Source organism: Erythrolamprus reginae, chromosome 1 (assembly GCF_031021105.1).
Source record: "Erythrolamprus reginae isolate rEryReg1 chromosome 1, rEryReg1.hap1, whole genome shotgun sequence".
Taxonomy (NCBI): Eukaryota; Metazoa; Chordata; class Lepidosauria; order Squamata; family Dipsadidae; genus Erythrolamprus; species Erythrolamprus reginae.
Window position 1 is genome coordinate 137,777,961 of NC_091950.1, and position 144,179 is coordinate 137,922,139.

Below are 144,179 nucleotides of genomic sequence, written 5' to 3' on the forward strand. Positions count from 1 at the left end.
CCCAGGGAAAGGGGGGAGGAGTGGCTATCATAGCCAAGAAGACCACCAATCTATGCAGGCTCGCTGCTCCTGAGATACTGTGCTGCAAATCCCTCTTTGTGAAGTTGGACCTAGGTGGGCTTGTTGCTCACATACCTGCCTTCCAGCTGTGTGTCAACAGCCCTGCCTGCGCTACTCAAGGGGGATAGCCAGGCTGGTGGTAGAATTCCCCAGAGTTGTCTTGGAGGGCTTAAATCTGCCATCGCTCGACGAATCCTCTGGTTTCACACAGGAGTTCATGCCCACCATGGCAACCATGGACCTCACCGAAGTATTTCAGGGCCTGACTCATGAAGGTATTCCCGATATGGCATTTCTCTCAGAGCACTTGATCAATGATCTGAAATTCAGGGGCTTAGATATCTTGCCTTTGTCATGGTCAGATCATTTTCTACTACAGCTGGATTTCAAGACTCCAATCCTCCCCCACAGGGAGGTGGAACTGATCAAGAGATTCCACCCCAGATGCATGATGGATCCAGAGGGCTTTCAGAGGGTGCTTAGGATTCTGCCGGATTCGCTTGCACACACTTCGGCAGAGTCTTTTGCTGCAACCTGGAATATGGCAGTGGAAGAGGCTCTGTACTGAATTGTGCCTTTGCAATCTCTCTGTGGCAGTAGGCCCTGGAGATCTTGGTTCACTGAGGAACTCTGGTGGATGAAACGTAAGAACAGATGTCTAGAGAAGCATTGGAGAAGTCAATCCGAATCTGACCGAATACTTGTAAAAGGTCATAGGGAGATTAACAAAGTGGTGCTCAGAGCAATAAGATGCTTGTTTAATGTTGCCCTGATTGCATCTGCAGAAGGGTGACTTGCTCCCTCCTTAATCAGGGGGGAATTGATGAACCCTTACAGGTAGTGTTGAGGACTTTAACAAGTTTTTCACAGATAAAATCACTCAGATCCAGACAGACCTTGACTCCAGTTGAAAGGCAGTGTCGGCTGACAACGAGTCAGTTGAGATGACAAGGGCTTGGCCTAGTCCATCTCTTTGGGAAGAGTTTGATCTGGTGAAGTGGATAAGGCCATTGGAGCTGTGAGTTCCGCCACCAGCTTATTGGACCCGTGTCCCTCCTGGCTGGTCTCGGCCAGCAGGGAGTTGACCCAGAGCTTTACCAACACTTTGTTCAGGGAGGGGTCCTTTCTGGGTCCCTACAAGGAGGCACTCGTGCACTCCATCTCAAGAAGCCTTCCCTGGATCCAGCAGTATTTAACAACTATTGTCCTGCCTCAATCTTCCCGTTATCGGGAAGGTTGTTGAAAAGGTAGTGTTGCTCCAGCTCCAATGGTGCTTAGATGAAGTCAGTTATCTAGGCCCTCAACAGTCAGGATTAAGGCCCAACTACAGCATGGAAACTGCTTTGGTCACACTGATGGATGATCTCTGGCAGACCCAGGATATGGGTTTATCCTCTATCCTGGTGCTCCTTCACCTCTCAGCAGCTTTCGATACCATTGACCATGGTATCCTTCTGTGCCGACTGGAGGGGTTGGGAGCAATGTTCCCTCTAAGGTGCGCGCTTGTGTGGGGGCGCACACAATAATACCCCCGGGTGTCAGAGATGGGGGCGTGGAGCGACAAGGTTTTTCTTCATTTGAAAAACCGCGCACTCCCTATTCCACTTCCTTATTCCCTGCCCGTTCAGGAAAAGATGGCCGTGCCATCAAGCACTTCCACCCTTTCCCTGAGTCTCACCTTTGGCTGCTGAGCCCAGGCAGCGAGGACATCGGCAAGTAGCGGTGGGGGGATGGGTGCTGCTGCTGCCACTACCATTAGGAAGGAGGGGAGCACGTTGCAAGGGGGGCAAGGTGGGGGGCTCGGCCTGCACTGGGACAGAAGAGTAGAGGTGGTGGGAGAGGGGGCTTTGGGCTGACGTCAAGGCCTGCGCCCAGGGAAGCAGCGTGCTTTTCAAACACGCCGCTTCTCCGGCAGGCGGCTTCGCCTCCTCCCCTGCTGCCATGCTGGGTGCTTCCCCCTACCGCCGCGTCTCTTCCGCTGCCCAATTCCATGTTTCTGCCAGGGGCGTTGGGCCTGGGACTCATCCCTGAGCTTCACCTCCTCCCAGCCGCTGCGCTGGGGGAGGCCCCCGGCCACCGAAGATGAGTAACACTGAGACATGGTTTAAGGATTCTAATGAATGGGAAATATCCATACCAGGATATACACTGTATAGGAAGGATAGAATAAAGAGAAGGGGAGGTGGAGTAGCCATTTATGTTAAGGAAAGTCTAAAAACAATGCTAATTCAAAATACCTGTAAAGATTTGGAGACTCTCTGGGTTTGCATGCAAAATAAAGAAGGTTCTGTCATTAGAATTGGGGTGATCTATAGGCCTCCAGGGCAATCTGAGGAATATGACAACAAGATGGTGGATGAAATTACCCAAATGGCAGTAAAGGGAGATATTGTGGTTATGGGCGATTTCAACATGCCTGATGTTGACTGGAATATCCCCAGTGCCCTTACATGCAAAAGTAAGAATATAGTAGAGGCCTTTACAGGAGCACCTCTGGCACAGCTGGTTAAGACACCGACTAGAGGGGAGAATATTCTAGATTTAGTCTTTACGAATGGGAATTGGGTTTCAGAGGTTAAGGTGGGAGAAAAATTAGGTTGCAGTGACCATCTATGTTTGTGGTTTGATGTAAAAACTGATTGTGAGCAATTTTATACTGCAACCAAAGTATTATATTTCAGAAAAACAAATTTTAATGCAATGGGGGAATATTTAAATAATGAATTAAAGGGGAGGGATAAAATGGCAGGAGCGAGCACCCAGTGGACTGTATTAAAAAAGGCCATCTTAAATTCCAAACAAATAAAATTCAAAGTTACAGCTAAAAAAACTAAAAAAGCAATTAAAATACATATATAACCATTCAATCAACAAACACACTATACATTCATCGGCCAGGGGGGGAGAATCTAATTACCCCAAGCTTGGCAGCGTACGTGAGTCTTTAGACCAGTGGTCCCCAAACTATGGCCCGGGAGCCGCATGCGGCCCGCTGAGACCATTTATCCGGCCCGCAGGTGAGTCTGTCGGCCTGGAGAAACCCCCGTGGGCTCTGAACCCCACCCGGCTCCTCTGGCTGTGTCCGGGGACCATGCCAATGTCCCCTGTAAGGCGTGCTGCCACGCACACAAAAACAACCCCCCGTGTAGTCTTTTCCAAGGCCGCACTGGGGAGCGGAGGAGGAGGAGGCAGGTGTGTGCATGTATGTGTGTGTGTTGTGCCTGGCTCAGCTTTCGGCAGGCCTTCCTTTACCTCGGATGAGATGAGATCGAGGGGGACGTTCTCGTCGCTGTCACTCCGGCTTCGGATGTGCCTCAGCGAGTGGGCACAGAGACTCACCACCTCCTCTGGGTGCAATCCCCACCTTGGCGGGAGGCGCCAGTGATAGACACAGGCAGTGGGGAAGGAGAGGGAGCCGCTGAGCCTCTTTGAAGTTCATGGCGGAGTGCTTAGCCTCCCCCCCCCCGGTGCATGGCAGGCTGGCAGTGGAATGGGGAGCTCGCGCACATAGGCACGTGCGAACCTTCACTGGTGCAAGACTTCCCCACACTTTCCTTGTCGCTCCCCGCCCCAACTCCGATGCCCAGCTCCCCAGTGCAGCCTTGGAAAAGACTGCATGGGGGTTTGTTTTTGTGTGCATGGCAGCACGCCTTACAGGGGACATTGGCATGGTCCCAGGACACAGCCAGAGAAGCCGGGCGGGGTTCAGAGCCCACGGGGGTTTCTCCAGGCCGTCAGATTCACCTGTGGGCCGGATAAATGGCCTCAGCAGGCCGTATGCGGCCCCCGGGCCATAATTTGGGGACCACTGGTCTAAAGACTCACCTACGCTGCCAAGTTTGGGGTAATTAGATTCTCCCCCCTGGCCGATGAATGTGTAGTGTATTTGTTGATTGAATGGTTATATATGTATTTTAATTGCTTTAGTTTTTTTAGCTGTAACTTTGAATTTTAATTGTTTGGATTTCGATATATATTGTCTTTTTTATATTGTCGGAGAGGGGCGGCATATAAATCCAATAAACTTAAACTTAAACATATTCACTTAGGCTGTGAAAGAAGCAAGGAACACTTTAGATTGTTGCCTTTGAGTAAGTGATTATTTTGTGAGTGGCCATTTTAATCATGAAGGCACCTTTATGACAGTGCTCAAAATGTGCTTTCAAAATTCTAAGTGAGATGTTTCTGTCATTTTACTATTCTATAGCTGCTCACTTATAGATGTTGGTGAATTCGATGACCTACTTATTTCAAGTATATTGGTATGGGTATTGTTTTGAGGTTCTTGGAAAATCCTTGGTCAAGTCATATGATCATCAAGCTATTCCCACCTGCTCACATGACTGGCAAGCCACATCCACAATCATAAAATTTTTGGTAGCGCTTCACTGGGTCAGGCTGATAGGTCTGTAGTTTCCTGGATCTGGGTTTTTTTTCCCCCTTTTTGAAGATGGGAACTACATCACTCTTTTCCAGTCCTCTGGCAGTTCTCTGGTGCTCCAGGATCTTTGAAAGATATAGTTCAGTGGTTCTGGGAGCTCATCTGCCAGTTCCTTCAGAACCTTGGGGTGCAATCCTTCTGGTCCTGGTGATTTGATGGAATGTAATTCATTTTATTCTGGTGACTTACTGAGAACTTATCTTTTGATAGATTAAAATAAGTTTTTTGTTTTTCATTATAGGTTGAATGGAAAAATATATTGCATGATACGGAAAACGGATGGACATGAATCACACTGCTAGGAACTCCATATAAATATTGTTTCTTCATGCTTGTTTGTTTGATCTATTTTTTTTTCCATTCAGAATATAGTTAGGAAGAGCTGGAATTTAATACGATATTTCAAGTGAAAGTGTAAAGAATTTTCTTTCAGCAATTATGACTTGAACTGAGGACTTCTGTAAATGAAAAAAGAATCAAATTAACGTCTAAGAAAAAGAAAGAATCGTTGAAAACAGAATTGTAACATATTAAGTTGATTGATCCTGTGCTTGTTTAGGTTTGCATGTTTATTTCTGTTTTGTTTTGTTTTTCATTATTAAAATAAAAATAAAACATTTAAAAAGAAGAAGAAAAATGCCAAGCTAGGAGGATAAAAGTTAGCTCCCAAAGTTATAAATGAAAATTCTTACATTCTCAGGTTATTATTGCCCTTTGAAGTCTGAATGAGAGAAGGAAACATTGGCAGCTTGACTGATTAAGTGCCATCAAATTCACTTTGACTAGAGAGGGGCATGGTCAAGCACTGTAGCGACACTGCGTTCTTTGCACTCATGCAGGGAACGCCGAATCCCCACTGTGCTGATTCAGTTTTGAATCAGCCCAGAACCTCCCTGAAGGTGGAGTGAAAAAGGGGACCCGGTCAGGTATCTGTTTTGGGGTCTGCATACCCCACGGAGGGCTGACCGATAGCCTCCACAAGCAGCAGTACGAAAGCAGCTAGCTGCTCTTAGCCATGATGACTATGTAATGGGAAGATTGAACTGAAGAGATGGAAGTCATCTGGGAAGAAAAGAAAATGTAAGTGTTGTGCTGGAGGAAGAAGAGACAGAGAATTGATGATTTGGGTGAGCATTTTTGCCAAAGGAATTTAAAAATAACCAGAGAGAACTGTGCCTTGTGTTTAATCGTGAAAGCATACAGAGAAGCTGTAGGAAGCTGCTAAATAGATACTGGAACTGTTTAATTTGCGAGGAATGAGTAGAAAATCTATAACTAAAACCCATGCTGGAAGAAAATTGGATTGCTTGTGGATTGAAAAGCTGAATTTAAAAATAATCTAAAGATTTAAAAAACCTAAAGTTTTAAACTTTTTTCTTTTTTCTGGATTTATAATAAGTTTTAAGGAGTTTGGGGGGATTAAATGATGGTGCCATCTGCTGGTGAAAAAATTGTTGATTTGATTGTTTATTCAATTGGCCAGAAAAAAAAAGAAACTAGCTGGACTGCTGTTTTTTTTTTTAAAGGTGATCAAGATGAAACAAAAGGAAATATTGTAAACTGTGATTCTGAGCATGAACTTTAAATGAACACTTAAAAAAAAAGAGAAAGCTATTTTATACTGGATGGACGATGCTAATAGCTATTTTAGTTTAGCATTGGCCAGTGGGGATGTAGCCAGGGTTGGGCTACTGTCTGGATGGGGGGGAATGCCGTGGGTAGTGAAAATGGAGCTCCACCCCTGAGCAATCAATTTGCATTAAAAGATGTTGAAGGAAAATTGTTGTTGTTGTTGTTGTTATTATTATTATTATTATTATTATTATTATTATTATTATTATTATTATTATTCTTGTATGCCGCCCTTCTCCGAAGACTTGGGGCGGCTCACAGAATACAGTACAAAAAAACAATATGTATACAAATCTAATTAGTTAAAACTATATGCTAAGATCCCATTACATAAAAACGCAGTCAATTAACTCAGTCACATCCACACATAACATTTAATGGTCAGAGAAGGGGGGCGTGGTCTAGCTGCCCCATGCCTGGTGACATAGGTGGGTCTTAAGGCTCTTGTGAAAGGCGAGGAGGGTGGAGGCAGTGCGAATCTTTGGTGGGAGCTGATTCCAGAGGGCCGGGGCTGCCAAAGAGAAGACTCTTCCCTTAAGTCCTGCCAGACGACATTGTCTGGTCGATGGTACCTGGACAAGACCAACTCTGTGGGACCTAATCGGCTGCTGAGATTTATGCGGCAGAAGGCGGTCCTGTAAGTAATCTGGTCTGACGCCATGTAGGGATTTATAGTTATCACCAACACTTTGAATTGTGTCCGGAAACCAATCGGCAGTCAATGCAGCCCACAGAGTATTGGAGAAACATGGGTATATATGGGGAACCATGACTGCTCACGCAGCCGCATTCTGCATGATTTGAAGTTTCCGAATACTTTTAAGAGGTAGCCCCATGTAGAGAGTGTTGCAGTAGTCAAACTTTGAGGTGATAAGGGCATGAGTGACTGTGAGTAGGGACTCCCTGTCCAGATAGGGCCGGACTGGTGCACCAGGCGAACCTGGGCAAACACCCCCCTCACCACAGCTGAAAGATGATATTCTAAAGTCAGCTGTGGATCGAGGAGGACACCCAAGTTGTGGAGCCTCTCTGAAGGAGGTCAATGATTTCCCCCCCCCCCAGGGTAATAGGCGGACAGATGGAATTGTCCTTGGGAGACAAAACCCACAGGCACTCCAGCTTGTCAGGGTTGAGCTTGAGCCTGTTGGCACCCAACCAGACCCTAACAGCCCCCTCTAACACCGACTGTGATTGACCGGAGAAATAGGAGGAGAACCCCCATAAAACGGTGCTTCACACTCCCAACCCCTCCAGACGGTGCAGAACGATAACATAGTCGATGGTATCGAAAGCCGCTAAAGACACAAAGCAATATTTGGAAATTGTGCTTTCCTGCTCATTCACACACATTACAGTGGTTTAATGGGTTTATTAATATTCCCCACAATTCTCTTCACCAAAAATCTATAACTGTCCCAATTAAGTCCAGCCAAAAGCAGACCAATGCTAGTCCACACAGCAATGGCCAATGAGTCCAGAAGACACTTGATAGTTTCCCAAACAAGATAAACTTCTTTGGTTCAGATGGTGTCAAGCGTGTGTGGCAGCAACCAGGTGAGGAATACAAAGACAAATGTGCCTTACTTACAGTCAAGCATGGTGGTGGGAATGTCATGGTCTGGGGCTGCATGAGTGCTGCCTGCATGGGGGAGCTACAGTTCATTGAGGGAACCATGAATGCCAACATTTACTGTGACATACTGAAGCAGAGCATGATCCCTTCCCTTCAGAGACTGGGCCAAAAGGCAGTATTCCAACATGATAACTACCCCAAACATACTTCCAAAACGACCACTGCCTTGCTAAAGAAGCTGAAGGTAAAGGTGATGGATTGACCAAACACGTCTACAGACCTAAACGCTATTGAGCATCGGTGGGGCATCCTGAAATGAAAGGTGGAGGTACTCAAGGTCTCTAACATCCACCAGCTCCGTGATGTCGTCATGGAGGAATGGAAGAGGACTGCAGGGGCAACCTGTGAAGCTCTGGTGAACTCTATGCCCAAGAGGATTAAGGCAGTGCTGGAAAATAATGGTGGTCACACAAAATATTGACACTTTGGCCCCATTTGACCATTATCACTTAGGTGTGTACTCACTTTTGTTGCCAAAAGTTTAGACCTTAATGGCTGTGTGTTGCATTGTTTTGAGGGGACAACACATTTACACTGTCATGCAAAATGTATCCTCATTACTTTACATTGTAGCGAAGTGCCATCTTTTCAGTGTTGCCACATGAAAAGATAGAGGGTATGCACTCACTTCTGTGACATTCTGTAGTATATTTTCTTTTTCTTGTCTCCCAATTCAATTTCATAATTTACTGGCTCAGTTCCCTCTTTACTAAGTAGGGACCCTGCCATAATTTGCAATAGTAACAAGTTTGTAAGGGGCCTGTCCTCTCGCAAACATATTCATTGCCTTTACCATTTCTCATGACTGTTTGATGAGGTTTTAATATTATATTATATTTCAACAGACTTGAAAACAGTTTTGATTTTGTGGACATCTGTGAAGGCCTTCTTTTTAGATGTTAAAGAAAATTTGATTATAATTCTTTTGAAAACTGGAACTTTAGTTTCTCTTCCTTAGTGAAGATATAGGCCAGGCTACTCTGCACATTTATTCAGGGAAGATAAATCTTTTGCTGTTTGGAATTTCTTTCCTTTCATTACATTCTCCTGTATTTTTGGTACTTTTTTCTGAATCTGAAAACTATCAAAAATTTATGAACTTTCATTAGACAGATAGAGAGGATACTCTATATTGATATGCAACAATAGGAATTTCAATGGAAGAAAAATATTACACAGAATATTATACTAGAAGGGAGGAGACCATTTTATACATTTAAATTCCTCTCCTAAGAGTTTTTATCTTCCCTGCACCCTGCTCCAGGTCTTTTGCCTCCTTTATCTCTTGCAAAAGGAAAGAATCTGTAAATGCCCCCAAATCCTTTCATGGTACTACAATCCTGCAGAAAGTTATCAAACAAACAAACAAACAAACAAGCAAACAAACAAACAAACAAACAGAAAAGAACATTAAGTGAAACAGCAGGTGGGTATCTTTATTTTTTAAATTTTAAATTTATTTATTTTATCTAGTATATAATGTAGGTTTGAGAGGATAAATAAGAGTAATATACATCAATAGAAGATAAGAACACTGGGGATAAACATAAAAGAAACATTAGGACAGGGGAGGGAAGGCACGCTGGTGCACTTAAATCTTTGTGGAGGAAAGGTTTGATATGGCCGTTTAAGTAGAACTGTTGTGAAACTTTTCCCCTCTCGAAGCAGCTGCTTCAGGACCCGTCCGAAAGAACGCGACTCACATAAAATAGTACAAGGAGGAAGGGAGGGACGCTTTTGAAAACGAAAGTGCTTTTAACAGGATGCCGTAGCAGGACGAAGGAGAGCGTCTTTTTATCTGTTTACAATTTCGGGACCAATTTAGTTTTGAGACTTCTGTTTTTCACCATGAAACGGTAAGCCTGACGCCCCAAGTGCTTAAATATGGGAAGATTAGATTTTGTAATACGCGTCCGTGTGATAGATTCTTCCCGGGAGGAACCAATGCTTTGCAAAAACATGCAATCTTTGGGGAAAGACTTTGCCGCGTAATTTCTGCGGGGAGGAAACGTCTCAGGAAAGGAAAGAGGCCATTCAGCTGAGCTTGAAGGGAGGGCTGGCAATGGAGGGTTTCTGATCTCACCCATAAGCCTGTAAGCATGCGAAGGTTTTTCGGAAATTTTATCTTGCAGATCCCTGGTTCCTCTTGCAGGGGTTTTTGTTAATACCGGAATGAAATAACTTCAGAGGCCCATTCTCTGTCATGTTTGAGAACTTCCAAAGCATTGTTGGTGGGAAGGATTTTAGTCAATAGCATTTAGCATTTAGACTTATATACCACTTCACAGTGCTTTTACAGCCCTCTCTAAGCAGTTTACAGAATCAGCATATTGCCCCCAACAATCTCCTCATTTTACCCACCTGGGAAGGATGGAAGTCTGAGTCAACCTGTGGTGAGATTTGAACTGCTAAACTACAGCTAGCAGTTAGCTGAAGTAGCCTAGTGCTATGATTTTATGTTGACAAAATCTCCTGTGTTCTGAAATGCCATATGGAGTTCAGTCTCATAACATTTAATTTGATAGAATTTATTAATTTTCAGTCTTTTTTGTAAAAACAATAATACAATAAATACAATAAGTGATTCTGCATTGTTACATCACTGCTTTTTTTTTTGAGTTACCTCACATTTTATGGACATACTGTACTGATATTGTGTTATTAGAATAGCTAAAATATTTATACATTTCTATATACATATTTACATGTCATGCTTCTATTTTAACTCTTTATTTTTATTTTTGTTTTTCTATGCTCCATCCAATGGTACCATCTATTCCATATTTCAAAATATTCTCAGTCTTTCTGGCCTCGCAAGTCAATTGTTAGCCTATCCGTCTCAGTGCATTCTTAACATGTAATATTTAAGCATATGCTTCAACAGAAGAGATTGAAGGTCTGGAACTTCATCCTTAAAAGCACCCATTTTACAGAAGCCTCTCCCTCCCCCACTTGCTCGCATCAATTTATCCTGTTTGCACAGAAGCATAAACAGGAAAATGCTAATTGCTTTTCTAAACTAAAACAGAAAATTATAGTTAGTTCTGCAGGATGCGATTAGAAGAATTTCTAGAAGTTTAATAATAATAATAATAACAACAGAGTTGGAAGGGACCTTGGAGGTCTTCTAGTCCAACCCTCTGCTTAGGCAGGAAACCCTACACTACTTCAGACAGATGGTTATCCAACATCTTCTTAAAAACTTCCAGTATTGAGCATTCACAACTTCTGGAGGCAAGCCTTCCACTGATTAATTGTTCTAACTGTCAGGAAATTTCTCCTTATTCTAAGTTACTTCTCTCCTTGTTTAGTTCCCAACCATTGCTTCTTGTTCTACCCTCAAGTGCTTTGGAGAATCCTCTTCTTTCTGAGATATTGGAACACTGCTATCATGTCTCCTCTGGTCCTTCTTTTCATTAAACTAGCCATGCCCAGTTCTTGCAACCATTCTTCATATGGTTTTAGCCTCTAGTCTCTTAATTATCTTTGTCGCTTTTCTCTGCACTTTTTCTAGAGTCTCAACATCCTTTTTGCATCGTGGTGCCCAAAACTAAATGCAGTATTCCATGTGTGGCCTTACTAAGGGTTTTTAAAGTGGTATTAACACTTCACATGATCTTGATTCTATCTCTCTGTTAATGCAGCCTAGAACTGTTTTGGCTTTTTTTGGCAGCTGCTGCACATTGCTGGCTCATATTTAAATGGTTGTCCACTAGGACTCCAAGGTCCTTCTCCAAGGTCCTTCTCACAGTTATTACTGTTGAGAAAGGTACTACATATGCCTTTCTGTGCATTTTGTTTTTCATACCTAAATGTAGAACCTTACTTTTTTCACCATTGAATTTCATTTTCTTACATAGCGCCCATTGTTCATGTTTGTCAAGATCCTTCTGTATTTTGTTCCTATCTTCTGGAGAGTTGGCTATTCCTGACAGTTTGGTGGTCATCTGCAAATTTGATAAGTTCCCCATCTATCCCTGCATCCCTTTGTTGCAGCTTGGGCTGATGAGGGGCAAGCAGGAGCCCAGATGGCGAGAGCAGCTGAACAGCACTACTTTTACAAGTGTTGTTCCAAGATGAACAGCATTCTAGGTAGTCATCGACTTACAACAGTTCATTTCGTGACCATTTGAAGTCAGAACTGCGCTGAAAGGAGTGACTTTTGACTGCTTTCCACATTTGTGATCATTGCTGCATCCTTGGGTCATGTAACTAAAATTCAGATGCTCATGTTTATGATAGTTGTAATGTCCTGGTGTTCTATGATCACCTTTTGCAAACTTCTGACAAGCAAAATCAAGGGGGACGGCAGGTTCACTTTACAGCGGTATTATTAACTTAATCTGCAGTAATTGACAAGGAAGGTTGTAAAATGGGGCAAAACTCACCAAGTGTCTCGCTTAGCAACAGGACTTGCTTAGCAACAGAACAGAACAGGCTCAGTTATGGTCATAATCCGAGCATTACCTGTACTTATGTACATGCTATTTTAATGATTATAAGAAGTTTGTAACCAACCATTGCATTGTTGTCTTTAACTTCCTATATCCTGGGGTATAAAAATATAATGCCACTCTTGCTCAGGGTTCCTCTTGGTTACTTTCTTTGCTAACAGGAAGCCCTTTGCTTACGATCAGAAATAAAATTACAAATTTCCACTTTCCTGGACTCTGTGTAACTGATTGGCCTTGTCAACAAACCACAGATTGGCTCTTGGCCATCACTAGCTGTATGTACAGGAAGATAAGGCTTCCCCTCCCACAATAAATGCCTATGAAGGAGATCTTGCACTGCACTACCTTTTCTGGGAGGAGCAGAAAATGTGGAAAAGGAGGGACTGGGCTGGAGGTTCCCAGAGTCTCAGAGGTTGCTGTTATAAGCCATGGATGTCTGAAGATGAGCTATAGTTGGGGAGATTTGTTTCAAACAATGTATAACTCCTCTGCTCGCAACAGAATACCTTATTCCACCAGGCTTGAAATTTTGGGCTTAGAAAACCTAGAGCTATGTCGCCTTCGATCTAATCTAACTGTAGCTCATAAAATCATCCACCACAATGTCCTGCTGGTCAATGAATACTTCAGCTTTAACCGTAACAACACAAGTGCACAAAAAAGATTGAAACTCAATGTAAACTGCTTGAAAGTCGACTGCAGAAAATACAACTTCAGCAACAGAGTGATCAATGCCTAGAATGCACTACCTGACTCTGTGATTTCTTCCCCGAACCCCAAAAACTTTAACCTTAGATTGTCTATAATTGGCCTCTCCCCATTTCTAAGAAGTCTGTAAGGGGCGTGCATAAGTGCACCACTGTACCTACTGTCATATTGTCCTCTTTTATCGTTACTTTTTACTTATGTTTATACAAACTACTGTATTACTATCTTATACATGTTTGACAAACAAACAAATGTATAACTATTGCTTCTATCTCTTCTTTCCTTTTTCTCTCTTTACCTCCCTCCGTACTTCATCTTCATATAGTTTGTCGTTTCCATTCCTCTCCTCGCAAACACAATCATCCTTTCTCCTTCCCCCGTCTCCATCCTGTATTTATCACCCAGTTCCAAAGTTCTGACAAATGCCCCACCCCCATCAAATGATTTGTTTTTGGACACTTGCCATTTATTTATTTATTTATTTATTTATTTATTTATTTATTTATTTATTTATTTATTTGATTTCTATGCTGCCCTATTCCTCTTTTTTTAAATTAATATTTTTATTGATTTTTATAATATAAAACACACACACAACATATAACATTTAACATGTGCTCAGTGATTGTGCCCACCACCAGACAATCAATCATACCCCACCACCAGTTGCGGGTATTTCTTGTATAAATCGTTTAAACCCAAGAGTGAAATATTTCTTTACATATTATACAGTGATTCCAACTTGTTCCAACTATTCCTCAGACTCAGGGTGGTTCACAACAAACTTTATGCCATTTGCTGTATCACATGATCACATGACTTTGCTTTCTGACATTTTTGCTGAAAACTGGCATTTACTTCTGCTTTTCAGCAAAAAAGTCCCAAAAGAATAATGAACACAATGTTTGCTTAACAGCTGCTGCAAAACCATTTAAAAAATTGGATCTGGTCAAATGGTGACTCACTTTATGACCACCTTGAGTTGCGACTTAATGGGTGGACTCTATTATTTATTTATTTATTTATTTATTTATTAAAAGTCCTTTTCCTCTGCTTTGCAATTCAGTACTGTATAGGACTATTTCTGTAATTATTCACTGGAGATTGGTAAGTTTAAACAATACATCATTTAACATGGGCATTGGGCCAGTAGCTTTTCAGGACAGATGGATATAGGAGGTACTTGTGAATGGGCACATGCAGAAACCTGTAGTGATCAGAGACCTCTAGAGCAGTGTTTCCCAGCCTTGGGAACTTGAAGATATCTGGACTTCAACTCCCAGAATTCCCCAGCCAGCATTCGCTGGCTGGGGAATTCTGGGAGTTGAAGTCCAAATATCTTCAAGTTGCCAAGGTTGGGAAACACTGCTCTAGACTGTTCATGTAGCAAAAGCCAGGCTAAAGGAAAGTATATATTTGTTTGTATTTTATTTAAGCAATGAAAGATCAGCAAGCGGCAATTTCTTATTACTCACCAAGGGCTGTAATTTGACTGTTGTAAAGCTAGTAGGGCAAGCATCAACCAGAAGCTAAACCCCAATAGCTGGCTGAGAGGGTTAAATAATAAAGGGTTTAAAGCACTAATAATGCAGTTTGTTTAGTCAGAAATAAGAATAGCTTTTCTCTTCTTGTTTTCACATGGTCAATTTCAGAGTGGTCAATGCCTGGAATGCACTACCTGACTCTGTGGTTTCTTCCCCAAACCCCCATAATTTTAACCTTATACTGTCTACTGTTGACCTCACCCCATTCCTAAGAGATTTAAGCGTACCAATGTGCCTACTATTGCCTGTCCCACTGCCCCCATTTATTTGTATTCTTATCCTGTAATTGATAATCATGTTTATACCTATATCTGTTATCTTATATGTGTTAGACAAATAAATAAAATAAAAATAGTAAAAAGGTAAAGGGGATTTAAGTACAGTTTTTGGTAGGACTGAATCACAATGACAGGTGAGAAAAGAGAATTGTAAACATCCTGATGCAGACCCAGTGGAAGAGTGAGTATTCCCCCTCCGCCATACACACACACACACACCTTGGGATGAAGAGCTTTGGCACTGCCTGGGAAGGAGGAATAAAGCAGCTCCAGCTCTCTTTAATTAGGGGGTTTGTTTTCTGAACTGAATGTGAGTCTGGGCCTGGGGTGTCGGGAAAGGAACTACTGTATGCCAGGAGGAGACTCAGGAAAGAGAAGACCCAACCCCAAGGCAACACCTCAGCAGAAGTCTTCAGACAGCAAGAGTAACCTCAACATTTGCAGTTGAAAAATTGGAGAGGCTGACAAAGCAATCTCCAGAATCTCCAAAGTATCATGAAACCGGGGCTCATTCTAGATCAAAGTCTGTCCGTATAATTCCATTTGAAATGGAGTTATGTACATATGGGAACACATAAGTGCAAAAATGTATAAACTTCTGTGGAGATTTAAATGAAAAAGAACAGATGAAAACACATGACTTTTATATAACACATATACCATGACCCTTGGTATATGGCATCTGGCATATTATTTAAAATGTATAAAAATACTTTGAAGTGCTGTTGGGAACATGTAAACCATAAAGGAACATTTTATCATGCATGGCAGACTAGTGAAACAACAAAGAAATATTGGGTGGTAATATGTATGATTATGCAGAGAATTAAAAAAATATTCAGAAGAAACCAGAATTTTTCTTACTAGAAATTATAGATAGACAATAACACTCATGGATGAATGATTTTATAAATGGAGAGAGGCTATGATATGCAAAAAAAAAAGAGGAAAAATAAAGAAATAACCACAAAAGAGGAGTTGATTATGGTCTTCCGGTCTGACCGCGACTCCCGCAGAGGGGGGGTGTAGCCATATTCTACAAAAGCTCACTCAACCTAAAAAACATTCAAGTTACACAAGATCTCATCCTCCCTGAAAGCCTAGTTTGCGACATTTCCCTCAACACTACACTCCATTTCCTTCTGTGCTACAGAGCTCCAAACTACGACATTACACATGCAACTAAACTAACCTCCCTCCTAACTTGGGCAACCTCCTGCCCCCATCCCATTATCTTCCTTGGTGACCTCAACCTACCACACATCAACTGGTCACTAAACGAATGCTCCACTGAACCTATACATACCGCCATCTATAATGCCGTCACCAGCCTAGGACTAGAACAATTAGTATTAAACAACACCAGACTCAACAACTGCCTCGATCTCATATTCTGCAACAGCAAAAGTGCTATCTATGGACTGCACACAAAAGAACCTTTTTCCAACAGCGACCACAGCACGATCAACTTCAACCTCAACCTACATCATCTAAACACTCACATGAAGTATGCGGCGCCTAAGTACAATTTCAGGAAAGCTAACTATGAACTCATAGACGCCAATCTCTCATTTATTAACTGGCAATCCTTGTTCTCTAACTGCATCACCATTGATGACCTCTACAACACGTTCTTACACCAAATTAATAGACTTATAGATCTGCATGTTCCACTCATCTCTCCTAGAAGAAAATGAAAAAATAATGTACCAGTCTCGATAAAGAAACTACAAACCAAAAAAAGATCCCTCTGGCGTAGAAATAAAAAAGGCCCAGTAACCAACTTTAAAAGCCGCTACAGAAGTATATGCCAACAAATAAAAGTAGAATGTCTCAACTATCACAGTCAACAAGAGGAAAACCTCCTATGTACCAAATCTAACCGTGCCTTCTACAACTTCGTCAACAACAAACTTAACGACTCCAGACCTATTCCACCTCTCGTAGGACCCAACAACAAAGAATACCACGATGACCCATCCAAAGCTAACCTCTTCAACTCCTTTTTTGGCTCCGTTTTTGTTAACAGTAATGGCTCATCTCCCCTCTTTGCAAATCGCATTCCAAACTCATTAAAAAACCTAACCCAAATCATCTTCACTATAGACTACGTTGAAAAAGCAATCCATGACCTCAAACCTTCCCTATCTGTCGGTCCAGACGGTCTTTGTGCATACTTCCTAAGAAAACTTTCTTCTGCCATAGCTGAACCCCTAAGCATTACCTTCCAAAAATCCTTCAGGACCAGCACTCTCCCCAAGCTGTGGTCAAAAGCAGTAATCATCCCCATTTTCAAAAAAGGAGACCCATCACTAGTTGACAACTACAGACCAATATCACTATGCTGTGTCCCTTGTAAAATCATGGAATCAATCATAAATCCACCAATCACCCTTTACTTAGAATCTAATAACCTACTATCAAAAAAACAATTTGGATTCAGAAAGAAATTATCCTGCAACCTACAACTACTTCACTGCAAAAACATCTGGACTACCCACCTTGATCAAGGAAAATCCATTGATGCAATTTATATCGACTTCTGCAAAGCCTTTGACTCAGTGGTTCACGACAAACTTCTCCTAAAACTCAAATCCTATGGCATCTCAGGACTCCTCCACAACTGGATTACTGCATTCCTGTCAAACAGGCAACAAGTTGTCAAAATCGGAAGCGCCATTTCCACCCCCGTCCCTGTCAAAAGCGGCGTTCCCCAAGGCAGCGTATTAGGTCCTACTCTTTTCATCCTATATATCAATGACCTCTGTAATAATATCGCAAGCAACTATGTGCTTTTTGCCGACAATGTGAAACTTTTCAACACCACTGACAACACACTCACTCTCCAAAAAGACCTTGACTTTGTTTCAGATTGGTCTAACACCTGGCAACTTCAAATATCAACCAACAAATGCTCTACCCTCCACATCGGCAAAAAGAATCCAAACCTCGCATATGAACTGAATAAATAAATTCTCGCAGCCAACCCACACTCAGTAAAAGACCTTGGAATACTAATATCAAACGACCTAAGTGCTAAAGCCCACTGCAACAATATCGCCAAAAAGGCTTCCAGAGTTGTTAACCTGATCCTACGTAGCTTCTGCTCTGGCAATCTCACACTACTGACTAGAGCCTACAAAACCTATGCCAGACCCATTCTCAAATACAGTTCATCTGTCTGGAACCCACACCACATCTCAGACATCAACACCATTGAAAATGTCCAAAGATATTTCACCAGAAGAGCCCTTCACTCCTCCACTCGAAACAGAATACCCTACGAAAATAGACTATCTATCCTGGGTCTTGAAAGCTTAGAACTGCGGCGCCTAAAACACAATTTAAGTATTGCCCACAAGATTGCCCACAGACTCAAACTCAACCCGGATAAGATGGAGTGGCTGTGGGTCCTGCCTCCCAAGGACAATTCCATCTGTCCGTCCATTACCCTGGGTGGGGAATTATTGACCCCCTCGGAGAGGGTCCGCAACTTGGGCGTCCTCCTCGATCCACAGCTCACATTAGAGAACCATCTTTCAGCTGTGGCGAGGGGGGCGTTTGCCCAGGTTCACCTGGTGCACCAGTTGCGGCCCTATCTGGACCGGGACTCATTGCTCACAGTCACTCATGCCCTCATCACCTCGAGGTTCGACTACTGTAATGCTCTCTACATGGGGCTACCTTTGAAAAGTGTTTGGAAACTTCAGATCGTGCAGAATGCAGCTGCGAGAGCAGTCATGGGTTTACCTAGGTATGCCCATGTTTCGCCATCACTCCGCAGTCTGCATTGGTTGCCGATCAATTTCCGGTCACAATTCAAAGTGTTGGTTATGACCTTTAAAACCCTTCATGGCATTGGACCAGAATACCTCCGAGACCGCCTCCTGCCGCACGAATCCCAGCGACCGATTAGGTCCCACAGAGTGGGCCTTCTCCGGGTCCTGTCAACTAAACAATGTCGGTTGGCGGGCCCCAGGGGAAGAGCCTTCTCTGTGGCGGCCCCGACTCTCTGGAACCAACTCCCCCCGGAGATTAGAACTGCCCCTACTCTCCCTGCCTTCGGTAAAGTTCTTAAAACCCACCTCTGTCATCAGGCATGGGGGAACTGAAACATCTCCCCCAGGCATGTACAATTTATGTATGGTATGTTTGTGTGTGTGCTTGTTAGTATATTGGGGTTCTTTTTAAACTTTTTTAAATATTTAAATTTATTTGGATTTGTTACGATTTGTTTAGGCCTTGTTGTGAGCCGTCCCTGAGTCCGCGGAGAGGGGCGGCATACAAATCTAAATAATAAATAAATAAATAAATAAATAAATAAATAAATAAATAAATAAATAAATAAATAAATAAATAAATAAATAAATAATATGCTGCAACGTCCTTCCAGTCAACGACTACTTCAGCTTCAACCGCAACAACACAAGAGCACACAACAGATTCAAACTTAATATTAACCGCTCCAAACTTGACTGTAAAAAATATGACTTTAACAATCGAGTTGTTGAAGCGTGGAACTCATTACCAGACTCAATAGTGTCAACTCCCAACCCACAACACTTCTCCCTTAGACTCTCCACAATTGATCTCTCCAGGTTCCTAAGAGGCCAGTAAGGGGCGTATATAAGTGCACTGATGTGCCTATCGTCCCCTGTCCAGTTGTCTTTCCTTATCTCATATATCATATATATTCTCTCCTTATCTCTTATATCATATATATTCTCTCCCTCCCATCTACTTCTCTTCTTTTTACTTTCTATCTTTATATATATTACTTAATGTCTATTCTCTTCAATATGTATTGTATATTGGACAAAGAATAAAATAAATAAAAAATAAATAAAGATGGTAGAATTTACAGAAATGGCTAAATTGACTTTGATTTTAGGAGGGAACAACAATAACTGTATAAAAGATGGAAATTCCCCTACAGACTTTTTGCTGAAAATGGATAAAAATGAACTTATGATTATTGATTAGAAAGAACTGCATATGCCTTTGTGAATGAGCTATCTAGTTTAATTTGAAAATAGAAAGTATTGTTCCCATCAACCTTCATTTCCATAAAATGTTAGTTTAATTATTTAATTCTAATTTTAGATATAAACCATCATAATCAAAATGAACAATGAGAAAGATCATCTTTACACAGCATTGAATAAACTTCGTGAGGATCAATTTAAAGACTTTAAATGGAGGCTAGAATATATTGACTACAATGGACAGGAAAACATTCCTAGAGCCTCATTGGAGAAAGCTAAGCAAAGAGAAGTTGTAGATTTTCTGATTCAGTATTATGAAGAAGATGCTGTAGATGTGTGCATCAGTGTCCTTCAAAAAAGCAATATACGTGATGTTGCCAAAACTCTTGAAGAAATCGGACAGAAAGGTAAGTTAATACAATGTATTTAAATGGATTAAAAGTTCTCTTCATGTAAGATCAACTAGAAATAAATGTTGATTGTAGTTCATTTTCCACTGAATGTTGTTCAGATTTGTTGTTGACTAGGATTGGCAGTGACTTCCTGAGATTTCAAGGAAGGGCTTTCTTTCTAGCCTGGGATCCCATGTATTGAGCCTGGAATCAAATTTAAGGGAAGTATCTGCTCTGACACTCAACTCGGCATTTTCCTATCACTGTCAAATAAAAATGATATACAGTGGTACCTCGAGATACGAGTTTAATTCGTTCCGGACCTGGGCTCTTAAGTCGAGCAGCTCTTATCTCGAACGACTTTTCCCCATAGGAATTAATGTAAATAATTTTAATTGGTTCCAGCCCTCAAAAAACTCACAAAGTTAGTCTAAATTATGCAGAAAGACATGTTTTTAATGAAGAAATGTACATGTACATATAAATGAATAATGAAGTTTCTTTCACTTAACTTGTAAACTTTCTTAAACTTTTAAATTTACATATGTTCAACTTCTCTGCCACCCAATCCTGTAGGACAGAGGTCCCCAACCCTTTTTGCACCAGGGACCGGCTTTAAGCGATCAAGAGAGGAATGGGTGAATGAATGGACGGAGGGTGGGAAGGAAGGAAGGAAAGAGAGAAGGGACAGGAACAGAGGAAGGAAGCAAGGAAACTTATGAAAGGGGAGAGTAAGAGAGGAATGAGTGAAGGGAGGGAGGGAGGGAAGAAGGTGGGAAGGAGAAAGAAAAGAAGAAATAGAGGAAGGGAAGGTAAAAGAGAGAAAGAAAAAGAGCAAGAAAGAAAGAAAGAAAGAAAGGGGGAAGGGACAGGAACAGAGGAAGGAAGCAAGGAAACTTATGAAAGGGGAGAGTAAGAGAGGAATGAGTGAAGGGAGGGAGGGAGGGAAGAAGGTGGGAAGGAGAAAGAAAAGAAGAAATAGAGGAAGGGAAGGTAAAAGAGAGAAAGAAAAAGAGCAAGAAAGAAAGAAAGAAAGAAAGAAAGAAAGGGGGAAGGGACAGGAACAGAGGAAGGAAGGAAGGAAACTTATGAAAGGGGAGAGTAAGAGAGGAATGAGTGAAGGGAGGGAGGGAGGGAAGAAGGTGGGAAGGAGAAAGAAAAGAAGAAATAGAGGAAGGGAAGGTAAAAGAGAGAAAGAAAAAGAGCAAGAAAGAAAGCTGCAAGCACCCCCCCGAGCCCCCCAGGCCGGCTGCAACCTTTTAAAACACGTGCGCCGCTTCGCAGCTGTCTCCTGAAGCTGAACGCGGAAGTTAGCGTTTGGCTTCAGGAGACAGCTCCTTGGCGCTTGTATCTCGAATTTGGGCTTGTAAGTAGAACAAAAATATCTCTCCCCTCCCAGCTCTTATCTCGAGTTGCTCTTAAGTAGAGCAGCTCTTATGTCGGGGTTCCACTGTACTGAGTTTAAGAGAAACAATTTAGTCCATTGATCTAAATTTCAGACACCCTTAAAAGCTGAATTTTAGTCCATTCTTTTTCTAATGTGCTTCCTGACATGATACAGTATTATTCTATGTCCCAGGTGATGTTGTCATTACTATTAGGAAAAAAAATCAGGGCATGTGATGTTGAGTGGAACCAGAGAACAAAGAAAGCAACATTCTCTTGCAGGTGCCCCAAGTGGAAAGGAACTGAGATATTTACGACAGTCTCCAAATAACTAAAATACCCTGAGTACTTTTTTAAGAGGGGGGATGCCAAATTAGGGAGCCAAGAAGTGTCCCAGAATCAGTCATAATGCCAAGAAGAAATCCCATTTGTGTCTTTTTGCAATCCGTAGGGCTGCTTTGTTTTTATGATGTCTTGTTGGATGGTATCTTTGTAACAACAGCAGGTATAACCCACTCATCTCTTGAAGATCTAGAGAGCTGGAATTTCCTTAAACTACTTAGGATAGAAAATAAAAGAATGAAAAGTTGATGGGAAATGTTATTTAAAATGTGGTAAAGACATACTGTATTTTTCTCTCCATAAGACACACTTCCCTCCCCACAAATGTCTGTGTGTCTTATGGAGCGAATATTGTATCCGCACTGCCTGGCACAGATGATCGGCAGTATTTTGGGATCCAACCACTGATCAGTTGGTCAGTGATGAAGGTTCCTGTGGTTCCTGGTGGAGGTAGCAGACACAGAGGAGGCAGCAATTGTGATGTTTCTGGTTGGCCAGCCCACTGATCGGTGGGGCTATGGAAGGCAAGGATCCAGCCATCGCTCAGCTGACTGGTGGTGTGTGCAAAGGAGTGGAATATTTTTTTTCTCTTGTTTTTCTCCTCTAAACCTAGATGTATCTTATGATCAGGTGTGTCTTATGGGATGAAAAATATAATACTTTAAAAATAAATTGTGGGACGGTATAACACCCACCCAACAGCTCAAAGGCCTCACTGGGATAAAAATATAGAGGTGAAGGGTGGGCTATTGCAAAATAAATTAGGAAACCCTGAGCTAGTGAGCGCTCGGTGCTTTCCAGAAGAAGGGAAGGTCAAAGGTGAAGAATCAGCTCAACTCTAATTTAACAGGAAACACTTGAGACGAAATAATTTTTTGTCCTTCCTGACAAGACAAGATTTGCTATAGAAAAAGTACAACATTCCTGATGTTTCCTTATTGGTAACCTTATTTCAAACAATATACTATTTCTCTGCTTCACTCAGTCTTCAGGTCTGGTGTTTGTGGATTCCTCACCAAATTCTCCCACACTGTCAGTCACCAGAAGCCATTCCAGAAGCCAAGTAGTCTTTTCATCCAGTCAGATTTGGGGAAGTGGCTGGGCTCCTCCTCTTCCTTCTACTCCTTGTGCCATATCCATCATTGGACACTGGCAATCATATTGGCAGTCCTATTTTTATCAACAGCCACAAAAAAACCCCTGCTGCTGAGTTTTGTCCAAACCATTCCTAGGAAACCACATATAGCTGAATCCAACAAAAGGAAAGTGATTTTTGATCAAATGAAGTGAAAGATCATTTGAAGAGCACTGGAGGAAATAATTATTTTGATCCTTTCCACTTGTAGTTTAGGTTGAGATTTAGCACTGAGATGGTATTGATGGATTTAATTTATGGATGGCCTCAGGAGAGGGGTAGTTTGAGCTCTGCTTCATCTTTGTTATATTTTTTGATACTATTGATCATAATATGTTTTTGGAATTGAGGGCAGGGACATAGTTAGCTATGTTTGGTCATTTTTATCATGCTTGTAAAAGAAAAAGGGGAAAGAAGAAAATATGCAGAAATGCATAGTAATTGTTAGATAAAAATATAATATACATTATAAATGTACACATTCATAGAAGTCATACAATCATGTATTTATCCATTTTAAAAATGCGCTATGATTTATCCATTATTATAATGGGTATTTTACTCACTCAAGTCCATTTTCAGTTTCAGGTGTTGATGTTGATGCTCACCAACTTATATCAGGTAAGGCAGAAGACATTCAAAGGTTCATTGAATTATGCATAAACCTAATTCAGCACAATCAGATCCTCTTTGCCTCCTCATTTATGCAAAAGCTACTGTGAATAATAATCATCTCAAAAATCCTGATGCAGGGTGCTTTTGCAATGTTGACCACAAGGGAGGGAGGGAGGGAGGAAGGGTAGATTTCCAGTGTTTCCTGCCAACCTTCTGCAGAGAAACTCAATGGAGAAGCCATCCACTCCCACTCTCACTATTATTTTACCTTTCTATGTCATTCTATTTCTATCTTTAGATAAGGAAAAAAATTCTAAAGCATGACCCAACAGGGCACAAATTTTGTGGTATTATTTTATAATTATCCATTATAGTCTCTTGTCATACACAACAGGTTCAGAATTTATAAGTAACAAAAAAGCCTCCTGTCCATGGGCTAGTTGAGGCCATAAATGTTTCTTTACCATATTAAGCAGAAAACCTCCTAATGCCAAGAATGGCTTTGAGAACCCATTTCTGTTGTCCAGACATCACTTTCCATGTAATAGTTCAAAAGAATGTAGCCATCACAAAAAGTTAAAAACCAAGTAGAACTTCTGCATTCTTGTTACATCCTCAAAATGGGGGATGTTGAGACAATCTTCTATTGACTGATTAGGTTAGTTCTCCACTGATGTATTCCATTTACTTTTTAAATGTGCATATCAGCGATTTATTGAAAACCATTACTGATAAAGAGCAATATGGCAGTTTAACGTACATAACATTTGATTATCATTTCTAGTAATTCATGTGTCCCTCAAGCTGAAATGCTGCTTCATCCAATTAATTAATTATCCAAATGTATGTGGCAACTGCTGCGAATTTCTGACCGTCACTGCATCCCATGATTGCATGCTTACCATTTGTGACCTTCGTAGCTGGCTACCAACAAAGTCAGGTGGGAATCTGGGGGAAAAGTGTAAATCATGGTCACATGACATTTTGCTTAAACCCCAGTGGTGATTTATTAATGACCATAGTGAAAACTGCATGAAAAGCTGCATGTTCTTCAAGCCTGTGGTCTATTTTTCCAATTAATTTTTTTGCCACTCCTTCAACATCAAAGTTTTTTAGAGAAAAAAAAATTCAGAGAAATTTTTGCTCAAAGTTATCTACAAGAGATTAACTCTGAAACTCCTCTATTGCTTTTTTTCCTTTAAAAGCATTATTAGTAGCTAACTAAATACATAGATTACTTGATCTGTTCAGCAAATTAAAGGTTAGAAAGGGCTTCTTGTTATATTCGTAACACAGAGCAAGTTGAGATAACAGTTCCCATAGAAGGTAGGGAAAAAAATTGGAGGATTTCCCGCTTCTTGATTTAAAGAACAAGAAGCAGAAACAACATGAATACAATGGAGAATCTTTAAAGTTGGTATATTATATAGAAATCATTTTGTAAATAGTGAAAGCAATTAAAGTCACTTGCATGCAAAAGAAAGGACCAACATAGCCACCACTGTTTGTTGAGATAAATGAAATAGAAGTCTCCTTGTGTCTTTGAATAAACAATAAAAATGATTAATTGCAATCTATCAATAGGTATCAAGTTTGGCAATGCTCAACCAGGCAATTAATTTATTCTCTTATGAAAAATAATAATAATAAAAATAATAAAAAAGAAAAAGAAAACACATTATAAAAGTGAAGAAATAAAAGCAGAGTACATGGTCCAACAAGCTCTCCTATCCCTGCTTTCCCTCTTATACTCACCCTAGATTGGAAAACACATGGATCTCTCATCCTAATGAGTCCAGAAGCCATTGGAAACCTTTATGAGGTAGTTCCAACATGCTGTCTTCCAAACCAAATGTTTTCACTGCCCAAAAACCAGCTTCATGGCAAAAATCAATTGCTCACTGACAGGCAAAAAAGGACCCTGCCATTCAGAATGCTATTTTCTGGAGAACTCCCCCCGATTGACATTGACATCAATACTGATATACCAATTGACAAAGTACCTATAACTTCCCTCAACACCCTAATACAAAGGATGAATGTGAATAGCTTCGAGGAGAAGATACAGAGGCAAAATGCTTAATTCAATGTCTTGTTTTTCACATTTCTAATTTGATTAATTCTTCCTTTAGATTACAGAAACTACATTTTTTCTAAAAATGAAAAAATGAAAGATCCTAATGCTCTTCCTGGTGAATATGTGCTCCTAAATCAGAGATACACAAAGGTAATCATCTTAGATTATCATCTGACTGAAGAAGAGAAAGAAGATGAAATTCTGGCAACAGGAAGGAAACATCTTAAAATCATCAGCAAAAGAGCCAGGTTTTCAACCAGCATTGAGACATTATTTAACCCTGATAAATATGGATTAATTCCACAAGTTGTTGTGTTGCAAGGAGCTGCAGGAATTGGAAAAACAATGATAGCCAAAAAAATCATGTTTGACTGGGCTTCTCAACAACTTTACCAAAATAAATTTAATTATGTTTTCTATATTAGCTGCAGTGAGATGAATTTCCATGCAGAGTCCCAGAAAACTAGCATTGCAGAAATAATTTCAAATGAATGGCTCAGGTGTCACAAAGTGAAAAATGTCATTCAAAACATACTGAAGAATGAAGAGAAACTTCTGTTTATAATTGATGGGTTTGATGAATTAAGATATTCCTTTAATCCGGCTGAAAACTATTGTTGCATTGATCCCTGGAAGAAGGAGCCAGTGAGAATTATTTTGAGTAATTTATTTCAAAAAAAGATTCTTCCTAAATCCTCTCTTATAATCACAACAAGACCAACTGCTTTGGAGAAACTCAATCAATGTTTAGAATACCCACGTTATTTTGAGATATTGGGGTTTTCCACCAAAGAGAGAGAAGAATATTTCTACAAGTTTTTTGAAAACAAAGACCAAGCAATGCAAGCTTTCAGATATGTTAAACAAAATGATACCCTTTTCACCATGTGTGTCATCCCCCTTGTGAGCTGGATCATCTGCACAGTGATGAAACAGGAGCTGGAGAGAGGCAAGGATCTTCAGAAGACACCATACACCCTCACTGTGATCTATATGCTGTACTTCTCCAGTTTGATAAAGTTTCACCATAAAGAATCCAACCAGGATGTCCAATCATATGTGAAAGACTTATGCACTTTGGCTGCAGAGGGACTCTCGAATCAGAAAACATTGTTTATGGAGGAAGAAATCAAGAAGCACAGTTTGGTTCCCCTCTTTCTGAATCTGAACCTCTTCAAGAGGGATATTGGTTGTATCAAAATGTATAGCTTTATTCATTTAAGTTTTCAAGAGTTTTTTGCTGCTCTGTTTTATATCCTAGAAGAAGGAAAAGAGCAGCATTCTCAAAATTGGAACATAAATTTGCAGACACTGTTAGAAAGTCATAAATCTTTTAAGCCTAATTTTGCAATGGGATTTCACTTCCTTTTTGGGTTTTTAAACGAAGGGAAAAGATTAAAACAAGAATTTGGAAGGGAAATTTCTCATAAGTATAAAGAATTCTTGTTAAACTGTGTGAAAAACAATTTTAAAAAAAGTAGACATAATTTCCAATTCCAAAAAGAGGTGTTTGGATATTTATATGAGACACAAGATGAAGATTTTATTAAAAATGCAGTACATGATATCACTGAAATAAATTATCAGTGCAACTCAGATATGGACTTGATGATCCTGACCTGTTGTGTACATCACTGTCAGAATTTGGAACATCTCGATGTTGAAGTCCCTGAATTTCTATATCATACAGAGACTGAATTATTCCTTCCAACAAATGAGTAAGTATTTTAGAAAATCTGTTGAACATTTCATCCAGTTTATGCACATGGCACCACTATTTTCGATCCAATGGTCTTGGATATAATAATAGACCAGAAAAATGTCACTTAGGGGTATGCATAAATTTTGGGGGGCAGGTAAATTAAAGAAGCCTTCCCAATCCTTAGCTGTGAAAACAAAACAAAAAAAGACTTGGACTGGGTGGATTGGGAGGATGTTTAACTAAAATAAGCAGTTGTGTATTATTGAAGCCAACACCAATCAATTCACCTGGCATTTAAAGAGCCTGATAATTATATCACCAGGAAGTGCTCAGCTCAGTTTAAGGTCAGAGAGGCAATAACTTTTGATATTTTTAAATTTTGGTATTTTTTTTATACTTTGCCCAACCTTGTCAATCTTTACAATCTTGACTGGAAGCTCACTTGGCTATTGCAAGGCTCAGTGTGTTTCTCTCTTTAACCCAAAGGAGCTACATTTAATACCCTCAAATATTCCATGATTTCATGGAACATTTCATAAAATTAAATGGCCTATAACATTAGGAGGTATTTCGGTAATAATTGAAATCTTCTTAAGCTCCTAGGTCATATAGAATATATTTCTATCCACTGGGTCCTACTCCTCACCCTGTGTTACCCATTGCACACCTGCCTTTCAAAGAGCTGTGGAGTTTCACAGATTGAATTAGAGAAGGCGGGATTGTTGTATTGTCCTGGGACTTGTGACATAATCCCTGATGCTGTTGTCATTTTTAAGACAGCCAACTAAACTGTGTCAAATCCAAAATGGTATTCACTTCTGGAAGAATTGGGCCATGCAGGTTAACAGTTGAGCAGCTTGCTCCTCTCTAATGTAATCTCCAAAGATCTATGCATCTCTTCACAACACTCCAAAGACATCTCACATTGAAGAAAAATGTGAAGATGCATGACCTACTTCCAGAAGTGAGTACCATTTTGCAGCAGCCAAAATTCATTATAGCTGGTCTAAAAACTGGCATTTGCTTCTGGAACTGGAGCAGACAGCTTAGGTACAGAGGTGTTGAATATGGTAATGACGAATCCAGTCCACCTGACAAGTGAGAGGACTAAAGATTTAAAGTGACTGGTTTTCATTTTAGGAGGGAAATTCAAGAGCTCTCAGTGGCTGAGCTGTCAGACAGCTCTCTTTAAAAGAAAGAGCTGCTGGACAGCTCACCGCTATTCTTTTCCTGTTCCTGCCCACAATAAACCATCTGTTTGCATCATAGTGAGTTCTGCCTCCTCAATTGACCCATACTTAACAAGAGCAGCTTCTGCTTCTCCAGGATGAGCATGGCATGCCTCAGGGGAGGGGAGGCCTTAGGAGGCGGCTAGCAGAGCCTGCACTAGGCTTCCCAGGGCCTCCCACCAAGCCCCTAGTGTACCCTTTGCTTTGTTTAATGGCCACATTGGGAAGAACATATGGGGGGCTCATAAAGTAAGTAATCACTTAGCTTCAGTTAGCAGCCCTCGTGACTTCCGACCATAATGAGAAGGATCCTTCATGGTTGTTATTCAGGGACTTCATTTATAAAATGGTATTTTTGTACTACCAGTACTAATTTCCTAAATACTAATACAGGAACAGTGGGTCAATGACTGAGGCGAGCAAGGCTTCTGTGCTAACAGCTCTCTTTATTCTATACCAATGATGGCGAACCTATGGCACGGGTGCCACAGGTGGCACGCAGAGCCATATCTGCTGGCATGCTAGCTGTTGCCCTAGCTCACTTCCATCATGCATGTGTGTGCCAGCCAGCTGATTTTTGGCTCACACAGAGCCTCTGGGAGGCATTTTTTGCTTCCCGAGAGCCTCTGGGGGGGATGGTGGAGGGCGTTTTTATCTTCCCCTGGCTCCAGGGAAGCCTTTGGAGCCTGGGGAGGTGAAACACAAGCCAACTGGGCCCACCAGAAGTTGGGAAACAGGCTGCTTCCGGCCTCCAGAGGGCCTCCAAGGGGAAAGCTGTTTTCACCCTCTCCAGGCAATGAATTATGGGTTTAGGCATGCACGATAGCTCACTCCCACACTCTTTCGGTACCCGAGGAAAAAAAGGTTTGCCATCACTGTTCTATACAATAGCTAACAGGTTGCCAAACCATGGGCACTGATACCTGCGTGCTCTTGGCTGATGGTAACAAGAGGTTCTGTTTGATAGTTCCTTATATAGTGAGTTGTCAAACAGGTAGGCAATTAGGAGACAGTGTTGCCCCCCCCTCTGGAGAGCAGACCTGAGTGGAAACTCCCAGACATTACAGCCACATTGGGGAGAGCATATGTGGGGGTCATAAAGTAAGTTAATCACTTAGCTTCAGTTAGCAGCCATCATGACTTCCAACCATAATGGGAAGGCTCCATCATGGTTATTATCTGAGGACTTCATTTATAAAACAGTATTTTTCTACTATGGATACTAATTTCCCATACTGCAATATGAATGCATTTATTTGTGATTACTTTTAAAATAAACTGGAAGCCAGTTATATTTGCAAAGTAGAGGAACTGGAAAGATTCAAGTGAAAGTCTGAGAGCAAAAACGTCTTTTTCCCTTTAGAGAATGGAGTTTGGATGAAAGATATGTGGAAGACCTCTTTAAAGCACTGACAGAGCTGAGAAACCTAAGACAATTGAGGTAAGAAACCTTCATGTTCAACCTCCTTTATCCTGTTTGGGAGTCATTATCCACCACTATGTTGTGGGGGTGGTGTAGCTGCTTTTAATGGTCACTTTATAATTTATTATTGGCATCGGATTCATAACCAAAACATGTCAAAAATGTATTATTAAATGAAGGAATAGTATAGAGATAAAACAATGGGAATTTCAGTGAAACTAGAACTTACATTTATAATATACTTAAAGCAATTAGGTTTAAAATGTTTTACCATAGTCTAGTCATGATTATAAACAAGTTTTTCTGTGAAATGCTGAAAATGTAGTGGGAAAAAAAATCAATTCCATATGTGGTAGCAGTGTTTCAAAGCTAATGAATACTCTGTTGAAATACATTTTGAAAATCTTAATCCCGTTATAGTCTGAATATTTTCTATAAATACTAAACCATACATTTCTTTAATATAGTGAAAATACTGAATACTAACATTGAATTTGTTAAGAGCTACAAGGATTTTTTATATTCTTTATTTTAAAAAGATATTTGATCCGCTCTGTGAATAAGGGATAATAAAATTGTGAGAATATAATGTCTAGATTAACTCCGTATTTTAAAATGAAATTATATTTGGAATTCTATTGAATGTCTTACAAACACCTCGTCATACAAACTTTTCGAGATACAAACCTGGGGTTTAAGATTTTTTTGCTTCTTCTTACAAACTATTTTCACCTTACAAACCCACCACTGTTGCTGGGATACCCCACCTCCAGACCTTCCGTTGCCAGCGAAGCACCCATTTTTGTGCTGCTGGGATTCCCCTGAGGCTCCCCTTCATGGGAAACCCCACCTCTGGACTTCCGTGTTTTTGTGATGCTGCAGGGGAATCCCAGCAGTGGAAAAATGGGTGCTTCGCTGGCAATGGAAGTCCAGAGGTGGGGTTTCCCAGTGAGGAGAGCCTTAGTGAAATCGCAGTATCACAAAAACACAGAGGTCTGGAGGTGGGGTTTTGAGGACTTCGGTGTTTTTGTGATGCTGCAATTTCACTGATGCTCCCTTCGCTGGGAAACCCCACCTCCGGACTTCTATTGCCAGCGAAGCGCTCATTTTTGCGATGCTGAGATTCCCCTACTGGGATTCCCCTGCAGCATTGCAAAAATACAGAAGTCCGGAGGTGGGGTTTCCCATGCATGGGAGCCTCATGGGAATCCCAGCAGTGCAAAAACGGGCGCTTCGGCTGGCAAAAGGGGTGAATTTTGGGCTTGCATGCATTAATCACTTTTCCATTGATTCCTATGGGAAACATTGTTTCGTCTTACAAACTTTTCATCTTAAGAACCTCATCCTGGAACGAATTAAGTTTGTAAGACAAGGTATCACTGTACATTTTATTTTACAACTGCACGCATGAAATGATGCCAAATCCAATATATGTGTATCAGAGTTTATTTCTTCCTTTGACATATAATCTATATACTGTTTATAGGATAATTTAAATATATTATTTATATCTAAAAATATGATATTTAAACTGCCCATAACTATTGCTTTTATTTGTTTTTAATTATTATTGTCTGTACCATCTATTTTTATATGTGACACTACTAGTAGAAGATATAATTTGAACTCCATTATACTGATACGACTAACCAGATGGTATCATTCTAATTTCTGTGAATAATTGTTGTTCTTTCAGTTTGGTAGGATGGTCCTTCACAGAGTCTTGCAGCAGGCATCTTGCTAAAGTCTTCAAAAACAACGAGAGATTAAAAGTATTAGAGTTGTCCCTTGAAGACACAGATGACAGAGCAGCAGAATTGCTATGTGAAGGGCTCCAACAAGCAGACTGTAAAGTAGAAAAACTAGTGTGAGTGTTCAATAATAGTTGATATTTGGAGTTGCCAACTGCGCAACCATTCTGATACATAGTCAAGATGGCATCGGGCCAGATTACCTCCGAGACCGCCTTCTGCTGCATGTATCATAGCGCCCGGTCAGATCCCACAGAGTCAGCCTTCTCAGGGTCCCATCAACCAGACAATGTCACTTAGTGGGGCCTAGGGGAAGAGCCTTCTCTGTGAGGGTCCCGGCCCTCTGGAATCAGCTCCCCCCAGAGATTCGCACTGCCCCTACCCTCCTTGCCTTCCATAAAAGTTTAAAGACCTTTTTATGTTGCCAGGCTTGGGGCCATTAGCCCCCTGACCGACAAGTATATTAGTATATTGTTGAGTGAATGGTGATGAATTATATTAGAGCTTTTAAAGTCTTTTTAGTCATATTAATTGGATTTTTAGATGTATTTGTTATATTGTTTTGACATGTTCTGAGCTGCCCCAAGTCCTCACATGGATGGAAGGCTGAGACAACCTTGAGTATTGTTCTGTCGAGCTCTCTGGTAGAATCCTCCCGAAAATGCACAGATACAAATTTCAGACACACACACGTTTTCAAATTCAAATCAATGTTCTTTATACCAAAAATTCAAAGAAACTAAGCACTCTTTTTGTATAGCAAAGAGCACTCATCTCCAAACAAACTGGTAATTTGTACAAGTCCCTTATCAGTTCTGTGATACTTAGCTTGCAGCTGTGAGGCAATTCACAGTCCTTCTTCTTTCACAAAGTGAAACACACTTTGCTCTGGTTTAGTTTCAAAGCGGGGAAAAATCAGCACACAAATGTCAAAGTCAGCAAGGCAGGCACGAAACACAGATAATCCTCCACAATGGCCAAATCCACAGGCTGCTATTTATAGCAGCCTCACTAATTACCACAGCCCCACCCAACCACAGGTGGCCTCATTTTCTTTGATAATAATCTCTCAGTTGTTGCTGCCTATGCATCGCTCTCCACATGCCTGGCTGTATCATTAACTCTTGTTCTGAATCCAAGGAGGAGCTAGATAATTGATCTCCTTCTGAGCTGTCTGACACACTCTCCTCCTCCCTGTCACTCATGCCTTCTTGGTCAGCGGAGCCTTCATCAGCAGATTCCACCGGGAGCAAAACAGGCCTGTGGTATGTGGATGTCTCCCCCACATCCACAGTCCTTGGGGCAGGAGCTGGGCCAGAGCTAACCACAACAAGTATGGTGGGTTTTGAAATGCCAAATTGCAGGCAGTCAGCAGATGTAGCCTGCAGTACTGCACTCTAACCACTGCACTACTCTAACATAATTGAAGTTTTAATGTATATGCATAGATACATTTTAATGACTGCAGGCTTTCAGAATTACCCTATGATAGGATGGGCAGCCAATAAATTTTATAAATAAATAAAATTGATTCATCTATCAAATGTAGGGGAACTAGATTTATTATATCATGTTAAGAAATAACTAAACCATTAATCAGTGCATTTTCTAAAACTCTAATGTTAATATTGATATCACCGTTATGTGCCAATGTTTCCCTCCCCTCAACCCCCCCCACCTGCTAATCTTCTAGAAATGTATCCTCAGAGAAAGCATTTCATCATTGAAATAATCATACTCAGTTCTCGTAGACTATAGTGCATGTTTGTTTTCTTAAAATAATTGTAATATTTTGCACTCAAATCTGCAGGTTTACAGGAGACTCCATGACTGAATTCTCTAGCAGGCATGTTGCAGAAGTACTGTGTAAAAAACAGAGATTGAGAGAGTTAAGGTTGTGGCTGCACAATCCAGATGACAGAGTAGCGGAAATCCTATGTGTAGGACTCCAAAATCAAGACTGTAGGGTAGAAAAACTAGGGTGAGTGTTTTCTGGTATTGTTGTTTTCAATTTGATATGCGTTACTTTCTCTTGACTGTTTGTCTTCTGAAAATACATCCAGGAAGAGCAGTTCATCTGTCATATATAAACACATTTGCTACATTTCCTGCAATAGTATTCTTTGAGTCCTCGGAGAGGGGCGGCATACAAATCCAAACAAACAAACAAACAAACCAATCGATTAATCAATCAATGCTTGTTTTTGAAGGCATAATTGTATATATATTTTTATTTCTTTACAGGCTTGCTAGAGAGTTTCTGACCAAAGTCAGCAGCAGGCATCTTGCAGAAGTAATAAGGAAAAATCAGAGATTGAGAGAGATAGAGTTTTCCCTCAAAACAATAGATGGCAAAACAGCAAAAGTGCTGTATGATTCTCTCAAACATGTAAAATGTGGACTTGAGATGCTACAGTAAGTAATTGCTTTTTCCTTTCAGTTTAATGTGCACAATCTTCTCTTAGTGGTTAATATAGTGTTGGTTATAGAATAGAATAGAATAGAATAGAATTTTTATTGGCCAAGTGTGATTGGACACACAAGGAATTTGTCTTGGTGCATATGCTCTCAGCGTACATAAAATAAAGTATACATTTGTCAAGAATCATGTGGTACAACACTTAATGATTGTCATAGGGGTCAAATAAGCAATGAAGAAGCAATATTAATAAAAATCTTAGGATACAAGCAACAAGTTACAGTCGTACAGTCAACATGGGAGGAAATGGGTGATAGGAATGATGAGAAAAACTAGTAGAATAGAGGTGCAGATTTAGTAGAAAGTCTGACAGTGTTGAGGGAATTATTTGTTTAGTAGAGTGATGGCGTTCGGGAAAAAAATGACCTATAAAGCCCTTCATGGCAGTGGACCAGAATATCTCTGGGACCGCCTTCTGCCGCACGAATCCCAGTGACCAGTTAGGTCCCACAGAGTTGGCCTTCTCCGGGTCCCATCGACTAAACAATGTCGGCTGGCGGGACCCAGGGGAAGAGCCTTTTCTGTGGCGGCCCCGACCCTCTGGAACCAGCTACGGAGATTAGGATTGCCCCTACCCTCCTTGCTTTCGTAAACTTCTTAAGACCCACCTCTGCTGTCAGGCATGGGGGAATTGAGATATCTTCCCCAGGCCTATATAATTTATGTATGGCATGTTGTGTGTATGTTTTTTAAATTATGGGGGTTTTAGTTTTAAATATTAGATTTGTATTTTATATTGTGTTCTACTATTGCTGTGAGCCACCCCGAGTCTACAGAGAGGGGCGGCATACAAATTTAATAAATAATAATTATAATAATAATTATAATAATAATAATAGTAATAATAATATTGTGGAAATCTATTCAGAGAGTATTTTAATCATATCCTCCTCAATTTCTACAAGAATATATCCATATATCTTCTAGTGGAAGATAGCCACTTGATTATATCTCTCTGTTTTTGTACTGACACAGATTTTACACAGTTTTATAGTGATGTTTCTAAGTTTGATGAAACTTAGAAAGGGAATGTTGTGGCTTGTAGGCAGCAGGATTCTCCAGCAGCTGAATTAGATGAAGAGCAAGAGGTGTGCGATTCAGGGTCACCATCAAGGCAACCTGAGATCTCCAAGGGGGAAGAGGGAATGGAGCTGGCAGAGAGAGAGAGAGAGAGAGAGGTGGAGCCTGGGCCGTCCATCAGCCCTCAGATGGAGTGTCAACAGCCCCCAGATCTGGAGCAGGCTGATGAGGAAGAGGAGGAACCAATGGTCCAGTGCCTGACGCATGGATGCCCAGAAGGCAAAGTAGAGGAAAGCAATGGAATTCTGTGGGTTGATCCTTGGGAAGGAAGAGCCACCACTGTTATTTTATTTATTTATTTATTTATTTATTTATTTTATTTATTTTGTCCAATACATAATACACATTGAGGAGAATAGATATGTAATAATATAAATAAAGAAAAGAATAGAAGAAAAGATATAAAAGTATAGGTGAACATATTTGAAAAGAATAGAAGAAGAATAGAAGAAAAGATAAATGAGATAAGGAGAAACAATTGGACAGGGGATGGAAGGCACACTGGTGCACTTATGTACGCCCCTTACTGACCTCTAAGGAACCTGGATAGGTCAATCGTGGATAGTCTAAGGAAAAAATGTTGGGGGTTAGGGGTTGACACTACTGAGTCAGGTAATGAGTTGCACGCTTTGACAACTCGGTTGCTGAAGTCATATTTTTTACAGTCAAGTTTGGAGCAGTTAATATTAAGTTTGAATCTGTTGCGTGCTCTTGTGTTGTTGCGATTGAAGCTGAAGTAGTCATTGACAGGTAGAATGTTGCAGCATATGATCTTGTGGGCAATATTTAGATTGTGTTTTAGGTGACATAGTTCTAAGCTTTCTAGACCTAGGATTGATAGTCTGCTTTCGTAGGGTATTCTGTTTCGAGTGGAGGAGTGAAGGGCTCTTCTGGAGAAGTATCTTTGGACATTTTCAAGGGTGTTGATGTCCAAGATGTGGTATGGGTTCCAGACAGATGAACTGTATTCAAGGATGGGTCTGGCAAAAGTTTTGTAGGCTCTGGTGAGTAGTGTGAGATTGCCAGAGCAGAAGCTGCGTAGGATCAGGTTAACGAAGCTGTTACCGAAGCTCTGGGAATAAAAGGCCCCTGGGGTGGAGATGAATAGATGTGGCAGACAACTATTAATTTCCTTGCCAGATGGACTTGTTAGCCTGAGGTAAAAGAAACTTTTTGTTGGGGATGCTGGCATTCCTAATAAAGGAATCTTTGCTTCAAATACAGAAGGTTTGTCATGTCAAATACTGCTGCTTAGTACAGAAGCCAATCAGGGAAAAACAAAAAGCCCCAGGTACAATTTGCTTTAGAGTCCGACGTGCTCTCTCAGACAACTTCGACTTTCAACCAGACCTGTGCTTGGCTGAGAACGTTTTCCCTTCTCTTTCAAAAGCAGTCATTACTTTTGAGACGTTACCTCTTGAAACGCCAAACCTTCGGGCACTTTCTGTTACACTAACGCCTGTCATTCGAGCACCAACAGGCTGGCCTCTTTGAAAGTCTGAGAGGTCTGCCATTTCTAGAAGGTTATAAACAATTTCCTTAAATTCATGTAAAAAATGGGTAGTTTAAAAAACATATCAAATAACAGAATTAAAATACCATTAAAATATGTCAGGTTTTGGTTGATTTGAACATGTTCAAACATTATGACGCCAAAAAGTCAGGTTTTTCCATTTTTTTGTCCAGCCCCTGCTGTAGAAGACTGAAGAAACCACATTTAGTTGCTGACTAGAGAAATATAATTATTATTATTCAAATTCTGTAATAATAATGTCTGTAATTATTATAACAGTTCTTTAACATTTAACGGACATAGATTGCGAGTTGGGCAGTGTCGGTGATGTCTGTGGTCTCATCAAGAGCGACTGAGTATACACTGAAACATTTTGCTTTCTCACACAGTTGATCATAAATGTCACTTGACAGGTCAGAAATGTGCTCTGCTATGGTGTTAGTAGAAAGGCTGATGTTGCTAAACTGGCCTTTCCTTTCTGGACAGACAATACTTGCAGCCTGTAATATGCCCTTTTTTACAAATTCACCTTCTTTGAATGGCTTTATTTATTCATTTATTAGATTTGTATGCCACCCCTCTCTGGAGACTCGTAGTGGCTTACAACAACAACACATAGTACAAATCTAATGGTTAAAAAAGGCCAGTTTAAAACCCTTATTATAAAAAACCAGTCATGCATCGTAAACAAACCATACATAAAATGAAACGGCCCAGGGGAATCAATTTCCCCATGCCTGACAGCAGAGGTGGGTTTTTAGGAGTTTGCGAAAGGCAAGGAGGGTGGGGGCAGTTCTGATCTCCGGAGGGAGTTGGTTCCAGAGGGTCGGGGCCGCCACAGAGAAGGCTCTTCCCCTGGGCCCCACCAGACAAAAGTCAAAGTTGTCTGGTCGAAAGTCGAAGTTGTCTGAGAGAGACCGTCGGACTCTAAAGCAAATTGTTAGAGCTGATCGCAAGACCACAGCTCCTAAAATCACTGCAGAGCTCAATAGACATGTACATAACCCAGTTTCCACAAAAATTGTTCGAAGGGAGCTTCACAAATCTGGATTCTACAGAAGAGCTGCAATTAGAAAACCTCTGCTCTCAAAGACAAATATTTCAAAGCGTTTAGAGTGGTGTAGAAACCACCAGAAATGGTCCCTCGAGCAGTGGCAAAAATGTGATTTTCTCTGATGAATCATTGTTTACCCTTTTTCCGACCTCCGGCCGTGTTTTATGGTTGATTTTAGAGATTCAAGTAAGAAGTCTGCGGAGAGGGGCGGCATACAAATCTAAATAATAAATAATTATTTTTTTCTTTACATTTCTGTATTTTGTATTTCATTAACTAATAAAATACTGTTTAAAAGAAGAATACAGCCCATGTGTGTTTATCAAGAGATAACTCTAATTTTTCAGACTTTTCTCTGCAGGGTTGTTGGACAGGTCCTGATTGAATCTGGCAGCAGGGATTCTGAAGAGTGGAAAAGTGAGATATTAAGAGAGTTAGCATTGCCCTTGAAGGATACATTTGACAAAGCCATAGAACTGATTCTTCCAGTGATTACATATCCAGATTGTACAATAGAGGTGCTATGGTAATTGATTTTTTTTCACTTTCAGTTTGATGTGCACAACTCTGTTTTAACAGTTACAGAGAGGCAGAGAGAGGCAGATCAATTGCCGTACATATTCAGTTCTTACAATTGTAAAATTCATTCTTGTTTTTCAAGAAATGTAATTTTTCAGTATATTCTCTGCAGGTATTTTGGTAATTTCCTGGTAAAATCCTGCAAAGCTCAACTCCCAGAAATACTCAGAAAGAACCTGACATCACAGGAGTTTGGATTATTTTCCAAAAACACAGATGACAAAACAGTGGAATTACTTCTTGATTGTGTTAAAGATCTCGAATGTAACATGGAGTTTATACAGTAAGTGATTGGGGGGGGGGGGGGGTTCTTTCAGGTTAATGTGTATATTTGTCTCTAAATGATTAATATTGTGGAAATATATTCAGGAAAAGACAGTTCAGTTGCTATACATAAATCATATTCTCTTCAATTCCTATAATCCATTCTTGCTTTTCAAGAAATAATTATAATTTTTGGACTCTTATCTGCAGGCATGCTGGACAGTTCCTGATTGAATCTGGAATGATTACCCATCTTGCAGAAATTCTCAAGAAAAACCAAAGATTTAGAGAGTTAGAATCATTAATGAACAACACAATCGCCAAAATAATAGAACTGCTCCTGAACGTATTCAAAGACATAGAATATACAAAAGAGGCACTATGGTAACTTACTATTTTTCCTTTCAGATGAAGGTATTTAACTGTGATGGCAAATCTATGGCACACATGCCACAGATGGCACATGGAGACATATCTGAGGGCATGCGAAGGGTTGCCCTGTCAATTCCAATGTGCATGCGCACGCTGGAGAACTGATTTTGGCCTTTCAGAGAGGCAAAGCCTTTTTTGCCATCCTCAGGGTTCAGGAAATTCTTCTCCAAAAGCTGTGCGCATGTGCCGAGCTGTGGATTGCCAGAGCTGGGCTGCCCCATCAGGATACAAAGCAAGGCGATGTTAGTGGAGTAGCTATGAAGGCACAGCAAAGGTATGGGGCTGAGACACCAACAGAGCTGGAGTTGCTCTGCAAGGGAGTGAGAGGCAAATTCCATTTTGGCTGAAACAATGGGTGTTCATTGGGATCTAGGGTTTTTTTTATGGGGGAGCTTGATAAAAATGGTGGAGGTGCAAAGTCAACTGCAGTTTGTGCAGAACCCCTGCCCGACCCCTGCCATGCCTGCCGTTCCGCCACCAACTGAGGTGAGGTGGGGAAGGAGCAGCAGGAGGGACAGGTGGCCACTCAGCCAGCAAATACTGCCCTGTGTGTCTGAGTCAGCTCCCAGCATTCCTCTTGGGCAACCCCATCACAGAAAAGCAGCAGTAGCTGCAGGGGGATGGGAAACAACAACAACACCTGATGAAGTGGACAAGGCCATGTGAGCTTTGAGCTCTGCCACCTGTTTGTTGGACCCATGTCCTACCTGGCTGGTTTCAGCCAGCAGGGAGGTGACATAGAGCTGGATCCAGGAGATTGTCAATGCTTCCTTGAGGGAGGGGTCCTTTCTGGCTCCCTACAAGGAGGCACTTGTGCACTCCCTCCTCAAGAAGCCTTCCCTGGGCCCAGCTGTACTTAATAATTATTGTCTGGTTTCCAACCTTGCCTTTATGGGGAAGGTTGTTGAGAAGGTGGTGTTGCTCCAACTCTAATGGTCAACAGTCATGATTCAGGCCCAGCTACAGCACAGAAACTGCTTTGATTGCGCTGATGGATGATCTCTGGTGGGCCCATGTTAGGGGTTTATCCTCTATCCTGGTGCTCCTTGATCTCTCAGCAGCTTTCGATACCATCGATCATGGTATCCTTCTGTGCCGGCTGGAGGGGTTGGGAGTGGGAGGCACCATTTTATGGTGGTTCTCCTCTTATGTCTCTGGTTGGATGCATTCAGTGTTAGTAGGGGGTCAGAGGTCGACTCCAAGTCCCTCCCTTATGGGGTTCCTCAGGGGTTGGTTGTCTGTTTAATATCTACATGAAACTGCTGGGTGAAATCATCTCAAGGCACGGGTGAGTTACCATCAGTATGCTGATGATATTCAGCTATACATCTCCACCCCGTGTCCACTCAATGAAGCAGTGGAAGTGATGTGCTGGTGTCTGGGGGATGTTAGGGTCTGGATGGGTGTTAGGATCAGATTCAACCCTGACAAGATGGAGTGGCTGTGAGTTCTACCTCCCAAGGACATTTCCATCTGTCTATCCATTACTCTGGGGGGGGGACTTTTGATCCCTTCAGAGAGGATCCGCAACTTGGTATCCTCCTCGATCCACAGCTGACTCTGGACCATCATATTTCGGCTATGGGGAGGGGACCATTTGCCCAGGTTCACCTGGTGCACCAGTTGCAGCCCTATTTGGACAGGGAGTATCTACTCACAGTCACTCATGTGCTTATCACCTCGAGGTTCAACTACTGCAATGTTCTCTACATGGGGCTACCTTTGAATAGTGTTCTGAAACTTCAAATTGTGCAAAATGCAGCCGCGAGAGCGGTCATGAGCTTCCCTAGACATGCCCATATCTCTCCAACACTCACCAGACTGCATTGGTTGTCAATTGGTTTCCAGACACAATTCAAAGTATTGGTAATGACCTATAAAACCCTATATGGCATTAGGCCAGATTACTTGTCTGTTGTATGAGTCTCAGCAACCAATTAGATCCCACAAAGTTGGCCTTCTCCAAGTCCCGTCAAGCAGACAATGTCACTTGGCAGAACCAAGGGGAAGAGCCTTCTCTGTGGGGGGCCCGGCCCTATGGAATCAGCTCCCCCCAGAAATTTGCACTACCCCCACCCTCCTTGCCTTCCACAAGAGTGTTATGACTCACTTATGTCACCAGGCTTGGGGCAATTAGGTATTGGTCCTCTGGCCAATGAATGTGATGTATGGTTGAGACCTGAATATGTATGATAGTTTTTTTAAATATTGGGATTTTAGGTTTGCATTTTTAATTACATTTGTCTTTGTATTTTACTGTTTGTATTACATGCTGTAAGCCATCCAGGAATCCTCAGAGAGGGTCAGCATAAAAATCTAATAGATAGATAGATAGATAGATAGATAGATAGATAGATAGATAGATAGATAGATAGATAGATAGATAGATAGATAGATAGATAGATAGATTAGATAAATAGAATTGAATAGAATTGAATAGAATTGAATAGAATTGAATAGAATTGAATAGAATTGAATAGAATTGAATTGAATTGAATAGAATTGAATTGAATTGAATTGAAATGAAATGGATGGGGCCGTGTGGGTGGCACATGTGTGTAAAAGCATGCATGCATGAGGGACAGTCGTGCAGGGGCAGTCATGCACACATATGCAGGGGCAGTCATGCATGCATGCACAGGTGGGGCACACATTGCATTGTGGGTGCTGGCATGTGCACACAATATCACAGGTACACACAAATACCTTCTGCATGCAACCAGAAAAAAGTTTGCCATCACTGGTATATAATATTCTCTTAACAGTTAATATTCTGGAAATATATCCACAGAAAGGCAGTTTAGTTGCCATACTTAATCATATTCTCTTCAATCCCTACAATACAGTCTATGCTTGATTTTCAAATGTTAATTATAATTTTTCTGATTCATCCCTCCAGGAATGTTGGACATATCCTGAATGAATCCTGTAGCAGTTTACTTGTATCACTCAGGAACAATCAGGGATTTAGAGAATTAGAAATGTTGCTGAAGAACATAGTTGCCAAATCCATAGAATTTCTGCTTGAGGGGTTCAAATATCCCGAAACTACAAAAGAAACAGTACAGTAAGTTTTTCCCCCCTTTCAGCTCAAGATAACACAAACTTTTTTTAATGTTTAATATTTTGGAAATATATCCAGGGAGAGGAAGTTTAATTGTCATACATAATCATATTCTCATCAATTTCTACAATACTACAATCCATGCTTGTGTTTCAAGAGTTAATTGTAATTTTTCTGACTCTTCCCTGTAGGGCTGTTGGCCAATTCCTGAATGAATTCTGCAGTGGTTTACTTGCGGGATTCAGCAAACATCAGGAATTGAGGGAAATAGAGTTATTGCTGAGTAGCACAAATGACCAAACAATGAAATTACTGTGTGAAGGGCTCAAAGATCCAGAATGTAAAATAGAGACACTATGGTAAGTGACTGGTTGGTTTTTCCCCTTTTCATTTCATCTACAAAAGTGTCCTTTGACTGTTAATATGCTGGAGATATATTCAGGGAGAGGCAGCTTCAATGCCATACATATTCATATTCTCTTCAATTGCTGCTAGAAGACAATCCATGCTTATTTCCCAGAGATAATTGTAATATTTTGAACTCTTCTCTGCAGTCTTCTTGGAAAGATCCCAACTGAATTTTGCAGCAGGCTTCTTGCAGAGGTACTAAGGAAAAACCAGAGATTGAGAGTGTTAAAGATGTCCCTCAGGAATTCAGATGACACAGCAATATGTGATGGACTCAAACATCCAGAATGTACAATAGAGTCACTACAGTGAGTGGTGTTTTTCATTTCATTTTGATCTATGCAACTGTCTTTTGAAGGTTAATGTTCTGGGAAATATATCCAGGGAGAGGCAGTTCGATTTCCATACATAATCACATTCTCTATAGTTCCTATAAGAATATAGTCAATGCTTGTTTTCCAACAAAATAATTTTAAATTTCTGGACACATCGCTACAGGCTAGCCAGAAAGTTCCTTCCAACTCTGTTATTCTATTCTATTCCTGTCCAACTCTTTGTAATCCCATAGATCATAGCAGACTAAGCTTCACTTCCCTCCTGGAATTTGCCCAAACCTATGTCCATTGCGTTGCTGACACTGTCTAACCATCTCCCTATGTGTCATTTCCTTCTCCTTTTGTCTTGAGTCTTTCCCAACATCAGGATATATTTCAATAAGTCTTCTTTCTTTTCATTAGTTGAGCATTCTTTTGGCTTTGGCACACCTGCTTCACACTTTCTGGAGCTATTTATAATTTCCCTGCACTCTTATCCAATAGCATATTGGATATCTTCCAACTTGAGGCTCATCTTCGGGTATCATACCTGTTGTGACCTGTTCGCATCCTGTGCAATTAGCAATGGATCCAGTGGACTCAGAGACAGTGGGGGCGCAGTACAAGCAACCTGTGTTCTTGGCACCCAAGCCTGAGAGCGAAGAGGACATGGTGTCAGACACTGAAGGGCAACCAGGGCCTTCTGCACCTCCTAAGATGAGTGACTCAGTAGAGAAGGAGCCTCTTCTTGATTGTAGGACTTGCAGGGCTTATAGGAAACAAGAGCGGTTACTCAGGAGAAGGCTTTCTTATGAGTAGCACTGCTGGTTACTGGACCATGCCCTCAGGTTATTTAAGGCAGAGTCACGGGACGCTTCAATGCAGAGGACAATGCCGTTTCATTCCAGACTCTTGCTGCATCTCTTGTCTCTGGCTTGTGATTTTAAAAGAACCACATTCTTGTCTGCATTAGCTCCAGGCTTCCAGCCAATCTCTGTAAGTCTATGATAAGGAACCCTGCTACAATCTAGTAATTACAGTTGTGTTTACCTATTCTTGGGACTCTGGCCAGCTGCTAAGACATTATTAGTAGCGTGGTGAATACTTTATTAGATTTTCTTTCTTTTAGAAGAGACTCAAAACTGCTAAGGCTGTTATTAGTAGTAAACTTTTAGTACTAAATTCGGTGGTGTGCATCTTATTTTAGGGGTCTCGATGCTGGGACAGAACAATATTTTTCAGTCTTTTGATACTGTTCATGGGGTTTTCTTGGCAAGGAGAAAATACATGGATTGACATTTTCTTCTCCAGTTGACCATGTTTTGTCAGACCTCTCCACTATAACCTGTCCATTTTCAGGGGTCCTGCATGGCATAGCTCATAGCTTCATTCACCTATCCAGGTCCCTTTGCCACAACAGCATAGTGATCAATGAATGGGCCATACCTTTAGTTCCAATAAATATATTGTACATGCTAGCTTTTCAGGAGATAATTGTAATTTTCAGACTCCTCTCTGCAGGCTTTTTGGACAGATCCTAACTGATTCCTGCAGGAAACATCTTGCTGAAGTATTCAGGAAAAACCCAAGGTGCAGAGAGTTAAAACTATCCCTCCACAATCTAGATGAAAAAACAATGGTGGTTGTATGTGATTGGCTTAAAGATCCAGAATGTACAATAGAGATGCTGCAGTAAGTATTGATCTTATTTTGATCTCCACAACTGTCTGTTTATATTTTTGGCAATATTTCCATGGAGCAGTGGTTCACTTGCCATACATAATTACACAATTCCTTTAATTCCTTAAAAAGTATAGTCTATGCTTATTTTTCAAGACATAAGGTTAATTTTTGGGGGAACACTTCTCCACAGACTTGGCGGAGAGATCCTGAATGAATCTTGCAGCAAGCAACTTGTTGCAGTAGCCAGGAAAAAACAGACAATGAGTGGGTTATGCTTGTTCCTCAAGAACCCAGATGACAAAACAATGGAGGTGCTATGTGATGCTCTCAAACATTCAGAATGTACAATAGAGATACTTCAGTAAGTGATTTTCTGTTCCTTTTCAGATTGAATTGCACAACTGTCTTTTGTTGGTTAATATTCCATAAATGTATCCAGAGAGAGGCAGTTTAGTTGTCATGCTTAATCATATTCCCTACAGTTACTGTACTGATATATTCCATGATTTTACTTTTAATTTTGGATCCTTCTCTGTAGACTTGCTGGAGAGATCCTGACTGAATCCTGGACCAGACAACTTGCAGAAGTATTCTGGAAAAACCAAAGATTGAGAAAGTTAAAGCTGTTCCTCAAGAATCCAGATGACAAAATAATGGAACTGCTGTGTGACAGCCTCAAACATCCAGAATGTAAAATAGATTCACTAGTGTAAGTCACCATTGTTTTGGTTTTTTTCCAATTTGATGTGCAACTTTCTACTGAGTGTTTATCTTCTGGAAATATACCTAGGCTCAGACAGTTCAGTTGCCATACCTAATCATATTCCCTCACGCACATCGCGGGGGCATGACGTGTTTTCCGTGAGTGAGTGGCATCCCCTGTATAAAACGGGGGCGGAGCGCCACTCATCTCCTCTTTCTCTGTTGCCGCCAGCCTGGCTCGCAGGCACCCACCAACACTCCCTTTACTGTTGGTCGCCTATGGGGGCCAAGTAGGAACTTTTGGCGGCCGTAACATTGTAGTTCTCGACCGTTTTTCACCTACTCCACACTGGTAGTTGGTGAGAGGTCGGTTGGGGGTGTTCAGCTATTTTAGTTGTTGGATTAGGTGAATTCAGCCAGCAATTTTCATCTACCTATCTTTTTCCCTTCGGTCACGGGGAGGCAGTAAGAGGCAGAAAATTGGAAGTAACAGCAACTGTGTGATCTCCTTTGGGCACCATTTGGAAGGTGACGGGCCGCTCCCCGCCATGGTTACAGGGCTAGGCCAGCCCGAATATGGAGGCGAGATGCCTTTGGGGCTCACCCACCGCATGCCCAGAGATGACTGACTGGATGAGTGAGCCTCCCCACACACATGTGTGTGGCATGGAGCAAGGGAGGGTCAAGTTCAAGTCCAAGTTCAAGGGGACCCTCCCTTGCTCAGCAGGGAGCTTTCGCCCTATAGTTGCTCAGAAGGGTTTTAAATGGTAGTTCCACCCCCTTTTCTTCTACCTCTGCAGGTCCTAAATATTAATAAAAGTGACCCATAAATCCCACTTCTGTGTCCATGTGCTTACTCCACTGCAAGACTCCGATTAAAAGTTAAGAATTCTACAGAAGCCACCCAGAGATGCTTTGTTACATACACATACCTATTCCTGCCCTGCCAGGTCCCCAAAGGCACTGGGCCTGCTTTTGCTGCCCACCAGATTCTAAATGGTCCTCTTCCACCTCTCACAATCTCTTCCTTAACTTCTGAAGATCTGCAAAACTCAGGAGGCTGGGGAAAAAGATGCCTCATGGGAGGATTTCAAGAGCCTCCTTTTCAGACTGTTGTGAAACCTAAGTGGTGGGATAAAAGGGGAGGGATAAAATGGCAGGATCGAGCACCCAGTGGTCTGTATTAAGAAAAGGCCATCTTAAAAGCCACTAGACTGTACGTAAGGCAAATAACTAAAGGTAAAAAGAAGAAACCACTATGGTTTAGTAATGATGTAAGGGCTATAGGCAATGAAAAAACTTCTGCCTATAGGAGGTATAAAGAGTTGGGAAGTATAGCTGACAGAGAGGTGTATAAAATGAGACAGAAGGAGGTGAAACAGATAATATATGCTGCTAAAGCCTCAAAAGATGAAGAAATTGCCAAATCTGTAAAGAAGAGAGATAAAACCTTCTTCAGATATATTAGTGATAGGAAGAAGAAAAATTGCAGCATCACAAAACTTAGTACTGGGGATAATACATACATTGCTGGGAATAAGGAGATCATTGACAATTTGTATAGCTACATCTGTTCAGTTTTCTCAGAAGGCAGCTTACAATATAATACTATGGATGGATATAGCATTGCTTCCAGCTGTAGGGATTCAGCTCCAGTGATCTCAGAGGCCGATGTCTTAGAAGAACTTGAACGATTAAAGATGAATAAGGCAATGGGTCCAGATGACATCCACCCCAGAGTTCTTAAAGAACTCTGTGATTGCTATCCCCCTGATTGATTTGTTTAACCAATCCCTTTTAACAGGAGATGTCCCTGATGATTGGAGAATGGCCATTGTACCTACCATCCTTGTCTTACTGTCCTCATTTATCTATACTTACTTTGTAAAGGTATATGTTTATGTTTATACCTTTACCTACTATCTTGTACATGTTTGGCAAACAAAATAAATTCAAAATACAAATTTTACTGGCAATTGGGCAATTAAGGAATCCTAGGAATCCTTAGATCCCTGAGTAGCAGCATACCACAATTGAGCTAAGGATTGCAACGGACCGAAAGTCTTGATACATTTTGCTGGCATTCAGGGAGTTAAGAAAAAATTGTGCCAATTTACACTGGGTGGGGGAAGGAAAGGATTACAAGAGAAGCAAAACCAGCAGGATTTCTTCTCAATTCCACCATGTGGCCCTGCAACAACCCAGCAATGGAGCAGCCTTCTCTAGTTCAACTTCTTCCTGAGTGCTGGATATCTTCAAATTGTAATTGTGTGATTGTTGACAAGGTGGCCTATAGAGGAAGCCTTTTTGGGGGGAACCCAAAAAGAGAAGGCAGAAGGTGGCCCCGAGTCCTCAGAGACGGACGGCATATAAATCCAATCAATCAATCAATCAATCAATCAATCAATCAATCAATCAAACAAACGTGGGATATCTCAGACAGTAGGGGAGGCCTCCTGATTGTGACTGTGCTGCACTAGGCCTCCCAGAGATTTCTTCTCCCCTGAGTCACCCCATGCTCTACCTAACGACCCATGCATTCAATTTGTGCATTTGTTTTATTTATTTTTTATTTTTTTATTAGAAAATTTTATTTTCATATATAAACAAACATTACAAAGACAACATAGACATACAAAATTAAAATTCACATTGAAAATTGGGCAAGTGCGTGACAGGGTCTGTATTATAATATTAACTATGTGCATTCTTTATGGCCTATCTTAAATAACTTAATAATAATAAATGCTAGTTAATACTATTAATAATAATAAAATTAACAAAAAGTAAATAGAAAAAAGATAATACTCTTAATTAATATAAATATCTTGATCTGTAAAGATAAAAGCTCATCACCAGGTAATTATCTTTTACCCTGCATTTGTTTAATGAATGCATTGGGGAAAGCAGGGATGGGAAGGTAATTAGTTATGCACTTCTTTTAATAAACTTCTTGACTGCCGAATGGGCAGGCTCCATTACTGTTGAGGACTATCTGAATTGTTAATCCTTCTGAATTTTTCTGCAGGTTTGCTGAAGAGATTCTGACTGAATCCTGCAGCAAGCATCTTGCAGAATTACTCAGGACAAACCAGAGACTGAGAGTGTTACACTTGTCCCTCAAGAGTCCAGATGACAAAACAATGAAAGTGCTTTGTGATGGGCTCAAACATTCGGAGTGTACAATAAAGACACTCCAGTGAGTGATTATTTTTAGATGTTTGAGGAATATTTAAACAAAATGGTTTACGTTATAAATTAATTTTGTTCGAAAGATGTTGTGGGAAAAAAAGGAAGAGGAACTAACCACTCAAATAACTGCAAAAAAAGATAAATAATTAATAGATTCAATTATGTGTAGAAAGTTACCAAACCACTGAGGCAATGGTCACTGATTTTAAGATATCAATCTTCAAACTTGCCATCTCATATTTCACCACATAAATATTTCCTTGATTGATAGATCTTATCTTCCAGGTCTCTTCCAGGTCCCTATGCAATATAGTCAGTAACGGGCAGCCAAACTTTTTACTGCCAAACTGTGGATGTGGTTTATTTTGTGGGTGTGGCTTAATGGTCATGTGACTGGGTAGGAGTGGCTTGCTGCCCATGTGATCAGGTGGGAGTGGCTTGACCGATAATCATTGTTCAAGTGAACTGTTAAGTCCTCGATTTACAACCTTACCAGTGTCACTCACTGGGGTGATAATTTGCTTCACGTTTCCTGCGCTCTCCTTCCTGGGTCACCCCCCCCCCCCGGCTGAGGCTGGATAGCTAGGCGAATGGGTGCTGTCAGAAGCATAATTGCTGTCAGCACCACTTCCACCCTTGCCTTCTGCTTGCACTTCAGGCAGGAGGTGGCCGCGGGAGGCTGGAGGGGAGCTGAGCAGGAGAGAGGGAAGATCGTCCAAGGCCAGGAAGGAGGAAAGAGTTAGAAAGAAAGGAGTGCAGATGCAGCAGCAGCAGCATGGAAATAAAGGGGAGCCAAGCCAAGACCAGTAATCCAGGAAGTGACAGCCACATATCATTTGGAGCTGTGCGCGCATCTTCATTTCTGCTGGTGGATCTACGTTCCACCCCATCCTGCCTGCTGCCCATGCCTGAATATAGTTCTTTATACTATCAGACTTTACCTTCACCACTACACACATCCACAGCTGGCCATCCTTTTGGCTTTGGCCCAGCCATTTCCTTCTTTCTGGAACTACTTGCAATTGCCCTCCACTCTTATCCAGTAGCATATTAGACACCTGTTCCACATATTCCAAACTTCTGGCTTATCTTTTAGTCTTGATACTATCCACAGTTTTCATGGCAAGGATACTAGTTGTCTTTCTCCAATGAACTGTGTTTTGTCAAAACTCTCAGATGGCCCTGGGTGGCATGGTTCACATCTTCATTGAGCTACACAGGTCTCTTCACCACAACAAGGTAGTGATCCATGAAAGACTATACATAATCACTTTCTCTTCAGTTCTGATAAAAATACAATACATGTTAGCTTTTCAGGAAATAATTGTAATGTTCAGATTTCTCATTACAGGCTTGTTGGAGAGATCCTAACTGAATCCTGTAGTAGGCATCTTGCAGAGGTATACAGGGAAAATCAGAGGCTGAGGGAGCTAAAACTGTCCTTCAAGAACCCAAATGAAAAAACAATGGAGGTGCTGTGTGATGAGCTCAAATATCCAGAATTTAAAATAGAGACACTAGCGTAAGTAATGTTTTTGCTTTTATTTCAATCTGCTTCTTTGTCTTTTGAAGGCTGATATTTTGGAAATATATCCACAAGGTGGTAGTTGATTTACCATACATTATTACATTCCTTTCAGTTCCCCTCCAAAAAATAGAGTCTGTGCTTTTTCAAGAAATAATTGTGGTGTGGTTTTTGTTTTTGTTTTTTTGGACTCTGCTTTACAGGCTTGATGGAGAGATTCTGAGTGAATCCAACAGTAGGCAACTTGATGTAGTAGTCAGGAAAAAAGAAAGAAAGAGTGTGTTGTGCTTGTCCCTTGAGAACCCAGATGACAAAACAATGGAACTGTTATGTGAAGGGCTCAAACACCCGGAATGTACTATAGAGACACTCCAGTAAGTGACTGTTTTTTTCCTTTCAGTTTCATTTGCACAACTGTCTTTTGACGGTTAATATTCTGGAAATATATCCAGGAGAGTCAGCTCAGTTGCTATACATAATCACATTGCCTTGACTCAATAACTGCCTTGACCTCATATTCTGCAACAGCAAAAGTGCAATTTATGGGCTACAAATAAAAGAACTCTAATAATAAATAAAATAAAATAAATGAAAATAAAAATAAACCCTTTTCCAACAATGACCACAGCATGATAGTCTTCAGGCTCAATCTACACCACTGCAAAAATCACCTTAATAATGGGAGACCCAAATACAACTTTAAAAAAGCCAACTATGAACTCATAGATGCCCATCTTTCAACTCTTGACTGGCAAACATTATTCTCTGGCTATAACACTACCAATGACCTTTATAATATCTTCTTGCTCAAAGTCAAAAGAACTATTAGACTACACGTACCACTAATAACCACCATAACCAATTAAAACAAACAATCCATATCAATAAGGAAACTGCAATCCCCCCCCAAAACCCCCTCTGGCAAAAAAACAAAGCAGGCTATGTAGATAACTTTAAAAAATGCTACAAAAATATATACCACCAAATAAAGACAGAATGCTCCAACTATCACAGCAAACAAGAGGAAAACCTTCTGCACACAAAATCCAACCACACCTTCTACAATTTCGTAAATAACAAACTCAACTCAAGACCCATCCCATCACTAAAAGGATTCAACAACAATTGTCTTTGTAAACAGCAACGGCTCATGTCCAAAATTCGTTACCCTCCACCTAGAAATCAACAACCTATTTTCAAAAAAGCAATTCGGTTTCAGGAAAAAATTATCCTGCAATCTACAATCATACAACACAAAAACATATGGACATCAAAACTTGACCAGGGCAAAACAATAGATGCAATTTATATAGACTTCTGTAAAGCCTTTGACTCAGTGGTTCACGACAAACTATTTCTGAAACTGAAATCCTACAGCATCTCTGGACCCCTATATGACTGGATAATTGCATTACTGTCAAACAGATAACAAGTGATCAAAATAGGGAGTGCCCTATCTAATCCCGTTCCTGTACACCAACAACAACACTGCTATCCTCCAAAAAGACCTTGACTCTGTGTCAGAATGGTCAAACATCTGGCAACTCCAAATCTCAACCAACAAATGCTCTGTCCTGCACATTGGCAAAAAGAATCAGAACACCAAATTCAAGCTGAATAAACAAGACCTTGCAGATGACCCTCACTCTGTCAATGACAGAGTGATGGTCATCTGGCATACTCATAACAAATGTCAATGACAGAGTGAGGGTCATTGGCATACTCATAACAAATGACCTAAGTGCCAAAGCCCACTGCAACAACATCGCCAAAAAGGCCTCAAGAATTAACCTAATCTTACACGTAGTTTCTTCTCCAGTAATATCACACTACTAACCAAAGCATACAAAACATCCACCAGACCAATCCTTGAATACAACTCATCTGTCTGGAACCCACACTGCATATCAGACATAAATACATTAGAAAGTTTCCAAATATACTTTACTAGAAGAGCCCTCCACTCCTCTACTCTACACAACCAGACTTGAAATCCTGGGCTTAGAAAGCTTAGAACGACATCACCTTCGACATAACCTAAGCATAGCTCATAAAATTATCTGCTACAATGTCCTACTTGTCAACGACTACTTCAGCTTCAACCACAACAATACATGAGCACACAACATACAAACTCAAAGTGAACCACTCCAAACTTGACTGTAGAAAATATGACTTTAGCAACAGAATGGTTAATGCCTGGAACTCACTACCTGATTCTGTGGTTTCATCACCATGCCCTCAAACCTTACCATTAGACTGTCCACTGTTGACCTCACTCAATTCCTAAGAGGTAAGTAAGGGGCGTGCATAAACGTACCAGTGTGCCTACCGTCCCTGTCCAATTGTTCCCTCTTATCACTACCCATCTTATGTATATAAACAATGTTATATCTATGTATATTACAAATACGAACTTGACAAAATAAAATAAAAAATAAAATAAAAATAGTATCTTTGCTTGTTTTTGGAAAATAAATTATGATATTTTGGGGGGGACACTTCTCTGCAGGCTTGCTGGAGATATACTGACTTACCCCTGCAGCAAGCATCTGGCAAAAGTACTCAGGGAAAAAAAGAGCTTGAGTGTCTTATTTTTGTCGCTCAAGAACCCAGATGACAAAACGATGGAAATACTGTGTAATGCACTCAAATATTCAGAATGTACAATAGGGATGCTACAGTAAGTGACTGATTTTTTGACTTTTTTAAAAAATTTTCAGCTTCATTTGCATAACTGTATTTTGGCAGTTAATAGTCTAGAAATATATTCAGGGAGAGGCAGTTAAATTGCCATACATAAAATATGTATGATTATATATGGCAACTTAATAGTGTCTGTACTTGCTTTTCAAGAAATAATTGTGATTATTTTGGCCTCTTATTTGCAGGGTTGTTGGAGATGTCTTGACAGAATCCTGCAGTAGACACCTTGCAGACGTATTTAGGCAAAACCAGAGATTGAGAGTATTATACTGGTCTCTCAAGAACCAAGATGATAAAGCAATACAAGTTCTGTGTGAGGGACTCAAACATCCTGAATGCACAATAGAGATGCTACAGTGAGTTATTCCCCCTCACACACACACACACTTTCAGTTTGATCTGCAAAATCATCTTTTGATGGTTAATATTTTGGATATATATCCAGGGAGAGTTCAGTTGCCATACACAACCACTTTCCCTTCTGTTCTTATAAAATACACACCATGCCTGTTTTTCAATAAATACTTTTAATTATTTGGACTGTTTGTCTACAGGCTAGATGGTGAGATCTTGACGGAATCCTGCAGCAGGCATCTTGCAGGGGTACTCAAAGAAAACCACAGATTGAATGTGTTATACTTGTCCCTAAAAAACCCAGATGACAAATCAATTGAAGTTCTGTGTGAGGGACTCAAACATCCAGAATGTACAATAGAGATTCTGCAGTAAGTAACTTTCTTTTTCCTCTCAATTTCACCTGCAAAGCTGTCTTTTGACAAATAATATTCTAGACATCTGGGGGAACCAGTTCTGTTGCTATACATAATAACATGCCCTTCATTTCCTATAAAATTAGTGTCTGTGCTTGTTACTCAAGAAATAATTTGATTATTATAATTGCTATTGTTGTTGTTATCTGCAGGCTTGCTCAAGTGATCCTGCCAGAATCCTGTAGGGAATATCTTGCAGAAGTACTCAGGAAAAACCACAAATTGAATGTGTTACACTTGTATCTTGAGAATGCAGATGACAAAACAGTTGAAGTGCTATGTGAAGGTCTCAAACATCCAGAATGTACAATAGAAGCGCTACAGTAAGTAACCACGTTTTCCCTTCAGTTTGATCTGCACAATTGACTGTTGATGGTGAATATTTTTGAAATGTATCTTGGGAGAGGCAGTTCAGTTGTCATACATAATCACATTCACTTTAATTCAAATATGAATGCAATCCAAGCTTTTATCTTTTTTTTCTGTTTTTGGGAATCAGTTGTAACTTTTCGGATTGCTTTCTGTAGGCTTGTTGGAGAGACTCTGACTGACTCCTGCAGCAGGAATCTGTCAGGTGTATTCAAGAAAAAATGAAAGATTGAGAGAGTTGAAGGTGTCCCTCAAGAATCCAGATGAGAAAACAATGGAACTGCTGTGTGAAGGTCTTAAATATCCAGAATATAAAATAGAGACACTACTTTAGGCGACCATTATATTCTCTTTAGTCAAGTAACTCTTGAATTTTTATCTTCTGGAATTAGATTCAAGAAGTAGTTCTGCCACCATACATAATCACCTTCCCTTCAGTTCCTAGAAGAAAATTTATTTATCTCTGTTTATTTTTCAGTAGATTACAGTATTGTAATTTTCCTCACTCTTTTCTGCAGGTTTAGTGGAGAGATCCTGACTGAATCCTGCAGCAGGCATTTTGCAAAAGTGCTCATAAAAAACCAGAGATTGAGAATATTACATTTGTCCCTTCAAAACCCAGATGACAGAATAATGGAATTGTTGTGTGATGGGATCAAACATCCAGGATGTACAATAAAGAGACTACAGTAAGTGATTTTTTCCCCAGATTTATCTGTTTGTGCTTTTCTGTTGACCATTTTTTTACATATATATTATGATTAGATGTTGGGTCAATTTGCTTATTAGATAGATTTCCATAAGTATATTTGGTTATTTTTATTTATATATAAATATAAATATAAACAGAAAGCTTACAATTAAGGAGAAGAAGATCTATTAGTTTATGTATTTATTTTCATCTATCTTTCTATCTTTCTTTCTTTCTATCTATCTATCTATCTATCTCTCTATCCATCCATCCATCCATCTATCCATCTATCCATCTATCCATCCATTTATGTGATATTTAGGTTTTCTTTTTCCTTTTATGATACACAAGATTTTTTGTTTTCTTTACACCATTTCTATTGAATTTTCCTTTTTCTCTTTTGAATTTTATCTATTTGATAAAAGAAAATAAATATGTAAAATAAAAGATTGATATGGGCAACCATATTTTTGCCCATTACTATTCCTGAAATACAGTATATCCATGGGGATGTATGGATATCCATATCCAGAGGCTGTTCAGTTGCCGTACACAATCACATTTCCCTCAATTCCTGTACATCTTAGATATCATACTATTTAATTGCTTTAGGTATCATACTATTTAATTCTACTAGTTTTTCTCATCATTCCTACCATCCTTTTCCTCCCACTTAGGACTGTATGACTATAACTTGTTGCTTGTATCCTAAGATTTTTATTAATATTGATTGTTTCTTCATTGCTTATTTGACCCCTATGACAATCATTAAGTGTTGTACCCCATGATTCTTGACAAATGTATCTTTTTCTTTTATGTACGCTGAGAGCATATGCACCAAGACAAATTCCTTGTGTGTCCAATCACACTTGGCCAATAAAATTCTATTCTATTCTTTGAAACTCATTGAATCTGATACTCAATGCATTTTGATGAGAAAAATTTGTCCTGGAACTCATTGTTTGTTTGATACTCAGCTCACATGCTAGAACTTGTCAGAGTCTGTTAGCTTTTGACTCAATACATTATTACTGATGGGAAACATTTGTTTGGTACACATCATCTTTGGTACTCATCATGCCACCTGGAACAAATTAACAATGAGTACCAAGATACAACTGTATAAAAATAGTCCATGCTTGTTTTTCAATAAATCACTATTTTTTGGATCCTTGTTTACAGGCTTGATGGAGAGTTCTTGACTGAATCCTGCAGCAAGTATCTTGCAGAAGTACTCAGGAAAAACCAAAGATTGAGAAAGTTAGAACTGTCCATCAAGAATCCACATGACAAAACAATGGAACTGTTGTGTGAAGGTCACAAAGATCAACAATGTAAAATAGAGACCATACAGTAAGTGACCTTTTCCCCCCAGTTATGTTCCAACCATCCAACTGTTCAGCTTCTGGAAATATATTCAGGGAGATGTAATTCCAATTCCAATAGATAGTGTTCTATGCCTTCATGAATACACTACCATCAAACAGCCCAATCTGCCTATCTCCAGATTTTGGAAAGGATTTAATAGATAGAAACAAATGCCAAATCCAGTCCAAACATTTGACTGACTGTGCAACAAACCATAATAATCTCCTCCTAAAATTGATACATTTTATAGGCATAGCAATTCTTCCAAAAGATGGAAATCAGGGGTCTTTGAGTCATACAAAAAACATACCTGCTGTTTAATATCTACATGAAACCACTGGGTGAGATCATCCAAGGGCATGGGGTGAGTTACCATCAGTACTCTGACGACACTCAGCTGTACATCTCCACCCCATGTCCACTCAGGGAAGCAGTGGAAGTGATGTGCCAGTGACTGGAGGCTGTCAGGGTCTGGATGGGTGCCAACAGGCTCAGACTCAATCGAGACAAGATTTATTTATTTATTATTTATTTATTATTTGGATTTGTATGCCGCCCCTCTCCGAAGACTCGGGGCGGCTCACAACAAGTGAAAAACAATCCAATACATAATCCAATTAATTAAAATATTTAAAAATTTTAAAAAACCCCTATACTAACATACACACACACAAGCATACCATGTATAAATTCAGTGTGCCCAGGGAGAGATGTTTAGTTTCCCCATGCCTGATGGCAAAGGTGGGTTTTAAGAAGTTTACGGAAGGCAGGAAGAGTAGGGGCAGTTCTGATCTCCGGGGGGAGTTGGTTCCAGAGAGTCGGTGCTGCCACAGAGAAGGCTCTCCCCCTGGGGCCCGCCAACCGACATTGTTTAGTTGACGGGACCCGGAGGAGGCCCACTCTGTGGGACCTAATTGGTCGCTGGGATTCGTGTGGCAGAAGGCGGTCTCGGAGATATTCTGGTCCGATGCCATGAAGGGCTTTAAAGCAACCAACACTTTGAATTGTGAACGGAAACTGATCGGCAGCCAATGCAGATTGCGGAGTGATGGTGAAACATGGGCATACCTAGGTAAGCCCATGACTGCTCTCGCAGCTGCATTCTGTACGATCTGAAGTTTCCGAACACTTTTCAAAGGTAGCCCCATGTAGAGAGCATTACAGTAGTCGAACCTCGAGATGATGAGGGCATGAGTGACTGTGAGCAATGAGTCCCGGTCCAGATAGGGCCGCAACTGGTGCACCAGGCGAACCTGTGCAAACGCCCCCCTCGCCACAGCTAAAAGATGGTTCTCTAATGTGAGCTGTGGATCGAGGAGGACGCCCAAGTTGCGGACCCTCTCTGAGGGGGTCAATAATTCCCCCCCAGGGTAATGGACGGACAGATGGGATTGTCCTTGGGAGGCAAAACCCACAGCCACTCCGTCTTATCCGGGTTGAGCTTGAGTCTGTTGACACCCATCCAGGCCCCAACAGCCTCCAGGCACCGGCACCGGCTGTGGGTACTGCCTCCCAAGGACACGTCCATCTGTCCATCCATCACCCTGGGGGGGAGAATTATTGACTCCCTCAGAGAGGGTTCACAATTTGGGCATCCTCCTCGATCCACAGCTAACTTTAGAATACCATCTTTCAGCTGTGGGGAGGCGGGCGTTTGCCCGGGTTCGCCTGCTGCACCAGTTGCGGCCCTATTTGGACCGGGAGTCTTTGTTCATGGTCACTCATGCCTTTATCACCTCGAGGTTTGACTACTGCAGTGCTCTCTACATGGGGCTACCTTTAAAGAGTGTTCGGAAACTGAAACTTGTCCAAAATGCAGCCGCACAAGCAGTCTTGGGCCTTCCAAGAAATGCCCACATCTTGCCATCACTCCGCGGACTGCATTGGCTACCGATCAGTTTCCGGGCACAATTCAAAGTGTTGGTTATGATCTATAAAGCCCTACATGGCACAGGACCAGATTATCTTGGAGACCGCCTTCTGCCGCACGAATCCTAGCAACTGGTGATGTCCCACAGAGTTGGCCTCCTTAGGGTCCTGTCGTCCAAACAATGTCGGCTGGCAGGACCTAGGGGGAGAGCCTTCTCTGTGGGAGCCCTGACCCTCTTGAATCAACTCCCCCCAGAGATTTGCACTGCCTCCACCCCTCCTTGTCTTCCGAAAGAGCTTAAAAACTCATATTTGCCGCCAGGCTTGGGACTTTTAGATTTTTCCCCTGACCATTGAATGCTTTAAGTATGATTGCTGAATGTTTGGTCGATAAAATTTTTCTTTTAATTGGTTTTAAATTGTAGTATTAATTGGATTTACATTATTGTTCTGTTTTTATATATGCTGTGAGCTGCCCAGAGTCCTCGGAGAGGGGCGGCATACAAATCCAATTAAATAAATTAAATAAATAAAAACCTAGAAATAGTGAAATTAAATAAACTCGAATTCTGTGGGGCACATCAGATTGAAGATCAGGTCTACCCTCAGAGATGTTCGAGTGAGTGACTGCACAGTCTGGGCATTTATCTTTTGGTGAGACATTAAAGTAAAATTTTGTTTTTTATTATAGGTTGAATGGCAAATATATTATACAGAATGGAAAATGGATGGACGCAAACCATACAGCTAGAATCTTCATTGTAAATTTCTTCTGTTTCTTCACGTTTGCTTGTTTGATCTACTTTTATTTCAATTATTGTCCTTTGAAGTCTGAATAAGAGAAGGAAACATTGGTTGCTGGACTGTTTTATTAAGTGCCATCAAGTCCACCTTGACCCCTAGTGACTACTCAAACTAAAACTGTATGGCCAGATAGCCAGCCAGGTGTACAGGACCCCAACCATTCTCAGAAGGGAGGATCTGATTAGCTGCACTCATCCCCAGTCCACTGCCAATGCCATCTCCGTTCCTGTCTTCCTGCTTCAAGATGAAAGGAATCCTTTCTGGCTTGCACCATTTACAGCAGGGCTTAGTTTGCTTGTTCTGCTTTTCTTCCATCTGGGAAGAATGTTCTTTCTCCTGCCCTTCATTTAGCATTGGGTGCAGTTGCTGGGATGGCCCCTCATCCAGGTTAATGATTACTGCCCTGCATGGCCATTTTGGGCTTGGATCATTTGACTTCCAACTTACTTTTTTCACTCTTATCCTCCCAATTCCCTCCACTAGTTCATTGACGGATTAGCAAAACTACTGCAGTCTTTCTGTCACACACACACTTTTTTCCTTCTCCCTTTCCTTCTTTTCACATGGGATTCATGAAGGATTCTGGGCATTTGGTACCTGGCCTCTTCGTATTTTCTTTCAGTGATTGGGTCAATCAGTGTCCTCAGTAGAAGAAAGAAGGAAAACTAAGTCCAATAGGCAGGCAAAGAAAACCCATGGAAAGATCACCCTGATGTGCCTATCCACAATGAGATTTAAGAAGATGAGATGCAGCAATAGGAGGATACAGCAGAAGAAGGATTGGCTAATGGGGGCAGAGCTGTCTCACAGTTCAATCAGAATGTCTGGCTAGTCACTGCTGGAGCATCACAATCTAAGCAGAGTCTTCTTAAGCTGGCCTAGAGTCTAGCCAGCATCAGTACAGGACAAGGATAGGTTAATGCAATACTGAATTGCTGCTAAGAAAATGGGTTTTTTTCCCCTTCAGAATCCTTTACAAAAGACCTTTTTTTGTATACTTACCTTAGTTAACATTAAAATCAATAGGTTATTTTATATATACCCAAGTCAGTTGGCTCAAAACCCAAGAGAGCTAACCTAAGAACACAGGTTTCTAAATAGCATATATACAAGCACTCAAAGGCTAGTACTTATTGCTCCACTCTTTCTCACTTCTACCATACCCACTGCTCCTCCAACTACTACTACTTATGAATCCCATTGCTGGAGAACGGTTTATCTTCGTTTTTAAGTCAATTGCAGGCAGGTCTATTTCCAAAGACAAACACATATCCCTTCTTCTCTCACACCAACACTACCACACCAAGCTGCCTTTCTGCTAAGCTTTTATAGGCAACAGTTGCTGTGCTGGCAGGGAAAGACCATAAGCCACAGTAGAAATTGAAATACCTCTTTCTTGAGTTTTTTAGTTAAAAACAAAAAACATATAAACAAGATACACAAAACTACATGAAATATAAACAAATAAAGTAAATACTAAGCACTTTTACAACTATTTCATTTCCAGATATATTTACACTTCACAATATTCTTCTAGCTTTACATATATACATATACACATATATCTATACTTCTCTTTCCTACATCTATATTGTTAGATATCTTGCCCGGTTACCTACCCAGTTACAGGGTAAAAGTCAAAAGTTCAGATTTGTTTATTGCATGTTGATTGATTGGCTTCTTTTGGCGCTAAAAATGTATCTTTGTAAAGCTGCCCTGTTGCTGGGGCTAGATTGTATAAATACTGAGAACTGTCATTGTATAGTGTTCTCAATACACAATTGCTTTTTGACTGAATTGAACGTTCTTGACCTGTTAGAGAAATAAACCTTGCTTTTGATTCAACCTATTTTTGAGAGTTATTACATATATCATTTACTATTTTCATTAAATTTGTTGATCACATTTTAACAATTTTTCCCTGTTTGTTTATTTAACTTGTTTGTATTATCTCTTCTAATTTCTAGCCACTTGTAAAAGTTTTCCCATGCAGTAAAAAAAAATCTCTTTCTTGTTTATTTTGCAATTCATAAGTAAACCTGGTCAGAACAGTCCATTAGTTTATTAATTATCATGTTAACTCAATACCTCTGAATGAGGGGTAGCTACTGTACAGAGTAAGAATAAAGGTGCATTGAAGCATTTTTAGCATTTTAGTATTATTTTTATTTGGCATGCACTTGTATTAAGGAATTCTTATTAAACACTAATGCAGTAGTGGTGTGACTTCTATTGATAAGTTAAATCCACAGCAAAACATAACAGCTATGAGGGGGTGCTGATATGTCTTTGGCTTTACTCAGAAAGAAACAAGATAAGAAGATGAAACTTTACATTTATTTCACATACTCTCCACTGATGTCGACACACTTCTTACATCGGTATTCCAAGTTCTGTAAGCCTTGCGAAAAGAAGAATTTCAGTTGGCATCAGAAATAGTGTGAAATTTGGTATCCTTGAGGTGTTTCTTCAGGTTTTGAAACAGATGATAGTCAAAAAACTGCCCAACAAGCAAACCGGAAGTTTGGAAAAATGCACTTCCAGTTTGCCATTTCAGGAAGCTTCTTGAAGCTCCAGAGTGCAAAAAACAGCCCAGTGGACAAACCAGCAGTTCGGAAAATGCACTTCCAGTTTGCCCATTTGGGATGTTTTTCACACTCTGGGGCTTCAGGAAGCTTCCCTGAACCCTCTGGAGTGCAAAAACAGCACAATGGCAAACTGGAAGTATGTTTTTCAAACCTCCGGTTTGCCCATTTGTTCATCATCCTAGGCTTCAGTGAGGCCTGCGTGTATGCATGGGGATGGGGGTGATTGTGCGCATGTACAGGGGCACCGAGGTGTGTATGTGTGTGTGCATGTGTGGGGAGAGGGAAGGGATGTGGGCACGTACACGCATGCTAGCACACACACACACACATATCCTTTTGGTACACAAACCAAAAAAGGTTTGCCATCACTGCTCTATGGTGATTTGAAAAGTACTAGAATGTTCTGAGATGTACAAACTAACTATGGAGATATATGAAAAAGAAGACTGAATTCTAGGAAGCATGGAATAGGTGATATATCTGGTTAAAACAAAAGAAAAACTTTAAAATTTGGTTGTAAAATGAGGTCTATTTGTGATGAATCCATAAATGTTCTTACTCTCTTTTCCTATGGTAAACAAGTGAATTATATATAAGTAAAGTGGAATAAATACATCTGGAAAATACTCCATGGGACTCAATTTTGTACAGATAGAATTAGATAAATATTAACAAATGTTAATAAATGTTAAAATGAAAATAAAAATATTGTAGCTTGGAAATGTATCTAGAAATATGATTTAAAAAGCTATAAAAGTTGTGTTTGTTTTGCTCTATATATTTTTTGTCTGTTGTGTTTGTTGTTTTTAATGAAAAAACTTAATAAAGAGGGTTTTTAAAAAAAAAATTCTTGAACAATTTTTCCCTCTTCAATTTCTTGTGTTTTTTTATACATATTGTTCATAAATCAATTTTATACATCACAATAATAACATACTCTATTTCTACTATTTCTTCTTATTCTTTCTATTTACATTTATTTTTTTCCAGCTTTTGACTCCAATAATATCTTATTTCAATTATTCTCTTATCTTTTAGTTCTCTTTTATAACCAGTGATACCATTTCCCCATATTTTATAGTATTCTGTTTCCTCTTTTTCTTGTAATTCCTTTGTAAGCATATCCATTTCTGCATACACTAAAACTTTTCTAATCAAATCTGTTCACATTCTCAAAAGCAACAGGGGCAGTTTTCTATTCCTTTAACCTCAGTGTTACAACATGGTTATTTCTACATGTACGTTAACCATACACTTCCTCTTTTTACACAGCCTCATTTTGGCATATAGGGAACTATGGTATCCGTGTCAGCCACCATTTCATCAGATGCACAAATTTTCTTTTATACTTGTATCAGGCAATTAATGTCAATATTGAACCCATGCCAGCCCCCTCCCAAACTGCAAGCATCACCCATCAGTAAATCTTGTAATTTCATCAGCATTATCGCACATCTAAACAAAAATATTTTAAATATTTTATTGTGAACTCCCAACTTGCTCTAATAGATCAGCCAGATCTTACTTGCATATATGAAGATAAAATATGTGTGGGGAGTTATGGATGCTTGATACGCAACTGTAAAGATAATATTTATTTTGACTAAAAATGTGACTTATTCACCACATGTCTAAATGTGTTTGGGCTGCTATACATTGTCTGTTCTTCCTTAAGATTGACTTGGGACAGAGATTGTTGGGGAAGTTGGAGTGAAGTGGGATGGGGGGGAGAGTGAAAAAAAACTAAATGGTCCAAGCTCAAAATGGCCATACAGAGTTTCATTGACTATTAAAAGATGAAGAAGTGCTGAAACTCTTCGTTCCTGGATAGCAAAAATGGGGCTTTTCTTGAGCAAGTTCAGTAGTGTTTGGGATTAAATAACTACAGGATTAATGAAAAATGTGTAGCCTTAAACCATAAGAAAGACGCCTCCCTGGAATTAGAGGAAAGTTGTCTTCTTTTATCCATTAAGTAGCCAAAATTATTTAAGGATAAGGGAACACACATTCAGTTTTGGCTACCACAATGTAAAAAAGATGTGAAGACTTTATAAAAACTGCAAAAAAGAGCAATAAAGATGATTAGGGGACTAAAAGTTAAAACTAGGCGCAGATTGTTCCTACCTCCTGTTTCCGGTACACTGTATGCACAGCATGGGGAGTCTTGCATGTGCATGCACATTAGGCATGCATGTGTGTGTGCATCCGCAGTGTGGTTTTGCTTCCATGCATACACAGGAAGCAAAAACGTGCTGAAATCTCATGAGGGGACATGTGCATGAGAGAGATTTTTGGAGATTTTTTTGCTTCCGCGCATACACTCTTGAGATACAAATCCAATTAAATAAAATAAATAAATTTTTGCTTCTGTGCATGAAAAGGAAGCAAAAAGTACCAAAAATTAAAGAAAAAAGATGTTGGCACCTGAAAGCCTGGCAGTGGAGCTGTCACGCACAAATTGCACAATCTGGTGACCAATGTTCCCTCTAATGCGCACAGCGCGCTGGGGCACACACAAAAACCAAGCTCAGCCCAGAGTTTTCCATGCCAGCATGATGGAGCTGGCGGCCCATGGGCTCTAAGCCCCACCCAGCTTCTCCAGCTCTGTCGCTGTGGGTCACTTCCCGGGGCGGCCTTGATGTCAGTAGGCCCCTGTGCCACAGGGGGGGTGCGTGCAAGCCCCTTGCCTCCACCACCTCCTCTTCCACTGCCCCACTGCCTGAGCCCATTTACAAGGGGCTGGTGGAAGATCCGATGTCGCTTTTGTTCTTTTTTTGGCCTACCTTTAGCAAAAGCGACATCAGGTCTTCCACCAGCCCCTTGTAAATGGTCTCAGGCAGCGGGGCGGTGGAAGAGGAGGCAGTGGAGGCAAGGGGCTTGCACGCGCCCCTCCCCCCATGGCACAAGGTGAGCATGGCGGTCAGGGCAGCAGGGGCCCCCTAACATCAAGCCCTGCGATGGCCAGCAAAGCAGGCTGTGGGCTTGGTATCAGGGGGCCCCCGCTGACAGCAACCACTGTGACTGTGAAGCAGTCTCAAAAGTCTCCTGAAGCAAGGCCTGGAAGATTGCCCCTCTCCCCCCGCATTTTGAAATGGAGAATCCAACAGTCAAAATAGATGCGAGCTGGCCATTGTGAGTGTTGAGACAATGGGAGGAGTTGTGAAACTTCGGAGAGGGGGGTGGGGGTTGGAGATGGAGGGCAAAGCTTCAGAGAGGAAGGATGAAAAGGCGGGAGGGGCTGGAGCCGAGTGCCTGGCAGTATGTCTCTTCCCCACCTTGTTTCCCTCCAACACGGCTGGGTGTCCGTCCGCCCGTTTTGGAGCTGATGGAATCTGCTCCGGGATGATCCTTCCTTTATTTCTTTATTGGCCAAATGTTATTGGACACACAAGGGAGGAGAGAGAAACAAATGAGAGAGTGAAGTGGGGAGAGGGGGAGTGGACGCAGGAATGAGAGAGACCTGCAATGAAAGAATGAGAGAGAGGGAAAAGAGAGAAAGAGAGAAAAGGAAAAGAGAGGAAGGGAAAGAGAGAAGTGGAGAGGAAGGAAGGAAGGAAGGAAGGAAGGAAGGAAGGAAGGAAGGAAGGAAGGAAGGAAGGAGAAATGGAGGGAGGAAGGAAGAATGAAATGAATGGAGGGAAAGAGGGTGGAAGGACTTTTGGGGGGGGTATTTTTTAATTTTTCTCTCAACATACATTCAAACAATATAGTGTACCATCTAAATTTCCATGAATAAAATGCAGTATTTTCTAGTAACTAATATCAATCATCCCCAAAGTTGCAAAAGTTTTTTTTTCTAATTTTGCCATCCAGTTACAGTACATACATTTTCTTTTAGTTAAATTCCCTCTTTAATGTACCTTCAAAAAGTACACCACCAATTATATTTCTAACTTATTAACCAGTATGCCAAAGTGCTAAATTCAATTCAATTTATGCATTAATCCAAATCAGTATCACTACTGCATATCTTATTATAATCAATACTTCTAACTTTATTAAAACAGATCAGCAATTCCTAAATTCATACATCTAAATAGAAAAAATTATTGAAGTTAAAAAAGAGCAAACAAAACAATACTCCAAGCTTAATCAACCCTTCTCAAACTCCAATTTGTTCAATCTGAGCAGAACTTTGAACCAAACCCTTTTCTTTTTTATTTTTTTGCATCCCCCTTTAATCCCCTTTTCCATTTTATTCTTTCTATTCTTCCTCCTAGGAAGAAAGGATTTTGTTAGAAAAATAAAGGGGTTATTGGATCAAACTTTGGACACTTGACAAGTTAGTTATGATGGTGACCATGTCCCAGGGTTATGTGAACATCTTTTGGGATCTTCTGACAAGCAGCTGCAGGGATTCACTTAACAACTGTGGCAAGAAATGTGGTAAAGTGAGGCAGAACTCACTTAATAACCGTCTTACTCAGGAGATAGAAACTTTGGCCTCCTTTGGGGTCAAAACAGAAGTCGAGGATTATCTGTCTGACCAGTGCACTCTTTTAGAAGCTGATCAGCAGATCAGGAGTACATTTTGAAGCTCCACAGAAAACATCTAGGGGGGAAGGCAGGTTGTCTTCGACTTACAATGGTTCATTTACTGACCGTTCAAAGTCACAACGGCCCTGAAAAAAGTGACTTATGCCCCTTTTTCACACTTAGGACCTTCGCAGCAGCACGATGATCACAGGATCAAAACTTGGCTGCGGTTTCATTTTTATGACCGTTGCTGTGTGTCCTGAAGTCACGTGACCCCCTTTTGTTTCTAACCAATCCACGCCCAGGCATGGAAATGTGCCACTCAGACATTATACTTTTCTGCTCACACCGGAAAAAAAATTAGAGGGAACACTGCTGGTGGCCGCTACCAGTGTGCAGTTGCCTATCAACCGGTAGCAACCCATCCCTGGCTAAAACATATAAAGAATGATTGCAGGAACTGAATATGTCTTCTTTAATGAAAAGAAACATAGAAACATAGAAGTCTGACGGCAGAAAAAGACCTCATGGTCCATCTAGTCTGCCCTTATACTATTTTCTGCATTTTATCTTCGGATGGATATATGTTTATCCCAGGCATGTTTAAATTCAGTTACTGTGGATTTATCTACAACGTCTGCTGGAAGTTTGTTCCAAGGATCTACTACTCTTTCAGTAAAATAATATTTTCTCATGTTGCTTTTGATCTTTCCCCCAAATAACCTCAGATTGGGTCCCCTTGTTCTTGTGTTCACTTTCCTATTAGCAATGGGCGGAACAAGAAGCAATGGGCGGAAACTAATCAGGGAGAGAAGCAAATCCAGAACTAAGGAGAAATATCCTTACAGTAGGAACAATTAATCAGTGGAACAGCTTACTTCCAGACATTGTTAATGCTCCAACACTGGACGTTTTCAAGAAGATGTTGGATAACTATTTGTCTGAAGTGGTGTAGATTTTCCTGCTTAAGCAGGTTGGATTAGAAGACTTCCAAGGTCTCTCCAACTCTGCTATTATATATTACTTATTGTAGGAAAAAGTACTGAATATTTACTGTAGATTTATGCTGGGAATAGATCTAAGAAGAAAATCTGCAAAGCTATTTTGAGGCACCGCAACCTGATCCAATAATACTTTATATTTGGATTTTCTCTCCATTTATCTGAAAAATGTCAAGCTGCAAGAATGAAACATAACTCCTGATCAATGTATCTTGATTTTTTTAAATAAAGGAATTAAACATGCAAGTTTTATTTGGGTTATAAGAGAGGAGGACACCAGCACTTGTTAGAACTTTCTTGGCATGACCTTGGGGTCTGACTCTGTTGTAATGCAAACTGTTCCAGGCACTCGCTTGGCTTATGAGTAAGCAGCAATATTTCACCATAGCTGTGCACACTCAGAGAGTATTTATGTCCCCAAAGGAACACTTGGCTTCTTGCTAAGACCAACTACAACATCTGGCTTGTCTATTTTGACACTTGGAATCTAAATTCTTTATGATCCTTGTTTGTTGACTATCTTGCATTGTAAATCTTTTGCTTGACTTTGGACTGCTGGACTTAGAAACTTGCCTTTCTCAGCTGAGTTTTATCCACAATTAATTGCCTTGCTATCGGCTAGGGCTTGCAGCGTGGCAGAGGCTTGTGGCGTGGTGGAAGGGCAAGCCGATAGAGCTGCCTCCATCATGTCACGAGCCCCCACCAGGCTACGAACTCCTGCCACTGCCACAAGCCGCCTGCCCACTCTGACCCGAGTGGCAGCTCTGTTGACTCATCCCTCCACCGCGCCGCCAGCCCCTGCCACGCCACCAGCCCACGCCGCCAGCCCCTGCCACCCCCCAGTGACACCACAAGTGACCTGCCCGCTCTGCCATGAGCCCCCCACCCCACCCACTTACCACCGCCCACTCGCCACCGCCCACCCCACGCACCTGCGAGTGGCCTTTCCGGCCCTTACCTTGCTCTGGTGACCTCCTGCAAGGGCACCAAGAGCATGCAGGCTGTGTGGCCCCCAGCTCCAGCCATGTGGCCTGCTCTGTGCTCTCCTATGCCACAGGCATTTCTCTCCTGTGGCGTGAGGGAGCAGGTGCATGGCCGGAGCTTTGGCATGCTGCTTTTGCCAGCTTCCATTCTTGGTGCCACTGCAAGATTTTGGCTGCTGAGCAGGTGCAGCAGCCAGAATCTCGCACACGAATGATGACCGACAGGCACAAGCAAATTGGGAGTATTTCACCCATGCTCCTAGACTTTAAGTTATTCAATGCATCTGAAAGAGGAGACTTCTTTTGCATAGGATGGAGTTATGCTTCAGGGTCCGCTTCCCTTGGATGTGGAAATGGCTAGCAACCCAGATAGCTTTGAAAGGAAATTGGCAAATGCATAGACCAGGGGTCCCCAACTGTTTGGATCTCAGGGACCACCAAGGTCACACTTTTAAATCCCATGGACCACCAAATTCATAATTGTAAGTCCCTCAGACCACTAATATTTTTAAAGATAAATACATTTGTAAAATAATGATCAGATAATTTCCATTTTATTAATATGAAATTTACCTATTTAACATAACAAAATCATAAATGCTTATTTAATCATAACAAAATCTTTGAACGTTATTTAATTGTAACAAAATTATTAAAGGTAGTATAAATATTACAAAATAATTGAAGCTTATTTGCCGGTGGCTTGCTGATGTTGGCAAAGACAGACCCATATTCCAGAGTTGTAGCTGCATCTGTAGTCCATTCCCTCCCCTCCCTCCCTCCCCTCCTTTCATTTCCTTTCTTCTTCCTGGACTGGATTAATTGCTCTCAGTCACATCTGGCCCAGGGGCCAAGATTTCTCCATGGACCACCAACATTTTCTTGTGTACCACCAATGGTCCATGGACCACAGTTTGGTGACCTGTGGTATAGACGATAAAATGGTGAATCGTTACTATAAGTTAAAAACTGCCATTTGCGTTGGATGCGGAGTGATCACATGGACACTGAAGCTGGCTAAAAAGGGTCCCTTTTATTAACATATCAACAAAGAGACCTGCAGAGGTCACTAAATGGGGCAGAATATCCTATATCCAGCATACTTGGGTAATTAATGGGTGTAACTCCTTGGATGGGCAGTGTGAGGCTATCACCAGCCTATGCCTAACCATGGATGCCACACCTCAGGCATGTGGGAGGGCTTCACCCTCATGACCCGGAACCGGAAATGATGTAGGTGAGCCCCAAGGGGACCCCCTTCTCACCACTCTGGCCAGGTAGGCAGCATGAGTTGTACAAAAGGGGCAGTCAATCATCTTCCAAAAGATGCCCAAGGGAGAACACACAGTTGCCACTGATACCCTTTCCACCCCGTTTCTGCCACCCAAGTGACCAAGATTAGAAAGCCAATTGTTGAAAGACTAGCTATTTAGCAACAGATACATCCCATAGTCAAACTCCGTTCCCCATCCTCCAGAATAGCATAGGTGAAAAATAATCTAGACCTAGTAGTGCTAAGATTGTAAAAAGTTCCTACTCGGACCCCAGTTGGGCGACCCCTTAAGCACTATGGATTGAATGGAGGGTGGGTGGGTGTCTGCTCTTGAAGCAGCCAGGACAAAAAGGGGGACGTGAGGGGCCTGTATGTGCTTTTCTTCTCAGTCTAAAGGCCTTTTTCTCCATTTTCTGTCATTTCTCTGTTCATTGATTAGAATGGAAAAGTCATTCCTGGCCAAACTACAGAGGTTTTCCCCAACAGCTACAATGAAGGAAATGATGTTAGGATGATTTATATATATATATATATATTTAATTAAAAACATAATCTTTATTGAAAATAAATGGGGAAGGGATACATAAAGTAAGAGGACTATTCAGTACCAATACAAATATATATGAATTTTGAGTATATAGTTGTACATCAGGTTACATATTTATATATAGAAAAAAGAAGAAGAAAAGAAGAAGAAAGGAGGAGAACAAAAGGAAGGAAACAACAAGAAAAGAAAAAAGAAAGAAAAGGTAAAAGAAATAAATTCATATCTATAAGTTTGTCAGGTATCGTAATTGTTGTCAACTTATCTGTTGACCCGATTACTCTACAGCTTCTAAGACCTTTACTATCAATATACATAATATTTGTGAAATTCTGAACTTGGGTTTGTGTTAACTTTTTTCTAATTTTAAACTATTTCTCTTTTTTTGTTACTTTTTGTTGTTGTTTTGTGGATTTGTGGGGTGGTTATTGGGTTAATTACGTTAGGATAATTTTTAATATCTTTATTTTTTATATATATAACTCAAGAAAGAATGGTTCTTGAGCTATATCTTTCACATGGCACTCATCTAGCAGAAAATTATTTTGAAATATAGTCACTTAACTCCTTGAGAACAAGAGGGGTTATTTCAACATCTTCTATTGGGATGGGCTCCTAATGAACTATACAGGAGGGGTGCCATTATTTATTCATTAATGAATTCTGCTGAGTTTGAAAAGTCATTGCCAATCAGACATAGTCAGAATATGTAAGCACCTCCTGATTTCTCTGTCAATGTAATCATTAAAAGACCTCCATAAACTGCATATAAAAGGCAAGACACCACTCACATTTGGCTCAGAGAGAGAGAGAGAGAGAGAGACTTAGCAAGGCAAGATGAAGCCTTGGGCTGGTTTCCACCTGATTTTCCTGGTTGCTAGTTCTCTGGAGGCTGAAGTCTCAAATTATGGCACTAGAGGACTCCAGGATGCTGAAGCCACTTGATGTGCACCTGAGTTCCAGCTGTTTGATCTTTCATCTTTCTTCTTAGTCTAGTGTGATGTCTCTGTGGAGGAGCAGAAAGTTAGTACTTAGTTTCCCAATAAAGCCAATTCATTAAAAAAGGAATACTTGCCCCATGTTTTTTCTTCTGTCCACAACTACTGTGAGCATAGGAATTTAGGCATTGCTGACCAGTAATGAGTTCTAAACCCCTTTACTACCTGTTCATGTGCATGCTCAGTACTTCTGCGCATGTGCAGAAGCATCCAGGACAGGTGGGCAGAGTCTCCCACCGCCTGTGCTACCAGTTCTTAGAACTGGTCCGAACCAGGAGTAACCTACCGCTGTTGCTGATCAGTTGGTTAACAGGTAAAGAGACCGCTCAAGAACAAGTGAGGGGTGGAATCTGGCTGCAGTGAAGTTCTGCTTAATAAGCATTTATTGAGGATGCTAGTAGGATTTACATTAAACTTTGGAGAAAGTTGAATTGTGATGCTCTTTGAGGGTAAAGGAACTTTTTTAAAAGAAGCAATTTTTCAAAAGATGAATAAGTTACCTTTTAATCAGTAAAACAGAATTAATCTTGACCTATAACTTTTAGGTGACATTTTGCTCATGTGGAACATAAATTAGACCAAGTTTTGATTTCTATAAAACAGGGATTAAATCTGGAAGCTAACCAGAACATTTCATTGTGCCTGAATGTGACCTGTATGTGACCACTGCTATGAGAGCTGCATTGGTTTCCAGTTGGCTTCTGGGTGCAATTCAGAGTATTGGTTGGTTGTTCCCTTTAAATCTTTGCATGGCATAGGACCTGATTGCCTGAGACACAGCCTTTCTCCCATTGTGTCTGTCCACCCACTAGATTCTGACAGAGTGGGTCCTTTCCATTAAATGTTCTGCTCAAAAAGGACTTGGGAAGTATGACTTCTCTGTCATGGCCCCCTCCATCTGGAACAGCATCTCTCCACACATAAAGAACACTCAGAATTCACTGGAATAGAAAACTGTGATTGAATGTGTGGATGACCTTGGGGGGGAAACAGTAAGAGATGGTGCCTAGCAAAAAAAAAAAAAAGAGTCAAGAGAGTCAGGAGACTTCAGTGGCTTCAAGTGGACAAAGATGCCAAATTCAAACTCCTCTGCCAGGAAGTTCCAACAGTTCCAAAAATGGTTACTCTGGTTGTCCTTTCTCCATGGAATTATCATGCTTTCTTTATATAATCACTTTTTACTGGAGATCTCCATGAGTTTATTGCATTACAACAAGCATTCATATTCCTACAACAAAGATTATGGTGATTTCATACTTGGAGGTCCTCCACAAAGGTCAACATCTGTCCTTGAGAGAAGAGCTTGCCTGAATTGACCCATTCAACCAGCAGTGGGTTGCTTCTGGCTCAGCCCAGTTCTCTGAACCTATAGCAGTGGTGGGAGGCTCCACCCGCCCACCCAGGACCCTTCTGTGAATGCGAACATGAACCTGTAACAAAAGCATTTAGAACCCACTACTGCGCTCAACCATTCCTATTCTTCTTCTAGAGACAGAAACCAGAAACTGCAAGGACCTCTTGGAACGTGGAGAGACTCTGAGTAGCTGATATACAATCTACCCAACCAAGAAGAATCCGATGCTAGTTTTCTGTGACATGGAGACAGATGGAGGAGGTTGGTTGGTAATCTGGAGTCCTCCAGAAGAGGAGGGAGGAGGGAGGAGGGAGGAGGGAGGAGGGAGGAGGGAGGAGGGAGGAGGGAGGAGGGAGGAGGGAGGAGGGAGGAGGGAGGAGGGAGGAGGGAGGAGGGAGGAGGGAGGAGGGAGGAGGGAGGAGGGAGGAGGGAGGAGGGAGGAGGGAGGAGGGAGGAGGGAGGAGGGAGGAGGGAGGAGGGGGAGATAATTATCTATTAAACATAATAGAAGAGCAAGAAGGACAATATTACAACAATAACATTTTTAAACAAGCGGTCTCCATGCTGCCATTTTTGTTAGAAAATAATAGCAATTGTTGAAGGGCCCACCATCCTTCTCTCATGTCAAGAGACTGGTGGTGGACAATTTGCAGCCCCAGGGCTTAATAAAAACCTCTTGGAATATGAGCCCAAAGCAGCAGAAAACATTCCTGTTGTTGTCAGATTGAAAAAACTAGAAGCCCTGAAATAGAGCATTCGCAGCTCCAAATTCTGTCCGTATATAGGATGGATATTTTTCACTATGTGGCCCTTATCCCTTATCATTGGGAGCCCTCCCTCAGGAAGCCAATAAGGGAGAAGAGCAGCCATGTTTGCACTTTCACTTCTCTTGATAACAAGTGAACTCAGAGAAGTAGCCATCATTAGTAGTTACAGGGTCATCCAGACACCAACCATCATCTCCATTCCTTGTAGGGAAGTTCCTCTTCATCTATTGTTACAAACTGAGTAGGGGATCTTGGGTGGGAGAGGACACCCAAAAAGTTAAGTTGGCATCTTAACTATTTGTAACTTCCCCTGAAGACATCTCTGACTCTGATGTTTTCACCTCACTTGGAAATAAATATATTTGCATCTCCTGCACTGCTCTGAAGGTCTACCAGGATTCTCACCTCTAGTAATAAATTTATCATAGCATTTTTATAATAAATAAATTAGGCTGATTGAGTCATATCTCTAAACCTACATAATGAGTTTCATGTATCTATGCAGGATTCTTTGTTCCTTGTCCAAATATGCTCTAATCACCACACCAAACTATGCATGTTCTTTATGGATTATTCTGGCACCGGGGACAAACTTTGGTTTTGTTTAGTGATTTGTTGATTTTAAAAATTTAATCAAGAACACATTTTTTAACACAATGGGCAGTAGGATAATTTTCTATGGGATTTTTTTTGCCATTTGTCTTTGAGATAATATAAAATGCACCTATTCCAAGACTTGAGACATTACAATAGCTTTTTAAGCAGCAAAATATAGTGGCATCCAGTTACACTCTCTCCCTATTGCAGTCCTTCTCAAATAGTGGGGTGTCGTCCCCCCCCCCCTGGAGGAGCTTGGAGCAATGCCAGAGGGGCAGGTGACCATAGGGAACAAGTTGTTTGTTTGTTTGTTTTTTGCTGCAGGGAATAGGGGGGTTTTGCACCAAAAAAATACCACACAGAACAGAGCAGGAGATATGAAGTGCAGATAACAAACCGTTAAGAGACACCATGGAAAAATATTTAACAGGGATGAAAAGAAAGGAAGAGAGAGACAGAGATAATGATAATGTGATTACGGTGAGAGACATTTTTTGTTTTCTTTAATGTTAATAAGGATACTGTTAGATATTTGCCTGGGTGACCTACCCAGACAGGGTAAAAGTCAAAAGTTCAGATTTGTTTATTGCATGTTGATTGGTTGCCTTCTTTTGGTGCTTAAAATGTATCTTTGTAAAACTGCCCTGTTGCTGGGCTAGATTGTATAAATAGGAGAACTGTCATTGTATAGAGCTCTCAATACTCCATGGCTTCTTGGCTGAATTGACTTCCTTGTCCTGTTAGCGAAATAAACCTTGCTTGATTCAACCTTGCTTTGAGAGTTATTACATTGGCGACGAGGAAACCGACCCTCCGTGTGCTATCATGGCTACTATTACAGATACAATGTTATGCAGAGCTGTACTTATAACAATTTTATACACAAATGAAATTATTTACAGCCACAGCAGAGTTGGGGAAATGTTGTGTGAAATGTTTACTTCTTCCTAGGGAGGGCGTAACAGAAAATAATTGAGAAGCAGTGCCCCACTGTAACTATGACAGATTCCGTCCTATTCCTTTTGCAAAATGAAGCTAAAAGACAGTGCTCCATTTCAGAAATGGCATAAGATTAGGAAAGCAGCTTCTCTATCAAGCAGTAGTTGGGGTAGTGCTCCCTCTCTTTCCACCAGCTCTTCCAAAGGTGGCAGGATGGGTCTACCAATTTCTACCGTGACTGGAAACAAGAAAGGATTTGTAAGTCAAGGATCAGAATTCTGGCTGGGCAATGATAAGATCCATCTTTTCACCAGCTCTGGTAAGCCCAAAATCCCTTCTTCGACTTGAGACACAGTTTGATATACATGAAGTCCTTTTCTGCAGATAATGCTTATTTTTATCAGAAATAATTATGTAAGAAAAGGGGAATATCCTTCCAGATTCAGCCTATGAATATTACCAGAGGTTCTCTTTGCACTGAAGCAACACAGTATGCATAAAGAAAACACTCTGATCTGTTAGTGCCAGTCCATAAGACTTAACTTCTATTTCCTTCCATAAAGATGAATGGTACATTCCAAATTTATAAATCAAATCTGGGAAAAATAGCTGTTCTTTTCTCTAATTTGGAAATTGTTTTCAAGCTTTTTGCAGCCTGATTTTCCATGAGTGTTAATCATTAACTGAAGAATAAAGCATTAGAATCAGGGGGAAAGGAGAATGTTGCCTTCTTTCTCTGTGGCACCATAAATTCTCTTGTTTTCGAAAAAATACATGGAACCAGGACATAGAAGATCATAGAGCATCTGTACCCCTCCTTATCCCTCACATGTAGGTAGAAAGAGTTATTAAAAGGTAAAAGATCATTTTTGGATTAATTGTGCATGAAGTCCAGAAATGTCCAATGCTTATGATTCTGTCCTACCATATTCGTTAGCACTGCTTTTGAATAGATATGGCTCGTAATCTCATTGTGATCATGTCTTTATGGCATGAAAGTCTACTGCAATGATCAATATGTTTCCCTTATGGACTTCTGCATCTCTAGTATTCATTCTCTAATTACATCTACCCTTTGGGATTCAGGAACACAGCCGTGGCAGATCGATCTAGAAGATTTCAATGGCTCAACAACCTTTGCAACTCATTCCAGTTTCAGAATTGCAAATGAATGTGAAAATTATAAGCTAACTGTGGGTTCCTATTTAGGTGGCAACATGGGTGAGTAAACACAGAGTACCTTTTGACAATGAATGTAACAAATATAAATGTCATGTGATCTGATGCAGAATGTAGAAACATTTCTTAAACCTTCCTCAAAAAGCAAGTGAACAAAACTTCCATCCTGCTCCTTCAAGTTCTAATAGCATATCAAGGGAATGCTTATAACCTTTCAACTGATCCAGAAAACAAAATGTGATCCTAGGCCAGTGATGGCGAACCTTTTTTCACTCAGATGCCAAAAGAGTGTGGGTGCACGCTCTCGCACATGTGAGAGTGCCCACACCCATAATTCAATGCCTAGGGAGGACAAAAACAGCTTCCCATGAACCTTGGAGGCCCCCTGGAGGCTGGAAATGGCCTGCTTCCCAACTTCTGGGGGGGCCAGTAGGTTTGTGTTTCACCCTCCACATGCTCCAAAGGCTTCCCTGAAGATGGTGGAGGGTAAAAATGCCTCCCCCATCTCCCCAGAGGCTCTTTAGAAGCCAAAAACACCCTCCCAGAGCCTCTGTGAAAGCCAAAAATCAGCTGGCCAATACACACATGCACGTTGGAGCTGAGCTAAGCCAACAGCTCATGTGCCAGCAGATATGGCTCTGCATGACACCTGTGGCACCCATGCCACCTGTGGCACCCATACCATAGGTTTGCCATCACTGTCCTAGACTCAGCCAAGTTGTCCATACTTTGGCCTAATGTATTAACAAGTTTCAAGCATACTGGTTTATCAATCATGATCTATAATGTCGCCTGTTAGTTAGACTTCACAGTTGTACATTCAACCATTCAGGGTAAACTTACCATGACTTCAAGAAACATAAATCACTACTATGCGTATTGAATACCTTATTTTTCAGAGTATAAGACGCATTTTTTTCCTCCTTAAAAGAGGTTGAAAATTCAGGTGTGTCTTATACTTTGAATGCAGCTTCTTTTTAAAGCCTTTTTCCCCAGTCCTAACTAGGTGATAATGATCTTCCCAGCTCTTATCTTGCAGATTCTTTCATTGTTACTGTTTGCAAAGAATATTTTCCAAGCCCTAAGTCTTTGCAGAGTTTTTTTCATTGCTCAAACTTGCTCTAAGTAAGTTTCTTTCCAGCCCTAACCAGGCGCTAACAGTGTTCCCAGTTCTTACCGCTTGCAAGCTCTTTCATTGTTACTCTCTGCTAAGATTGTTTTCCAAGCCCTAAGTCTTTGCAGGGTTTTTTAAATTGCTCTAGCTTGCTCCAAATGTTTATTTCCAGCCCTAACCAGATTCTAACAATGTTCCCAGCTCTTACAGGCTTGCAAGCTCTTTCATTTACTCTCTCCAAATAAGGTTTTTTTAAAGCCCTAACCAGGGGATAAAATAATGTGCTGAAACTGACCAGACTAATGATGCTAGCCAGATGAACATCTGGTAAGCAGATTCTTTTCCCTATTTTCCTCCCCCCAAACTAAGGTGCATCTTATACAGTGGTACCTCATGATACAAACCCCTCATGATATGAACTCCTCGCGATACGAACCCGGGGTTCGGAAATTTTTGCCTCTTCTTACAAACTTTTTTCGGATTACTAACCCACCGCAGATCGCAAAATGGCGCTCCGCTGGGCGCCGCCGCCCAGCTGTCACCTTTTAAAACAGCCAGGGGGCTTCTCAGCATTCTCCTGAATCCGAACCCAAACTTTTCGGGTTCGGGAGGCCGCCGAGAAGCGCCACCGCCTGGCTGTCACCTTCTGAAACAGCTGGGGGGCATCTCGGCATTCTCCCGAATGCCGAACCCGGACGTTCGGGTTCGGGTTCCGGAGGCCGCCGAGAAGCGCCCGGCTGTTTCAGAAGGTGACAGATGGGCGGTGCCACTCGGCGGAGCGCTGTTTTTGCGATCGCCGGTGCCGTTTTCGGCCGATCTGGAGGCTAGAAAGGAGGGGGGGAATCCCAATAGGGAATTCCATGGGCGGAGCTTTGACGTCACGAAGACCATTAAGAAAATTTGGTGCAAGCTACAGAATTGGATAAAATAAATAATTAAAATCAAATTGGAAATAAAACCCAAAATATTTTTACTCGGTATCATCGGCAAAGCCATGAAAAAAGAACAATACTATTTGATTCAACATTTGATAACGGCAACAAGAATATGTATAGCACAGTTTTGGAAAAATGAAGCACTGCCAAAGGATAGAAATTTGATTTAAAAAAATGTTAGACTGCAGAAGTGGTTAAAATGACATTGGAGCTGAAAGATCAGGAAGATACAAGATTCCACCAGGTGTGGAAAGATTTTTATACATGGTTGAACCAAAGAATGAATACAAAGTTCGCTGCATGATAAGGGAACAAAGTTTTAAAAATTATGTAAGCTAAAGAATAATAGTTTAAATGTGAACCTTATTATTATTTGATTAGATGCACATTTGCATGTCGAAAGTTAGTGATTAAATAAATTGATTATACCTTAAACCGAATAATAAACCACAGGTAACACTTTCGTACAAGAGAACCAAATGAGGCTGTTGGGGAGCTGAGGAGGGGAGGGGATATGTAAAGTCTTGTATGTGTGTAGTTGTGTATATGTCATTTATAGGTAAATAAAAATTATTCTTAAAAAAAAAAATCCTGGAGCAACGGGAATGCGCTCACTTGCTACATTTGTGTGAATGCGCAAAACACGGATTTCCAGCGCAACCCCAAACTAGTAGGGGAGGGAAGTAGAACCCAACCCTGGTGCTGCAGTATGTTTCAGAATCAATCCAAAAGCAAATATCTTACCCTTAAGACAACATTATCAGTTGCTTAGTGAATATGGGAACTTGCCGAATCAGAAAAAGGGTAAGGATTTATAGGATTATTGATTAAACCAATATGTTTTTTGTTTTAGTTTATTTTTTTCCTGACACAATGTGGCTACAATGCACACGTTATTCAATATAAGGAAAGGTTTAGTTATATGACAAATATTGCATAATTCAAGAGCACCTCTTTTCTTTAATAACAATGAACTCTGCTAAGTTTGCACAAACAGGCATTGCAAAACAGATATGGGCATATTTATCCTTACTCAGAAAATGTAATCATTTGCTGATCTCTCTGTTGATGCAGTAATTAAAAGACCTGCGTATATATATATATAAGAAACAAGATACCACACATGTCTCACTCAGAGAGAAAGCTGGCAAGGGAAGATGAAGCCTTGGGCTGGTTTCCACCTGATTTTCCTGATTGCTGGTTCTGTGGAGGCTGAAGTCTCAAATTATGGCACTGGAGGACTCCAAGAGGCTGAAGACACTTGCTGTGAACGTGAGTTCCACCTGTCTGATTTTTCTTAGCCTTTGTGAGGTCCCTATGTGCAGGAGCAGAATGGTGGTACAGTACTTAGTTTCCCAATAAAGCCAATTCATAAGAAAAGGAATAATTGCCTCACATTCTTTCTATTGTCCACAACTACTGTGAGCACGAGGATCTGGATTCAGGGAAGTAATATACTGACTCTGTAAACTGCTTAGAAAGTTCTGTAAAGCACTATAAACCACTATATAAGTGTTATTGCTATCTAGGCACTGCTGACTAGCAGCTTTGCAGGTAAAGAGATGGCTCAGGAACAGGTGAGGGATGAATTCTGACTCCAGGGAGGTTCTGTCTTAAGATTGAGCATTTCCTGAGGGTGCTGGTGACATTTAAAGGTTGGAGAAAGTGCATGAGTTGTGATGCTTTTGAAGGGAAAGGAGCTCTTTTCAAAGCAGCAGCATCTTCCGAATAGTTTTTAAGGATCAATAAGTTACTTTTTAATAAATAAAAACAAAATTGATCTTAAGCAACTGGGTAATTTTCAGATGACATTTTGTATATGTCGAACATGCATTAGCTGGGGTTTTGAAATTTATAAAACATGGTTAAGATTTTTGCCTAGGTATTTGCCTAACCAGTTTTATGTATACATTGAATAGGTAAACATGAGAACAAGCAAGTTTAATCCTACATCTTCTAGATACAGATAGCCTCCTAATGAAGTCTACTTTATGTGGAAGACCCTGGTTTCACACTGTATAATGGACAAAGATGAAAAATAGTTTGGTGTAGCGGTTAAATAATCAAACTAGAATTTGGGAGACCATGAGCTCTAGTTCCACTTTAGGCACAAAGTCCTCTGACCATGGAATAGTCACTCTCTCTCAGCTCTAAGAAGGTAAGGGCAACTTCTAGGTAAGATTGCCAAGAAAGCTGCAGAAATTTGCCCAGCAGTTGCCAGGAGTCCAGATTCATTTTAAAAGAAAAGAAAGGGGAAAAGAAGGAAGGGAGGAAGGAAGAAGGGAGAGAAGGAGGGAAAAAAGCAAGAGTCAAAACAAATCAAGGATGCACTGTTGCCTTAGAGAAAAGTCCTTGGGCAATAGCCCTCTAATTTCATTCTCATATTCTCCAACAGACCAGCAACAGAAGTAATGTTTACGTGTGGAAAATATGAGTGGAAGAAATGTTGTGTTTCTTTTACACCCTAATCAACTTGCCTTCTGCCACCCTGATTTTCTAGTACCTCACTCATGCTGTTTTGGTTTAAAGTGAACCTATTGCGCTATAGGGAGACTATTCAGCCTCTTTTCTGTCTTTCATGTTGTGTCCTTTTTATGCTCTTTCTCCCATGCCAGAGCTGAAGGGCTTAACACAATGTGGAAATGAGAAGATTCTTCTCCAAGGTCAGGCTGGGATACCTGGAATTCCAGGTGTGCCAGGAACAAATGGATCACCAGGGCTAAAGGGTGACCCCGGTCCTCAGGGGCCTCCAGGTGAGTAAATATCCATTGAAGATGTCATTCCAAGTATTTGCAGTTTTTTCTTGCAACAGTGGGAAGCGAACTTTCTATTAATAAAGCTACTTGCCTAGAAAAGGAGAAGTTGCTGGCAGAGAGACAGAAGCAATTTGCTTTATCCCAATAGGAAATGAAAGTTGCATGTTCTCTGTCAGTAGGATCATCTAGTAGAGGATTCTTAAGATCAATATCTTAGCAAAATAGTCAGGAGATGTTTCTTTGGTTCTCTATTGTTGTGGGAATTTTTAAAAGGTCGTTTTGTCCTATGAGTTGTTCTTATGCTCATGAGCCTTCTTCCTTTCAGGAGAATCAGCAATGTTATCAAGGATTTGTTGCTCAATAACCTAGAAATCCAACATAATTTTGAACAAATCCTAACTCCCAACAACCCTGAGCTAAAACCATCATCTCAAATCCAAATAGCCTACCTCTTTGATTATTTGCTCCCTTGAAGCTGTAATGTTCTCATCAGTGCAATGTCTGGCTTGAAAAGTCTGTTGAAGATGTATTTTGATGTTTCTAAACTGGCCATTTTCCTCCTCCTCCTCTTCTTTCTTCAGGTGAAAGAGGATCTGCTGGGATAACTGGAAAAGCTGGACCAAAAGGAGACAAAGGAGACAAAGGTAATACACCTATTGTTTGTGATCAAAGTTTGTGCAAGAGCTGGATCAAAGGGGAAGCACTGCCCCACCTGTATGCCACCAATCACATTTTATTTCATGCTGTCCCTGGTTGACCTGCTTGTAATACAGAACCAAATGATGAATGGACAATACACTAACATAAACATTAACCCCCTTAGATAGGGTTCGCAACTTGGGTGTCCTCCTGGACCCACAGCTGAGTTTTGACCACCATCTTTCAGCTGTGGCTGGGGGACCTTTGCCCAGGTTCACCTGGTTTACCAGCGGTGGCCCTATTTGGACCAGGAGGCTCTCTGCACAGTTACTCAGGCCTCATCACCTTCCGTCTTGATTATTGCAACACGCTCTACATGGGGCTACCCTTGAAAAGTGTTCAGAGACTGCAAATAGTCCAGAATGCAGCCGCGAGAGCTGATGCTCCGCGAGCTGCACTGGCTTCCTATTTGTCTGCGGGCACAATTCAAGGTGTTGGTTATTACCTATAAAGCCCTACATGGCTCAGGGTCAGACTATTTACGGGACCACCTCCTGCCACATACCTCGCAGAGACCAATAAGAACACTCAGAGTTGGCCTCCTCTGGGTCCCGTCAACAAAGCCATGCAGGTTGGCAGGACCACGGAGGGGGGGGGGCTTCTCTGTGGCCGTCCTGGCTCTATGGAACCAACTACCTCCTGATGTCCGTATTGCTCCCACACTATTGGCCTTCCATGAGCCACAAAGAGCTGGCCTGGGGGGCTATGAACTAACAACTGAAAGGGCCACACTGTATGAATGCTATATATGTATGGGATCATGTCTTTTTATATTAACTGGGTTTCTTTTAATACGGGGTTTTACATATTTTAGATTATATTTGACTTCTTTTTATTGCTCTGTACTTATTTGTATTTCTATTTGTATTATTATTGTAAGCTGCCCTGAGTCCTTCAGGATTGGGCGACATAGAAGTCAGATAGATAGATGATAGATAGATAGATAGATAGATAGATAGATAGATAGATAGATAGATAGATAGATAGATAGATAGATAGATAGAATTATTCTAATATATGGGCCTGATGAACCTTTCTGTTTACCCACTGCACAAGAAATTGCTGTGTTTTTTTTTCCTTACAGGAGATGCCTGCAGCTTAGACAATTGTGAACCGAAAGGTATGCCTCTTCTTCCTCTTTCTCAATAGCTACCTAGTTGGGTTGCTTTAGTCTTTCAGATGGTAGATGGATGATTTTGGAAGCTGAAGGCCAAGAAACCTGAAATCATCAAATGCAGAAAGCTTGCTTTGCTAATGTCAGTCTTGCTAGGCCTTTATAACTAACCAAGTTGTTATTTCCAGACGTTTTTACAGAAAGCATTGGTAGCCAATCAAGTATAAAAGTAGATGGATTCTTAAAAATCCATCTCATACCGGACAATCTATTTTTAAAACTATTGGTCCCTTATGCCCTGATCATTTTATGATGGAACTACGTTAACTGATACTACATAGGTAGTGATGGGCGAACCCAACGGTGTTCGGGTTCAGTGAGTTCAGCCAAACTTGCCGTAAATTTCGGCTGAGTTCACCAAACTCAAACCCGAACACTCTGTGATGTCAAAACTCCGCCCCCGGAATCCCATTGTGGGATTTCCCAGCTCCTTTTGCTGAAAGGACTTCCCTTTGTTTGCTTAGAAGAGAGGGCAAAATTATTGCTTGTTCTATAGTGTAATGGTTAGCAGTCTGGATTTTGAGTTCAAATCTTTTTTTAAAAAAAATTATTTTTATTTATTATTATTATTATTATTATCATCATCATCATCATCATCATTTATTAATTATTTCCATGGGCACATCGGGAAGGTTCCCTTTTGCCCCCAAAGAGCTGAAGGGTCCTTTTAATGCTTTCTTTTTTTTTTCACACGAACTTAATTGGTTCCAGGACAAGGTTCGTAAGGTGAAAAGTTCATAACACGAAACTATTTTCCCATAGGAATCAATATAAAAGCAAATAATGAGTGCAAATCCTTCAGGAAAATCCCAAACTTTAGAAGGGAGGTGAACAGAGGGCAGGGAGGAGCAACGAAAGGGGGCAGGTAGAAGAACCAAGGCTAGGCTAAAGGGTGAGTGGGAAGGAAGAAAGGCAAGGGGGCGCCCCTCCCTTTTCTTTCTTCAAAAGACACCCTTTCAGTGCCTCTGCAAGCTCTCCGTTCTCCTAGCATTGTTAATGCAAACTCTCCATCTCCAAGCCACCCCCTCCCTTTTCTTTCTTCAAAAGACAGCCTTTCAGTGCCTCTGCAAGCACTCCATTCTCCTAGCTTTCTTAATGCAAACTCTCCATCTCCAAGCCGCCCCCTCCCTTTTCTTTCTTCAAAAGACACCCTTTCAGTGCCTCTGCAAGCACTCCATTCTCCTAGCTTTGTTAATGCAAACTCTCCATCTCCAAGCTGCCCCTCCCTTTTCTTTCTTCAAAAGAGAAAAAAAGAAACCCCTTCATCCCAGCAGCAGCGGTTTGTGTTCGTAAGGTAAAAATAGTTCGGAAGAAGAGGCAATTTTTTTTTTAAACACTGGGTTCGTATCTTGAAAAGTTCATTAGAAGAGGCATTCGTAAGATGAGGTACCACTGTACTACTAATAATAATAATAAATAAAAAATTAAAAAATGTAAAAAAAAATTAAATGGAGGCTCCACCAAGATTTGAACTCAGATCGCTGGATACAAAGTCCAGACTGCTAACCATTACACTATAGAACTGGCCATGATTCTTCCTTATCTTCCAAGTAAGTAAAGGGAGGTCAGGAAGAAGTATACCTGACGTCAAAGCTCCACCCCCGGAATTTCATCATGGGGTTTCCCAGCTCATTTTGCTTGCAGCGCGGCAAGCAAAAGGAGGTGGGGAATGCCACGATGGGATTCCCCACTCTCCTCCCAGACAGCGGCATTTCGCAGTTTTTGAGCGAATGCCGAACCCGAACCCGAACTTTGCCCAAAGTTTCAAAAAAACCTGGCTTCGGGTTCGGTGTCACGAACGGCACGAAATGCAAACCCGAACCCAAATTGTGCGAGTTCGGTTCGCCCAGCACTATACATAGGGCTTCTCTTGAAGATTAGCTTTAAACTACAAGTGTTTCAAAATAGAATGGTACAAGCAGTAATTGGCCTGTCTCATTGTGCCTATGTGATCACAGCTATGAGATTGGCACTGACTGCTAGCTGGCTTCAAAATGCTTGTTGCTCCCTTTAAAACTTTGTATGGAATAGGTCACTTGAAGAACTGCTTTTCTCCGATTATGTTGGCTCACCTCCTAGTTTCTGGCAGAATGGATCCCTCCTATTATATATTGTCCTCATACAGGATCTAGGAAGGATAGCTTCTCTGTGACCATGACCCTCACTGGTCAAAAATGCCAAATCCAATCTAACCATCTGGGTGGCTGGGCAACAAATCACAATAATAACAACACTCATATAAAATTACTTAGAAAGTGAAGAAAGACCAGCTAAAAACTTGGCAAACATTTTGAAGTGAAAATAATGTTAAAATTCTGCAGCCCTGAAAGATGGGAATAATGGCTTTCTAGAAAATATATTTTAAATTTTATTTATATTCATATGCTCACTGTGACGGGAAAAGGATCTCATTGAGAGAAATCAGCCTGTTAGAGCTGAAGTGAGGTTTCCCGGCGGTCGATGGCATTGAGCTACAAGCAGGCATTTCAGAACGAAGTTAACTTTATTAGAAAAAGTAAAAAAAGATTATAATGCCTGGAGCAGCATAAAAACATGTCTTCACATCTTAACAACTAAGAAGAGAAGAATGGCTGCTCCTTCTTTTCCTGCGTGAGGGAGGAAGTGAGCAAAGCAGTGTTACATCATAGAAAGGGAGGAGCTACATTAACAAACAGAGTTAACCATTTAACTACAGGATGTTTCTTAATGTCTTTGGAGGCTGTCAACCCACAGCGTGACACACTGGTTGATGACAAAGAAAGGACTTTGTAATACCTAAATTAAGAATGGGTTTTGTACTTTCCATGTATCAACTTTCCCCAAACTTTCCCTCAAACTCCCATCATCCTCAGTCAGCAAGCCCAACAGTTCCAAAGATGCCTACTATGGCTCTCCTTTCCCCCTGGAATTATCATGCTTTCTTTATGTAATCACTTCTTACAAGGGATATCCATGAGTTCATTGCATTGCAACAAGCATTCATATTCCTGCAACTAAGAATGTAGTGATTTTGTAAGTTCTCCACAAAAGTCAATATGAGTCCCAGGTATCTATTTTACCTGAACTAACCCACTCAATTCTTCTCCTTTTCTTCCCCTAGTGACAGAACCCAGAAACTGCAAAGACCTCCTGGAACGAGGGGACACCCTGAGCGGCTGGTATACAATCTACCCAACCAAGGGGAACCCGATGATGGTTTCCTGTGACATGGAGACAGATGGAGGAGGGTGGTTGGTAAGTGGAAGCCCAAGGAGGAGGAGAAAGAGATACCCAAATACATGAGAAGAGAAAAAAATATCCCATGTGACTATAATTACAGTAGGCTCCATGTTATCATTTTTTAATAAAATAACAGAAGCTATTCAGAGGCCCATCAGTGTTCTCTCATCTAAAGTGGTGGACAAGTTGCAACCTCAGAGCTGAATGAGTCCTCTCTTGGGATTTGAGGCAGGACAGTAATGAACTGAAGTAACAAAGGTGGTCTGAAGGAGATGTTCCCTAGCTATGACTCAGAAGAGGGGTCAAAGTTCTATTCAAGGTCTTTTGCAAAACAGACTGAAAGGCAGTCTCCCACTTCAGAAATGGGGGCCTAAGATTGGGAAAGCAGCTTCTCCATCCAACAGATGATGGGGTATCACTCCTTTTCTCTACACAGCGATTCCAGAGGCGGCAGGATGGGTCTGTGGATTTTTACCGTGACTGGGAATCATACAAGAAAGGATTTGGAAATCAAGGATCAGAATTCTGGCTGGGCAATGATAAGATCCATCTCCTCACCAGCTCTGGTAAGCCCAAAATCTCCTCTTGTACCTGATACTCACTTTGATACTTTAAATCAGTTTACCAGACAATACATATCTACAGCAGAATTATTTTTTAAGAAAAGATGAGTATCAATCTTTCCAGATTCATCCCTTTAATACTAGCAGAGATTCTCTTTGCAGCACAGGAACACAGTTTGCATAAAGCAAACACTCTGATCTGTTTTTGTCAGTCCATAAGACTTAACTTTTTTTTAAGAAAAAAGTTTTATTGAATTAATATACAATTTAAAAAGACAGTACAGTATTTTATTTATTTATTTTGTCCAATACAAATTGAAAGTTAAAGAGAATAAATCATGCAGTATTAAATATCAGGGAAAGGATAGAAGAAAAGATATGAGAGTAGAATACGTCAATGAAGAATAGAGGAAAGAATATATGAATGGAAGAAAAGATATATAAAATATAGGAGAGACAATTGGACGGGGGACGGAAGGCACACAAGTGCACTTACGCTTGCCCCTTACTGACCTCTAAGGAACCTGGTAAAGTTTGGAGCGGTTGATATTAAGTTTGAACCTGCTGCTTGCTCTTGTGTTATTGCGGTTGAAGCTGAAGTAGTCATTGACAAGCAGGATGTTGCAGCATATGATCTTGTGGGCAATACTTAGATCACGTTTATGGCATCATAGTTCTAGGCTTTCTAGACCCAGGATTGTAAGTCTAGTTTCGCAGGGTATTCTGTTTCGAGTGATGGAGTGTAGGGCTCTTCTCGTGAAGAAATCGTTGGACATTTTCGAGGGTGTTGATGTCCAAAATGCTGTGTGGGTTCCAGACAGATGAGCTGTATTCAAAGATGGGTCTGCCGAACGTTTTGTAAGCTCTGGTGAGTAGTGTGAGATTGCCGGAGCAGAAGCTACGTAAGATCAGGTTGACACTTCTAGAAGCCTTTTTGGCAATATTGTTGCAGTGGGCTTTGGCACAAGTCATTTGATATTAGTATTCCAAGGTCTTTTACTGAGTGGGGGTTGTTTGTGAGATTTTGTTTATTTAGTTTGTATATGAGGTTCGGATTCTTTTTGCCGATGTGGAGAACAGAGCATTTGCTAGATGATATTTGAAGTTGCCAAGTGTTAGACCAATCTGAGACGAAGTCAAGGTCTTTCTGGAGAATAGCTGTGTTGGCTGTGGTATTGAAGAGTTTTACATTGTTGGTGAAAAGAACACAGTTGCTTGTGATATGATCGCAGAGGTCGTTGATGTAGAGAATGAAAAGAGTAGGTCCTAGTACTCTGCCTTGGGGAAGGCCACTTTTAACAGGGACAGGGAGGGAACTGGCACTTCCAATTTTGACAACTTGTTGTCTGTTTGACAGGAATGCTGTAATCCAGCTGTGCAGGAATCCTGAGATGCCGTAGGATTTAAGTTTTAGTAGTATCCATTTCATATTTCTATAAACTAATTTGTATTGTACATTTGTCTTAAAACAAACAAACACCTAACACAAAACGAGAAAAGAAGGAAATAAAGAAAAGAAACATGAAAAACACCCAAGAGCCTCTTACAAACAACCCCCCACCCTTGCTGTCTATCTTGACAGCTAATCCATTTATCATTTATGTTATTTTATGACGCTCTGTACTAAGGGTTTTTATTTGGCTTTATGTGAAGCCTTCCTTCCCATTTTTTTGGATTGTTATTCCTAATTTCTACAATAGCCATCTTATATTTTTATGACTTTTTAACATAATATCCCTTTATACAGCTTTTTTCTGTTTCCTTTTTTTCTACCCATTTATAAAATTCCTTCCATACTTCATAATATTTCGATTCATCCTTACTTTTCAGTTCTTGTGTCATTTTATCTAGTTCTGTACAATCGTGTTTTTTATGGTAATTCTTTCTGTCAATATTTCCTCTTTCTTCCAATTTTGGATGATACATATCCTGGTAGCTCTGCTAATATGCTATATAAGATAATATTGTTCGTTTTTAATTTTATGCTCAATTATGCCTAACAGGAAGATTTTTGGTTCCATTTTGAGTTCTTGTGTAGTGATTTTCTTAATCCATGTTCTAATTTTATTCCATTTTTTAAATTTGAGGACATGTCCACCACATGTGGAAAAACGTTCCACTATTATCCTTTTCTACCTGATACTCATTTCGATACTTTAAATCAGTTTACATGGTTATCTATACCAGTATTAATTTTTAAGAAAAGATGAGTGTCAATATTTCAAGATTCATCCCTTTAATACAGTACTAGCAGACATTCTACTTGTATCACAGGAACACAGTTTGCATAAAGTAACCACTCTGATCTGTTTTTGTCAGTCCATAAGACTTTACTTCTATTTCCTTCCATAGAGATGAACAGTATATTCCAAATTTATAAATCACACCTGGGAAAAATAGATGTTCTTTCCTGTAATTTGGAAATTATTTGGAGTTTTATACAGCCTGATTACTCAAGAGCATTAATCATTAACTGAAAAATAAAATTTTAGAATCAGGGAAAAAGGAGAAACCTGCCTTCTTTCTCTGGGGATCCATAAATTCTCCTCATTTAAAAAAACATGTGGAACCAGGACACCAAGAAACCATCTGTACCCCTCCTCATTACCTTAACAAATTGTATGTACAAAGAAAATTATTAACATATTGACTTTGTAAAGGTAAAGGGTAAAAAATGGCACTTCAGGGATCATAAACCCACCTTGATCATGTCCATGTGGAATGAAAGTCTATGTAATGATTAACAGGCTTCCCTTCAAAAATTCTCTAATAGTATCTATCTTTTGGTGTGCAGGAACACATAAGTTGAGGATTGATCTGGAAGATTTCAGTGGTTCCAAAACCTTTGCAATATATTCCAGTTTCAGAATTGCAAATGAAAGTGAAAATTACAAATTGATGTTGGGTTCCTATTTGGATGGCAACATGGGTGAGTAATACAGAAAATGCCTCTGCATTCAAGTACTTCTTACATTGAATAAAACAACCATAAATAGTTGCTTCAAATAGTGAGATGGGCAGAAAATATGTTTAATCATAGAAAAAGTGGAGAAGATAATAAAATGCAAAAACCCGCAAAAAAAAAAATAGAAAATCTGTGGCAAAAGAAAGCACAGGTAGTACCAATAGTAACAAGTGCTTTGATATCTATTCATGTACCACCACTTGAACACCATTGCCATTGACATAGTCGCCACCAAATGTAAAGGCACATTTACTTGAAACAGCTTACAAGTTGCAACAATATTGTAACACAATTAAATATCAATATCTGTCTATAATAGGTTTTTGGGAAGGATTCAATAGGTAGATAAAAATGCCAAATTGAATCTAAATAATCTCGCTGCATAACAATACCAGATGACCTCAATGCAGAATGCAGAAACTGTTTAAGCCAAGGGCCTGCCTAATTCCTTTCTAGCTTATCAGAGGGACAATATAGGTGTGTGAATATGAAGAGGCAGCCCTTCAACTGGTCCAGGGAACAAAATGCATTCTGGTTTATCAAAAAGATTTACAACATGGCCTATTGGATGGATCTTGGTGTATTCAGAAAGTCACGTTAAAGAAGCCATGGCTTCAAGAAAAAGGTAAAGCGGGGAAGAGCCTTCTCTGTGGCTGCCCCGACTCTCTGGAACCAGCTCCCCCCAGAGATTAGAACTGCCCCTACCCTCCTTGCCTTTCGTAAACTTCTCAAAACCCACCTTTGTCGTCAGGCATGGGGGAACTGAGATATTTCCCCCGGGCCTATATAATTTATGTAAGGTATGTTTGTATGTATGTCTTTTTAATAATGGGGTTTTTTAAATATTTTAAATTGTAAATTTGTCATGAACTGTTCTATTGTATTTTGAGCCGCCCCGAGTCTACGGACAGGGGCGGCATACAAATCTAATAAATAAATAAATAAAATAACTAAATAAAGCCATCGAAAATCATATTGGATCTTCTTCATTGGGCTGGCTAGTGATGCCAACATTCAAATTTAGGAAGTTAGGCAAATAAACCAAATCCTCTATCATTTATATTGGATCCCTTTCTAATTTTTAGTGGTGTGGGAATATTTTTCATTAGTGAAATACCCTGCAGGTTTGTGTTCCTTGAAGACAAGAACTTAGTTTTTCCCTGTGATTTCCTCCTTTTAGGTGATTCTCTCTCAGGACACAATGACCATGCATTCTCTACCAAAGACAGAGACAATGATATCTATAATGGAAATTGTGCTGCAGATTACAAAGGAGGCTGGTGGTATAACAAATGCCACTCTTCCAACTTGAATGCCCTGTATCACAAAGGGGAACAGACCTCTTATGGTGATGGCATCAACTGGGCTACAGGAAAAGGATACTATTATTCTTACAAGTATTCAGATATGAAAATTAGATCACAATAATGAAACCTCAGTTTGTCAGATTCTTCTACAGACATCACCCCAAAAGTACCAGCAGATTCATGAATTCCCCCCCACACACACAAAATTCCTTTTCTATTTTCTACCTGAAAAAGCAAATTAAATTCAATCAATTTTTAAATTGTTCTTTGTGTGTTCATTGGACTCTACTCCCTTATAATACTCTTCTTTGTAATTACATAGGATAGTAATAGTAATAGCACTTAGACGTATATACCAATTCACTGTGCTTTTACAGTCCTCTCTCAGCAGTTTACAAAGTCAGCATATTGCCCCCAGCAATCTGGGTCCTCATTTTATCTACCTCAGAAGGATGGAAGGCTGAGTCGACCTTGAGCTAGTGAGATTCGATCTGCCAAATTGTAGTCAGCTGGCTGTCAAAAAGTACCCTGTAGTACTACATTCTAATCACTGCACCTCTGTGGCTCATGGCGATGGGGTTCAAATGCTTCTCCATTTTGCAAATTTTTTGGAAGGGAAAGAAAAAGGTGCTCCTGAAAATTGTGCAAAGTCGACATTTTACTTATACCTCTCCTGATTCCTAAGGGGTCAGTAAGGGGCCTGCATAAGTGCAGCAGAGTGCCTTCTGTCCCCTGTCCTAATGTTTCTCTTTTACTAGCATCATGTATATAAATATTATATCTTTGTATACCACCAATACATACATGGCAAAACAAATAAATTAAATAAAAATATATTGATCTATAATCCATAAGTAGGTAAAGTAACACAACAGTTCCTACTCATTTATCTGTCTGTGCTTTATGAATCAACAACAGGATTCACTTGGACCTCTGCCTTAGTAAAGGACCCTTGGAAGGGTTTCATAAACTGATTGCCTTAAATGACTTCCCTGGTAGAAACAATAAATGAGATAGCCATGTCAGTGCTTTTCATAGTCAAGGAAATCTGAAATTATAACTCAGATCAAATCTTTAGAAATGACGGGTGGGGGGGATTTCCTTTCTTTCAGCTACCGATTCAGCCCAGAAATGGGTTCCTGCCACTTCAGACCATTTCGACCTGAACTGGTAGTGACCCACTGGTGATGTCAGGATGATATTATGGAACCAACTCTACATGGGGCTACCTTTGAAAAGTGTTCGGAAACTTTAGATTGTGCAGAATGCAGCTGCGAGAGCTATCATGGGCTTTCCCAAAAATGCCCATGTAACACCAACACTCCGCAGTCTGCATTGGTTGCCGATCAGTTTCCGGTCACAATTCAAAGTGTTGGTCATTACCTATAAAGCCCTTCATGGCACCGGACCAGGATATCTACGAGACCACCTTCTGCCGCATGAATCCCAGAGACTGGTTAGGTCCCACAGAGTGGGCCTTCTCTGGGTCCCGTCAACAAAACAATGTCATTTGGCGGGGCCCAGGGGAAAAGCCTTCTCTGTGCCGGCCCCGGCCCTCTGGAACCAACTCCCCCCGAGATTAGAATTGCCCCCACCCTCCTTGCCTTTCATAAGCTCCTTAAAACCCACCTCTGCCGTCAGGCATGGGGGAACTGAGATATCCTTTCCCCCTAGGCCTTTACAATTTATGCATGCTATGTTTGTTTGTAGGGAGGTTTGGTTTTACAATAAAGGTTTTTTAGTTGTTTTAGTATTGGATTTATATGATGATTTTTATTACTGTTGTTAGCCGCCCCGAGTCTACGGATCCAATAAATAAATAAATGAATGAATGAATGAATGAATGAATGAATAAATAAATAAATAAATAAATATGGGTGCTGCCATCTTTTTTTAAAAAAAAATAATTGTATTTTAATTGCTTTTTTGAATTTTTTTTCTTCTGAGCATGTGCAGAAACCGAGTTTCCAATACTGTGCATGTGGTTGCCATCTTGTTTTCAGGGTTTTTTTAAAAAAAAATCTGGAATTTTTTTTTGGCACTGCGCATCTGCACACGCACAAAGCATGCACATGAGGTGTGGCTATGAAGCATGGGAAGAAGCGAACTGGCAGCAAAGTAAGTAAGTTGGAACCCACCCTGATTCAGCCATATAATTTGCACTGAATAGGAAGTCTAACTAACTGAATAACTAATTCTTGGGGCACCTATTATATCTATATGATCACGTTTTTCTAAATTACATAAAGTTGCACCCTTTGGGAAAATGTTTTCAACACACATACAGTGTAATTTACTACTGCGAGGAAATGCTTTCAAAAGGAAAACAACCCTGTCCCTCATCCCTCATCTGTTGGCAACAGAGTCTTTGAATCTCCAAAGTAATGACTGTAAGCCTTATGAAGGTTAGTCAGATGTGATGTTTTATCCTATATAATGACGACCGCAATCTCCCTAATTGATCCTGAGATCACACAAGTCAGCATCCCCTTCAGCAAAACACATACTTCCAGTACGAATCCAAACCAATAGAGAAGGTAAGTAGAAACCATGTGGTAACAATAACAATAACAACAGTGTTGGAAGGGACTTTGGAGGTCTTCTAGTCCAACCCCCTGCATAGGCAGGAAACCATACACTACTTCAGATACTGTAGATGGTTATCCAACATCTTCTTAAAAATTTCCAGTGTTGGAGCATTCACAACTTCTGGAGGCAAGCTGTTCTACGGATTAATTGTTCTGTCAGGAAATTTCTCTATAGGTGCTTCTCTCCTTGTTCAGCTTCCACCCATTGCTTCCTGTTCTACCCTCAGGTGCTTTGGAGAATAGCTCGACTCCCTCTTCTTTGTGGCAACCCCTGAGATATTGGAACACTGCTATCATGTCTCCCCTGGTCCTTCTTTTCATTAAACTAGCCATATGCAACCGTTCTTCATGTGTTTTAGCCTTCAGTCCCCTAATGATCTCTGTCGCTCTTCTCTGCACTTTTTCTAGAGTCTCAACATGTTTTTTGCATCGTGACAACCAAAACTGAATGCAGTATTCCAAGTGCGGCCTTACCAAGGCCTTCTAAAGTGGTATTAACACTTCACATGAGCTTGATTCTATTCCTCTGTTAATGCAGCCTAGAACTGTGTTGGCTTTTTTGGCAGCTGCTGCACACTGCTGGCTCCTAATTCAGTGGTTGTCCACTAGGACTCCAAGATCCCTCTCACAGTTACTACTGTTGAGCAATGTAGCACATATACTGTACCTGTGCATTTTGTTCTTCTTGCCTAAATGTAGAACCTTACTTTTTTCACCATTGAATTTCATTTTGTTAGATAGTGCTCATTGTTCAGGTTTGTCAAGTTCCTTCTGTATTTTGCACCTATCTTCTAGAGTGTTGGCTATTCCTGCCAGTTTGGTATCATCTGCAAATTTGAGTTCTCCATCTATCCCCTCGTCTAAGTCATTGATGTAGACTTTGAAGAGTACTGGGCCTAAAACAGAGCCTTGGGGTACTCCACTGCATACATCCCTCCATGTAGATGTAGTTCCATTGAGCACTATGCATTGGGTACAATTGGTTATCCAGTTTTGGTGGTACTGCAGTATGTTTCAGAATCACTCCAGGAGCAAAGATACCCTTAAAACAACATTATCAGTTGCTTAGTAAATGTGGAAACTTGTCCAATCAAGAAAAAAAAAGTCTTGATAGGATTATTGATTAAACCAATACGTTTTTGAGAGGGGGGGGGCATTCTGATACAATGTGGCCTACAATACACACATTGTTCAATATAAGGAGAGGTTTAGTTACATGACAAACATTGCATAACCCAAGAGCACCCCTTTTCTTTAATAACAATGAACTCTGCTGAGTTTGCACAAAGTGACATTGCAAAACAGATATAGGCATATTTATCCTTACTGAGAAAATGTAAGCACTTCCTGATTTTTCTGCGGACCTCCATATATATAAGAGGCAAGACACCATAGAAATCTCACTCAGAGAGAAAGCTGACAAGGCAAGATGAAGCCTTGGGCTAGTTTCCACCTGATTTTCCTGATTGCTGGTTCTGCGGAAGCTGAAGTCTCAAATTATGGCACTAGAGGACTCCAAGAGGCTGAAGCCACTTGCTGTACACGTGAGTTCCACCTGCCTGATCTTTCTTAGCCTCTGTGGGGTCCCTATGTGCAGGAGCAGACTGGTGGTACTTAGTTTCCCGATAAAGAAAAGGAATAGTTGCCTCACGGCCTTTCTATGTCCAAAGCAATTGTGAGCACAAGGACCCAGATTCTTGGAAGCAATATACTGACTCTGTAAACTGCTTAGAGAGTTCGGTAAAGTGGTATATAAGTGCTATTGCTATCTAGGCACTGCTGACTAACAGTTTTGCAGGTAAAGAGATGGCTCAGGAACAGGTAAGGGATGAATTCTGGCTCCAGAGAGTTTCGGTTTTAAGATTGAGCATTTCCTGAGGGTGCTGGTGACATTTAAAGGTTGAAGAATGTTGATGAATTGTGATGCTTTTGAAGGGAAAGCAGCTCTTTTCAAAGCAGCAGCAGCATCCTAGTAGTTTTTAAGGATCAATAAGTTATTTTTTAATAAATAAAAACAGAATTGATCTTAAGCAACTGGGTAATTTTCAGGTGACATTTTGTATATGTGGAACATACATCTTGATCTGATTTGAAAATTAAATCAAGATGTTTTATAGATGGCACTTGCCACCCAATAGAATCTCAAAGATGTTTCCAAGTATTTCACCCAATTGTTGGAAATGCAAAAAAGAAATTGGTACATACTTTCATACATGAGGGACATGTCCAAAAGCAAAGATCTACTGTATTGGAATAAGGTGGGAAAATGGTTAAGAGAAATTACAAACAAAGAAATTAGGAAGACCCCAGAATTTTTCTTATTAGGTATCACAGATACCAGGTATAAAAAAGAAACATATTATTTAATAATTCATATTTTAGTAACTGCAAGGATTGCTCTTGCACAAAAATGGAAAGAAAGGGAAAATACAAAAGATGAAGAGGTTCTTAGGAAGATTATGGAATGCGCAGAATTAGATATGATGACGAGGCAGTTGAATAACCAAGTAGAAACAGAATTTTATAAAACTTGGCAGAAGGTTTACAACTGGTGGAACACAAAAAAAGATTTTTAAAGATATCGAAATAAAGTGTTAAATATTTAAATTTACTAGACAGAATATATCATATAGAGATATTTGATAGATAAGTTTACTTTTCCGAATTGGTTTAAACAACAATTATATAATTGATGGAAAGTTTTGAAAAGTTAAAATTTCTATGATAGCATATATTATATAGAGATATTTTATTGAAATGTTTACTTTTCTGTATTGATCTAAATTATAATTAGTTTTCTTTTTCTGTATTAAGAATACTTCTATGCTGAGTGGAGCAATTGTAGCTCATTTTTGTGTTAAATGTAGTGTCCTGTCAATTTAATGTTTGTTCGTTTTGTAATGTCTTTTATTTTGAATATTAATAAAAAATATTTTTTTAAGGAACATACATCAGCTGTGGTTTTGATATCTATAAAACATGATCTATAAAACAAGCAAGTTTAATCCTACATCTTCTAGATACAGACAGGGCCTCCTAATGAACTCTGCTTTATGTGGAAGACCCTGGTTTCACACTGTTATAAAGGACAAAGATGAAAAATGGTTTGATGTTGCAGCTAAATAATCAGACTACAAATTGGGAGACCATGAGCTCTAGTTCCACTTAGGCACAAAGTCATCTGACCATGGAATAGTCACTCTCTCGCAGCTCTAAGAAGGTAAGGGCAACGTCTAGGTAAGATTGCCAAGAAAGCTGCAGAAATTTGCCCAGCAGTTGCCAGGAGTCCAGATTCATTTTAAAGGAAAAGAAAGAAGGAAGGGAGGAAGGAAGGGAGGAAGGAAGGAGGGAGGGAGGGAGGGGAAAAAGCAAGAGTCAAAACAAATCAAGGATGCACTGTTGCCTTGGAGAAAAGTCCTTGGGCAATAGCCCTCTAATTTCATTCTCATATTCTCCAACAGACCAGCAACAGAAGTAATGTTTACGTGTGGAAAATATGACTGGAAGAAATTTTGTGTTTCTTTTACACCCTAATCAACTTGCCTTGCGTCACCCTGATTTTCTAGCACTTCACTCGTGCTGTTTTGGTTTAATGTGAATCTTTTGTGCTATAAGATTATACAGCCTCTTTTCTGTCTTTCATGTTGTGTCCTTTTTATACTCTTTCTCCCATGCCAGAGCTGAAGGGCTTAACACAATGTGGAAGCGACAAGATTCTTCTCCAAGGTCAGGCTGGGATACCTGGAATTCCAGGTGTGCCAGGAACAAATGGATCACCAGGGCTAAAGGGTGACCCTGGTCCTCAGGGGCCTCCAGGTGAGTAAATGTCCATTGAAGATGTCATTCCAGGTATTTGCAGTCTTTTCTTGCAACAGTGGGAAGCGAACTTTGTATTAATAAAGCTGCTTGCCTGCAAAAGGAGAAGTTGCTAGCAGAGAGACAGAAGCAATTCACATTCTCCCAATAGGAAATGAAAGTTGCTTGTTCTCTAGTAGGTCTGAGGATTCTTAAGATCAACATTTTAGCAAAGTAGTCAGGAAGATGTTTCTTTGGTTCTATGGTATTGTGGGAACTTTTTAAAGACAGGTGGATTAGATTGTTTTGTCCTATGAATTGTTCTTATGCTCATGAGCCTTCTTCCTTCGAGGAGAATCAGCAATGTTATCAAGGATTTGTTGCTCAATAACCTACAAATCCAAAATAATTTTGTACAAATCCTAACTCCCAACAGCCCTGAGCTAAATTTCGAAACCATCATCTCAAATCCAAACATCCTTCCTCACTGATTGTTTGTTCTTGAAGCTGGGATATTCTCATCTGTGCAATGTCTGGCTTGAAAAGTCTGTTGAAGATGTATTTTTATGCTCCTAAGTTGGCCTTTCTCCTCCTCCTCTTCTTCTTTTTTCAGGTGAAAGAGGATCTGTTGGGATAATTGGAAAAGCTGGACCAAAAGGAGACAAAGGCAACAAAGGAGACAAAGGTAATACATCTACTGTTTGAGATCAATGGTTGTGCAAGAATTGGATCAAAGGGCAAGCACTGCCCCACTTGTATGGCACCAATCACACTTTATTTCATGGTATCCTTGATTGAACTGTTTCTAATACAGAACAGAACCAAATGAGGATAGCAGTCCATCATTATGAAGAATGGACAATGCACTAGCATAAAGGAGGTTATTCTTATGTATGGGTCTGATGAATCTTTCTGTTTACCCACTGCACAAGAAATTGCTGTGTTTTTTTTCCTTACAGGAGGTGCCTGCAGCTTAGACAATTGTCAACTGAAAGGTATGCCTCTTCTTCTGCTTTCTCAATAGCTTCCTATTTTGGTTGCTTTAGTCTTTCAGATGGTAGATGGATAGTTTTGGGAACTGAGCCAAGAAACCTGGACTCATCAAATGCAGAAAACATGCTTTGCTAATGTCAGCCTTATCAGAGCTGCACTTTTGGAAGCTAGCCAGCAAACCAGCCCAACCAATTAACCAACCCAACCAGCCAGCCACAGACCAGTAGATATAGAGTTGAAGTCTTCGATGAAACACAGCAGCAGTAGGAAGTCTTCAAAAAATATATTTACCTTATTTACACTACTACTGTATACTATCTTTACTATACATACATCACACTAGTATCTCACTACAACTACTTCAGTTATAATAACTCACAGGAACCAACTGATCAATACAGCAATACAGCAACTTCAGAGCACACTTCACACAGAGCAGAATCAAAGATCAGAGAGAAAGCAAATGAACAGCAAAGAGCAGTGAGCAGAGAGCTCTTGCATATTTAAATACTTTTCACCTGATGAGGTTGCTGCATGCTTAATTGCCTCAGAATGACTCACCATTCTCTACATAGGCCTTCCTTCTGCATTGAGATATTACCTCAGGATATGCTTAATCTTGACAAGCCTTGCCAGACTTTTATAAATAAGCTAAGATGCCTAGAAACCTGCCAATCAACGTTCTCTGACCTAACACATTCCTCTCTGTGCCAACTACAGTCTTCATTAGTTGCAGCGGGCTATCTATGTTAATGGATACAATGTACAGTACTATCAGTCATTTAAGGACTGAACAACTCAAGTTGGAAAAGCATATTTCCTTTAGATCCACCCTAGTACTCTTGTAAGCAGTGTTCATAGTCTCAATACTCTCCCCAAGTTATTATTTCCAGAAGTTTTTACAGAAAGCATTGGCAGCCTATCATATAAAAGCAGATGGATTCTTAAAAATCCATGTCATCCTGGGTACCCTTTTTTAAAACTATTGCAAAGAAGTAGATGATACAGGGTAATAAAAACAAGGACAAATATTTATTTATTTGAGTTGAAAGGGACCTTGCAGGTCATCAAGTCCAACCCCCTGCTCAAGCAGGAAACCCTACACCACCCCAATCAGATCACAGTCCAATTTTCTTTTGAATGTGTCAAGTGATGGTGCTGTTCCACTGGTTTTTCACTCTCACTGTCAGAAAGTTCTTCCTTATTTCCAGGTTGAATCTCTCCTTGATCAGTTTCCATCCATTGCTCATGGTCTGGCCCTCTGGTGCCCTGGAAAATAGTGTGACTCCCTCCTCTCTGTGACAACCCCTCAAATATCTGTACACTGCTATCATGTCCCCTCTGGCCCTCCTTTTGGCTAAACTGACATCTCCTGATTCCTAAGAGGTCAGTAAGGGGTGTGCATAAGTGCACCAGAGTGACTTCCGTCCCTTGTCCTAATGCTTCTCTTTTACTAGTATCTTCTATATAAATATTATTATATGTATTTGTATATCACCAATATGCACTTGATAAAACAAATAAATAAAATAAAAAATAAATAAACTAACCCACTTAATTCTTCTCCTATTCTTCCTCTAGTGACAGAAGCCAGAAACTGCAAGGACCTCCTGAAACGTGGGGAGACCGTGAGTGGCTGGTATACAATCTACCCAACCAAGGGAAACCCGATGATGGTTTCCTGTGACATGGAAACAGATGGAGGAGGCTGGTTGGTAAGTGGAAGCCCAAGGAGAAAGAGGAGGAAGAGATACCCGAATACATGATAAGAGCAAAAAAATAAATAAATCCCATATTACTATAATTACTCTTTTAAACAATAAAATAATAGCAGCTGTCAGAGGCCCATCAGTCTTCTCTCATCTAAAGTGGTGGACAGGTTGCAGCCCCAGAGCTGAATGAGTCCTCTCATGGGATTTGAGGCAGGACAGTAGAGAACTGAAGTCACAAAGGTGGTCTCAAGGAGATGCTCCCTACCAGCTATGACTCAGAAGAGGGGTCGAAGTTCTATTCAAGGTCTTTTGCAAAACAGACTGAAAGGCAGTCTCCCACTTCAGAAATGGGGGCCTAAGATTGGGAAAGCAGCTTCTCCATCCAACAGATGATGGGGTATCACTCCTTTTCTCTACACAGCGATTCCAGAGGCGGCAGGATGGGTCTGTGGATTTTTACCGTGACTGGGAATCATACAAGAAAGGATTTGGAAATCAAGGATCAGAATTCTGGCTGGGCAATGATAAGATCCATCTCCTCACCAGCTCTGGTAAGCCCAAAATCTCCTCTTCTACCTGATACTCACTTTGATACTTTGAATCAGTTTACCAGACAATACATATCTATACAAGAATTAATTTTTAAGAAAAACTGTGTATCAATCTTTCCAGATTCATCCCTTTAATACTAGCAGAGATTCTCTTTGCATCACAGGAACACAGTTTGCATAAAGCAAACACTCTGATCTGTTTTTGTCAGTTCATAAGACTTCACTTCTATTTCCTTCCATAGAGATGAACAGCATATTCCAAATTCATAAATCACATCTGAGAAAAGTAGATGTTCTTTCCTGAAATTTGGAAATTGTTTGGAGTTTTATACAGCCTGATTACACAAAAGCATTGATCACTAACTGAAGAATAAAATTTTAGAATTAGGGAGAAAGGAGAAAGCTGTCTTCTTTTTCTGAGGATCCATAAATTCTCCTCATTAAAGTTAAATTTAAGTTTAAGTTTTATTAGATTTGTATACTGCCCCTCTCCGAAGACTCGGGGTGGCTCACAAGAGCAATATAATATACAAAGTACAAATCCAATATAAGTTAAAAACAATTTAAAACCCATAAATATTAAAAAACGATCATTACTGCACAATCATACCATTCTCATTTATTACAGTCAGAAAAAAGGTAGTGCTGGGGGGACAAGATAGTTATTCCCCCCATGCCTGGTGACATAGATAGGTCTTCAACATCTTGTGGAAGGCGGGAAGAGTAGGGGCAATTCGAATCTCTGGGGGGAGTTGATTCCAGAGGACTCTTCCCCTGGGTCCCACCAAACAGCATTGTTTAGTCGACGGGACCTGGAGAAGGCCAACTCTGTGGGACCTAATTGGCTACTGGGATTCGTGTAGCAGAAGGCAGTCCCAGAGGTATTCTGGTCCGATGCCATATAGGGCTTTGTAGGTCATTACCACCACTTTGAATTGTGACCGGAAACTGATTGGCAACCAGTGCAGGCTGCGGAGTGTTGGCAAAATGTGGGCAAATCTTGGAAGCCCCATGATAGCTCTCGATATCATGTGGAACATGTGGAACCAGGACACCAAGAAACCATCTGTTCCTTTCCTCACTACCTTAACCAATTGTACTACATAGAAAATTATTAATATATTGACTTTGTAAAGGTAAAGGGTGAAAAATAACAGTTCAGAGGATCTTTATTGTGCAATAAGACTGGAAAAATTCAAGTGAAACAGTAGTTTAATTTACCTGGGACACCATTTGTGCTCCTGTGATTTGGTTCCTCTATGTTGACTACTCATCATTGCTTTTAGATGGACAGGGATCATAATCCCACCATGATAATGTCCATATCGAATGAAAGTCTATGAAATGATTAGCATGCTTCCCTTCAAAATTCTCTAATAGTATCTATTTTATGGTGTACAGGAACACATCAGTTGAGGATTGATCTGGAAGATTTCAATGGTTCCAGAACCTTTGCAATATATTCCAGTTTCAGAATTGCAAATGAAAGTGAAAATTACAAATTGATGTTGGGTTCCTATTTGGATGGCAACATGGGTGAGTAATACAGAAAATGCCTCTGCATTCAAGTACTTCTTACATTGAATAAAACAACCATAAATAGTTGCTTCAAGTAGTGAGATGGGCAGAAAATAAGTTTAATCATAGAAAAAGTGAAGATAATAAAATTAGATCGCATAGAGTGGGCCTTCTCCGTGTCCCGTCAATTAAACAATTTCGATTGGCGGGCCCCAGGGGAAGATCCTTCTTTGTGGTGGCCCCGACTCTCTGGAACCAGCTCCCCCCAGAGATTAGAATTGCCCCTTCCCTCCTCGCCTTTCGCAAACTCCTTAAAACCCACCTTTGTCGTCAGGCATGGGGGAACTGAGATATCTCCCCCGGGCCTATACAATTTATGTATGGTATGCTTGTGTGTATGTCTGTTTAATAATGGGTTTTTTTAATATTTTATATTGTAAATTATTAGATTTGTTATAAACTGTTTTTATTGTGTTGTGAGCCGCCCCGAATCTACGGAAAGGGGCAGCATACAAATCTAATAAATAGATAGATAGATAGATAGATAGATAGATAGATAGATAGATAGATAGATAGATAGATAGATAGATAGATAGATAGATAGATAAATAAAATGCAAAAAACCGCAAAAAAAAAAGAACATCTGTGGCAAAAGAAAGCAAAGGTAGTACCAATAGTAATAAGTGCTTTGATACCTATTCATGTACCACCACTTGAACACCGTTGCCATTGACATAATCGCCACCAAATGTAAAGGCACATTTACTTGAAACAGCTTACAAGTTGCAACAATATTGTAACACAATTAAATATCAATATCTGTCTATAATAGGTTTTGGGGAAGGATTCAATAGGTAGATAAAAATGCCAAATTGAATCTAAATAATCTCGCTGCATAACAATACCACATGACCTCAACGCAGAATGCAGAAACTGTTTAAGCCAAGGGCCTGCCTAATTCCTCTCTAGCTTATCAGAGGGACAATATAGGGGTGTGAATATGAAGAGGCAGCCCTTCAACTAGTCCAGGGAGCAAAATGCATTCTGGTTTATCAAAAAGATTTACAACATGGCCTGTTGGATGGCTCTCATGGTGGTGTATTCAGAAAGTCACGTTAAAGAAGCCATGGCTTCAAGAAAAAGGTAAAGCCATTGAAAATCATATTGTATCTTCTTGATTGGGCTGGCTAATGATGCCAACATTCAAATTTAGGAAATTATGCAAATAAACTAAATCCTCTATCATTTATATTGGATCCCTTTCTAATTTTTAGTGGTGTAGGAATATTTTTCATTAGTGAAATACCCTGCAGGTTTGTGTTCCTGGAAGACATGAACTTAGTTTTTCCCTGTGATTTCCTCCTTTTAGGTGATTCTCTCTCAGGACACAATGACCATGCATTCTCTACCAAAGACAGAGACAATGATATCTATAATGGAAATTGTGCCTCACTTTTCAAAGGAAGCTGGTGGTATACCAAATGCCACTCTTCCAACTTGAATGCCCTGTATCACAAAGGGGAACATGCCTCTTATGCTGATGGCATCAACTGGGCTACAGGAAAAGGACACAATTATTCTTACAAGTATTCAGATATGAAAATTAGACCACAATAATGAAACCTCAGTTTGTCAGACTCTTCTACAGACATCACCTCAAAAGTACCAGCAGATTCATGCATTCCCCCACACACAAAATTCCTTTTCTATTTTCTACCTGATAAAGCAAATTAAATTCAATCAATTTTAAAATTGTTCTTTGTGTGTTCATTGGACTCTACTCCCTTATAATACTCTTCTTTGTAATTACATAGGATAGCAATAGTAATATCACTTAGACATATATACCAATTCACTGTGCTTTTACAGTCCTCTCTCAGCAGTTTACAAAGTCAGCATATTGCCCCCAGCAATCTGGGTCCTCATTTTATCTACCTCAGAAGGATGGAAGGCTGAGTCGACCTTGAGCTAGTGAGATTCGATCTGCCAAATTGTAGTCAGCTGGCTGTCAAAAAGTACCCTGTAGTGCTACATTCTAATCACTGCACCTCTGTGGCTCATGGCGATGGGGTTCAAATGCTTCTCCATTTTGCAAATTTTTTGGAAGGGAAGGAAAAAGGTGCTCCTGAAAATTGTGCAAAGCCGACATTTTACTTATACCTTTCCTGATTCCTAAGGGGTCAGTAAGGGGCCTGCATAAGTGCAGCAGAGTGCCTTCTGTCCCCTGTCCTAATGTTTCTCTTTTACTAGTATCTTTTTTTAAAAAAAAAAATATTTTTTTAAAAATTGTTTTATTATTAAAATGAAAACATTTACATCATATAATACAACATAAGATACAATTCGAAACATAAGGACAAACAGTACAGAAAAAAAAAAAAAAAAAGAGAAACAAAAGAAAAACCTATAGACAAAACGAGTAAAAGTGTCGGCGAGTAAACGGGGGAGTTGTATTGAGAACGAAAATTGGGTCAAATTGTATATGCTCATTACCATGTTTCGAGGATTGTATCAGAAGGGTTCAATGCCGGAGTTGAAATAAACACATTGCGGAGAAGTTAACAGATAATAATAAATCTACATATCTAAATATATATAACGTCTTGTGTTATTTTATGAGATAATAAAATGATTTATACCAGATTTGTGTCAGTTCGAAGTGGAGTCAAAAATCACAATCTTATAGCCTATTGTTCTCGCTTTTGCTTCCTAGCCAGTTATAAAAAGGGTCCCAACACTCGTTGAACGTAGCCGAGGATTCATTTCTAACTTGTGAAGTCAATTTTGACATTTCTGCACAGTATAATATTTTTTTAATTATTACTTCATTTGGGGGTACTTCTTCGTTCTTCCACCACTGCGCATATGAAAGTCTAGCTGCGGTTACTAAATGAATGATTAGGTGTACTTGGGATTTCGATAGATTTTGTCTGGTTATGCCCAATAAAAAGCATTCAGGAGTTTTGTCAAGTGTTAAATTTAACATTTCATCGATCCAAATTCCGATCTTATTCCAAAATAAATTTGCTTTGGTACATTGCCACCATAAGTGGAAGTAGGTGCCCAATTCTCGTTGGCATTTCCAGCAATTTGGAGAGAGTTTGTTGTTTGATTTAGTTAGCTTGATTGGGGTAATATGCCATCGGTAATACATTTTGATCAAGTTTTCTTTATAGGAAGTGGCAATAGTCAATTTATAATTCCTAGTCCAGAGTGTTTGCCACTCCTCCTCTTTAATTTCGGTTTTGAGGTCCAGGTTCCATTTCTTAACGTTAATTTTTATATTAAAGTTGTCCAAATCATTGTAAGTTAAGTAACAATAGAAATTTTTAATTAGCTTTTCTTGAGGGCCTATACATAGCTTGTCTAGAAGGGCATTTTTCCTTATCCCAGATATTTTTTTGTCTTTGTTATATTTAGATTGGATCTGGAGGTATTCCCACCATTCCACTTTTTGGCCCAAATTTTCTAGTTCTAGCCTTGTTTTAATTGTTCCATTTGAGTTTAGAATGTCATTATATCTTATTATATTGTTTCTTTTGTATAAATTTGGATGTACGTAGGCTTCTAACGGGGCGTACCACATGGGGGTTCCTTTATATAATTTAATTTTAATTTTTTTCCAAGTGTTGATTAGTGATTTCCTTATCAAATGGTTAGAGAAATATTTATGGGTTGTCGGTTTTTCGTCCCAGAGATAATAGTGCCACCCTAAATGGAGATCGTGGCCTTCTAAGCTAAGAAGTCTGGTATTAGTTAGACTCATCCACTCTCTTGTCCATGCCAAGGAAGCGGCAATATAGTAATCCTTCCAGATTGGAAGAGCCAGTCCTCCCTCTTCTTTCTTACCTTGTAAATATTTCAGTCGAATTCGGGGGCGTTTGTTTTGCCAAATGAAATTGTTAGTTACTTTAGTCAGATTATTAAAAAAAACCTGTTTTAATTGTATGGGGATTGTTTGAAATAAAAACAGAATTTTGGGTAATATATTCAGTTTGATGGCTGCAATCCTCCCAAGTAGGGAAAGTTGTAAGTTCCTCCATTTTGACAGGTCTGCTTGTACTTGGTCTATTAGAGTATCATAGTTGTTTGATTTTAAGCTAGACACTCTGTTTGTCAAATTGATGCCGAGGTATTTAATTTTTGTAGTTATTTGAATGTCCAATTTAGCTGATAATATATCTTTCTGTGATTGTCGCATATTTTTGGTTAGAATTTGGGTTTTGGTTTTATTTATTTTGAGGCCTGCCACTGCACCATAATCTTCCAGGACTTCTAATAATTTGGGACCTGAGTCTAAAGGATCTTCTAAAATGAATACCAGGTCGTCTGCGAAAGCTTGGAGTTTATAGGTTTCTTTCTTGCAATTTAATCCCCTTATATCTTCCTTGTCTCTAATAATTCTCGTTAGTACTTCAAGGGTTAAGATAAATAACAAAGGGGAGAGTGGGCATCCTTGTCTTGTACCCTTGTAAAGAGAGATTTTTGTCGATGTGTCCCCATTGAGAATAATATAGGCTGATTGGACAGAGTAGATGGCTTTTATTGCATTTATAAATTTGGGACCAAATTCCATATATTCTAGTTGTTTAATCATGAATTTCCAGGACACATTGTCGAAAGCCTTCTGGGCGTCAAGAAAAATTAGCGCCACTTGTTTTTCGTTATGAACTTCATAATACTCCAGTGTGTCTAACACAATTCTGATATTATTTTTAAGCTGTCTCCCGGGAAGAAACCCATTTTGGTCCGAATGTATAAAATAGTTTAGAAATCCTTTGATTCTATTCGCTAGGATAGAGGTGAAGATTTTATAATCGGCGTTTAAAAGAGAGATCGGGCGGTAATTAGATATATCTGTATGGTCTGTATCTTTTTTTGGAATTAACGCTAGATTTGCTTCTGTCCATGAAGTTGGGATTTTACCTCTGTCTAAGGCCTCATTCAGTGTTTCTAACAGGGCCTTTTCCATTTCTATAGGCAGATCTTTATATAGTTCTACGGGAAGCCCATCCGGCCCTGGTGCTTTATTGTTTTTTTGATTTTTAATTGCTTCTTTTAATTCCGTGTCAGTGATCGGTTTATTTATGTTGACCATTTCTTGTGGAACTTTAGGTAGTTTGGCCTGTTCTAAAATTTCTTGCATTTTTAGCTCTTGAGTGTTATTTTGTGTAATATCAGTATACTCGTAAAGTTTACTGTAGAAATCGCCAGCGATCTTTTTCTTCCTTTCCAGGTCATGACATAGTTCCCCATTTTTGTTTTTAAGACAATTTATTAGTTTCTTTTCTTTTTGCTTTCTGAGTTTATTGGCTAACCATTTGCTAGGTTTATTGGCATTTTCAAAATTATATTGGTTAGTTCTTTTAATTTGTTGTGCCAAATTTTGTTGATCTATTAGATTTAGTTGATGTTTGATTTGTAGCATGTTTTGTTTAATTTCTTTTTTGGGGGGAAATTTCTGGAGTTCTTCTTCTAAGGCCCTATAATCTTCCTCTAATTTAGCCGATTTCTGCTTTTTTAGCTTAAATTCTTTGGCCATATATGAAATCGCTATCCCTCTGATAACAGCTTTGGCTGTGTCCCAAACATTTTGAAGATTTGTATGATCTTTGGGGTTTTCTTGAAAGAAATAGTTCATTTCAGTTTGGAATTTTACCTTAAACTCTTCCTGAGTTAATATGGATTTTTGAAGAGACCATCTGCAACACTGTTTAGATCCTTTCCAAATTACTTTGAGTGCATTATGGTCTGAGATGTAACTGGAATCGATCTCTGTCGAATAAATTTTGGTATTAATTTCTGTTGTTACCCAAACCATATCTAATCTTGACCAAGATTGGTGCCTATCGGAATAGAAGGTATATTTTTTAAGATTGGGGTTTCTATCTCTCCAACTGTCTTTCAATTTTAGTTCTTTAATTAATTCAAAGAAAGCTTTCGGTAATGTTCTTTTCTTTTGTTTGGTCATCTTGTCATTTTTATAATCCAGTTCGGGATTAATTATACCGTTAAAATCTCCTACTAGACAGATATTGTCTGTAGAGTGCTCTTTAATTATATTTAACAGTCTTTTATAAAATCTTTCTTGGCCTTCATTCGGAGCGTAGATATTAATTAGTGTTATTGTATCTCGTTCTATATTTAATTCTAAGATTAAAATTCTGCCCTCCCTATCTTTGTATTTCAATTTAGCTTGGATGTTCGAATTGATGTAGCATATTACACCCCTTTTTTTCTCTGCGGCCAAAGATGTAAACAACTTCCCAAGTTTATTTCTTTGGAGTAGATGTTCAAATTTATGTTTAATATGGACTTCTTGCATTGCAATGATGTCGAAATTTAATTTAGCAATTTTATTTAAAATTTGATTCCTTTTTTGGGGGGCATTCAGTCCATTTATATTAATTGTATATAACTCGATTCCCTTGTTTGGTTTTTCCTGAGCCAGGTTTAGGTTATCTATATTTAGGTCTTGTTGCCCTAGTACTTCTTGTTTCCTTTGGATATCCTGTATAGCCATTATTACCTGAGGTTAAACTATCAGTGGCCTGACTTCCCTCCAAACTAAGTAGGGTCTGCTCTGTGGATGGTGGACTGGTTGGTTGGGGGTTCCTTGTTTCTTTCCTCTCTTGTATATCGGAAGACCGTTCAGTGGGGAAGTTTTTATCGTAAAATTCTTCTGCCTTTTCGACCGAATCGATTTTTAGCTTTCTGTCTTGCCAGGTCACTAGCATGCCCTCGGGGACCAGCCATCTAAAGTTTACATTGTGCCTGGTCAGTTTGGCTGACAAAAAGGTGTAGGGTCTACGTAGATCTCTGACGTGTTTTGGAACTTGTTTAAGGATTACCAATTGTCTCCCCTTGAATTCTATGGGGTCATCCCTAGCTCTGTGCAATATTTCGTCCCTAACCGATTTTTTAACAAATTTGATGTGTACTTCTTTGGGGAGGTTATGGCGTCTGGCGTAATTGGTATTTATCCGATAAACTTCATCTATTTCGTTGAGCATTGTATCCTTTTCAATGCCCAGAGCTTTTGAAAGAATATCGGCCATAGTGTCTGGTAGGTCTTCACTTTTCTCCTCCCTAAGATTTTGGAATCTAAGATATTGATTCGCTTTCTCGCTCTCTAATTGTATCACTGTATTTTCAAGTTCTCTGTTGGCAAGGACTAGTTTATCTGTCAGGTCTTCCAATTGTTTATCGTCCTGGTCTATTTTGTCTTCTAGATCTTGAATCCTTTTATCTTGTTTAATCATTTGCTGTTCAAAAGCCTCATGCCTTTTGTCCATATTTTGCATCCTCTCTTTTAGCTCTGCTGTGTCATTTCTAACCTCACCAAGTTCTTTCTTGATATCTTTGTATACCACCAATATGTACATGGCAAAACAAATAAATTAAATAAAAAATATATTGATCTATAATCCATAAGTAGGTAAAGTAACACAACAGTTCCTACTCATTTATCTGTCTGTGCTTTATGAATCAACAACAGGATTCACTTGGACCTCTGCCTTAGTAAAGGACCCTTGGAAGGGTTTCATAAACTGATTGCCTTAAATGACTAGGCTGATAGAAACAATAAATGAGATATCCATGTCAGTGCTTTTCATAGTCAAGGAAATCTGAAATTATAACTCAGATCAAATCTTTAGAAATGATGGGTGGGGGGTGTAATAACTCTCAAAGCAAGGTTGAATCAATTATTTGCTAACAGGACAAGGAAGTCAATTCAGTCAAGAAGCAATGGAGTATTGAGAGCTCTATACAATGACAGTTCTCCTATTTATACAATCTAGCCCAGCAACAGGGCAGTTTTACAAAGATACATTTTAAGCGCCAAAAGAAGGCAACCAATCAACATGCAATAAAAAAATCTGAACTTTTGACTTTTACCCTGTCTGGGTAGGTCACCCAGGCAAATATCTAACGGGGGATTTCCTTTCTTTCAGCTACCAATTCAGCCCAGAAATGGGTTCCTCCCAGTTCAGACCATTTCGCCTGAACTGGTAGTGACCCACTGGTGATGCCAGGATGATATTTCGGAACCAGTTCGGTCTGTGCCAATATGTGGGTGCTGCCATCTTTTTTTAAAAAAAAATTAATTGTATTTTAATTGCTTTTTTGAATTTTTTTCTTCTGAGCATGTGCAGAAACTGAGTTTCCAGTACTGTGCATGTGGTTGCCATCTTGTTTTCAGTTTTTTTAAAAAAAAAAATCCGAAATTTTTTTTTGGCACTGCGCAGCTGCACAAGGACAAAGCATGCACATGAGGTGTGGCTATGAAGCATGGGAAGAAGCGAACTGGCAACAAAGTAAGTAAGTTAGAACCCACCCTGATTCAGCCACATAATTCGTACTGAATAGGAAGTCTAACTCACTGAATAGCTAATTCTTGGGGCAGCTATTATATCTGTATGATCATGTTTTTCTAAATTACATAAAGTTGCACCCTTTGGGAAAATGTTTTCAACACACATACAGTGTAATTTACTACTGCGAGGAAATACTTTCAAAAGGAAAACAAACCTGTCCCTCATCCCTCATCTGTTGGCAATAGAGTCTTTGAATCTCCAAAGTAATGACTATAAGCCTTATGAAGGTTAGTCAGATGTGATGTTTTATCCTCTATAATGATGACCGCTATCTCCCTAATTGATCCTGAGATCACACAACTCAGGGGTACTCTTTCAGGATCCCCTTCAGCAAAATGCATACTTCCAGTACAAATCCAAACCAATAGAGAAGGTAAATAGAAACCGTGTGGTAACAATAACAATAACAACAGTGTTGGAAGGGACTTTGGAGGTCTTCTAGTCCAACCCCCTGCATAGGCAGGAAACCCTACACTACTTCAGATACTGTAGATCAGGGGTCGGGAACCTATGGCTCGCGAGCCAGATATGGCTCTTTTGATGGCCGTATCTGGCTCGCAGACAGGGCTCCTAGCACTGAGCTCCCGCTCGCAGCTGTCCCCTGGCTCCTGCTCGATGCCACGGTTTTCGGCGCTGTCCTGCTGGGCCCCAAAGACGGAAGGCAGGAAGAAGGAGAGCTCCAGTCTTCTCGCCTTTTTCCCGCCTTCCATCTTTGGGGCACAGCAGGACAGCGCCGAAAACCGCGGCATCGAGCAGAAGCCGGGGGACAGCTGCGAGCGGGAGCCCCAGGAGGGAAGTACCGGCAGCGCCCCGCCCAGCTGAAGCTTCACTGGCGTCGGCGGCAAATGTCCTTTGTGGCCCGGTGGGGGGGGGCTGCAGCGGCCGCAGGCAGTCGCAGGGAGATGGCGGCGGCGAGAGGGAGCTCCAGCTGGGCTGGGGGTTCGGGGGGGCCATGAACGCCGCCCGGAGCCAATGGCTTCTTTTGGGCTTACTTGAATTCCTGCTGCTGGTAAGCGCGCGCGGGTGGCCGGGTGGGAAGGGCGAGGCGCGAGGGGGAGGCAAGTGGAGAAGCGGAGAGAGAGAGAAGTGGACCAAAAGAAAGAAAAGGGAAAGAGAGGGAGGGAAAGAGAAATGGAGAGGAAGGAAGGAGGGAGGGGAGGGAGGGAGAGAAGGAAGGAAGAGAAAGGAGGGTAGAAAGAGAGGGAGAGAGAGAGGAGAGAGAAAGGAAGAGGAGAGATAGAAAGGAAGAGAGAGAAAGAAAGAGGGATAGAAAGAGAGAGAGAGTGAGAGATGCTCAGTGAGCCTTTCTTTGAAGTTGCCTTTCTTTCTTTCTTTCTTTCTTTCTTTCTCTCTTTCTCTTTCTCTCTTTCTCTCTTGCTCTCTTGCTCTTTCATTCTTTTTTCTTTCTCTTGCTTTCTTTCTTTCTCTTTCTTTCTCTCCTTCCTTCCCTCCTTCCATTTCTTTCATTCCCCCTCTCTATTTTTATTTCTCTTTCATTCTTTCTTTCTCTCTTTCTTGCTTTCTTTCTTTCTCTTTTTCTTTCTCTCTTTTACCTTCCCTTCCTCTATTTCTTCTTTTCTTTCTCCTTCCTACCTTCTTCCCTCCCTCCCTTCCTTCAGTCCTTCCTCTCTTACTCTCCCCTTTCATAAGTTTCCTTGCTTCCTTCCTCTGTTCCTGTCCCTTCCCCCTTTCTTTCTTTCTTTCTTTCCTTCCTTCCTTCCCTCCCTCCATTTCTTGCTTTCCTTCTCCTTCCTCCCTTGTTTCCTCCCTCATTCCCTTCTTTCACTCCTTCTTCTCTTACTCTCCCCTTTCACACCTTTCCTTGCTTTCTTTGCACCCTTCCTCTGTTCCTGTCCCTTCCCTCTTTCCTTCCTTCCTTCCCACCCTCCGTCCATTCATTCACCCATTCCTCTCTTGATCGCCCCTTTTACCATTCCTTCCTTCCTTCCTTCCGATGTGGGCCTGGGCCAGCAGAGTAGTTTGCTTTTGCACCCCGTCTCGAGCTCCCTTGGTGCCAACCCGGCCCTCCCCACTTCAGAGAGAAGGGGGAGAAAGAGAGAGAGAGAAAGAGAAAGAGAGAGATAAAAAGAGAAAGATAGAGGGAGGGAGAGAAAGAGATAGAAAGAGACAAAGAGAGGGGGAGAGAAAGAGAGAGAGAAAGAAAGAGAGAAAGGGAGATACGTACGGCTCTCGCGGAATTATATTTCAAAATATGTGGCGTTTACGGCTCTCTTAGCCAAAAAGGTTCCTGACCCCTGCTGTAGATGGTTATCCAACATCTTCTTAAAAACTTCCAGTGTTGGTGCATTCACAACTTCTGGAGACAAGCTGTTCTACTGATTAATTGTTCTGTCAGGAAATTTCTCCATAGGTGTTTCTCTCCTTGTTCAGCTTCCACCCATTGCTTCTCGTTCTACCCTCAAGTGCTTTGGAGAATAGCTTGACTCCCTCTTCTTTGTGGCAACCCCTGAGATATTGGAACACTGCTATCATATCTCCCCTGGTCCTTCTTTTCATGTGTTTTAGCCTTCAGTCCCATAATGATCTCTGTCGCTCTTCTCTGCACTTTTTCTAGAGTCTCAACATCTTTTTTGCATCATGACAACCAAAACTGAATGCAGTATTCCAAGTGTGGCCTTACCAAGGCCTTCTAAAGTGGTATTAACACGTCACATGACCTTGATTCTATTCCTCTGTTAATGCAGCCTACTTGGCTTTTTTGGCAGCTGCTACACACTGCTGGGTCCTAATTGAGTGGTTGTCCACTAGGACTCCAAGATCCCTCTCACAGTTACTACTGTTGAGCAATGTACCACATATACTGTACCTGTGCATTTTGTTTTTCTTGCCTAAATGTAGAACCTTACTTTTTTCACCATTGAATTTCTTCTGGAGTATTGGCTATTCCTGCCAGTTTGGAATCATCTGCAAATTTGATAAGTTCTCCATCTATCCCCTCGTCTAAGTCATTGATGAAGATGTTGAAGAGTACTGGGCCTAAAACAGAGCCTTGGGGTACTCCACTGCATACATCCCTCCATGTAGATGTAGTTCCATTGAGCACTATGCATTGGGTACAATTGGTTATCCAGTTTTGGTGGTACTGCAGTATGTTTCAGAATCACTCCACGAGCAAATATACCCTTAAAACAACATTATCAGTTGCTTAGTAAATGTGGAAACTTGTCCAATCAAGAAAAAAAAAGTCTTTATAGGATTATTGATTAAACCAATACGTTTTTGAGAGGGGGGGCATTCTGATACAATGTGGCCTACAATACACACATTGTTCAATATAAGGAGAGGTTTAGTTACATGACAAACATTGCATAACCCAAGAGCACCCCTTTTCTTTAATAACAATGAACTCTGCTGAGTTTGCACAAAGAGACATTGCAAAACAGATATGGGCATATTTATCCTTACTGAGAAAATGTAAACACTTCCTGATTTTTCTGCGGACCTCCATATATATAAGAGGCAAGACACCATAGAAATCTCACTCAGAGAGAAAGCTGGCAAGGGAAGATGAAGCCTTGGGCTAATTTCCACCTGATTTTCCTGATTGCTGGTTCTGCGGAGGCTGAAGTCTCAAATTATGGCACTGGAGGACTCCAGGAGCCTGAAGCCACTTGCTGTACACGTGAGTTCCACCTGCTTGATCTTTCTTAGCCTCTGTGGGGTCCCTATATGCAGGAGCAGACTGGTGGTACTTAGTTTCCCGATAAAGAAAAGGAATAGTTGCCTCACAGTCTTTCTACGTCCAAAACAATTGTGAGCACAAGGACCCAGATTCTTGGAAGCAATATACTGACTCTGTAAACTGCTTAGAGAGTTCGGTAAAATGGTATACAAGTGCTATTGCTATCTAGGCATTGCTGACTAACAGTTTTGCAAGTAAAGAGATGGCTCAGGAACAGGTAAGGGATGAATTCTGGCTCCAGAGGGTTTCTGTTTTAAGATTGAGCATTTCCTGAGGGTGCTGGTGACATTTAAGGTTTGGAGAATGTTGATGAATTGTGATGCTTTTGAAGGGAAAGCAGTTCTTTTCAAAGCAGCAGCAGCATCCTAGTAGTTTTTAAGGATCAATAAGTTATTTTTTAATAAATAAAAACAGAATTGATCTTAAGCAACTGGATAATTTTCAGATGACATTTTGTATATGTGGAACATACATCTTGATTTGATTTGAAAATTAAATCAAGATGTTTTATAGATGGCACTTGCCACCCAATAGAATCTCAAAGATTTATTTATTATTTATTTATTTATTTATTTTGTCCAATGCACAATACATATTGAAGAGGATAGACATAAGTTATTATATATAAAGAAAGGATATAAAGGATATAAAGGATATAAAGGATGTTTCCAAGTACTTCACCCAATTGTTGGAAATGCAAAAAAGAAATTGGTACATACTTTCATACATGAGGGACATGTCCAAAAGCAAAGATCTATTGGAATAAGGTGGGGAAATGGCTAAGAGAAATTACAAACAAAGAAATTAGGAAGACCCCAGAATTTTTCTTATTAGGTATCACAGATACCAGGTATAAAAAAGAAACATATTATTTAATAATTAATATTTTAGTAGCTGCAAGGATTGCTCTTGCACAAAAATTGAAAGAAAGGGAAAATACAAAAGATGAAGAGGTTCTTAGGAAGATTATGGGATGCGCAGAATTAGATATGATGACGAGGCGGTTGAATAACCAAGTAGAAACAGAATTTTATAAAACTTGGCAGAAGGTTTATAGTTGGTGGAACACAAAAAAAGATTTTTAAAGATATCAAAATAAGGTGTTAAATAGTTAAATTTACTAGATAGAATATATCATGTAGAGATATTTGATAGATAAGTTTACTTTTCTGAATTGGTTTAAACCACAATTATATAACTGATGGAAAGTATTGAAAAGTTAAAATTTCTATGATAGCATATATTATATAGAGATATTTTATTGATATGTTTAGTTTTCTGTATTGATCTAAATTATAATTAGTTTTCTTTTTCTGTATTAAAAAGACTTCTATGCTGAACGGAGCAATTGTAGCTCCTTTTTGTGTTAAATGCAGTGTCCTGTCAATTTAATGTTTGCTCGTTTTGTAATGTCTTTTATTTTGAATATTAATTAAAAAAAATTTTTTAAGGAACATACATCAGCTGGGGTTCTGATATCTATAAAACATGATGAAGATCTTTGCCTAAGTATTTGCCTAACCACTTGAATAGGTAAACATGAGAACAAGCAAGTTTAATCCTACATCTTCTAGATACAGACAGGGCCTCCTAATGAACTCTGCTTTATGTGGAAGACCTGGTTTAACACTGTTATAAAGGACAAAGATGAAAAATGGTTTGATGTTGCAGCTAAATAATCAGACTACAAATTGGGAGACCATGAGCTCTAGTTCCACTTAGGCACAAAGTCATCTGACCATGGAATAGTCACTCTCTCGCAGCTCTAAGAAGGTAAGGGCAACTTCTAGGTAAGATTGCCAAGAAAGCTGCAGAAATTTGCCCAGCAGTTGCCAGGAGTCCAGATTCATTTTAAAGGAAAAGAAAGGGGGGAGGAAGGAAGGAAGGAAGGAGAAAAGGAGGGAGGGAGGGAGGGGGAAAAGCAAGAGTCAAAACAAATCAAGGATGCACTGTTGCCTTAGAGAAAAGTCCTTGGGCAATAGCCCTCTAATTTCATTCTCATATTCTCCAACAGACCAGCAACAGAAGTAATGTTTACATGTGGAAAATTTGAGTGGAAGAAATTTTGTGTTTCTTTTACACCCTAATCAACTTGCCTTGCGTCACCGTGATTTTCTAGCACTTCACTCGTGCTGTTTTGGTTTAATGTGAATCTTTTGTGCTATAAGGAGATTATACAACCTCTTTTCTGTCTTTCATGTTGTGTCCTTTTTATACTCTTTCTCCCAAGCCAGAGCTGAAGGGCTTAACACAATGTGGAAGCGACAAGATTCTTCTCCAAGGTCAGGCTGGGATACCTGGAATTCCAGGTGTGCCAGGAACAAATGGATCACCAGGGCTAAAGGGTGACCCTGGTCCTCAGGGGCCTCCAGGTGAGTAAAGGTCCATTGAAGATGTCATTCCAGGTATTTGCAGTCTTTTCTTGCAACAGTGGGAAGCGAACTTTGTATTAATAAAGCTGCTTGCCTGCAAAAGGAGAAGTTGCTAGCAGAGAGACAGAAGCAATTTGCATTCTCCCAATAGGAAATGAAAGTTGCTTGTTCTCTAGTTGGTCTGAGGATTCTTAAGATCAACATGTTAGCAAAGTAGTCAGGAAGATGTTTCTTTGGTTCTATGGTATTGTGGGAACTTTTTAAAGACAGGTGGATTAGATTGTTTTGTCCTATGAATTGTTCTTATGCTCATGAGCCTTCTTCCTTCGAGGAGAATCAGCAATGTTATCAAGGATTTGTTGCTCAATAACCTACAAATCCAAAATAATTTTGTACAAATCCTAACTCCCTACAGCCCTGAGCTAAATTTCGAAACCATCATCTCAAATCCAAACATCCTTCCTCACTGATTGTTTGTTCTTGAAGCTGGGATATTCTCATCTGTGCAATGTCTGGCTTGAAGATGTATTTTTATGCTCCTAAGTTGGCCTTTCTCCTCCTCCTTCTCTTCTTCTTTCTTCAGGCGAAAGAGGATCTGCTGGGATAATTGGAAAAGCTGGACCAAAAGGAGACAAAGGCAACAAAGGAGACAAAGGTAATACATCTACTGTTTGAGATCAACAGCTGTGCAAGAATTGGATCAAAGGGTAAGCACTGCCCCACTTGTATGGCACCAATCACATTTTATTTCGTGGTATCCTTGATTGAACTGTTTCTAATACAGAACAGAACCAAATGATGATAGCAGTCCATCATTATGAAGAATGGACAATGCACTAGCATAAAGGAGGTTATTCTTATGTATGGGTCTGATGAATCTTTCTGTTTACCCACTGCACAAGAAATTTCTGTGGGTTTTTTTTTCCTTACAGGAGGTGCCTGCAGCTTAGACAATTGTCAACTGAAAGGTATGCCTCTTCTTCTGCTTTCTCAATAGCTTCCTATTTTGGTTGCTTTAGTCTTTCAGATGGTAGATGGATAGTTTTGGGAGCTGAGCGAAGAAACCTGGACTCATCAAATGCAGAAAGCTTTCTTTGCTAATGTCAGCCTTATCAGAGCTGCACTTTTGGAAGCTAGCCAGCAAACCAGCCCAACCAGTTATCTAACCCAACCAGCCAGCCACAGACCAGTAGATATAGAGTTGAAGTCTTCGATGAAACACAGCAGCAGTAGGAAGTCTTGAAAAAATATATTTACCTTATTTATCTTATTTCAGAATGACTTGGCATTCTCTACGTAGGCCTTCCTTCTGCATTGAAATATTACCTCAGGATATGCTTAATCTTGACAAGCCTTGCCAGACTTTTATAAATAAGCTAAGATGCCTAGAAACCTGCCAATCAACGTTCTCTGACCTAACACATTCCTCTCTGTGCCAACTACAGTCTTCCTTAGTTGCAGCGGGCTATCTATCTTAATGGATACAATGTACAGTACTATCAGTCATTTAAGCACTGAACAACTCAAGCTGAAAAAGCATATTTCCTTTAGATCCACCCTAGTACTCTTGTAAGCAGTGTTCATAGTCTCAATACTCTCCCCAAGTTATTATTTCCAGAAGTTTTTACGGAAAGCACTGGCAGCCAATCATATAAAAGCAGATGGATTCTTAAAAATCCATGTCATCCTTGGTACCCTTTTTTAAAACTATTGCAAACTAGCAGACGATGCAGGGTAATAAAAACAAGGACAAATATTTATTTATTTATTTGAGTTGAAAGGGACCTTGCAGGTCATCAAGTCCAACCCCCTGCTCAAGCAGGAAACCCTACACCACCCCAATCAGATCACAGTCCAATTTTCTTTTGAATGTGTCAAGTGATGGTGCTGTTCCACTGGTTTTTCACTGTCACTGTCAAAAAGTGCTTCCTTATTTCCAGGTTGAATCTCTCCTTAGTCAGTTTCCATCCGTTGCTCCTGGTCTGGCCCTCTGGTGCCCTGGAAAATAGTGTGACTCCCTCCTTTCTGTGGCAACCCCTCAAATATCTGTACACTGCTATCATGTCCCCTCTGGCCCTCCTTTTGGCTAAACTGACCTCTCCCAATTCCTAAGAGTTCAGTAAGCGGTGTGCATAAGTGTACCAGAGTGTCTTCCATCCCTTGTCCTAATGTTTCTCTTTTACTAGTACAGTGTTCCCTCCATTTTTGCGGGTTCGAACTTTGCGAATAGCCTATACCACGGTTTTTCAAAAAATATTAATTAAAAAATACTTCGCGGTTTTTTCCCTATACCATGGTTTTTCCCACCCAATGATGTCATATGTCATCGCCAAACTAATAATTTTTGCAAATAAATAACAAAAAAAATAATTATTGTTAATAAATAATTATGTTTATAAATATCAGGATCACTAAGTGTCTTATTCAATGGTGAGTACTAGTAATAATGGTGAGTAAATGGTTGTTAAGGGAATGGGAAATGGTAATTTAGGGGTTTAAAGTGTTAAGGGAAGGCTTGTGATACTGTCCATAGCCAAAAATGGTGTATTTACTTCCGCATCTCTACTTCGCGGAAATTCAACTTTCGCGGGCAGTCTCAAAACGCATCCCCTGCGGAAATCAAGGGAACACTGTATCTTCTAAATAAGTATCATTATATATTTGTATATCACCAATACGCACTTGACAAAACAAATAAATAAAATAAAAAATAAATAAACTAACCCACTCAATTCTTCTCATATTCTTCCTCTAGTGACAGAACCCAGAAACTGCAAAGACCTCCTGAAACATGGGGAGACCTTGAGTGGCTGGTATACAATCTACCCAACCAAGGGGAACCCAATGATGGTTTCCTGTGACATGGGGACAGATGGAGGAGGCTGGTTGGTAAGTGGATGCCCAAGGAGAAGGAGGAGGAAGAGATACCCGAATACATGATAAGAGCAAAAAAATAAATAAATCCCATATTACTATAATTACTCTTTTAAACAAGTAGGCGCCATGGTATCATTTTTGTTATAAAATAATAGCAGCTGTCAGAGGCCCATCAGTCTTCTCTCATCTAAAGTGGTGGACAAGTTGCAACCTCAGAGCTGAATGAGTCCTCTCTTGGGATTTGATGCAGGACAGTAATGAACTGAAGTAACAAAGGTGGTCTGAAGGAGATGCTCCCTAGCTATGACTCAGAAGAGGGGTCGAAGTTCTATTCAAGGTCTTTTGCAAAACAGACTGAAAGGCAGTCTCCCACTTCAGAAATGGGGGCCTAAGATTGGGAAAGCAGCTTCTCCATCCAAGAGAAGATGGGGTATCACTCCTTTTCTCTACACAGCGATTCCAGAGGCGGCAGGATGGGTCTGTGGATTTTTACCGTGACTGGGAATCATACAAGAAAGGATTTGGAAATCAAGGATCAGAATTCTGGCTGGGCAATGATAAGATCCATCTCCTCACCAGCTCTGGTAAGCCCAAAATCTCCTCTTCTACCTGATACTCACTTCGATACTTTAAATCAGTTTACCAGACAATACATATCTACAGCAGAATTATTTTTTAAGAAAAGATGAGTATCAATCTTTCCAGATTCATCCCTTTAATACTAGCAGACATTCTCTTTGTATCACAGGAACACAGTATGCCTAAATCAAACGCTCTGATCTGTTTTTATCAGTTCATAAGACTTCACTTCTATTTCCTTCCATAGAGATGAACAGTATATTCCAAATTCATAAATCACATCTGAGAAAAATAGATGTTCTTTCCTGAAATTTGGAAATTGTTTGCAGTTTTATACAGCCTGATTACACAAAAGCATTGATCACTAACTGAAGAATAAAATTTTAGAATTAGGGAGAAAGAAGAAAGCTGTCTTCTTTCTCTGAGGATCCATAAATTCTCCTCATTTAAGTTAAGTTTAAGTTTATGTTTTATTAGATTTGTATGCCACCCCTCTCCGAAGACTTGGGGCGGCTCACAACAACAGCAATACAATATACAAAGTACAAATCCAATATAAGTTAAAAACTGTAATGCTCTCTACATGGGGCTACCTTTGAAAAGTGTTCGGAAACTTCAGATCGTGCAGAATGCAGCTGCGAGAGCAGTCATGGGCTTACCTAGGTATGCCCATGTTTCACCAACACTCCGCAGTCTGCATTGGTTGCCGATCAATTTCTGGTCACAATTCAAAGTGTTGGTTATGACCTTTAAAGCCCTTCATGGCACTGGACCAGAATATCTCCGAGACCGCCTGCTGCCGCACGAATCCCAGTGACCGATTAGGTCCCACAGAGTGGGCCTTCTCCGAGTCCCGTCAACTAAACAATGTCGGTTGGCGGGCCCCAGGGGAAGAGCCTTCTCTGTGGCGGCCCCGACCCTCTGGAACCAACTCCCCCCGGAGATTAGAACTGCCCCTACTCTCCTTGCCTTTCGTAAGCTCCTTAAGACCCACCTTTGTCGTCAGGCATGGGGGAACTGAGACATCTCCCCCGGGCATATACAATTTATGAATGGTATGTCTATATGTATGTTTATTTAGAAAATGGGGTTTTTAAATATTTTTAAACTGTAATTTAGATTTGTTGTAAATTGTTTCACTTTGTTGTGAGCCGCCCCGAGTCTGCGGAGAGGGACGGCATACAAATCTAAATAATAAATAAATAAATAAATAAAAACCCATAAATCATTACTATCATTACTGCACAATCATACCATTCTCATATATTACAGTCAGAAAAAAGGTGGTGCTGGGGGGACAAGATAGTTATTCCACCCATGCCTGGTGACATAAATAGGTCTTCAACATCTTGTGGAAAGTGGGAAGAGTAGGGGCAATTCGAATCTCCGGGGGGAGTTGATTCCAGAGGGCCAGGGCCGCCACAGAGAAGGCTCTTCCCCTGGGTCCCACCAAACAGCATTGTTTAGTCAACGGGACCTGGAGAAGGCCAACTCTGTGTGACCTAATTGGCTACTGGGATTCGTGTCCCAGAGGTATTCTGGTCCGATGCCATGTAGGGCTTTATAGGTCATTACCAGCACTTTGAATTGTGACCGGAAACTGATCGGCAACCAGTGCAGGCTGCGGAGTGTTGGCAAAATGTGGGCAAATCTTGGAAGCCCCATGATAGCTCTCGATATCATGTGGAACATGTGGAACCAGGACACCAAGAAACCATCTGTTCCTCTCCTCACTACCTTAACCAATTGTACTATATAGACAATTATTAATATGTTGACTTTGTAAAGGTAAAGGGTAAAAAATGACAGTTCAGAGGATTTTTATTGTGCAATAGGACTGGAAAAACTCAAGAGAAACAGTAGTTTAATTTACCTGGGACACCATTTGTGCTCCTGTGATTTGGTTCCTCTATGTTGGCTACTCATCATTGCTTTTAGATGGACAGGGATCATAATCCCACCATGATAATGTCCATATCGAATGAAAGTCTATGAAATGATTAGCAGGCTTCCCTTCAAAATTCTCTAATAGTATCTATTTTATGGTGTACAGGAACACATCAGTTGAGGATTGATCTGGAAGATTTCAATGGTTCCAGAACCTTTGCAATATATTCCAGTTTCAGAATTGCAAATGAAAGTGAAAATTACAAATTGACGTTGGGTTCCTATTTGGATGGCAACATGGGTGAGTAATACAGAAAATGCCTCTGCATTCAAGTACTTCTTACATTGAATAGAACAACCATAAGTTGCTTCAAGTAGTGAGATGGACAGAAAAGTTTAATCATAGAAAAACTGGAGGGGATAATAAAATGCAAAAACCTGCAAACAAAAATAGAACATCTGTGGCAAAAGAAAGCAAAGGTAGTACCAATAGTAACAAGTGCTTTGATACCTATTCATGTACCACCACTTGGACACCGTTGCCATTGACACAATCGCCAACAACTTACAACTTGCAACAATATTGTAACACAATTAAATATCAATATCTGCCTATAATAGGTTCTTGAGAAGAACTCAATAGGTAGATAAAAATGCCAAATCCAATCTAAATATCTGACTGCATAATAATAGCACATTATTTAAGCCAAGGACCTGTCTAATTTGTGAATATGAAGAGGCAGCCCTCCAACTGGTCCAGGGAGCAAAATGCATTCCCAGACTCAGGAAACATATCCATTCTTTGGCTTAATGTTTTAATTGGTTCAGGAATTCTGGTTTATTAAAAAGATTTACAATGTGGCCTGTTAAATGGATGTTATGGTGGTTTATTCAGAAAGTCAAGTTAAGCAAGCCATGGCTTCAAGAAAAAGGTAAAACTATTGAAAACCATATTGTATCTTCTTGATTGGGCTGGCTAGTGGTACCAACATTCAAATCTAGGAAATGATTTTTATTTGATCCCTTTCTAATTCTTAGTGGTATAAAAACTTTTTTCATTGATGAACTACCCTGCAAGTTTGCATTCCTGGAAGACATAAAGTTAGGTCTTCCCTGTGATTTCTTCCTTTTAGGTAATTCTTTCTCAGGACAGAATAATCAAGCATTCTCTACCAAAGACAGAGACAATGATATCCATGATGCACATTGTGCCATACGCTACAAAGGAGGCTGGTGGTATTCCAGATGCCACTCTTCCAACCTGAATGGCCTGTATCACAAAGGGAAACATACCTCTTTTGCTGATGGCATCAACTGGGTTGCAGGAAAAGGATACTATTATTCTTACAAGTATGCAGATATGAAAATTAGACCACAATAAATGAAACCACAGTTTGACAGATTGTTCAACATCACTCAAAATTATTGTTCTGTATTCTCTTCTGGGAAAATTAAATTAAATCTTTAAAACTGCTTTTTGTCTCTTGTAGTAATCACTTGTAGTAATCACTTTTTTATTTTTATTTTTTATTTAGATTTTTATTTTTTTATTTTTTTATTTTTTTATTTAGATTTTTTGTGTGACTGTTCTCTCTTGTAGTAATCACTTTTTTTATTTAGATGGGAATGTGGTTCAAACACTTTTCCTTCTTCATTTTCCAATTTTCTTTTCCCGAGGAAAGAGGTGTTTCTCAATATGCTACAAAGCTGGTGTTCATTTATCTATAATCAATAAGTAGGTAAAGTAACACAATAATTTCTACTCATTTGTGGGGCTATGCCAGTGATGGTGAATCTATGGCATGAGTGCCATAGGTAGCGCACGGAGCCATATTTGCTGGCACACAAGCTATTGCCCTAGCTCAGCTCCAATGTGCTTGTGTATGCTGACCAGCTGAGTTATGGCTTACACAGAGGCTCTGGAAGGGCATTTTTTGCTTCCAGAGAGCTTCCAGGGGGTGGGGGATGGCGTTTTTACCATCCCCCGGGTCCAGGGAAGCCTTTGGAGCCTGTGGAGGGTGAAACATGATCCTATTGGGCCCACCAGAAGGTGGGAAACGGGCCATTTCCTGCCTCCAGAGGCCTTTGGGGGATGGGGGAAGCTGTTTTTGCCCCTCTCCAGGCATTGAATTATGGGTTTGGGCACTCACACATATGCAATAGCGCACACCCATGCTCTTTCAGCACCCAAGGGAAAAAAGGTTCACTATCACTGCTCTATGCTTTATGAACTAATTTCAGTTACAGGATTCATGTGGACCTCTGTTGTGGGCAAAGCATCCTTGGAAAGTTTTCGTAAACTGGTTGTTTTAAATGACTAAGTTGGCAGAAGCAAGGAAATCTAACAAAGAATGTAATTCAGATCAAACCTGAGAATCAACTTATAAGGAGAAAAACTATCTTTGCTGGGTCAAGAACAATGATAAGCTAACAAGCAGAATCAAATTTCCTCCTTAGGGAAGAATAAAGCTTTCCAAGAAGATAATGCGAACCAGAGACTCACTCATAAAAGATTTGTTTCAGCCAAAACCTGAGAAGGCAAACTGAAATTCAGATAAGCTCTAGCCAAACAATTCTAAGGAACTTAGACTAAGCAGTTTCTAGAGTAGAGACATTCTTATATAGAGTTGTGCATCATATAACAATAGACTGGGAATCTGCTTTATACAATTTTATTGCTAAAGAGATATTATTATTGCCAGTAAGAGGTTTAATAGAAAGCTCACTCACTTGGTTACTCCAATGGATGAAGGTAACCAAGTTACTTTAAGTCTTCAACTTGATTGATTTGTTTTCTAAATTGATTTCCCATGTAATGGAAGAATTAGAGTGCATTTAGAGAAACCAGAACCTTTTTTTCTGAGTAATTTATTTCAAGAAATTCCCTGGAAGAATAACACGCTAAAGCAATTAGGCTCACTTGGGTTACTGATAAGGTGCCCACTTAACAAGATGGTTTCAATTTTCTTTAGAAGAAAATGGGTATAGAACATTTTGGGGTAAAATTCTGGTTTAACTTTAATGAGTGTCATTTATATAGAAGTTGGCTAAAGAACAAGGATATAGCTCTGATTGACTCCTCTGAAGATGGGAGGGATTAAATCATCATTTAATAGTAGATGCCTCTAAACCTATATAGATTTGGATGTAAAAGACGGAAACAACAAAAATTGATTTATTTTTTTTGTTCTTTGATCATGAAATTAACTATATTTTGATTGTTAGGATTGCTGAAGTGAATTAAAGCAGCATGTTATCAGCTCATAATCGCTGCATATTATGGAACAAGGAATTCAGAAGATAAAATGAATAATATATGTCACAGATTTTTATAAACAGAATTTGAAATGTAGAGCAATTCAGAAGAGAATAATTCTTGGTCATATGGAACAGCTGCTTAGAAATTTGCCTGATATTGCAGACATGGAGGAAGCTGAGGTGGAGTATGTGATGAAACAGAAGAAGTTCTGGCAGAAGTAAGTCCAGCAATGCAGCAGCTTCTGTTTGATGGTGGACTTTGTGTGTGTGTGTGCATGATTGTGTGTGGATACAAATGTGCCTGACTTTGTAAAGGAGCTTCAAAGAGGCTTCACTTGAAATTTCACCTTAGTAAAGCAACTCTTTTTTTTTCCAAATAATGTTACTGCATTTTACAAAGCAGAAACATAAAAAAACAACATAAACCAATGATTAAAAAATGATTGAGAGTAAAAGAGAGAGAGAGAGGCAACAAGGACAGAAGTGTAATTAAAAAAAGTAGAAAAAAACAGAAATATACCAAAAAAAGAATTTCGACTTCTTCCAAGGTTATAGAAAATGCTTACTTTTGGCTCCTAGTTTAAGATTATACTAAAACGTCAATTTTAAATTGTCAATTTTCCTCAAAAAAGAAAAGGGGAATTTTTTTTAAAAATCCCCTTTTTAAAATGTTAACAGTCATCAAATCCATGTGTCAAATTTTGATGTTTCTCCATCTCCTGCAAAAAAAAAGTCCACAAAGAGCTTCCAATTAAAGACCAATTTCTTCAGTGATTTTTCTCTCATTGGTCCATTAATTTGGCCACTATTGCCGATTCTCCCATCTTTATTACTATTAATACCTACTATTGTGGCTATTGTAGGAACTTCTTATAAAAGTTGTGCTGTATTTATCGTTTATAACAATAAAACACTATGTGATTTTTTTTCTCCATTGTTTTATCCATAATGTTACCAACTATTTTCCATTGTCATTATAGGAATACTGAACTGTTTTATGAGTGCATATAGAATTGATGAGGTTGATATCTCAAGGCCAACACTGCCACAGTGTGGAGAATTTCTGCATTAACACCTCATTATATTTTTCTTCAAGTTTATTGCATTGGTGATTCATTGACAAGTGTTTACCGGTAATTCCATATGCATTATTGCGAATTTAAAAAAATAATTTAAATATTTTATTGTGGGCTCCCAACTTTCTCTCTGAATTAGATGGGGCAAAGTGCTACTTGTACACAGCATGCTTAAATGTGTGTGGGCAATTAATGAGATTCCAAAAGAAAAGGAGGTAATGGCTGAAACCTTTAAATATATTAAGGGGGTGAATGAAGTTCTAGAGGGCATCATTTTCAATATTAAGAAAAAAAAATCTAGAGCATGGGGACATAACTAGTAGTGAGCTGCAATTTTAAAAAAAACAGTTCTCTGCCCTAATGACTGGGTGGGTGGGCATGGCTTGGTGGGCATGTTACTGGGTGGGGAATTCAGTGTCACTTACATTGAGGGGCACTTCACCTTGCCCACCTTCTCATGACTTCAGAAATGTTACAATGGTCGTAACTTCGTAAGTGTGATAAATGCTCAAAAGTCACTTTTTTCAGTGCCATTGTAACTTTGAATAGTCACTACATTTATTTTTTTTAATTGGATTTGTATGCCGCCCCCCTCCGTGGACTCGGGGCGGCTAACATCAGTGATAAAAAACAGCATGTAACAATCCAATACTAAAACAATTAAAAAACCCTTATTATAAAACCAAACATACGTACAAACATACCATGCATAAATTGTAGAGGCCTAGGGGGAAAGAATATCTCAGTTCCCCCATGCCTGACGTCAGAGGTGGGTTTTAAGGAGCTTACGAAAGGCAAGGAGGGTGGGGGCTATTCTGATCTCTGGGGGGAGTTGGTTCCAGAGGGCCGGGGCCACCACAGAGAAGGCTCTTCCCCTGGGTCCCACCAAATGACATTGTTTAGTTGACGGGACTCGGAGAAGGCCCACTCTGTGGGACCTAACTGGTTGCTGGGATTCGTGTGGCAGAAGGCGGTCCCGGAGATAATCTGGTCCGGTGCCATGAAGGGCTTTATAGGTCATAACCAACGCTTTGAATTGTGACCGGAAACTGATCGGCAACAAATGCAGACTGCGGAGTGTTGGTGTGACATGGGCATATTTAGGGAAGCCCATGATTGATCTCGCAATCGTTGTAAGTCAAGGATTGCCTGTACAAAAATACAAAAAGCTTCTTTGTTTGCAAAAAGCTGCCCTAAATACCAGTCATTAGATTAGAAATGGGGGAATATACACTGAAGATCAATGAGTCACAGCCATCATGGAAATCTAAACCCATTCTGTCTGGATGTCTTCCTTTTCCTCAGCAATACTTGCAACTCAGAGTTGCAAACCAGGCAGGTTGCCAGAACATACTGAGGAATTAAAATACTTAAAATACAAGGATAACAATCAGCAGCCAAGTTCCTCTTACTCATAAAGTGAAACCCTTTAGCAGAGAGGTAATTTAAGCTCTATAGAAAGTAGATGGGCATATTTGGGCTACAAAATGCCAAACTAAAGAGACAAATTAACAAATTAATACTTTGAGTGAGGGCTAATCCCATTCCCATCTTTATTTAGACCTTACTGCAGAGAATTTTCACCTATTAATATAGTTATTTATCTCTTTATCTCTTAAGTGCTGACATCACCTATAAAGCCCTTCATGGCACCGGACCAGGGTGTCTTCTGCCGCAGGAATCCCAGCGATCGGTTAGCTCCCACAGAGTTGGTCTTCTCCGGGTCCCGTCGACTAAACAATGTCGTCTGGCGGGGCCCACGGGAAGAGCCTTCTCTGTGGCGGCTCCGACCCTCTGGAATCAGCTCCCTCCAGAGATTAGAATTGCCCCCACCCTCCTTGCCTTTTGTAAACTCCTTAAAACCCACCTCTTTCGTCAAGCGTGGGGGAACTGAGACATCTACCCCTGCCTATATAGTTTTTGTGCATGATATGACTGTATGTATGTTTTTATATATTGGGATTCCTTGTTTCTTAGACTTTTTAAATGTACTATTGTTATTTTAGGTTCTAACTATTAGATTTGTCATCATATATTGTCTTTATCACTGTTGTGAGCTGCCCTGAGTCTACGGAGAGGGGTGGCATACAAATCTAATAAATAGATAGATAGATAGATAGATAGATAGATAGATAGATAGATAGATAGATAGATAGATAAAGATAGAAAGAAAGAAACAAAGAAAGAAACAAAGAAAGAAACAAAGAAACAATGAAAGAAAGAAAGAAAGAAAGAAAGACAGACAGAAAGAAAGAAAGAAAGAAAGAAAGAAAGAAAGATTGGTAGCTGTATTTTCAAATGCTTCGATAAAGATAAGGAAATATTTGGAATACAAAAACAAAAATTAGTATTGGATATAATTTTATTAGGTCAAGAAAAAAAATTAATCATCAAAATGTACAAATTTGTATTAAACTACAAAATGGAAGAAGAGATAATAAAAGGAAACATGATCAGCTGGGTGAAAAATATTGGACACACTATAAATTTAGAGCAATGGGACAAAAAATCTGGGGGGAAATTAAAAATTGACAAAATCAACCATTTACAAAGAAAAGGTTTATAAAATGTATTATCAATAGCTTTTAGCACCAGCGAGACTGGCAAAAATGTACCCAAACTTATGTGGGTATAGAAACGGATCACATTTGCATATGTGGTGGACATGCCAGCAGGAAAAGAAATTCTGGAGTAAAATTGGGAATTGACTAACAGAAATTATAAAGCAAATATTAAAGATAAAACCAGAACTTTGTCTACTAGGAAATATGGACCAAAAATGAAAAAAGAACATTATTATATTATACATCATATCTTGACTGTAGCAAGGATCTGCCTTGCACAACAATGGAACATGAAACTATACCTATTGATAGTATAATAATTTTAAAAAATCTTTCAGTGTGCAGAACTTGACAAGATGACATTGGAACTGAAGGAGAAAGATGAAGGAAAAGTCTAGCTTGATGTTTATGGCAAGACTGACTAGGTTAGCACACATTGCTAGAAAAGCCTAATAGATATTGATTGACTTTCTAACCTTTATTTCATGCGGTATATTTTTTAAATAAATAAATAAATAAATAAATAAATAAATAAATAAATAAATAAACAAACAAACAAACAAACAAACAAACAAATAAATAAATAAATAAATAAATAAATAAATAAATAAAATCTGCTGTGGGCTATTAAGGAAGGTGGGGCTGCTTTCTCCCTCTAAGAAAGCATGCTTCTCTATTTCTCTTTCAAGGAAGTACATTTTTCCTTTTTAATATTTCTCAAAATATTTCATTCTTCTATGAAAACCGGGTTGCTAACTTTCTATAGTGGTGCCATGTTACTATGCCATATTACCATGAGAGCAAACTATAATGCATTTTAGATGCACATATCATTGCCCTGGTTGCATCTATGGAATCCTGTCCAGCCACCCTGTTCAGGGTGACTTGCTCCCTCCTTAATCGGGGAGGGGGGTGTTGGCGAACCCTTGCAAGGCAGTGCTGAGGATTTTAGTAGGTTTTTTGCAGATAAAATTGCTCAGATCTGGATGTACCTTGACCCCAACTGGAACACAGTGATGGTCGACAACGAGTCAGTCGAGGTGACAGGGGCTCATCTTAGTCCTGTTGTGTGGGAGGAGTTTTACCTGGTAATGCCTAATGAAGTGGACATGACCATGAGTGCTGTGACCTCCGCCACCTGTTTGTTGGACCCATGTCCCTCCTGGCTGGTCTCAGCCAGCAGGAGGTGACAGAAAGCTGGATCCAGGAGATTGTCAACACTTCCTTGATGGAGAGGTCCTTTTCGGCTCCCTACAAGGTGCCAATTCTCTACAAGTTGTGCTCCCCCTCCTCCAGAAGCCTTTCCTGGATCCAGCTGTGTTTAACAACTATTATCCTGTCTCCAACCTCCCCTTTATAGGGAAGGTTATTAAGAAGGTGGTGTCGCTCGAGCTCCAATTATCCTTGGATGAAACCGATTATCTGGGCCCTCAACAGTCAGGATTCAGGCCTGGCTACAGCATGGAAACTGCTTTGTTCGCACTGATGGATGATCTCTGGTTGGTCTGGGATAGGGGTTTATCCTCTATCCTGATGCTTCTTGACCTCTCAACGGCTTTTGATATCATCAACCATGGTATCCTTCTGCACCGGCTGGAGGGGTTAGGAGTGGGAGGCACCGCTTTATTGTGGTTCACCTCCTACCTCTCTGGTCGATCACAGCTGGTCTTAGGGGTGGTGGTGAGAGGTTGACTCCTAGGTCCCTCCTTGTGGGGTTCTGCAGGGGTCAGTCCTCTCCCCCCTGCTGTTTAACATCCACATGAAACCGCTGGGTGAACTCAACCCCGACAAGATGGAGTAGGTATGGGTTCTGCCTCCCAAGGACACTTCCATCTGTCTTTCCATCACTTGGGGGGACCTTTGACCCCTTTTGAGAGGGTCTACAGCTTGCACATCCTCCTTGATCCATAGCTGACTTTGGAACATCATCTTTCGGCTGTGGCAAGGGGGGGCATTTGCCCAGGTTCACCTGGTGCACCAGTTGTGGGCCTATTTGGACAGGGAGTATCTAGTCACAGCCACTCATGCCTTTATCAACTTGAGGTTCGACTATTGCAATGCTTTCTACACAGGGCTACTTTTGAAGAATGTTCAAAAACTATAAATCGTGCATAATGCAGCCGTGTGAGCGGCCATGGGCCTTCCTAAGAGTGCCCATGTTTCTCCAACACTCCATGAACTGTATTAACTGCTGATTGGTTTCTGGACACAATTCAAAGTGTTGCTTATGACCTATAACACCCTACATGGCATTGGACCAAATTATTTACGGGACCGCCTCCTGCCACACGAGTCCCAGCGACCAGCAGACAGAGGCGGCCTTCCCCGGGTCTTGTCAACTTGACAATGTCATTTGGCGGGGTCTAGGGGAAGAGCCTTCTCTGTGGGGGCTCCAGCCCTCTGGAATTAGTTCCCACCAGATATTCATACTGGCCCCACCCTCCTCACTTTCCGCAAGAGCCTGAATATGCTGCCAGGCTTGGAGTTATTAGACTCTAGCCCCCTGACTGATGAATGTTATGTATGTTTGTGGTCTGGGTGGGAATAACCTCAAACTCACAGGAAAGAAGTTCAAAAGTAATTTTAGAAAGTATTACTTCACAGTAAGTAATATGCAACGCTTCTGCATATGCGCATAAGCATCCTGGGTTCTGCTAATTAGAACATAAGAACTCTGACAAAAAATTCTGCTCTGTATTAACACTTTAAAAATTCCTTGCCTTGCCTAATCCTGTCAAAAACATGGAGAAATTCAACCTAGAAATGAGGAATATTTTGGCAGTCAGAACAATCAACTAATGGAACAGCTTGCCTTCTGGGAGCTTCATCACTGAAGAGATTGGATTGCCATTTGTCAGAAATGGTGTAGGGTCTCCTGCATGAGTGGGGCAGGATTTGACTAGATGACCTACAAGGTCCCTTCCAACTCTGTTAATCTGTATGATCTGTAAGTTTCTATTGTTCTGTGCTGACTGCATTTCTGTAGTTTTGTTATCACAACTAAATAGCCTGTTAAATTGTTCTTGATGGTCTGTCCTGGCTGGGGCTATTAACTGAAAAGAGAGAAGAAAAAATCCCTCTCTTTCACTTTATTTCTTTATTTTTGGGGGCTAGAATTTTTCTGCTGAGGAAATGGCTATGTGTTTATTTCTTCTTTCCCCCCCCCCCTTCCTTTGGTTAATTACAATTGAACAGGAACATCTGAGGTGTGTGTAAGTTATAGGAATTATTAGGCAGCGGGCAGACAGCCTTGACTATTCAGCCAGTTTGCAGAACTTCACAAAAAGTTAACAAATGGTTCTCTTGAACTGGTGCAAACCGGTTGAATTCCACCACTGCTTGTCTTGGTGTAAAATACATTTATAATCCATAAGTAAGAATTAATGAAGAGCTATGAATGTTTAATCATGCATTAGATGCAATCATCTTGGCCGGGCTAATTGAGGTATTGTCAATCAGAGAATTTTATACAAGAAGGAAATAAATTTGCCCATGTTACACCAACACTCCGCAGTCTGCATTGGTTGTCAATCAGTTTCCGGTCACAATTCAAAGTGTTGGTTATGACCTATAAAGCCCTTCATGGCACGGGGCCAGATTATCTCCGGGACCGCCTTCTGCCACACGAATCCCAGCGATCAGTTAGGTCCCACAGAGTGGGCCTACTCCGGGTCCCGTCAACTAAACAATGTCATTTGGCGGGACCCAGGGGAAGAGCCTTCTCTATGGCAGCCCCAGCCCTCTGGAACCAACTCCCCCCAGAGATTAGAATAGCCCCCACCCTTCTTGCCTTTCATAAGCTTCTTAAAACCCACCTCTGTCGTCAGGCATGGGGGAACTGAGATATTCTTTCCTCCTAGGCTTTTACAATTTATGTATGGTATGTTTGTTTGTATGATTGGTTTTAAAATAAGGGTTTTTAGCTGTTTTAGTATTGGATTGTCGCATGTTGTTTTTACCACTGTTGTTAGCCGCCCCGAGTCTACGGAGAGGGGCGGCATACAAATCAAATAAATAAATGAATGAATGAATGAATGAATGAATGAATAAATAAATAAATAAATAAAATAAAATCTGACATATTTTTTTACCTGAAGTGCAGCCCACTCATGTTTCTTTTCTCCCTCTGATAACCAAGGTTAAAAGATCCACATTGTTCCAAAGAAAATACTCAAAGGGTGATAAAAGTAATGTGATGCAGGGATTTCTGTTTTTACTAGAGCTCCATCTCTCAACTGCAAATATTGTGAATGCGCCAAGGTTTGCGAAAGCACATGTTGCAAGAGAAGACTTTCAACATATTTTCCTCCTCTACCTTTGCAAATAAATTCTATTTTTTCCTCATTTCCCTGTTTACAGAACTAATAGGCATTGCTATATATACAAGAACACCTAATCCCCTTGCCCAGTTCAAAGACAGGGCGGTTCAAAGGACTGCAAATTAGGTTCCCTGAGGTAAAATGACAACTTGGATAGGTTTTTGCTTCCTATTCCTGATTGCTCTGTCTGCAGAGAGGGGGCTATCCACACAGGAGGAGACAGAAATCAACTGTTGTTCACGTGAGTTTCAATTGGTCCTTTCTGGGGTGAGCTACTTAATTAAGATAGATTTCTCTAGAGAGTTTCCCTCACAACTGTAGGGCATTTCATCATCTGAGGGAATTCCATCTCCACCCTTATTTCACCTTCCAACCCCTGGGACTTTCCCTCCCTTTAGCGAAGGTGCTGTTTACCTCCAGGCAATGGTTAACGCAAACAATGTGGGGAAGCCATTGTGTAGTAGCCATTTCCTGCTTGGTTATTGGCCGGAGGGAGGAATGGATGTTCAAGGAGCAAAGTTGGCAGACCCACAGAAGAAGCTTTAGTGAAATTAAAGCTATTCTAGGAAATACTTAAATGGAGGAGGAAAGAAATAGACATGGGGAGCTTGTCTTTGGCCAAAAAACCAGGCCTTATAAAAAGATACCAACTCTATTCTCTAGCATGTGCTGTTTCCTGAATTGAAAGACAATCCTAATCAGGTGAAAGAGCCAAAAACCACTTTCACACAAAAAGACTGAGCTAATCTTGTAGTCACGAGATGGGCTTCATGTACTGAATAAATCAACTTTGGAAGTCGGTCATACTCTACCCTAGAGTAAATATTGTAAAGATAGTTTTGAAATTTTTCCAGAGTTGCTGGAGTTTCCCACTGGCAAAAACAGATCGCCCAATTCCTCAGGGTTCCTCCCACCAAAGTTAACCTGGTACATAGCCTTTACTCCCCCACAGCATTGAGAGAAGTCACTGTCTTTCTGCTTTTTGCAAGAAGCAAATACTAGAACGGAAGAGAATAGAGTTCAACCTTGTTTTTTTAGTATTCTCCCATTTAGTGCAGTTGGCAGAGAAAGCAATTGAGATTGCTTGTTGCAGATCAGACAGCAAACATGCTGTGCAGGCTGAGTGGGGCCAGAGACAGCAATGAAAGAGGCATCTAATTACAAATTTTATAGAAATTATCTGAAATCTGTCCATAAGCATCAAATCTTTTAAACCTATCGATTTAATATTTCTACAGTGTTTCCCCAAAATTAAGGCTCTTGGGCTTTTGGGGTTTTTTGGTTGTTGCCAAAGTAAGCACCAGGGCTTATTTTCAGGGAGGTCTTATCTTTTTCACAGAAAGGCAAAGAGGGAGGGTGGAGGACAAAGTGAGATGGTGGGGGGTGGAGGGCGAAATGAGGCAGGGTGGAGGACAAAGCTTCTTCTCCTTGCTCACTGCCACAATGAAGCAGAAGGCTGACCGATGCAATAGTGCTGTGACCACTAAGCAAGGTGGAGAGGTTGAGGATAAAGCGGGGCCGTGAGGCATGGAGGATAAAGCTTCAGTAGTATCTGGGGCTGCCCAGCCTGCAGAGTCATGATGCTGGCATGCCATTCAGTGCCAATAGCTAGCAGGGCACCTTCTGCCACCACATGTGTTCCACCATTGGTTGCCTGGAACCCTTAAGGGGCTTGCCTTGCCACCTGCTTTCCAACTCCTGCCCGGCTCTCCTCACTTCCCCAAAGAATTCCTTCACTAACTTGTCCAGAATTCCCCATGATAGAAATCCAATATTATCTGCTGCATCATCCTGGTTTTCTAGCATCCAAGCTAGGGTCACTGTGTGAGTTGTCAGTCTATGAGGAAAACCTTCTTGCTTTTGTTTGCTTTCTCATTCTGTTTATGTTCTTTCTGTATTCCAGAGCTGCGGAGATTAGAACAATGTGGAAGTGACAGGGTTGTTCTCCAAGGCCAGGCAGGGATACCTGGAATTCCAGGTGTGCCAGGAACCAATGGGCTTCCTGGAGCCAAGGGTGTGCCAGGACCTCAGGGGCCCCCAGGTAAGTTGATGCCTACTTTTGTTGATGATGGGTGTCAAGGAGATCTAGCAGCTTATTTGCTCTTTTACTAGGGAACTCACAGCCTGGGCAATCTAGAAGAAAGGGTGTTGGAGAAAGCATCACCATGGTTACTTGGCAGAGGGATGAAAAACCATGCCCTGCCCCTCAAATCCCAACTAGGAAGAAAGGGTGCTGTACTAACAAGGTTGCATTTTAAGTCAGGAAGAAGATTTTTTTTAAAATGCTGATGACTGTACAGTAGTAGCAGTTGAAAATGCCTCTCAATTCTTTTTTAGGGAGGATGGATTTTATCATTTCATTAAATAGTTCAGTTTTTTCCTAACAAGGTGTTATGGTCTTCCCAGTGCTTGAAAAAGATGAGGGAAAACCTAAAAAACAATGAAAGTTCAGAATAGTTATACATTCTTCCATTATGTGGAAAGTGTATTGGTAGCTCTCCTGTTTATCAAAGGGTACTTGCTCCCTTTTTGCAAACTGAGAGAGTGAAGCCTCTGTGATGATATTGCTTTTTTACCAAGACAAGATTTGGGAAGCTCTTGGTATATTCTAGATGTTTTTTAAAAATATGTTCTTTTGTTCTGTTCTCCTTAGGTGAAAAGGGCTCTGTTGGAATACCGGGAAAAGCTGGACCACAGGGAGAGAAAGGAGACAAAGGAGACAATGGTAATGTATCTAGAGCTTTGTTTTGTTTTTACAAGGGAGATACATGGAAATCCAAACCGTCTTGCCCTCCAAACAAGCATTCTTACTCAAGTTTCTACTTTGGTGATCACTCTGCAAGACGAGTTCTTTGCAGGTGTCATTTTCTACATGTCAGTTCCTGTAGGCAAGAAAATAGATAACAAAATTGCATAAAAAGACAAGTTATTATACAGATAGTGCTCAATGGATGACCACAATTGATCCCAAAATTTCCATTGTAAAGATACTGTAGTTGTTAAATACATTTCGTCCTATTTTATTAACGTTCTTGCCACAGTTGTTAAGTGAACAATTGCAGTTGTTATAAGTTGGTAAGATGATTGTTAAATAAATCTGGCTTCCCCAATGGCTTTGACAGTCAGAAATTTATTCTTGTTCTAGTTTTTGTTTGACAAACTCTAATAAGTAAATAGAATAAATAAAGTTGCCAAGGTGATCACAAAGCTCTGGGACACTGCAACCATTATAAAGATGAGACAGTTGCCAAACTTCCAAATTTTGATCAGGTGACTACAGAAATGCTGCAACAGTTGTTAAGTCATAAATCACTTTTTTCAGTGCCATTGTAATTCCGAATTGTCATTAACTGAATGGTTGTAAGTTGAGAGAAACTGTGAAATCTTCATATTTTCTTTCACTTGGAGCCCTGAATCTGTTCAACTTAAAAGCAGTTTTTTCCCTCTTTCCACAGGGGAACCCTGCCGCTTAGAAGACTGTCAGCAGGAAGGTAGGTCTGAGCATTCTCCCCTTTCTTATCCAGTCACTTCACAAATGCCATCAGCTTGATTCTATCTTCATTTTGATCTCCCTTTGTTTGACCTTTATCACTCAGGGTAATAAATGCAAAACTGTCTGAACAGGCTAGAAGCGATGTTTGGAATAGTACAAATTCTCGGATCACATTTTAAGCATCATTGTGAAGCATTTCATCTGTATATATCAGCTTTCCCCAACCTGTGTCTTCTAAGAATGTTAGACTCTACTTCTTCCCATAATCCCCCTTCCCGATAGTTAATGGATCTAGTGAGGGGAAAGCTGCTACATTTTCAAATACTGTATGTCTTATTCAGGTCTTGTAGGGTCTACATATACCTATATGCTGTACGTTGTCCAAAGTCATTGGATATGAATTTTATAAATACATATATATTTTAATATTATTGTATACCAATGTGTATCCATTCTCCTACAATATGCATTATGGTGATTTTACTGGAAACGGTCTTGTAATTGTCCCACCACATATATTTTCAGAGAGAATCAGAACTGATTCAAACATTTCTTTCCCCCCACCACCCGAATTCTTTTCTCAGAGGGAAGAGCCAGAAACTGCAAGGAGCTCCATGAACAAGGAGAGACCCTCACTGGCTGGTACACCATCTATCCAATCACAGGGAAAGTGATGGTGGTTTTCTGTGACATGGAAGTAGATGGAGGGGGCTGGTTGGTAAGTAAAAGATCTTAGAGATGTTTGCTCCCAACATAACAAAAGCAGGAAGACTTCTTTTCATTCATTAGTAATATTGAAAGGCTAACTTAGCTTTTCCAACCTGGCTCCCTCCAGATCTATTGGAGTAATAGTATTTACAAGCTGTTGTCCTGCTGGCTGAGAATTCAAGAGTTGCTGTCCAGCATATCTGGAGGGTAGGCGGGGGTTGCTACTTACTGCCCCCAGTGGTGTGATGTGCATGTAGCTTTGGGTTCCTGGTGTGCGCATGCATGTGTCCCAGAGAGATTTTGCTTCTGCACATGCTCAGGAAGCAAAATCTTGCAAGAGGACACGCGCACGAGAGAGATTTTTTTGGGGGGGGGTTGTTTCCTCCCATGTGCAGAAGCAAAACCATGCTGGGACACGTGACGTTCCATTTTCACTACCAGTGCAGAGTGTGGCACATAATAGATAGCAACTCAATACTGTTGGTGGGGGTCAGGTTAGAGAAACTATGTACACAAAACAGAATACAGAATAACAGAGCTGGAAGGTGTTAGATTCGCACATAAAGGAAGAGGCAAGGCATAGGATCAGTTCAGCACCTTTATTTTCTATTAGCTAGAACTAATACGGACTGCAAGGAAGTTGCAGGGAAGTTGCTTTTAAAGGTTTTCCTGAAGCCTTAAAAGCTTTCCTGAAGGTTTAAATCTCGTGCAACTAGATTAATAATAATAATAATAATAATTTATTAGATTTGTCCGAAGACTCGGGATTAGCTAATCAGCGGCAGCTATGCAAGTAATCCCTACATATGTCTGTACATAACACCCCCTCCCCTCTTAGTTTCTGGAGTGTCCAATCAGGAGTCTATGAAGGTTACCCAGTCCTGTAGGTAAACAGGTCGCCTGACAGTTCTGCATGATTCAGTTCTTTGGCAGTCTTTGATTGGAGCTGACATGCCTGTTGCTGCTCCTCCTTTGTTCAAGCAGAGACCCTATACCAGTGATGGCGAACTTTTTTTCCTCGGGTGCCGAAAGAACATGGGCGAGCACTATTGTGCATGTACAAGTGCCCACACCCATAATTCAATGCATGGGGGGGGTGATAACATCTTCCCCCAAGCCCCAGAGGCCCTCTGGAGGCTGGAAACAGAGGGTTTCCCAACTTCTGGTGGGACCAGTAGGCTCGTATTTCACCCTCCCCAGGCTCCAAATGCTTCCCTGAAGCTCCCCCATCCCCCCAGAGCCTCTGTGCAATCTGAAAATCAGCTAACCGGCACACACATGCATGTTGGAGCTGAGCTAGGACAACAGCTTGCGTGCCAGCATATATGGCTCCAAGTGTCACCTGTGGCACCCGTGCCATAGGTTCACCATCCCTACCATTCCAGATAAATGGCTGCCCAGCCTCTTAAAATCTTCAGGGATGGAGCACTTGCAACTTGTGGATGCAAACTGTTCAACTGATTAATTGTTCTGACTGACAGGAAATTCCTTTTTAGTTCTAAGTGGGATCTCTCTTTGATAAGTTTCCATTTGTTACTTCTTGTCTTCTTCTCAAGTGCTTTGGAGGAAATGAACAGATTTAACATAATTGAAAGGGACCTTGCAGGTCATCTAGTTCAACATCTGCCGCTACCTAGGATCGAACTCACAACCTCCTGATTGTGAAGCAATAATAATAATAATTATTATTATTATTATTATTATTATTATTATTATTATTTATTGGATTTGTATGCCGCCCCTCTCCGTAGACTTGGGGCGGCTAACAACAATGATAAAAACAGCATGTGACAATCCAATAATAAAACAACTAAAAAACCTTATTATAAAACCAAACATACACAAAGACATACCATGCATAACTTGTAATGGCCTAGGGAGAAGGAATATCTCAACTCCCCCATGCCTGGCGGTATAAATGAGTCTTGAGTAGTTTACGAAAGACAGGGAGGGTGGGGGCAATTCTAATCTTCGGGGGAAGTTGGTTCTAGAGGGCCGGGGCTGCCACAGAGAAGGCTCTTCCCCTGGGGCCCGCCAAACGACATTGTTTAGTCGACGGGACCCGGAGAAGGCCAACTCTGTGGGACCTTATCGGTCGCTGGGATTCGTGCGGTAGCAGGCGGTTCCGGAGGTAGTCTGGTCCAAAGCCATGTAGGGCTTTAAAGGTCATGTCCAACACTTTGAATTGTGACTGGAAACTGAACAGCAGCCAATGCAAGAACTCGACCTCTAGGCCACAAGTTCAGATGTAGACCATAAGTTCAGATGGTATCGATGTTAGAAATCTCCCTTCTACCTGCCTAAAGCAGAGTTCAGAAGACCTTGGGTTGCCCCTTCCTCAGCATTCATCTCCACAAACTTTGCAAAGGAGAGAAAGCAATCCTTATTCTAGAGAAAAAATAGGCAATCCTATGCCACCTCGGTTTTTTTTATTCCTTTCTCTTTCTTTTTTGGTCCAGATGGGAGGGCAAGCAAAGTTGGCCTTCCACATTACATTTTAGGTACAGACAACGTGGGTAGCAGTGCTTCCAAGCAACGGTTTAATACTTCAGTCACTCTGCCACAATTCTTTACTTTTAAAGCAGTGCCCTAGTAAGAACCTACTAAGCCAGTATGAGAAACTCAAGTGTAAATGGTATAATATTAAGAAAGCAGATTCTCTCTCTCAACCAGGTTTTCCAGAGGCGCCAGGATGGGTCCGTCAAATTCTACCGTGACTGGAAATCATACAAGAAAGGATTTGGGAGGCAAAGATCAGAATTCTGGTTGGGCAATGACAAGATCCACCTTCTCACTAGTTCTGGTAAGTCCAAAATCTCTCCTTCTACCTAAGGCTCAATTTGATAAATTAAATACTTTTACATGAGTAACGCTCATCACTATCAGAAATTAATTTACAAAGAAAGATGAATATCAGTCCTTTCAGATTTCTCTTTGCATCATAGGGACACGTGTATGCATAAAAGAAAGACTCTGATCTGTTCCTATCAGTATATAACTTATTTTTGATTTCCTTCCGTAAAGATTAATGGTACATTGCAAATTCATAACTGAAATCTGAGGAAAATAAACTTCCCCCCCCCCTGTAATTTACAAATTTTCTCAGAGCTTTAAGTAGCATGGTTTCCTAAGACTAACTGACTTGATAACTAACTGACTTACTCATCATATATAGGTAGAGTTATTTAAAATATTGACTTTGTGAAAGTCATTTTCTGGTTAATTGTGCAAAACAATCAGACAAAGTTTATGATTTTGTGACAATAGTTTAATTTTTCTGGGTCAAATCTTGTGCTCCTACAATTCTGTTCCTCTGTATTGTTAGTTATCATTGCTTTTCTATTGACATGGTCCACAATTCCACTGTGAGTCACGTCCATCAAAAAGCAATGATAACTAACCTTTTATGAATCGTGGTGGCACTGTGGTTATGTCCTTGTGGAATGAAAGTCTACTACAATGATCAATATGCTTCCCATCAAGAATTTCTACATCTCTAGAATTCATTCTCTAATAATATCTATCCTTTGGTGATCAGGAACACAGCAGTTGAGAATTGATATGGAAGATTTCAATGGTTCCACAACCTTTGCAGCATATTCCAGTTTCAGAATCGCAAATGAAAGTGAAAACTATAAGCTAATGTTGGGCTCCTATTTGGATGGCAACATGGGTGAGTAATACAGAGGCTGCTTCTTTGTTTGAGTACTTTGTTACAAATTATAAAACACAATTATCTTAAAACAGTTAAAAATCTGCCATATACAGCAGGTGATTTTCTGAAGGCTTTTCACCGAGTTACATGAACCTCAGGGCACCATATGAATATAAAAACATTTCTTATGGTTTTGCCTTCCACTTCTACTCATAAGAAATGTATTATTTTTGATAGAGAATTTTAGAATTACCAGTATTCCTAGTGGTGAAAAAAATGAATTACCGGTATTTCTGTTCCATTGCATGTAATGCTACATTTGGCGGATTTTTTTTCATCCTTTAAACAAATCAAGTGTCCTTCACTTGAAACAAATATGTCTGTGTTCACATGAAGCTATCAGAATATGCAAACATAGTCCTCATTTAGCAATCATAATTAGGATCAGCAATTTGGTTGTTAAGCAAAGCAGTTGCTAAGAGAAACGATAACTGTGCTTATGATCTTACATTAGTTTTCCTTTGCTTTAGAAGACCTGCAAAATCATAAATGTGGACATTGGCTACAAAGTTACTTTTTCATCTCTATTTTAATTGTGAATGGTGGCTGTCTGAGACGATTGCTAAATGAAGACTAATTGTATTCCCTGTATATTTCTGCCCTGACCTTTTATGAGCTGTAGTGGCACAGTGGTTAGAATGCTGCACTGCAGGCTAATTCTCCTGACTGCCAGCTGCCAGAAGTTTGGCAGTTCGATTCTAACTGGCTCAAGATTGATTCAGCCTTCCATTCTTCTGAGATCAGTAAAATGAGGACCCAGATTGTTAGAAACATAGAAGATTGATGGCAGAAAAAGACCTCATGGTCCATCTAGTCCGCCCTTATATTATTTCCTGTATTTTATCTTAGGATGGATATATGTTTATCCCAGGCATGTTTAAATTCAGTTACTGTGGATTTACCAACCACGTCTGCTGGAAGTTTGTTCCAAGGATCTACTATTCTTTCAGTAAAATAATATTTTCTCACATTGCTTCTGATCTTTCCCCCAACTAACCTCAGATTGTGTCCCCTTGTTCTTGTGTTCACTTTCCTATTAAAAACACTTCCCTCCTGAACCTTATTTAACCCTTTAATATATTTAAATGTTTCAATCATGTCCCCCCCTTTTCCTTCTGTCCTCCAGACTATACAGATTGTTGGGGGCCATATGATGACTCTGTAAACCAGTGGTCCCCAAACTACGGCCCGGGGGCCAGATGCGGCCCGCTGAGGCTATTTATCCGGCCCACGGATGAGTCTCTCAGCCTGGAGAAACCCCCATGGGCTCTGAGCCCCGCCCGGCTTCTCCGGCTGTGTCCAGGGACCACAGCAATGTCCCCTGTAAGGCGTGCTGCCACGCACACAAAAACAACCCCCTGTCCAGTTTTTTCCAAGGCTGCACTGGGGAGCTGGGCATCGGAGTTGGGGCGGGGAGCAACAAAAAAAGTGTGGGAAAGTCTTGCACCAGTGAAGGTTCGCACGCGCCTATGCGCGCGAGCTCCCTGTTCTACTGCCAGCCTGCCATGCACCTGGGGGGGGAGGCTGAGCACTCCGCCGCAAACTTCAGAGAGAGAAGTGGGGAGAAAGAAAGAAAAGAGAAAGAGAAGGGGAAAAGAGGGAGGGAAATAGAAGTGGAGAGGAAGGAAGGAGAGAGGGAAGGAAGGGGGAGAAAGAGAGGGAGAGAAGAAGGGAGGGAGGAAGAGATAGCAAGAGAGATAGTGAGAAAGAGAGCGAGAGCAAGAGAGAGAAAGAAAGCAAGAGAGAGCAAGAGAGAGAGAAAGAAAGCAAGAGAGAAAGCAAGAGAAAGAGAGAGAAAGCAAGAGAGAGAGAGAAAGATAGTGAGAGAAAGAAAGCAAGAGAGAGAGAAAAGGAGAGGAAGGAAGGAGGGAGGGAAGGAAGGAATGAGAAATGGAGGGAAAAGGAAGGAAGGAAAGAAGGAAGGAAGAAGAAATGGAACAAGGAAGGAAGGAAGAATGAAATGAATGGAGGGCAGAGAAAGGAAGGACTTTTTTGGGGAGGTGTAATTTTTTTTAAAAAATTCTCTCAACAAACAATACAGTGTACCATCTAATTTTCCATGAATAAAATGCACTATTTTGTTAGTAACTAATATCAATCATCAAAAAAGTTACAAATGTTTTTTTTGCTAAAGTTGTCATCCAGGTACATACTTTTCTTTTAATTAAATTCCCTCCTTAATGTTCCTTCAAAAAGTACACCAATTATATTTCTAACGTATTAACCATTATGACAAAGTGCTTCCTTTTTTCTTTATACATTTTTCTATAAACCAAAAAAACCTTGCATAGCCAATCAGATGTTAAGAAAAGAAAATTAAAAACAAAACATAAACTTTTGTGAATTTCAGACTTCCACCCCTCTAAATAGTACGTTCCCATTTTGTTTTTTACTTTAAAATAAGGTACTGTATGTGTGCATAGGGATTTGTTCATAGTTTTTTTTATAGTCCGGCCCTCCAACAGTCCGAGGGACTGTGAACTGGCCCCCTGTGTAAAAAGTTTGGGGACCCCTGCTGTAAACACTAGAAAGGGCTTTAAAGCACTGTGAAGCAGTATAAAAGTCTAAGTGCTGTTGCTATGACAGGAGATGCTCCAAATCACAAGTATCAAACTCACAGCATCAGGTTGCCATCACGTGACATTTTATGATATTTCTCCACCCCCTTCATGAAGCTGGAGTGGGAAAGGCCTGCATGTGAGTCATCTAGCCCATGAGTTGCCAGTTTGAGGCAGAGCCAGGGTGGCACAGTAGTTAGAGTGCAGCACTGCAGGCTACTTCAACTAACTGCTAGCTGTAGTTCAGCAGTTCAAATCTCACTACCAGCTCAAGGTTGACTCAGCCTTCTACCCTTCGGACGTGGTTAAAATGAGGACCCAGATTGTTAGGGGCAATATGCTGATTCTGAAAACCACTTAGAGGGGGCTGTAAAAGCACTATGAAGTGGTATATAAGTCTAAATGCTATTGCTATTGCTATTGCCAGGCTTGCTCCAAATGAACAATTCTTTCCTTACTGTTTAAGTTGCCTAAAGAACTAACAAACTCTATGCTATTGAACCTATTTTGACACCTGGCAACCACGTGGACAATTCCCTGAAATTTTCTTGGCAAGATTTCGGAACTGGCTTGCCTGTGCCTACTTCCTGGGGTAGTGGGGAGTGGGACAGAGAGGGAGAGTGGGGAAACTGGCCCCAAGTCACCCAGGTGCTTTTATTTCTAAGGTGTGACTAAGACTCAGTTTCTTGGTTTCCAAACCTGGTGCTCTAAGCTCCCTGTAAAAGTGGCTAACTGGCCTGAAGCAGAAATTGTTTCCTGTTAAAAGATTGATCCTTTCATATATCTATGAAAGGAGCTAAATTTGTTTGGTTGGCACTTTGGCCTTAGAATTGCTTTTCCATTCTTTTATGTTTTTTAATCACATACTATATTTTTTAAATGACTCTCTGCTAACTGTGGCATCCGTGGAATGTATCTGATTCTTTTTCATTTTTTAATCTTTAATCATGAATGTATAAAAAAGCTCCAGAACTGCATCTAGAATTTTAAACATATATGATTTATATATATACAGTATATAATATAACAATTTACATATCTCTCATATAATAGTGTGTGGTAATCTTATTATATTGTTCTATGTCGATTGGTTTTTTGTTAGGATATAATGAAGTCTAGCTGCATTTATAAACCATGGTTTAAAGATTGGCATTTCACATGATCCATCAATTAGGGGTTATTTAATAAACCATGGTTAAGCAAACAATGTTATAAGGAATTCCTACCTAGTGATATGATGAATTGAGTTGGGAATTTCTGCATATAAGTTATGCATTCTATTATTTTGTTTATTTGCATTTTTCACTGTGGTAGCACTGTGACTGAAAGCAACAATACAGTAAATCATTGACTTTCTCCTCTGATTTTCTTCACTCAGGGAATTCTTTCTCAGGACATAATGGCCTGGCATTTTCTACAAAAGACAAAGACAATGATAACTATGCACCTGG

General features: G+C 40.4%; 6 protein-coding genes and 1 pseudogene across 8 annotated transcripts in view; all 7 read left to right on the top strand.

Annotated features, from left to right (window-relative positions):
- LOC139175573 (NACHT, LRR and PYD domains-containing protein 12-like) overlaps positions 1 to 6,281 on the top strand; it is a 102,527-nt gene extending 96,246 nt beyond the window's left edge. The window contains exon 26 of the mRNA XM_070766741.1: positions 4,743 to 6,281. Within this exon, the coding sequence (XP_070622842.1) occupies positions 4,743 to 4,803 (61 nt within the window). The 3' untranslated portion in view covers positions 4,804 to 6,281. The remainder of the gene's footprint in view (positions 1 to 4,742) is intronic.
- A 3,259-nt stretch (positions 6,282 to 9,540) lies between these two features.
- LOC139175583 (NACHT, LRR and PYD domains-containing protein 3-like) lies at positions 9,541 to 60,498 on the top strand. 2 transcript variants are annotated; one of them, XM_070766750.1, is made up of 26 exons: positions 9,541 to 9,622; positions 19,854 to 20,142; positions 23,573 to 23,611; positions 25,738 to 27,400; positions 29,977 to 30,054; positions 31,733 to 31,903; positions 33,598 to 33,768; positions 34,032 to 34,202; positions 38,275 to 38,439; positions 38,605 to 38,775; positions 38,967 to 39,140; positions 42,088 to 42,255; positions 42,444 to 42,611; positions 42,807 to 42,968; positions 44,496 to 44,666; positions 44,848 to 45,018; positions 45,196 to 45,366; positions 49,903 to 50,073; positions 50,280 to 50,450; positions 52,589 to 52,759; positions 52,968 to 53,138; positions 53,337 to 53,507; positions 53,705 to 53,875; positions 54,440 to 54,610; positions 55,795 to 55,965; positions 58,541 to 60,498. In XM_070766750.1, the coding sequence occupies exons 2-26, from the start codon at positions 19,875 to 19,877 to the stop codon at positions 58,686 to 58,688; spliced, it is 5,598 nt and encodes a 1,865-aa protein (XP_070622851.1). In that variant the 5' UTR covers positions 9,541 to 9,622; positions 19,854 to 19,874; the 3' UTR covers positions 58,689 to 60,498. The 2 variants fall into 2 exon arrangements, with proteins under 2 accessions (XP_070622851.1, XP_070622860.1); XM_070766759.1 differs by lacking the exon at positions 54,440 to 54,610.
- A 9,853-nt stretch (positions 60,499 to 70,351) lies between these two features.
- Positions 70,352 to 75,402, top strand: LOC139163643 (ryncolin-2-like; annotated as a pseudogene).
- On the top strand, positions 75,265 to 90,344 carry LOC139175637 (ryncolin-3-like). Its single transcript, XM_070766817.1, has 9 exons — positions 75,265 to 75,394; positions 78,476 to 78,673; positions 80,017 to 80,154; positions 80,739 to 80,801; positions 81,941 to 81,976; positions 85,131 to 85,264; positions 85,686 to 85,815; positions 88,607 to 88,741; positions 89,958 to 90,344. The coding sequence occupies exons 2-9, from the start codon at positions 78,559 to 78,561 to the stop codon at positions 90,203 to 90,205; spliced, it is 999 nt and encodes a 332-aa protein (XP_070622918.1). The 5' UTR covers positions 75,265 to 75,394; positions 78,476 to 78,558; the 3' UTR covers positions 90,206 to 90,344.
- A 3,724-nt stretch (positions 90,345 to 94,068) lies between these two features.
- LOC139175616 (ryncolin-3-like) lies at positions 94,069 to 102,993 on the top strand. The gene is made up of 8 exons (XM_070766799.1): positions 94,069 to 94,216; positions 96,351 to 96,488; positions 97,081 to 97,152; positions 97,427 to 97,462; positions 99,042 to 99,175; positions 99,594 to 99,723; positions 101,125 to 101,259; positions 102,611 to 102,993. Exons 1-8 carry the CDS (start codon positions 94,102 to 94,104, stop codon positions 102,856 to 102,858), a joined length of 1,008 nt encoding a protein of 335 aa, XP_070622900.1. The 5' UTR covers positions 94,069 to 94,101; the 3' UTR covers positions 102,859 to 102,993.
- A 10,083-nt stretch (positions 102,994 to 113,076) lies between these two features.
- On the top strand, positions 113,077 to 122,510 carry LOC139175631 (ryncolin-3-like). The gene is made up of 8 exons (XM_070766806.1): positions 113,077 to 113,262; positions 115,557 to 115,694; positions 116,278 to 116,349; positions 116,627 to 116,662; positions 118,450 to 118,583; positions 119,026 to 119,155; positions 121,204 to 121,338; positions 122,171 to 122,510. Exons 1-8 carry the CDS (start codon positions 113,148 to 113,150, stop codon positions 122,416 to 122,418), a joined length of 1,008 nt encoding a protein of 335 aa, XP_070622907.1. The 5' UTR covers positions 113,077 to 113,147; the 3' UTR covers positions 122,419 to 122,510.
- Positions 122,511 to 124,320: 1,810 nt separating this feature from the next.
- LOC139175677 (veficolin-1-like) overlaps positions 124,321 to 144,179 on the top strand; it is a 20,390-nt gene continuing 531 nt past the window's right edge. The window contains exons 1-10 of one of the 2 annotated variants that reach the window (XM_070766877.1): positions 124,321 to 124,513; positions 125,276 to 125,428; positions 132,295 to 132,495; positions 134,158 to 134,295; positions 134,908 to 134,979; positions 135,710 to 135,745; positions 136,332 to 136,465; positions 139,129 to 139,258; positions 139,994 to 140,128; positions 144,107 to 144,179. The exon at positions 144,107 to 144,179 is cut by the window's right edge and continues 531 nt beyond it. In XM_070766877.1, coding sequence (XP_070622978.1) covers positions 132,396 to 132,495; positions 134,158 to 134,295; positions 134,908 to 134,979; positions 135,710 to 135,745; positions 136,332 to 136,465; positions 139,129 to 139,258; positions 139,994 to 140,128; positions 144,107 to 144,179 — 818 coding nt within the window. In that variant the 5' untranslated portion in view covers positions 124,321 to 124,513; positions 125,276 to 125,428; positions 132,295 to 132,395. Of the gene's footprint in view, positions 124,514 to 125,275; positions 125,429 to 132,209; positions 132,496 to 134,157; positions 134,296 to 134,907; positions 134,980 to 135,709; positions 135,746 to 136,331; positions 136,466 to 139,128; positions 139,259 to 139,993; positions 140,129 to 144,106 lie in introns of those variants that run through there. The other variant, XM_070766884.1, reaches the window with a different exon arrangement.

Bases quoted from the DNA above. Each gene is read 5' to 3' on its own strand.
- LOC139175616 (XM_070766799.1), top strand. From the start codon at position 94,102: ATGAAGCCTTGGGCTAGTTTCCACCTGATTTTCCTGATTGCTGGTTCT. The intron at 97,153-97,426 runs GTAATACATCTA...TTTTCCTTACAG, and splicing joins AGGCAACAAAGGAGACAAAG to GAGGTGCCTGCAGCTTAGAC. The intron at 99,176-99,593 runs GTAAGTGGAAGC...TTCTCTACACAG, and splicing joins CAGATGGAGGAGGCTGGTTG to CGATTCCAGAGGCGGCAGGA.
- LOC139175631 (XM_070766806.1), top strand. From the start codon at position 113,148: ATGAAGCCTTGGGCTAATTTCCACCTGATTTTCCTGATTGCTGGTTCT. The intron at 113,263-115,556 runs GTGAGTTCCACC...CTCCCAAGCCAG, and splicing joins TGAAGCCACTTGCTGTACAC to AGCTGAAGGGCTTAACACAA. The intron at 116,350-116,626 runs GTAATACATCTA...TTTTCCTTACAG, and splicing joins AGGCAACAAAGGAGACAAAG to GAGGTGCCTGCAGCTTAGAC.
- LOC139175583 (XM_070766750.1), top strand. From the start codon at position 19,875: ATGAACAATGAGAAAGATCATCTTTACACAGCATTGAATAAACTTCGT. The intron at 42,969-44,495 runs GTGAGTGGTGTT...TCCTCTCTGCAG, and splicing joins TGTACAATAGAGTCACTACA to GCTTTTTGGACAGATCCTAA. The intron at 44,667-44,847 runs GTAAGTATTGAT...ACTTCTCCACAG, and splicing joins TGTACAATAGAGATGCTGCA to ACTTGGCGGAGAGATCCTGA.
- LOC139175637 (XM_070766817.1), top strand. From the start codon at position 78,559: ATGAAGCCTTGGGCTGGTTTCCACCTGATTTTCCTGATTGCTGGTTCT. The intron at 80,802-81,940 runs GTAATACACCTA...TTTTCCTTACAG, and splicing joins AGGAGACAAAGGAGACAAAG to GAGATGCCTGCAGCTTAGAC. The intron at 81,977-85,130 runs GTATGCCTCTTC...TTCTTCCCCTAG, and splicing joins AGACAATTGTGAACCGAAAG to TGACAGAACCCAGAAACTGC.